Consider the following 144,179-nt stretch of genomic DNA (forward strand, 5'->3'; position numbering starts at 1 on the left):
AATAGAAGATAACAACAAAGCGTTGCGAGCGTCGATGTCGGCGTAACAGCAGGATCGAACGCTGGGGCAAGACTGACTCCGCTGGCCATGCGGAGTCCCTTATGTACCCTCGTGGGCTTTTGGGACATTCGGCCAAGAACGTTTGGCGCGTAGAACATTTGGAACTCGGTCGGATGATAATGTTCTCGAACTGACGAGAACGCAGAGTTGAAAGAATAAATAAAAGGACATTCCGCCTACCGGAGTCGAACCTAGACTGTCAAGCGCGCTAACCATTCGGCCACCCAGGCGCTCGCTCGTCAACGCGCGTGGCACTACTTAATTAAGTGAATTGCAACCCTGGCAGTAGGGCACGTTGAATGACATTTAGCACGTTGAATGACATTTAAGCAAAATGACATTACAGCTCGGCCAATCCGCGCGTTTAATACGCCACGCTGCGCGTGCACCCGCCACGTGCAGAATCAGCATCACGAGCTGATTCGCCGAGCAGTGAATGATATACGATCAAAACGACATTTACTTTCCCGTCAGACAGGGGTATAAGACGAAAAGTATGACTTTGCTGGGTTTCCCAATGGCTAAGTGGCAGGTTTTTAATACATGAATTCCAAGTGGCGGAAGTACGGAGCTCTCAAGATACGGTAAAGACAATAAATAAAATAAGCAATTATGAAAAAAAAAACACGTTGGTCTAAAGATTCTGGAGATCGTTTGCAATCAAGTGTGACTTAAGAAAACTGTAGAGATATTTATCACATTTTGGCAATTCTAATGCTTGTGGTACAAGAAATATAACAAGTATAGATTGAGCTATACCTTGGGGGTTAAGAACATTTCATTTGCCAACATATATTTGCTTAGCCGTTTGCACGTATCTTACTACAAGATGCTGCCGCTCATCTTGCTAGACTGTGTGATAGCTAAACCTAGTATTCAGTTGATTAATTTTTATGTCATTTTTATGTCCTAGATATTGTTTTCATGATCATAGAAAGCTCAATAATAGTACATAACTTGATATGGATATCTACTCTTCTGCAGCGATAATTCAAAACATTGTAGGTTATGAATACCTAATATGGTGCCTCAAAATGCAAAGTCATTCACGAAGTTATTCTCAGTTTGGAATATAGACCGACACGCGGGCTTGACGTCACGGAGCTGCGGCGGCGCTGCGATAGCGCCGAAGCCGAGGGGTGTGGGCGAAAGTGCGCGCGTTTTGCATGGGCGTCATTGCATTTCAGCATGCCGTCAAGCTGTGTTGCCATTAACTGCACCGAAAGGTACACAAAAAGTAGCGTAGTGAGTTTTCACAAGTTCCCTGCAGAATTTGAAAGGCACAGAAGGTGGATATTATTAAAGTCCCTCTATCCGTGAATCGAAAAGAATGGTCGCCTCGCGCGAACGACGATTTGTGCGGCAAGCACTTTCTTGAAGGCAAGTGCGGCTTCCATTTCAATCTCCGTCCCGAAGCTTGCTTATGTGCAGGGAAACCGTCGTCTGATCGAGATCCCCCCCCCCCCCCCCCCCCCCCCATTTCGTTCCCACGGTGTTTACGCACAAGGCACTGGCCAAACGCTCGTGGGATGCTCGCTACGCCCGTGCTATTAAGCAGAAGGGGATCGGCGACAGAACGGCAGTGTTGTAAGCCTTACCCAAAAAGGAACGAAATACGTTACTCGTTACTTGCAAATAAAAGGTACGCGTTACCGAGCTACGTTATCTAAAAATAAACGGAACGCTTTACTGACACCGATAAAAGGTAACGCACGTTACTTCTGCGTTACTTTTTGAATCATGATTTAACGCGTTTTAGTGTTTTGACAATACAGGTATCAAGAAACATTATGTTTTGACAATATATTATATCAAGAAACATTATGTTCATGCAGAAACTGAACATAATAACTTTATCTCTTTTTGCGGTTTCACCTAAATACTCACCAGAAAAAACACAAAGAAAAACGCAGAGAACTCAGAAATTCACATGGCTTGACGCCTAAAAACACGGAAAAAAATTAAGTGTAATTTCTTTAAGACTTGGGAAGTAGTAAGAAGTAACGTAACTACATTACTTGAAATAGTAACGTAATTATGATACCCGTTTCTGAGTCCAAAAACTTACGAGTAGGTTACTACGTTACTGAAAAAAGTAACGCGTTCTTGGTAACGCCGTTACTTGTAACGTTTTACCGCCAAGACTGCAGAACGGACAAAGCGTTACTACTTGTCATGCCTTGTGGTCATGAGGGTAGGAAAAATATCATACCTTGACTCAAAGACGCTGTGTGTATTTAATCAATTAATAAATACACTTCCACAGATCAACAGTCTGCTGACCCCGCCGGCAGTGCGGAAACCGACTCGAAGTAACCGTAGGCCTCGAGGGACTTGTACGCCTGCACCGTGCTGGCCGTGAACTGGCTTGGCGAAAAATCTAAATAAACGACGACGGGAGCCATCGACTTCGGTGGCAGCAACTTCACGTCGGAAGTCCAGCAGGCGTTGTTTGCGGCGTACGGATCCTCGAAGGCAACGTCGTCGACATACAGTTTGTTTCGATACCGCTGCCGCTGAGGCTCGGGTAGCGAGCTCAAATTGTCGGGCACAGCATCGGCAGACGTTGTCAGAAAATACGACGCAAACATAAAGCTGGAAGCATCCCTACAACGCCAACAGTGAGCGCACGCCACACAACGCAATGGTGAAAACACGGGGAGCCCGGCCGCTTTTGCCCACATAGCTTCCGCGCATGCGCGGCCTTCCGGCAGTGTTGGTAAACGAAGCCGCTCCACGTGTCGGTGTATAAAGGAGTGGAAGACAGGATTAAATTGCACAGTTTTAGAAACGTATTCATCTAGCAGATGTCCGGAGTACTCTGGGATGCCCATAAGTAGTCAGTTATAATATACGACTTAGAACATTCAAGTATTTTATTTTTTTCTTAAAATAACAACCCGGATGACACTTTTACAGAACGTAATTTTACTATGAATGCATCGTGATACGCCGAATAAATACTTATAGAAATCAATTAAAAAAGTGAAAGACGTTTACAACTTCCTGTAACGCCTAACTAGAGCGCAGCTCTTGGGGAGGAGGAGGTGAGGGTACGAAGGGGACGGTATGCCCCTCCTCCTCATCCTTACCCTCTCCTCCTCCTGCCCTCCATGACATCACGTGACCCTTGCGACTCACGTGACCCTGGCGACGTCACGTTATGGCGACGTCACGTTACCCTCGCGACGTCACGTGACCCTTGTGACATCACGTGACCCTCGTGCCGTCACGTGATTATGGTGGCGTCACGTGACCCCGAGAGGACACGTGACCCTCATGAGGTCATGTGACCCTTGTGAGGTTACGTGACCCTGGTGACGTCACGTTACCCTGGTGACGTCACGTGATCCTGGTGACGTCACGTGACCCTTGTAACGTCACATGACCCTCGCGACGTCTTGTGACCCTTGTCAGGTCCCGTGAACCTCGTGAGGTCACGTGACCCTGGTGACGTCACATGACCCTCGTGACGTCACGTGACCCTTGTCAGGTCATGTGACCCTCGTGAGGTCACGTGACCCTCGTCACGTCACTCGTGACGTCACGAGTCCCGCGCGTTGCATTATGGGACATTTCCCATAATGCACCGCGCGGTTAAGCCGAAGGCGATGCCGACGCCGCTCGAGCCGGAAGAGGGCGCCTAAGAGCTGCGCTGTAAAATCAAAGACCTTTACAATCTCCTTTGACTCCGAATTAGAGCGCTGTTAAGGTGGAGGAGGGGAAAGTACAGAGAGGACTGTATGCCCTTTTCCTCATCCGTACCCCTCACCTCCTCCTCTCCTGTTCCCCCCATTTAGCGGAAAAGTTCCGCTAAATTTGACGGAAAAGCTTTCCCGCTATATTTAGAGGGGAATTATTTTGCGCTAAATTTAGCCGGGGAATTTTTCCGCTAAATTTAGCGGGGAAAGTGTGGAATAAAAAAATAGTCGAAAGATTGAACACACTGGACAAAGAGCACGTGCAATGCTGCAGTCTTAAGCGGCCATGTCCAGTTTGTTGATTTCTTCCAATTTTTTTCTTTATTTTGTTTATCACAAAATTGTACCCAACCGTTGCTTGGGATCTAATGGTTTGTTTCGGACGATGACACACCGTCGTTTTTGCGGGTCTAGTGTTAATGTATTCACCGGACGCTTAAGACTGGAGTCGTGCACGTGTCCTTTTCTTTATGACCTTCAAATGTGGTGCCTGCTGATGACGAGGGGATGTGAAGAGAAGAAGAAGACTGTGTCAAATTAAATCATTGTTCTGCTGGCTCTGAGAGGATGTGGTTGTCCTTTTATCCCCTCGTCTTTAAGTTTTTCTACTATGATTCGTCACCAGCTCACCTGCGTCTTTACTCTACTTTCGAAGGTTCCCTTATGATATGCTCCATTGTCTAAATTAAATACTCAATTTCAGACAGGGGTCATAATTTTTTTCCGAAAATTTAATGGCATAAAGGAATCCTGAACTCCAACTCTCGGTTAACCTCGCGGGATGACTGACGATAAACCACTGTGGAAATGCTTTAAAGCTTGATACGCATCAACCGTATTTTCTTGACCGCAAATCTCCTCTCTTGTGTTCAATGCTAAGGGTCTGACGCGCGGTAGGCACTCGTGCGAGGAATGTTCTTCTGGTATGCAAGGTGTGGTGGTAAAAATCAAGACTTACGCATGTTTATACAAAAATCCATGAAAGGTACACGAATGCGTTCCGTACAGGTGAGTCCTTCAGCTAGGGGCACATACTTTGGGAGACTATTTGTCACGCTAAGCTAAAAGATTAACGAAAATTTCTTAATTAGCTCGTGGGTTAGTGATAATAAACAAATAGCTAGAATTAAAATCTTCCTGGGCGTCACCCAAATAACACTAAATTAGCCAGCCACAAGAACGACTTTCACGTTTTGGTAGCACTAGCCCTTTGAATGACTGGTAACTTTAATTACCACATCGGCTCAGTGTTTCACAAGTTGACTTACTTAATTTTTTTTCCATGAGACTCAGTAACTTTCTGCGTCGAAATATATACCTATTTGTGCAAATTAAGAAAGTTAATGAAGAAACAGTTCTATAATTCCAGTTATAGTGACAATTTGACCCCGTAACATGTAACTCTGGCCAATCTTACCTGCACAGAACGCATTAGTGTAAATTTGGCGCCTTTGTTTAGAAACATGCGTACACTTATATTTAAGCACACTACATAAACGCTGCGCACGATACATGTGCGTTGAAATCGACACATTTCCTTGAAAAAACACCCGCCCCTCTTGTTTGAACCGATATTTTTTTTTCGAACATCGTTAATTTAAGAGCAGCCTTTAACTTGTCTCCTTGTCAGTTTGAAATTTATTTGGCTCTTTCTCCCTTGGACGTTTTTTAGTGGGCATTAAGGTTGTGCGATAAGGATTTGTCCTACAAAGAAACTTGATCTGAAACAGGCCTATGACTCGATGGTTTTTTTTCTTCACTGTTAGAAACATGCAAATAGCAAAATGATCCCTGCGACATCCTCCCCCTGGCACCAGGTGGTGGAGGTCTAACCTAGCGGGCCGGTGGTTAGACTATTGTTCTTACCTGTATTTCCTAAAATGACTAGCAATGCGATTGTGTAGCTTGTTACGTTCCTTTATTGTTTACCGCTGTTGAAACAAAATAAAATTGCAGTTATAAAAATATTTAATTGTTACACGCAACTCATTACTCAGGAAGGTGCTTCGGCTTGTCGTGTCTCTTCGTATTTCCTTTGAAGTCCCCTTTAGCAGCCTCGTCGAGAACACGCCCGAGGCTTCAATCAGAGAAGATATGATCAAGTCTCTTGTATTGCTTCGGAGTCATTAGAAAATTGTACTGCTGAGGTATCAAAACTCCGGCATGCTTTATTGTTGAAGACATTCGAGCTTGTCGTAGCGGAAAATGAGCAACGCGCGCGTAAAACGCAAAGATAAACACACACATACACACGCACACACACAAACACACACGCACGCACACACATACATACACACACCAAAAAACGGTTTTAAGGGGGCTAAAACGGTACAAAGTGGTACTCTCGTACCTGTTCCTCTTGAGTGCTCATATATGCACCTCCCATTTCTGAACACCGTAAAAAACGTAGTCTAGCCCAAAAACCCACAACTTAGGTATACCTATAAACTTATTTATTAGGCAGAACTCATTGAAGCGAATGTAGAGCGAAGGACGCACGAACTTCTCAAGGCGTGACCAGCCACTGGTCTGATGCAGCACGTAGAGTGAACAGTGTTTTACCAAATGCGACTTTTGTCAAAAGTGATGCCCTCTTTAAAAACGAGAATACATAAAATGACGTTCAAAACGCCACTATACCACGTATATGGTATAGTTCCATTTCTCAATTTTGGGCGCGGTTTTTTTTTTAGACAGAAAACAGTTATATAACTACGTAATTTTAGATAAGTTTCACAGAAGACCAACATATGTATGAGCCATTTAACTGTCATATCTTATTCAACGTAAAAAATACACAAATTTACTTAGCTGATTGAGAGAATACGGTTATTTTGCCGCTTTTTTGTTTTATATGTGATTCTTATCTATAACCATTTTCACAACAAAAATGGTTAAGGAAGTCTGGAAGAGATTTCAATTTACTATTATATCTTTAAGGGGAGAAGACGATTACCTGCCAACCCAACGAAGAATATCCCGCACGTCCCAGCAGCGGGCTAAAATTAATTTTGGGCCACCGGGTTTTTTCGTTTTTCTTCTTGATGCGCGACGATTTGTTTTTTCTTTGTTTTTTCTGTAGAAGGCTTCCGTTATATTGCGTGCACTCCGGCAGTATTTCGAGCCCGCCGACAAGGGATCTGTAGTCTGGTGCTTTGACTTGGAGTCACAGAGAAGGGTTTGAAGCCAATATACTTTGTCGCATTCTCAACATTATAACATATAGAGGCCTCCACAAGCTGGATGAGAGCCATTCTGGTCACGTTGTTGGTTTGTTCATCATTGTGCGCCGCTGCCCTATACCGAGTGGCCGTCTAACACCGTGTTACAGGGCTTTCCGCACATTTGAATATTTCATGTCTTCCGGATCAAAGTAATCGTCGCCATGGGATTATGAATGCCTAGGAAACCAATGGGTTTTGTTTATGGTTGAATGAAGCGCAGGCGGAGGGTACTTTGTATCCGGAAACGCTGGAAAATAATAACACGCTCCGCGTCATAAACACCATGATAGCGAAAGCCATGTTCTTTAATGGTCGGGAAAGCGGATGCTAATAAAGAATGACCTTTCTAACAGAATATAAGGACTCCCATGTGAACAGGCATAGCTATTTCCAAAACGTAAACGTAACCTTTCAAAAAATTAATAAATAAATAAACGTCATGAGTTTGGCGCTTTTCCAGACCTCTGACGCCGATCTCTTTTTCATGTGTCCGGTGTTGCCTCGTGAAATTTTGCTTTACGACTATCGCAATAACTATATATTCTTGAAAAGCGAGGGGTGCGACATCTCTCGTATGGCGGTACTATCTAGGGTGTTTTTTATTATTCTTTACAGATTTGTTTAAAAAAAAAAGGCCATGAAAGCTGCACTTACGCGGTTTGTGTGAGCGAGTTATTGGCTAGGGAAACACAATGTGGGTGGCTGATCTTGCGGTAAGGCAGATAATTAATTAAAATTCGTTAATTATTTTTTTTTTTAAGTTTTAGTTAGTGAAAAGGAACATATGGTTTTATTTAGGAACTTATTCGGCGTTTTCGAAAACCACTAAATCAACTCTTTTTAGAACCACTTGAAGCTCGTGGGAAACTTGGGGGCGCGCCAAAGTTACAACTTGTGAAGCAGGTGCAAAGCTAGCAGTGGCGGAACGCGGATGATTAGATGATTATCGCGTTCCGCCACTGCTAAATTTGCGCTTGCTTCACGAGTGGTAACTTTGGCGCGCCCTCGAGTTTCCCACGAGCTTCAAGTCGTTCTAAAAAGAGCTGATTTTGTGGTTTTCAATGACGCTCAATAAGTTACTAATTAGAACAACGTGTCTATTATAACTAATTAAAAGTTAATGAACAAATCTTAATTAATTAGCTGACTTATCGCAAAAATTAGCCACCTGTATAATGTCCCCCTGGCCGTATAACTCACTCGCTCGAACCGCATGAGTGTAGCTTTCATGGCTTTTTTTAAAACAAATCTTCAAAAAATAAGAAATACCCTGCATGTAGATTAAAAAAAGTTACATCTATACGACGAAGAAAATAGAGGTAAAACAAACCCCAAGGGGACATTTATTTCCGGGTATGCATTGCCCTGCTTGTCGCGTAGCGGAAGCGATTTTTGCGTAACCTATTGTTTAATCCTCAGAAATTGAGCGCAAGGTTTGTGTGTGTGTTTTACGAGACTCCTGTAAACGAATAGATAATAGCTGGCATAAACTGCGCGCAAAATGCACACGATGCAGAACTACAAAGAAAATCTAATAGAAAACAATCCTGCTTGTCTCTTCAAGAGGCTATAATAAAAAAAATAGAATTAAATGCTAGTGGCTAAGCCTGGTTCATGTGTTGTTCCCACTAGGCACACCATATAAATGATTAAGGAAAAACGGAATGCAAGCGAATGGAATTATATTTTGAGAAATATTCAATTTCCTCGAAAGTCTAATTACCTTAATATAAGAATAAAAATGTGTCTTGCGAGAACTTTAAGGGATGGATGGAATATTTTGAGAAATAAAATAAGAGCATTTATTCTACTCTTCTACTATGACTCACCTAACAATTAACGAATATATTTTTCTTTAAACAGCAACATGGGTTTAGAAAGGGACTCTCCTGTGATACTCAGCTTTTTGACTTCATTCACGCAAGACATTTTCACGCTAAGATAGACGCCGTTTTTCCTGAATTAGTGTAAAGCTTTCAAACGGGTTCTTTATCGTCGACTACTCTAAATTTGTATCTCTTCGCCTCTACCCACCGATGTTTTTATCGATACCTCTTTATTTCTTCTTTTCTTTTCGGTTTGCAGTACTCGGTGACCAAGGATAACGAATCTGCCTTAACAAAGTCGCGCCTGCTGCTCCTCAGGGGTCCGTTCTGGGACGACTACTTAATTTCATCTTCGTAAACAACCTTTCTGCCGCTATTTCCTCTAATATACGTCTCTTTGCAGATGACTGCGTCCATTATAATAAGGTAACATGTGTGTGTGGTAATATTCAACTTCAAGAGGACTTAACAAAAATGACACACTGGTGCATATAATGCGTGATTATGTTAGATAAATCTAAGTGTAAGCTGATCTAGGTCAATAAAAATATTATAATATCTTAGAAGTACTACATAGATTCTGATTGAAAGGCAATCAATATGAAAAAATTAAAACGCCGAATTATTGAAACGCCGAAAATTGGAAAACCGAAAATTGAAAAGCCGGAGAAACAAAAACGATAAAAAACTAAAATGCCGGAAGATAAAAAAAGCCGGAAGTTTGATCGACCGAACCACACACCTGCAAAAATTAAAAATTAAAAAAAAAATCATGAGTCCAATAGTAACACCCCCCCAAGCAGCAGGGATTTCGGCCAAGCAATGGCCAATGTCTGGCGATGGTCCTTTGGCCAGTGGCCAGAGAGTGGCCATTCATTGGCCAATGCTTGGCCGACGGCTGATGACCAGTAGCCATTGGCCAATGACCAAATAAAGGCCAGTCACCGGCCAGCCTCTGGCCACTGTCTGGCCACTTGGCCAAGGACCATTGCCAACCATTGGCCGATGACTGGCCAACTCTGTGCTGCTCGGGCCCTTACCCCGGGTTCTCTTAAGAAAGCAGAAAACACAACTTTTAGAGCAGAGCTCTTAGGCGCCCGTTTCCGGCTTGAGCGGTTTCGCCGTCGTCGTCGCCGTAACCACTGGGTGCATTATGGGACATTTCCAATGACGCAGCGCGCGGGAAGAAGGATGGAGTACGAGGGGGATGGAGAGGAGGAGGAGGAGGGGAGGAGGAGGAGGCGGAGGGAGGAGGGGAAGAGGATAAGGGAAGAGGGGAGGAGGGAGGATGAGGAGGAGGAGGGGAGAAGGAAGGGGAGGTGGGCGGAGGTGGAGAGGGGGAGGAGAAGGTAAAGGAGGAGGGGGAGGGTAGGAGGAGGACGAGAGGAGGAAGGAGGTGTATACCCTCCCCTCAATACCCTTCCCTGCTCCTCCTCCTCAAGAGCTGCGCTCTAATTCGGCGTTACAGGGTGTTGTAAACATCTTTTATTTTTTTGTCATATAAGATAAGAATTGCATGTTTACTGTAGTTCAAACCAACATATTGGACGCAATTCCTCGCAAAAAGCCTTGGCCCGTTTTATTTTTTTATTGTTTGGACCATGTCTCTTTTGCGAAAAGAGTGGTGTCAGACACTTGTACGCCTCTCGCCCTTTTTCAATTGGCAGAACGGAAATAGCGGTAACCTGCCTCCCCTTAATCGCGAAACCATCCAAATCACGTTTGTAGTGCGCTTTCAATCTTTACTTCTGTACGCTCCCACATATTGACTTACACAGGTGAACCATGCAACCATGCACGTTCCACGACGGGAAAAGGGACCGAACTGCGTTGACGGCTACCAATTCAAAGTCTGCGCTCGGAATCTTCAAATTTAGTTCAAGTCCAAGGTCTGCAGCGAAGTTAAGCACTTCTTCGGTGAAAACCTCGTACGCCACTTGGTTTGTCTCGTCACGAGACAGTAGATGAGAGCATGCACGCGAGCATGGACAAAACAATGCAATGTGTACGTCTGGTCGAATAGCGGCAACGTGGTATTAACATTCATCGACCACAGAGCAGTGTCGTTCATTTGCTCCAAGTTATAGTCAGTAAAAAAAATTAAAAAAAGAATTCGGAGACGAACTTTATTTCCGCATGTGCCCTCGCAACGCGTGTTCTCCGGTCAACCTAGGTCCTAGACTCGCATTTGATGTTGAGCTGCTGTGCAGGCTCTCGTGGGTACTCCCGTTTTTCTTCCGTCTCATAAGCTGGAGCAACTCTTCGTTGCTTGGGTAGACGTGCTGCCTAGAAGACGCTGCTACACTCTGTTGTGACTTGCTGTACAATCTACACGCGAGCCTCGCCTGACCCTTCCGTAAGAGCCGGTATATCTCTCTTCTCGCACACGAAGAACCTTAACCCCGCAGACATCCCGGGCAAAGCTTCAACAGGGTGTTGCCGCGCGCGCAGCTGGCCAAGTAGGCAGCGCGCGCGTGACTTAACGGTTTTCGTACCTGGCTCCCACGCGAAACGCTAGGGTTCGATTCCTGGGAGCGGAGCATCTTTTTGTTTATTACTGCAGACTAGAATTCTGGTAAATTCCAGAATCCGGTTGCGTGTTCGAGGTTCGAGTGTTCTACCCGTCGAACATTCTACGCCGATTATTCCAGAAGCACACGCCTGTACATAAGCTCCGCGTGGCGAGCGGAGTCAGTTTTCGCCCCGGCGTTCGACTGTGCTCTTTCGCCGATTTCGACGCCCGCGACGCTCTGCTGTTATCTTCTGTTCCTTTTTTCTTTTTGGGCACAGGTTCGCCTCCATTAAACGTTTCAGTTTCTCCCAGTTATTCTTTGTTTCCTTGCCTGTTTCTTCGTGACAGTATTATTGTCTTCGAAATATTTTCGTGAATGTCATCTGCGGAAGGGTCGGGTACGGCGTTGCACTCATATCGTTTCTCTTTCTTTCAGGAGTAACTTGTACCAATGTTTTTTTGTCAAGCACATGCACGTAACCATCAAAATTGCAGATAAGATTTTTAATTTTTTTTTTTTTGGGGGAGGGGGGGGACATACGACATCCGCAGCCTCGTCCATTCTTTTCGTACGCCACCAAATAAACTACCCCAAGCAGGGCACAATATATGAGCGATATTCGCCTTGCGTAAAGAAAGTCGTGCGAGTATTGCCGATTTTTCCGTTGTGTCAGGAAAATTGTGCCGATACGAGTTTGATTCTGCCGATATCGACAGAATATCTGTCATATTGCGGCGACGCAACCATGGTATGTATGGTACACGAGCCGTGTTTTTCCCTGAATATCGTTTTCGAATCGACAAAAACTGCGCAGTATTAGGCGTATTCGGCCGATCCGAAAACGATATTGAAAGAAAGCCGGTGCCATTTTCACACGGCCGATGTCCACAGAATATCTGCTATATTCCACCGACGCAAATCCGGTAACGACGATTGCACGAATATTGTTTTTATTTCCTTCCAAAAAGATAACTTGGAAGGGGAGAGGAGAGAGACGGGACGACACGAGGGAGAGAGGAGGCATAATAAGAGGGAGAGTGATCCTAACCTTTTTAGGTCAATCTCACGTGACCAGACTCGCTGGCGCCTTGCAAAGCAAACTTGGAAAGGGAGGGGGAGAGAGACAGTTTGGACGTACCGGTCTTTGGTTAATCCTTCGAAACAGGGCGCCCGGGCCCAACGCAAGATCCGGTTAGTGCGCGGGCGCGGGTGTGCGGGTGTGCGTGCGTGTTTCAAGAAGCGAGAGGCAACGGGCGGTGAAACAATGTTCTATTTTTTTCCTGGTTAGCTTTCCTCCTCAACTCAGTAATCGCGCTATGTACCCAGCAGTTCAAGAAGACGGAAAAGGGGGAGTCCCTTTTTGCTCGGACTCTCGTTTGTCTACGCCGGGCACGGCCATTCTCCCCCTAGAAGATTAGCCCGTCGCTCAAAATTAAAACAAAAGTTTCTTTCCCCACACCGTTCACCGCGAAGCTGACAGTGCTGTGCAAGGTATGCGCTCGTTGGGCCAGCCATACTTTGGCCACATGATCACGCTCTCTCGCGTATACCCACGCTCAGAGAATGAGTTCAGGTAATGAAAGGGAGGCGGCTGATTGGTCCGGCAAGCCCGTAGCTTCCACCGCAATGTCAGCTTAGTGTTAAAGGGAATAAGTGAGGTCCGGAGGTCCGGTGTCGTGCGACGTGCGTTTGTACCCGCGGTGACGCGTTTCGGGGATCGCGGATGTATCACAGTGAAAAGGCGGAGAGCTTATGAAGGGAAGGAAATACGAAATAGTCCGCTGTGTTTTAAAATTTTCGTACCATAAGTAAGGCTTTTCACTTTCTACCTTTTTTCTTATGGGCCACTGAACGATGTGCTCTTAGTAAAATCCCAATCGAAATTGATTTATCCCAGCCCAAAATTCGTTTCATGGGCCCTTTAAGGCTGGTTTGCAAGGAGCGCTACTCCGCCCCGACGGTACCGCGCCCCGTGGAGAAATAGTGCAACCAGCCTCTGCTGCGTTGCGTGAGGACAGCGCAGAAGAGGTTGGTTGCATGATTTCTCCGCGGGGCTCGGTGCCGTCGGTGCAGAGAAACTCTCCAATTGCAAACCACAAATTAAAAACCCGTGCAAGTTGCGCGGTTTTTCCGAAGGCGGTAAAATGCAGCGCGTGCTTTTTATATTTCTGAAATGTATTGATTTAGTATTCTTCGATGATGCTAAGCAATTTTCTAAGTGAAACAATGCCTTTTAAGACAATATTAAAAAGTTAATTGCGCAAAAATAAGTGACCATCTAATTATCTCAAGCTTTAATAATTTTCCTAGATAGGCCCTTGGCATACGACCACAACGACACAATACTTTTTTTGTTGCGACGCGTAGTTTCTGCAATATCGAATTTGTCCACTTTTCTTAAAACACCCTGTATCAGACTTGGACGTAGTTCAACTGCTCTACTCAAACTACTGTAGTTTAACTACTTTTGCGAGTAACTTGGTAGCTTTCAATTACAACTTTATTTGGGTAATTAGTAGTTTAATTTAACCACGTTTTTAAGGTCACTTCTACTAAACTGACTAACTACTTTCGAAATCTAATGCTTATTTCGCTCATCTGAAAAAACTTGAGCGCAGAAATAAATAAGACGCCGGCAGATGAAGTGGCGTTCCCGAACAAGGGGCCCCTCACATTCCGCTGCTACCTTCTTATACTCGGCAGCTGCAGAAACTGAATCACACGTGTCCTTTGGTCAAGGTGGCGACGAGCAGGCAAAGCATGACACCGGCGCGCACGAACGCAAACAGAGATGCTTAACAAGCCTTGGTCGGGTATTCACGTAATCCAGTTATGCACGAAGGCGCCGCGCCTCCAGCTGCAACCGTGAAAGACGCGGGCACTCGAAGGGTTGTTGTTTTCAGGTTGTCTTCCTTTAGTGAGTTCTGGCCCAAATGGTTTGGGGGATACCAGGGACGGGAGGTACCACTACAATGACCTCGAAGCTGGGCGCCTGTTCCCATGGTCGCCTCGTCGTCAGCGCGTACTCCCTTGCAAAGCCAGACTCCCCCGCGGAAAAAGACAGACGCGGACAATCCGTTCGGGCGAGCACGTTCCCGCTCCCAGCTGCAACTGTACGAGCGACGATGCTTTTTCACGTAATCATTCGTGTCCTTCTGACCTTCCACGCCAGGAAGACCTCCTCTTTGTTGAAAACGATTTACTTGTCAGGCGTGTCAGGCGCGTCAGGATACCATAGTCACCGGTGAGAATTGCGAGCCACCCCTGGGAGATCCTTTTATTGGACCCGGCGTCAGCGGAGAAGTATACTTTGTCTCATCTTCTGTTAAACAAAACCTTTTTTTTTCAGTAGCGTTGTACTAGTACTGCAACGAGACGCGAAGTTGCGCGGTTTTTCCGAAAACCGTAAAATGTCGCGCGTGCCTTTTAAGTTTCTGCAATTATTGATTTAGTGTTTTTCGATGAGGCTCAGGAATTTTCTAATTGAAACAATACGCTTAAACACAATATTCAAAACTTAATTACGCAAAAATAAACACTTAATTATCCCAAACTTTAATAATTTTCCTAGATGGTCCCCTGGCCTACAGCCAAAACGACACAAGCCTTTTTTTTTTTTTTTTTTGCGACACGTAGTTTTTTGGCAACATCAAACTTGTCCACATTTCTTGAAACACCTTCATCGTCCTGGCGCGATACTTGATCCCTTCGCGGACAGGTGCACTCGCTCAGCGTACTCTCTGAACGTCATGGGAATAAAGAGGGGCCAGTCATAACAATATCAACTTTCTGAAAAAAAAGGAAAAAATGAGGAAGGGTTATGAAGGATGCACTAGCCTAGGCAAACATCAAATGTTTCGTCATGTACACCTAAGACACCTACACTCGCTTACTCGAGCAAACACAGCCCGTTTCTTAAATTAAGCTCTTCCTCGCGCTGCAGAACTCAGGGATCCTGGGTTCAACCCCGACCCCTGCCCGTTTCGATCTGGATGAGCATCGTACCGGCGTGCGGTCGTGTATCACTACTGCGAGGTGCACGTTAAAGACCCAAGGCTAGCGGTTGTACTGCTCTGGCTAAATTGCTCATCTACAGCTGGGAGACTCGTCGCCCGTTGAGGAAGACCAAGTTCTAGGCTGTATAAACGTACGCACAACTCAATTTTTTTTAGACTCTGCCGTTCCATCCAGCGTACAGTGGAACGTCTTTTCAGCTTGGCTGGGAACGTCTTTAGGAGGAAAGGGGGAAAATCTCCGATAAGAACTTTAAAGGTGAATTGCTTCTGCGAGCAAATAAATTATTTTGGTGAGAACGCAGGCCATGATGACTGCATTCATTTTAGCCTCGAAGGGTTTTCGCGGTTCAAAAATGTTGTTTATTTTCCTACAACCAAAGTATACACCAACTCATGTTTACAAACAAACCGGAGCGCCCCTAGTGGACGCCACCGGCGCCGCGCATGCGCGGTGGATGGTGGGCAAGAAGCCCGCCGTCGCCCATAAACAAACCATTGAATTGCGTTGTTGTCGGCGTCGGTGGGAGTCCCCGTGCTCTTTTTCGCGTTGGAATTGTTGATTCTACGTCCTCCTAACAATGTCTGACTACCTGAGCGGCTTCAGCAAAACTATCGAGGCAAAACTTTGCGTGAATAATGTGACGTGCGGCGATTCATTTCACGTGGACGCCGCAGAATGGGCGCTAAAGCCTGACTCCCACGATGAGATTCTGCTCGCTATTTTCAGTCGCGATGTCGCTCGGACTGCAAAAGCGTGGACAGTAGCTGAGATGGTGGACATCGATACTGAAAACCGCAAGTAGAATCTGGCATTACAAGTCGGTGCTGGCCACTGGTAACAATGATCAACAACTTCTTGTGTCTGTTTACACTTAGCCGACTTACCCCAACCAACCTTCAACAGTGTTTTGATGCCTGCACTTAGTTCTTATCGCAATTACCGGGTCAATGTTTGGTTTACGGGCCGCTGTCGTTTGAACGAGCTGACGACAAAAAGCAGCCAAGTTTGAAAGAGCAGACGACAGTTCGAACGCACGCGCAATGAAGTACGGGCAAGAAGCACCGCGTCCCGCGTCAACAAACCATTCGAATGTCACGTTGTCGGCGTCTGTGTGAGTATGCATACTCTTTTTCGCGTTGGAGTTGTCGATTCTACGTCGTCATCGCAATGTCTCACCACTTGAATCGCCTGAGCGAAATTATCAAGGCTCGTTCCGCCGCTAAACTTTCCGTAAATAATTTGACGTGCGGCGATTCATTCGCATGAACGCTGCAGAATGGACGCCAAAACCATGATGAGATTCTTGTAGCTATTTTCGGTCGCGACGTCGCTCGTGCTGCAAAAGTGTAAAAGGTAGCGGCGATGATCGAAGTCGATACTGAAAATCGGAAGCGGGAACAGACCAAGCGTAACAAGTAGGTGATGGCCACCGGTACCAATAATTAACATCTTGTATCTACTGTTTACACCAAGCCTACTTAAGCCTTTTGAGGCCTGCAATTACTTCTTATCGCAATCACCGGGTCAAAGTTTGGTCTACGGGCCGCTTTTGTTTGAACGAGCAGACGACAAAAAGCAGACAACTTTGAAAGAGCAGACGAAAGTTCGAACGATCAGGCGGCCGTGTGAATTTGAAGACGCACTGAACCCGTGAGTGGTCCGGACAATTTGGGGGTTTTTCTCTCGTTCATGTTGGAACAAAGCAAATACATCTGGCGACTACAAATTGTGGCCCGCACACGCAATCGTAGTTCGACAGCATCTTGTTTGCCCTTTTCACGGCTCCTATCCACGTCCTCGGACGAACGGAGGGGGCAAAAACACATGAAAACTGATGTTCAAAAACTTTCTAGACTCTCTTGGTACAGCCCCCGTCGCAGCATTTTGACGAGAAGGCACGTCTTTTGTCCAGTTTCTTCCAAAGGAACACAGGAATGCAGGTCTGGCACGGCGACTTCTGCCCACCGCCCCAGACCGGAAGTGCGTCCGGCGCGCCACCACCGCGGCGTGACGTAGGAGAGTTGAGTTGGTGTATACAAAGTAACTACGAAAATAACTTTAAAAGTAACTCGCTACTTTTTTAGAGTAGTATTTTACTCAATTACTATTACAAATGCGCAATTTCTTCTCTACTCCAATTACTTTCGCCGTCTATACTCAATAAATTAACTATCTTTTTAGAGTAATTTATTAATGTTTGCCGTGTATAATACCAAGGGGACTACGTGTAATAAAATCTAAAACAACATTTGCTCGCGTAGGATTTTCTTCATACCTGGCAGTTCATAAGCACACATAGCATGTAGAGGGTATACTTGGTGATAATTATTTATATTTAATCACACTTGAACCCAATTTACCAAGCGACGGGGGACTGTGCTATTCGCAGACCAAAGTCTTTAATTTGCACAACGAGAAGAGCAAGCAGCTCAACTAATTGCAACTCACGGGTGCCTGCGCTATCAGGCGACCTTCGGCGCAAGCATCTGGCTCCCGGATCACTACTTGTTGCTCAAACATGTGATCTCTCTACGTCATGGGTCCTGAATAGTTTTAACTTCGCTTCAACGGTCTCTACGACCCAAGGAAGTCATGTTTGTGATGTGCGTGCAACGCATCGGACACTGCCCAAAGCTCCCCAAAATCAAGCATAAGAAATCTTAACGAACATATAATGCACGCGCAGCACAGTAGATGCACCCCGGGTGTGTCGGAGAGATCAATTGAAGCTTCATTAATTTTTATATTGAGTTAGTGATAAATCTAGCTATTCTGCTATCTCCTAAATTCGGTATATCCAGGATCGGCTGCAGCGCCCTTTAGATGAGACTTATACCACCAAATTTTTTCCCAGGCAATTCAGTAAGGAGTTAGGAGACTACAGACTCAATATTTTTCTAAAGGGTCACGTACAATTTTAATAAAGCAAAGAAAAAAATCTCTACTGCTCGAAACGGAAACGGGAACATGAGCACGGAGTGGAGATTTGCCGGAAGTCACGTGGCCACACCCGACCGTGTTTTTTTTTTTCCGGTTCGGCTTTACGAATCAGACAACGACATTGCGTGCAGCATTCGTCGCGCGATTTTATTTTATTTTATATCCATTCCGATAACTGAAGGTCGATTTGCCGGTACCGCAAATGATCATTTCGAAGTAGCAGTCACACATCTGTCGCAAAGTTCGTCCGTCGTGCGCTGCTATCGCGTCGTTCAGCCCCCAGTACGTCGCCATAATGAGAATGGCGTAATGTACTTCCTAAAATCTGTGCAACATATGTTTTCAACCAACGTATATGTACTTTCTTGGAAGTCACAAAATGCGTTTTATATTCTTTTCTATTGAAAGTGTGCCTTACATGACCCACGACCATGACTTTGGTTGTTTTGGTACGTTTTTGTAAGCGCGACTCAAGCCGGCCAGTTCTCGATCAGTGGTTTTCGGGAGGAAAAAGGCCGGTTGAACGCCATAGTGTGTTTTTGGTAGCTGGCCTTTCAGATGTTATGTACAAATCAAAACCTCGGCGAGTATAAGTAGCCTGTCAATCGCACTTTAATACAATACTCAAACTTAAAATGCTCAACAAACCATTTCTTTAAAGTTAAGATCTGCTTTTATATTCGTCTGCTGACATGTTGAACCACAAATCCATACCTGAGCAATATCAGCGATGGGCCCACTAACCATGTTTACTGGCTCCGCATTTGGGGCGGTTCTGCCAGTGTCACAGTTGAGTGCCATTTCCAAGAACATAGGTCCTAAGTCAAAACCACGTGTTACCATATATTTTAATTTGGCTATTTACAGACTCAGGCTTTATGGGTTCCCTTAAATGCATGCATCATATTCAAATAGCAGTACAGGTAAATATTCATAAAAACAACAGGGAGGAGATATCCGTGACGCCCCATCCTGTGAATGTCTTCTGCATCGTTTATAATATACATAGTAAAATACGTTATTTATTGTGCGAAAATGTGGTTTGTTCAAGTTTGGGTAAAACTGAGCGGGTACATGTTGCCGTTTTCTTTATGCGCTTGTAGGACAGTTTTAATTTTTGACTCTGCATAAAATTTTAGACGTGAATTTATCTCGAACTTTACTGTAAAAGTTGCGACATTCCTAAAAGTAACTAATAAATTGATGAGGATAGGGGTAAATTTTGTGAGGGAGATAAGGCGCACAAGCCTAAAACCCTATCCACATTGCCAGCATTTAGGTCCCTTTGCAATTGCGAGCACTTGTCACGTGCGGAGGACCGCGAACTGATTCGCCGTTGGTCCTAAGGGTTCCTTGGCTAAAGATACCTTTACGATCGTGTGAATAGGGAGAAGACCCCATTAACACGATGATAAAGGTAAATTTAGCTAAGGAACCTTATGCTCCGTTCACACACGTGCAACCGAGTAGGACGGAGAGACAAGAAAAGGGTTTTTAAGCCACTTATGACGTCTTAGGACCACCTCCGCAGCAGCGCACCCGGCCCTAAGTCGTCGCTAGAGGCTTAGAAACCGCTCTTCTCTCTCGGTTGTTCTCGGTTACAAGTGTGCGAATTAGCCTTTAACGAACAGCGGCGAATCAGTTCGCTGTGCTCCACAGGTGGCATGTCTCGTGACTCAACAGCCGGCGCTTTTGAGAATTGGAAAATACCTAAAGTAAAGGCACCTTTACGGTAGTCGTGCGAATGTGGTATTTCACCCCCTTCGCACGGTGATAACCACACTGTAAAAAATATTTTCTGAAAACTACAGAAAAACATGTCAACTTTTTGACCTGCTTTTGCTGTTTATTGTTTTTTATTTACTTTCACCAGAAAGTCTGTTTAACATTTTCTTGTGATTTCACAAAATTTTTGTTTCCGCGAGAAAAAAAAAACACTGAAAGCTCATTGAATTCTCAGTTTCTTGTTCTGCAGAAACCTGTAAAAATACAGGTCTTGATATTTCTGTTGCCTGTTTATTAACCATGCAAACCAGTAGAAATACAGGTTCTGCGATATTTCTGTTGCCTGTATATTAACCATGGAAACCTGTAAAAATACAGGTTCTGCGATATTTCTGTTGCCTATAAATTAACCGCACGAACCTGTAAAAATACGGGTTGTGCAATAATACTGTTGCGCAAGTTATGCAGCTGGCCAGCCCCTAGAAAAACAGGCCTCAATGGTTCCTTCAGCTTTGTCCTAGCTTGGCTTGGTCTATTTGACTGAATACATAGAAAACGGGTTTAACTGTAAAACGTACCGTCACCCCGACGACCTCTGCTGGAGTATGGGTGGGGTCGGCAATAGGGTGTGAAGCGAAAACTACACTAGAGGCAAGTATTTCAACTGTAATTTTTATTGTAATAAAACACGAAACGCTACCTTGCGCACTGAAAAGGTTAACAAGCTTTTTAAATGCTTACATTTTTAAAGCATTTGGCTTTAAACTGAACGTGTCTAACTTTAAAATGCATCGTTCTCTAAGGCATTTGCGAAAGCCGCCACCTTTGGTGAGAGACTATGCTGTTTCCTTGATGTTTTCCGAGCCTTTTGGCTCGTATCTGGATTGATGCCAGCGATTGCCCTGTAAAGTAAAATTATAATTATATGCAGCAAAGCAAAACGAATGAGCTTTTAACACAGATTTGTACAAATTCATCACATTCGAGCAAATTGCAGCAGCATGTAACAGTGTGAGCTCTTGGGCAACCAAGCCTTGCGACAAAGTAGTCTGGCGTTCTCACCTCTGAACTAACTCCATTGTCAGAGCTACCTCAGGCGGATACTCCACATTGAGCATGAAGTACAGCAGGAACATTAGTTTCGATCCAACAGCTCTGTTGCACGTAGTGGTCAGTGGTCAAGGCGGTCCATCCATGCACATGGTGAATTCCGCGGACATAAAAAGGCTCGATCCTGCATAAAAAAGCAAGCAGCACAATGAATGTCACATGACGACAACAAAGACCAATCTTGATCTAACCTTTTATGCAAAAGCTCGGCGTGTCAGGCATGTCTCCAAGATCTGTGTCCCCTGCAGTTTCCTGTGAATTGTCAGAAGAGAGACCCACATATATTTTAATTAAAAGTACATCAAACAATACCATTATAAGATCCCCATCTTTTAATGAAAGGCAAACAGAGAGGACATTATGATCTGCGTTTTTGCTCCGCTAGCATTGCACCCGTTGCACGAGTGGTATTTTTAGAGTATCACAATGCTTCCTACACACTCCAGGTCTTCAGAAGTCTTATTTCCTTTTTATTTTTGTTCGATGCTAGGTTTACAAACTGGAACAATGAAGGACTACGCGCACATGTAAACCAGTCGTTCGTTATACCTTCCGTGTGTGTGTCGTCCACACTCACACGGAAGGTATAACGAACAACTGGTTTACATGTGCGCGTAGTCCTTCATTGTTCCAGTTTGTAAACCTTAGCAGCGCAGAAAAAAAACAAAGGGAAACCTACCAGCCCAAGCCCAATGCTTATTGAACTTCATAAGTTGCCAGATTGAGTGGTTTTCTTTAAAACTCAGCAAGTTTATACTAACACCGTATGTTTATTCAATAAGTAAAACATTTTTTAACAACTTTCAGTTAATCATCTGTCCTGTCGCAAATATTAGGACCATATACTTTAGCCCCCTGGCTGTATAACTAACCTGCTCAGAGCACACTTGTGAAGCTTTCACTGCTACCTTAAAAAAGAAATCTGGACCCTACAAAATATAATTCTCAATATACATGACAAATTGGTTGCTCCCAGCTATTTCACCCTGCTTGAAATTGCCGGTAAAATTAAACGGTATTGCTTGCGTGGAACGCCCAGCTTAGGAACATACAGCACTATTGGTTTACATCTATGCAAACATTTCTAGACTCCAACTTGAGGCTGATTGAGTCATATTTGTTTCCTTTTGTTACATGATCGTTTCAAATTTTGTAACACTTGGGCAATAGTGTATACTGCCTACATGAAATGTCCCTTCAAATGCAAGAATAGACACATTTGTGCATCTTAAAAACCTCAGATCAAGGAACAAGAAAGGAGACGAGAGCCCAGATCTCCGTGCCGTCTAGCTTCTTATGTTTCTCGAAATTGGGTATTTAAGAAGTTTATAGTTCACCAGCTTGTCTGCACACTCTCTGGTATTTCTATCCAGCTTTTGTGGTTCATGAATCATTACAAAATACAAGCCTGACATTGATTTGGAACTGTATATATACGGGCTCAAGTTAGAGATGACAGCATTTTAACAATTTTACCACCCTTGAAATTAATCGGGTGAGCATTGAGGGAAATTTTTTTCTTGAAGTTATCATTCCAAGTGTTTAAATTCATGACATATTTTTACTTTGGGAGGAATGCATTGCCTCCAGCCTTAAATGTTCGAAGCAAGAAAAAAAAATCACACCTACTTCCACGATTTTGTAGACCGTTCCCTCGTCCTCAATGAACAGTCCAATAAGAAGAGCAGCACTAACTCAGTGCTGAATCAGTATTAAAAAACGGGACATCAGTCCTTTGTATGAAAAGAGGCAACTCAGAACACACGATACAAGCCATGGAAGTAGCAGTGACTCGTTGCCTTAACAGGGCTGAGTTAGGGCTGCACTGTATGTGAGAACCAGCCTTAAATGCGGAAAGTCACATTTAAAATTCCTACATTTTTGCTCACCCAGGCACTTAATTTACACACTACCTTAATAGTTTAATGAGTGGCACTAATAACTTTATCAAGGGCACCATGATGCAAAAGTATATTTTGCTCCCGAGTGTGTGAGAATCAATCTCTCACTGTTTTTACCGCCGCATTGCAGTTTTTTATTTTGGCTTTTGACAAGGTCTACCAAAGGTAAGCAAGCAGGTGTTGTCGCTTATGAAGTTTACCAAATTTGATCATAAAGAAGCTATGACTTATAAGCATCTCGAAGAATTAATATGGCAATTCGGGCCAATTAGTTCGTGATCCTAGACAAGCGCCACAAAAAAGACATGGACAATAAGTGGTAAACACTGGCGCCAGTGTTTTATGTCCACTTCTTGTTCTTGGGTATCTTTGTGTTTCTTTACTATCTTGAAGAAGTATTTTTAATCACAACGGACAGGAAGGAAACGGTAATAGGGTTCTATCCGGATCAAAAAGCCATGCTCTGAATGAACGTGCGTCAACTGCAGCTTTCACAATCGATGCAATACACGAAGTTTGAATTATTGGGAGGATTGAGTCACCAGAGGCGGAATTCAAAAAACAAACTTACTATAAGAAATTGCGTATGACAAAACCCGAGAAGAAACCCGTACTAACGAAACATAATTGCAGCAGCTTTTGTGTGTCTTAAAACGGAATATTACGACATCATCCGAAGTGTCTTACAAACTTCTTAGGACAAATATGGCGGCACGTCACTTGGCTATTTCGCCGCGACCGGCAATGAAGTTAGAAGCGTAGGCAAAAGGCATGTGCTTTGCGCACTGTCCGCATGCATCCCTACTTGAAGCAGCATAAGGACAACGCTAAACTACACACGGAGGATTCCGCCGACGAGTCAGTCGAGATCTCCCTCCTGCCGGTTAGAGCTAACGAGGTGCAGGACTGCGATCAATGGCGAGACGCGCCAACGAATCAACCAAAGAAAATGCCACACACATCTTCATTGCGCCCAAATGGGTCCTCCACCTGTGAATGGCACGAACCTGATTTGGTGATCACTAGTGCCCCCTCGTACTTCCGTTGTGATTTTCGAAGTCTTAGGCAGCTGTGCGACTAAATATATGAAAAGGCACATTCCTGACTGGATTAGCCTCTTTAATGCGAAAGCATTACGTGTCCATGGAGCGGAAAATCCGCCGTCCGGCGGCGTTAACCGAGTGGTACCAAATGCGAACACAGGAATAAAAGAAAGAATAAAATGTGCTTCCACGGCTGAGATCCAAACACGGTGTTGCTGTGTCAAAGCCGGGAATGCTAGCTGCTGTGCTATCTCAGCCGCTTCGGAATGCGGGATTACTCTCCCCTCAAAAAGAAGCTTGTTCCATTACGGCAAAACACGGCGTCGGCGTTGATGTGATGATGTGGCCGAAAGATGGTCATAAAAATATGTCCTCGGTTCGATGACATCACACTTCGCATGACGACAGCACGTACCATGATGTGTGACGCCATATGATTTAACGTAAAAAAATATTACCTGGACACTTAGGTATCTCTACGTGGATTGAATGTGAAAGCATTGCCATTGCTAATAATAGAGGAAGAAAAAGGGAAGTGTCGTTAGGAACGGCAATGCTTTCGCACTCAGTCCACAAAGGGATACCTAAGTGCCGCTGTAATTGTTTTGTGTGGAGTAGAGCTCAAATAAATGCCGTACGGTGTTGCATATCCACGACTAACTTGCTGCGAGTCGTGTCTCGTGAGGCTTAATGTTTTGGGCCAACAATACCGTAGAGTTTTTTCTCGGTTGCGACGAACCGCCACTGCGCTACGAACTTGCTAGATATTTCTGCATATGCGACCGCTTCTTTCTGGAAACCCATGGCGACCTGCCAGTCACTTTTGGCCAAAGAACAGAAAAAATACCAGATGTGAAAACAGTCACAACAAGCATTAAAGAAATCAAGATGGGGATCATAGCATTAGCTTCCCAACGTGGCGTGACTGGCACAGGATTTCTGTTACTCGCCGTTTATAAGACAGGCGTCGACTGTTTCCGGTCTGATCTCCAAGACAAAGTTTGGTCCAGTTAATTTTGTAGCAGACGGCCCGTGCTTTCCCGTTCGTGGGGTCATTTTCTTGATTTAAAATATGATGCAGAATCCTTCCCATAAAAACTCTTCGAAGTGATTAAAGTAACCGAGGTCGCGCTATACTCTGTTGCAACTCTAGAATAGAAGAAGCCCCTCCCAGAAAGCCCTTTACTCTTTTTAATAAGCAAACACTAAAGAGGAGGAGGGAGAGCCGAGAGGGCACCAACAATCATGGCGTGCAAAGGGAATTGTGGGAGGGGCTTCTGCTATTCTATAGTTGCAATGAACTATAACAAAAGTTTACAGTACCATGAGAACAATAAGACCAAGCATGCAGAGAAATTTGCAGGACGTGTAGCAGGCATAGAATAGAAAAAACTGCAGCTGCAATATTTACCTTTTAAGTTTCCCTTTACACCACAGCAGAGACGACATGCTGGTCGTCAGCGTCCGGGGGTCCATTCCCTTGTACTGGGAGCACATGTAGACTGAAACAAACAACAAACAAAAAATTAAATGCGCGGACAATCCGCACATGCTGTTATTTCGCTTCATTGGCCGCTGCACAGCAAGCAAGCATGCACACCATTGTCCAACCATGTCAACTGCTAGCCGAAACTTCTTGCTGACAGGATTAAGATATTGCTTGCGCTATAAAAACACAATTACACACTACCCAGCTGGCACGCTGAAAGTTCAAACATTGAAGAAACTAGCTCATAAAACTCCAATGTAAGAGCTACACCTTGTGGACGCTACAGTATGTTCAGTCTAAACCGTGGTGCACTGCAAAGCTGCTTTACCTCAGCCAGTTTGGAACATCTGCAGTTTCATTCTTTTCAAGATATTATGCCTGAAAATTAATGTGATAAATGAATTCGGTTGAATTTTTTTAATCGACGCCCGGCCCAAATATTTAGTAAGTATACTAGTGGGTTAATTTCTAACTTACAATAATTATTTTCGGCATCCTGGCATCCTGAAGGCGTCGCTTCAGGGACCCGTTTTCATATTGGATCCGCAAGGGAACACGTCGCAGACCAGCGAGATGCTTCTGAGCAAGTACTAAGCTGTGTCTTTTTGGGTTTTAGGCGGCGAAACACGGCAGCAAGCATCGCAGCTGACCGGCCTACCGCCGCCAGCCTTCGTCTCAGCGCAAGTCGCGAGGATCAAGCAAGCTACGCAACATCATCGCGTCACTGCCCCGTCATCGGCAGTGCAGGGCCGTGCAAGTTTCGGCGGACTGCGGTGCGGGCGCCGTTGTTATCTGCAGACGGGGGCATCGAGTATCTCTGAATTCGCCGCCTACTTAAGCACCGATCGCAAGGGAACACGTCGCAGACCAGCGAAATGCTTCTGAGCAAGTACTAAGCTGTGCCTTTTTGGGTTTTAGGTAAGCTTGCATTCATCCTTCTGCATTCCGCAGGAGTGTACAAATTGCATTTCGCTGGTCTGCCCCTTTATCCGCTATTTTGTCCGTCATGGCCACGCAGAGTGAATGCATCGCGTGTCTTAAGTCTTTGCCGCTGGATGGTATTGTTGCGGCACGTTCAGAGTGTCAGCACGCCTATCATACTGCAAAGTGCTCAGGTGTGACCAGAAACGCTCTGATGGCTCTGTCGCCAGAGAGGCGTACCGCATGGAAGTGCAATACATGCACACTCCATGCAGCCCGTCAGTCCACCATAGTTGTCGACCAACAGACGCTAGATGGGGGGTCGCCGACACAGCCTGCGTCGCTGAGCACTCACGAAAGGAATCTGGACAAGATAGTAGCTCAATATGACGACATTAGCAAGCGACTCATGGACGTCTTGGGCAGAATAGAATGTATTGAAAAAGCGTTGGAGACTCAGACTGGTAAAGGTGATATTATAATGGCGAAGTTAGATCAGCACGGGAAAACAGTCGACGCAATAGACACCGCCATGACCAACCTGTCAGCAAAGTATGATGAACTTCTGCGAAGATTAGACACACAAAGCGCTACAATAACAGAACTAACAAAGAGGACGGGCGAACTAGAAGCAAGGGTGGCGGAGCAGCGTGTTCAAATTCGAGACCTGAAAACAGCAGTAGATAACGCAGAACAGTACTCCAGGCGGAAAACGTAGAGATCCATGGAATCGTACAGCAACCCAACGAGAATGTATTAGACGTTCTGAAAGACCTAGCTGCCAAACTCGACCTTCCGCAACCAGGCACAGAGGACATTGAGGCTGCCCACCGACTTAGGTCGAGGGGAGCGAAAATACCACAGGTTCTTATCAGGTTTGCGGAAAGAAAAACGAGGAACCTGGGGATGACGAAGCGAGTGACACTAATAAATGGAAATATTTACGTTAACGATAATTTAACCAAAACACTGAAAGGTCTACTTTGGCAAACTAGGGAATGTGTAAGAGCAAAGGCGTACAAGTTTGTGTGGATGAGAAATGGCAAGATTTTTGTACGGCAGAAAGAAGGCGCTGGTGCCATCCGTATCGAAAGTGAAAGAGATTTAACTAAACTAACGTAGCAGTGGAGAGCACTTTCGTCTCGATACGCGAATGGGACCTTTATAAGGCGCGAGTGCAGACGGAGAGTAGCTGAAGTAATGTTGAGCTTAGCCTTCTGCACGTAAATGTCCGAAGCTTGCGCAGGCATTGGGACGAACTTTTAATTATATTATCTGGAAGACTGGCATAGCTGGATGTATTAATATTGAGCGAAATTATCGTGGACGAAAAAGCGTGTTGGGAATTTACGTTGGCTGGTCTCAACTCATATTGTCTGTGTCGTGAAGAAAAAACGGGACGTGGTTTATTGATGTTTGTAAAAAATGGTTGGTTTTCAGATAGGATAAACGTATCCGTGGTCTACGCAGAAGTTTGCGCAGTCTCGATTCACAAATCTTCGTCTTCATATATTGTGTGCGCGGTTTATCGACCGCCTCATTTAAACATAAACATGTTCCGTGAGGAATTATCTGTCCTATTTCGCCAATTCGATAACAACCATCATATTCTACTAGCTGCTGATTTCAATATTGATATTTCGGACGAAACAAATTACGGAGTTTCTAATTATTTAGATGTTCTTTCTTCCTTTGGTCTAGAGAATGTAATACTAGATTACACAGAGAAGAATATTACGGTTGTAAAATAACTAAGTCATGTATTGATAATATAATAACTAGACTTGGAAATGTGACATTAGTTCCCCCAGTGATTAAACAAAAAGTCGCGGATCATTATTCAATAGCTCTTGCAGTATTAGTGGAAAACTCAGCCAATTTATACGTCCAACCGTACAGTGCTTAAAACAGTCTTAGATTATAAAAAGATAGACCGTCTGATTAGCGCGTATGATTGGAATTCATTGGGAATGTATGATCATATCACCACTTACAATTTGCTCGTAAATAGATTTAAAGAGATTTATAAAACCTCTTCCACGATTAAAAAGATAAAAAAGAAAACCAGAAAATATGTGTATTAATTATGATATTTTAGAACTATGTCATCAAAAAGAGAAATTATGGCAAAGATGCAAGCAAAATCCCGGTGATAAAAATCTTAAAAATGAATTTCGTGCACTTACAAATAAAGTAACAGCTAGAATTCGATTGTCGAAGAAGAAGCATTACTTAAACAAATTTGCTTCAGCAGCCAATTCAAGGAAAAATAAGATCTCGTAAATGAGTTAATTGGTAGAAAAAGGAACATTGAAAATACAATAAGAAATAATTTTCCCAGTATAGAAAACTACACGGAACTGGCCCAGTCTTTCAATAGCAGTTTTGTTAGTACCGTAAAAGCCTTAAAGCAGAATATATTGCCGCATGTGGGAAAAAATCCAGCTGAACAGATCGGCTGCTTAAATTCTTTCTTTCTTTCTTTATTGGTTTCCATTTCATACAGAATGAAGGAGGCCGAGGAAAAAAGCTACAAACGCAGCTTGTGGTGCCCTCGGCCCCCTTTAAATGATGGCAGCATTGGACTCACAAAACACTCACACACAGTAACAAAACACTTCCTGGTCAATCAGATTCACTCATTCGATACAGCTCCACACATTAGTATACAGTTGCAATTTAACACACTTAGCAGAGCTCCACGAACAAGAATTGTTCGATATTATCAACTCAATGTCAGTTACAAAGGTACGGGGGACAGATGAAATTCGTGCACGGGATTTAAAGTATAACTATCCAAAGTAAAAACTAATGCTACTTAAAATCATCAACGGCTGTTTGACAACGGGTGAAATTCCAGAAGGGCTAAAAGTATCAATAGTAAGGCCGCTTGATAAAAATAGTAATAAGACAGAAGTTGGAAATTATAGGTCCATAACTATATTACCTGTGATCGCTCACATCCTAGAGAAATGGGTTCAAAAATGCATGAATGAATTTTGCGACAAATTTTCGTTATTAAATGACGCGCAGTATGGCTTCCGAAAACAAAGAAGTACGATTTCACTACTAGAAGATTTCTCCGACTGTGTACATGAGACAATTGAAAATAATAAGATAACGCTTGCCTTGTTTCTGGATTTATATAAAGCATCCGACACACTCGAACACAAAATTCTATTACGCAAACTCGAAAAGGGGATGCCCTAGAAAAGCACGGATTCAGAGGTCCTTTTAACAGATTTTTTACAAACTACTTTACAGACCGATTTCAAATCGTCAAAATTAGTCACAACACAAGTGAAAAAGTAAGAATCGAATGCGGGGTGCCGCAGGACAGCACCTTAGGCCCCTTGCTTTTTAATATTTATGTAAACAACCTAGGATCAATACCGTTGCAGTCTAGAATGTTTCAGTATGCCGACGATACCGTTTTATTATTACCACATTATGACTACGAGCAAGCGGTTCCCCTTTTTCAGAGTTAGATAAACTAGTAAATAAATTGGTTCTCAAGTAACGAAATTTCTCTAAGTATTAAAAAAAAACTAAGCTAGTATGTTTCCGTCACCCTCATAAGCGCATTGAACTTAAGACAAACATATATCTCCACATTCATGAGCAAGATCAGTTAATCTGCATAAGTAAGCCATTACCATATGAGTATTCAGTCAAATATTTAGGTATATTTTTCGAGGAGCACGTACTTTGGAAACAGCAGTTAGAACATATTACTAGAAGGATCCGTTTAGTATCCGCGTATATATACGAACTAAGAAGTGCATGCTGCGTAAAATTACGGCAGCCTAATTTCAGAGCTCTAGGGGAGTCAATCTTACGGTATGGAATAACGATATACGGGAATTGTTCAGGGTACAAAAGAAAGGGAATTGATAAGGTCATAAAGCATATTGTGAATAACGTTTCATATGGTTCAGTGCATGATGACTTAGAACTGGAAGAAAAAATGAAGGCACTAGGCATACTGTCATTCGATCAATTTCATAAATATGTAGCAATAACAAGTAATTATTATAAAAATGATTTCAATTACGAGATTAAGAAAAGAAATCTAAGGCGTACAGAGGGATTTATTTTGCCGAAAGTTCTAACAAATTATGGTAAAAAAGAAAGGAAATATTACATCCTTACATTCTTTAACGCGTTGCTGAAACTTTAAGTAATTTAACATCCTTTCGCGCGGTAAAACTAGAAGTCAAAGAATGGTGTCAAACGCTCGCTCGTGTTACCTGTGGATAAAAAGTTGTAATCGTTTGCATAGTACACAGTTCTTCCTTATGTGTAATGATGTATGCAGTGTTTTGTTGGCTGCCTGGACCCACACACAAGCATTTCTGCTTTCGTGGGCCAGTACGCTATCTTGTGCAAAATATTTCTTTTCAGTAAATAAATAAAAAAAAATAAAGTACCTCACCCTCACAGCTGCAGCCACCGCGAAATGTTTGCAAAGTTCCAGGCAGGGTAATTAAAAGTCGACAGTTTCTCTCGAGCACCGGTGTCACAAATTTCGCCTTTTTTTGTCATTTTGTTCTGTTTAGGGGTGGTTCGGGGGGACGTTGAATTGCAATCCTCGCACATGTTTACCTGAGCGCCAAAGGCATGAGTTCGGATGAGACTAATGACGGCCGAGCTTCAAACTAATGGGAAAAGGAAGACGAGCAGAAGGAAGTGGGACTTGGGAGCGTTTTTTTTTTGGGGGGGGGGGGGGGGGGGCAGGAGTTGACCAACCACGAACCCGTGACAACCTCCATAGGTCATTCAACACACGCCCCAACCCGCTCAAACACTGTGTCGAACTGCATTTTGAAATCAGTCCCACTTCCAACGGTGTATGAACAGGGGCATTCATTTCGGGGCATGCCTAAGTGGCGCAAGCTGGGAACACACTGCTGCTTCTTCATTTGGGAATAACTGCGGCCCTCGGCTTGATCACATCACAATTGAAAAATGAAAGAGAGAAAAAAAGAGGAAAAAAGGAACAGCGGCTTTATCAAAAATTCTAACAGACAAATGTAAACCCAGTTCAATTCTAGAAAGTCATGGGACCGTAGTTTGTCCTAAGAGTACCACCCAGTCCACTTCCATAACTTCAAAAGAAGAGATGGCTATCCTCTTCAGCCATTTTGACTGCTAAGGAATATTGGCTCTGCATAAAGCAAATTCCAAGGAAGTATAACCTTTGAAATGTAATGTAGTATGATAAATGCAATCAATTTATAGTTGGACAACATCAGAATACTGCTAGACCAATAAGACATTTTCTAAAGCAACGGACTGAAAGTAGCATTAGGAATTCAATAAGTGCTGTGTTGACATAAGCTTCACTTTCTCGGACCATACACAGAATGAGTGGCAACTTTTCATTATGCTAAGCACAGATACAACATAAGGACAGATGAAGCAAACCCAACTAGTTGAAAAAAATATTTAAATAAACCTAGCTTAACGAGCAAACGTGTGCCGAGAAAATAGGAAGTTTTCGAAGACCGGGCGCTACTTTACCGCGCGTTACCGACGGCAAAATAGCGAGGATTGCGGCGAAGAGTTGTAGAATAGCGTTTCTCTGCCCCCCAAAACGCAAGCATCTCGCGCTTAAAACGCCATCATTATGTCGCGACAGCTTTTATTTGGAAGTTAGAACGTTATATCTTGAAACTTAAACAAGTATTTCGTCTACAGTAACATTTTCATAGTTGTTTTATACTCAATGCCGCATATTTTGTTTTTATCACTGCCAAGCTGCTCTGTTGTACTTACGAAGCCCAGACGATCCACTACCAAGGCATGTTTACATGTATGCCACGGTCGTTAACTACACGCGCTTCGATAGCTTTGAGCTGTGAATCCAGCGGTCCGTGGCGCTTTCAATACACTTCGACCATAACGACCGCGGTCGCCGAGTGCGACTCAAGCAGTTCCCGAGCTGGCGACGGAGGCGAAGACGCGATCAACGTAGATGTCGTGGGCGCCGCCTTTCGCGGTAACCACGCTATTTTCGAGAAATAACGGGCCCCAAAGATCGAGTCCGAATGCTTGTTTTGGGAATGCACATGCACAACAGCGACGACGTTATTTCTTTGGGGTTGCGGACGTCATTCTAGGCTCCCTGATGTTCACTTCTCGTTCAACGCGTCTGCTTACAATGCAAACAAAGAAGCGTGCTTACGAGCTACGTTGAGTTGCTCGTTCTGTCGCGTCGTCGGTCTTCCGCGCTCTTCTTGAACATAATAATCACAAGAGGAAACTTCACAGAAGGATAAACTTGATTAAATTAGCACATTTCCATGTCTAAAGGCATTTGCATCCCGCGACACACACGCACCCAACGCAGGACAAACACAACGGTCACAACCACGCCGGAAAAAAAAGAAACAAGAAGAAACAAAGAACTGGTGTCGCTACCAATGGGGCGTGGAAAACGCGATCCTTACAATACGAAACCGAAATTAGTAACAGTTACAATACCGAAACCGAAACTAACCCAATCGCGATAGAGGGCCACCGTAAATATGTCTTTAGAAACTTAGGAGTGAAGGAGGGGGAATTCAGTTATTATAAGCACAGGAAATAAATAAAGCATCGACGCGCTATTTGTTTCGGGTGCAAGGCAGTAGGGAGTAGATTTTTTTTTTGTATTTGTTTGTGGAGATTAGTTTTAAGTTACACTCAGCTCACAGTATTTTATTAGTAAATTAATTTACCGCACCATGCTCCTAAGTTTTATTCAGTTTATGGTCGTAAAACTCTTTCAGAAGAGCAAGCACTGCAATAAGGTATTTTCCTCTAAGTTGTGACTGTATCTGAAGAAGAAGAAACTTAGGTGTTTAATGGCACAGCGGCCACTAAAGCCATAGTGTGCCAAACACAAGGTAAGTTAAAGGCAATGCTGAAAAGATCTATAGTAGGTAGTTCCATCTTAAATCTATGCGAAATGACTGATTGAAACCTTACAAGATACAGGCTATTAAGGCCTCCAGAAATTGTAACCAATGCTCCACTAACCAGAGGCACTCTAAAGGAATTTCATTCACGCGAGGAAGTATGGAAAATGTGCTGACGATACAAGACCGCCGGCTCTCTGCCACAACTAATCTTCAGGCAAACGTAATAGAAAATAAAACAAACTAAAATTCATAGCCGATGTAGGATGCCAATGTTATCTAAAAACTTAAAAACTTGACGGTGCGGCACAAGAGGTTCGTCACCCAATAATAATGCCGGGTCGAACAAGACGCGATTCCGGAAAAAGGTAGAGAAAAAAGTGGTGCGTTCGTGATGGTATTTAGGACATACGATAAGAATATGCAAGACACTCAACGACTCGTTACAGTGTTCACACTTCGGAGCTGCCTCTGCCCGTAGGAGGTACCCATGCGTGAGATGGGTGTGCCCCATTCTCAGACGACAGAGCACAACCTCAAAGAAGCGCTCCCTGTGTCGGCAACTTGCCTATTCCCGCATGGTAGGTTTCACGCAATAAAGCTTGTTGTGTATTTCCGTGTCCCATTCTAACTGCCACTTTTTCTGGATTGCTCTTTTAAGACTGTGTTTGTAATCAGTGTACGGAATGTCCTTGATATCCACTTGCCTCTCAATGCACGTACTGGCAGCTCTATCAGCATTCTCATTTTCCTGAATACCGACGTGACTAGGCACCCAACAGAAATTGATGTGTAAATTTGATTTCGCTGCAGTGTGCACAATGTTCCGGAGCCTAGTAACGAAGGTATTCTTTGATACTTCCAAAGAAGCAAGTGCCTTTAAAGCGCTGAGAGAGTCAGAGTAGATAACATAATGCTGGATAGCGTTTTCTATAATGAATTCAACAGCTAACATTAAAGCACATAATTCTGCCGTAAATATTGAGGCTCTGGCATCAATACGCCTAACAACCTTCCATGTCTCGCTTATAACAGCACAACCGACAGCAGAGTCACTCTTAGTACCATCTGTGAAGAAACCCCTACAGTCACTGTACGTATAAGCAACCTGGGAAAACTCCTGCTGCAGGGCAGCAACAGGAGTTCGCCGCTTATTATATTTGATCAGAGTAAAATTGATTATGGGTGCTACACACTCCCAAAAAGCCACTGCCAGTGGAAGTTGGGCAACTAGGCTGAGACTGTCAAGGTTGTAAGCCTGTGAATATGTTTAATTCTGTGCGTAAAAGATGGCTTGTTCTGGAATGTGGTTTCATACCAGAATCCTGAATTGCTTCCTGGATCCGATGAGAAGGGAGAGAGCGAATTCTTAATGCATACTGGAAGCCTAAATAAACTCGTCTTTTTTCAACAGAATATTTATTACTCTCAGCATATAGGCTAGGAATAGGGGACGTCCGAAAAGCACCAGTGGAAAGCCTCAGACCTTAATGATGGATCGGGTCCAAAACCTGAAGGGTAGATTGATGTGCGTATTCATACACTACACATCCATAATCCAATTTTGAAAACACCAAGCAGCGATAGAGACGAAGGAGATATTCCTTATCGCTACCCCAAGACTTGCGTGAAAGCACCTTTAGGAGGTTCATTGACCTTGAGCATTTCTGTTTCAGGTAAAGTACATAACTACGGAAATTCAACTTTTTATCAACTATCACTCCTAGAAACTTGTGTTCATTACGAACAGGAATTGCCTGCCCCCTTAAGGTCAGACTAGGCTCTAGGATCATGCCCCTACGTAATGAAAAGTTGACACATACTGACTTCTCTGATGAAAAACTGAACTGAGTTGTCTCTCGCAGACCGAAATGTTACACGAACAGCAAGAGATCTGCAAGTCATCCACGTAAAGAGAATAGGAAAGTGATTGTGGGATAGACTTCGCAATAGAGTTAATTTTTTAAAAAAATAGTGTTATGCTAAGAACACCACCTTGTGGAACTCCATTCTCTTGGACAAAACTACCAGGGAAGGTTGTGCCAAGCTTGACATGAAAGTATCTGTCTTCGAAAAAGCTTTTGATGAGTGAGAGCATTCGGCCACGAATTCTGTACGAGACAAGATCGTTCAAAATTCCATACCTCCACGTTGTGTCGTAAGCCTTTTCTATATAAAAAAAGACAGAAGCACAATGCTGTCTATTAACAAAAGCCTCACGGATAGTTTTCTCAAGTCGGACGAGGTGGTCCACCGTTGATCTGTGGGCGCGGAAACCGCACTGAAACTTGTCGAGGAGGTTATTTTCCTCTAGAAAATGGACCAATCTTGAGTTTACCATCCGTTCAAAAGTTTTGACCAAGGAACTTGTGAGGTCTATGGGCCGGTAACTTGAGGGTAATGAAGGATCTTTTCCTTGCTTGAGGAGCGGGATAACCTCAGCTCTTTTCCAAGAATCTGGGAAGACCCCTTCTCTCCAGATCCGGTTAAAAAAGCTTAAAAGCGCCGGCAGGGTATTGGAATGCAAATGCTTAAGCATACAGTAGTGAATTCGATCTGGTCCCGGGGACGTATTTTTACTTTTATTTAATGCTGCCTGTAACTCTCGAAGAGTAAATGGACTATTATAGGGTTCTCGTAGTCCTCCAGAGCAATTTATTTTTTTATTCTCTATAACACTTTTATGCTTTAAAAATGCCTCCGAGTAATGCGATGAACCTGATACAGATGCAAAGTGCTCCCCTAGAATATTGGCCTGCTGCTAAAGACTAGGCAGTACACCACCTGGCAGAACAAAAAGCGGTATGGAGAAGGCTCGATAATCCACATTAATCTTTGCACTTTTTCCCAGACAACTTTTACACTGGTGTGACTATTAACGGAGGAGGTGTATTTCTTCAATGTCGTCTTTTTTATTGACGACGGACCTATCGAGCCTTCGCCCGAGCCTGTTTGAAGGCTAAAACATTTGGAGGGGTCGGGTACCGGCGTAGCACATCCCATGAACAATTTTGTTTTTTTAGAGTCTCACTGCACTCCTTAGTCCAATAAGGTTTCGGCTTAGCAGGAAGGCGTGTAGAAGACTGCGGAATAGCTTTATGAGCTGCCTCAATTATAGAGGCAGTAAGGCATTTGCAGAGATCATTCACATCCAAGCCAACTAAAGTTTCAGGGTTAATCTCAGATAAACTTTCAAACATGGCCCAGTTTGCCTGGTATACTTTCCAGCGTGGCGAACGTGTCATGAGAAAGGATGAAGCCGCAGTGCACTCTAAAATAATGGGGAAATGAAACTTTACAAAGTGTTCTGTTTCTGGTGCTTTGGCGATGACTTGTTCCCGACAGGGCCGTTTGGGTGCCTGCCTGGAACCGGGTTTAGAGAGAGAGGGAGCCGTAAGAGGCGGAAAGTGTTCAGAACCTGTGGTGTGCCGCCCACCACGGATTCCAACAAGGGAATAGTTAACGGACCATAACAAAAAGGGCTTTGCTGGAACCGTTAGACTCTTAGCACTGCCCAGGTACTACAACCAAGTGTGGTTTTGGACGAGGAGTCTGTCGCCACCCAAGGTTAGCCCTTGCCGCCAAAGGAAATGGAAAACGAAAGAAGAGAAATGAGAAGAGTGAAAAGAAGGAGAACACAAAGGTAAAAGAAGAGAGGGGATAGTAGAAGTGGCGACTGACTGAATCATCCTGGTCGGGCCAAGCCAGGACATCCATCTACGGGAAGCGGGGGCCAAAGTGGTGTATTGCCTCACCCGGGGGGCCCCGAAGGGTCCAAACCTACCCCAGGCTCGGGTCAACCACCAGGATGCCCGTTTCACCGGACACGGGAAAGCCACGCACAGCCAGACGTGGGCGGGCAAACCCGCATGGCTCGGGGTCCGTGGAGACGCCACTCTCCAATCGCCTGCTTTCACAGGTGCCCCCTGCTGGGGTGACTGTATCTGAGTGTTTGATCCTAGCATTAATTTCGAGCTACAAAACTCTTCGAATATTCATAACCCCATTATGTACAACGATGGTGTGTTATGTAACCTGGGCTGAAACCATTTTGCCATCCGAAAAATAATGAAAATTAAGCGTAACACAGTCGAATAATTAACTTGACTAATGAACATTTATACATGCTGGAATTCTAGCAACACATTCTTTGGACGTGGAACAGATATTTGCTTCATACAGGCCAGGCTACATTACACATGCATCAAATGGGCCGGTGTATTTCTGACAGGAACTATTTTTACCTCAGTTGGATGTCTGACAAATATATCAGCTTCGTCCAGAAACAACACTCCAAAAGCACAGGAACATGTTCCCATTGATGCGATTATCAATTGTTGCATCCAATATGCATTTACATCGTTCTGACAGACATACGTTTAATTGGTTCCTATTGGTCAAATTTACATGTACAATTGGCCTAGATATTCCTGTTTGGCCAACAAAATATTTCGTTTAACTGATCAAAATTCCTAATGGTCCGATAAAGTCGCAGTCCAACCTCATATAGAACCAAAAAGTATGCCTATTGGCATTCCTATTCCTCTCTTATTTTCATCTATATTGAATTAAAACAAAATGACAGCTGAGAGTTAATTAATCAGCATAGTGTGTACTTTGTCTTGATCTTACTGGTTTTTATTCCGTGGAAACTTGGGATTATGTTTCTGCAAAATTGTGTGAGAGTTGGTTTAAATGTTTGCGCGGTGTTAGGTCCGCAGTGCCCACTTATAAATGTTTTGAAAAATGTTCTAAGCATCACTCTGTATTTGTAATATTAAACAGCAGTGCTTCCGAAACTATGAGGCGCGAACCCCAAGGGTGTCGTGACTGATCTAGCGGAGTGTCGCAAAACAACTGCTGGCTTGTTTCTTTCTTCTTCTTTTTTTTCATGTGGTTTTAAACTTCCTAAAATTACCTGTAGTCCCTGAAAAACTAAATTTCAGAGTCAATTTAAATATGTTACTGCTTACGCACTGAAATGATAGGACTTGTGGTCTAGCCAGATGCGAATGGAGGAGGGGGCGGGGTCGTCGCAGGATATATTTTATATTTTAGTAGATTGCGCGCGCAGGGAAGTTTGGGAGCAGATTCTGTATATCGTGTCATTATGTCTATCGCTGTATCATTTTGATCGCCCGAGACAGTGTGATAGTTGGGAATGGGAATAATTGGATATGTTTTGATTTCATAGAAGGGTTAATAAATGGTTAATAAATATGAGAAGTTATTGGATTGATTTTTCGAACATGACTTTATTTAAGGAGGATGTCTTCTGAACACCTGGTGATCGGCATTCATTATTATCTTCACCTTTGCCTTTATCGATATCCTCCGCTGCGGATGCAGTGGCGGATACAAAGGGGGGGGGGGGGGGCGACGGGGGCGGCCGTCCCCCCCCCCCCCCCCTCCAAAGTCGACCGCCCTCCCTCCCCCCTTCTCGCAGGGCAATTTGACATAGGTGGATCCCCCCTGCACAAGAAAGAATAGGAGAATAGTATGCTTAAATATTTTCAGCCCCCCCAGAAACGGAGTTCTGGATCCGCGCCTGTGTGGATCAGCTGATATCTATTGGGTGCCTTATGGTGAAACTCACTTGAGTGTCTATGGATAAACTCAAAAGAACAAATATTGTATTCCTAATTATAATACTCATTTGCATGAGTAATCAGTGCACTTATCAACTCAAAACAAATGGATATTGACTGGGTAACGATAAAACTAGGAATTTGTAATGAGTAAACTAAAAAAAAATGGATATTCAGTCGGCAACGATAAAACTAATTGCAATTTGTAATGAGTAAACTCAAAATAATGGATATTGTGTTCTTAGTAATAACACTCATTTCAATGTGTAATGAGTAAACTCAAAAGAACTTATATTGATTGGGTAACGATAAATTTGACTTGAATTTGTAATCAGTAAATTCAAAAGAATAGATATTGAGTTTGTAATGATAACACTCATTTGAATGTGTAATGAGTAAACTCAAAATAATAAGCATTACTTTTGTAATGATAAAACTCATTTAACGTTGAGTTTCATTTGACTCTATAAAAACCCATTAGAAGCTCAATTGAAACTCAGTGTTCATTTTTGTAAGGGACTCATTCGACACGGTTCAGGACTTTACAATTTCTTTTATCAAAATTTGGGAAACAAAGGAACAACACGGCGAAAAATATTTTCATGAGTATTACACACAAATAATTTGCAATATAGTTAAATCCTCCTTCTCGTGTTGTCTTGGGACGGGTTGAAAACAATGCCGACACCAGCCGACCTGTCGAGCATTATATAAATTTGCCCCATTCTGCAGCTTTGTATATTCTACGCTTCGTCAGCGTTCGAATCCCTTCAAGTGCAATCTAAATTTTGTTGTGGCATGATTAATTTTCTTCAAACTCGAACCCTGGAGAATTCACTACGAAGGTTATCCGCCATTCGGATTTGAACGAGTGGTACATCCCCTAAGCAATACGAAGGACGCAGAGGCAAGTAATGCACTGTGATTTACGCAACAAATACTGTTTTATAACAAACACCAGCATTTTCTGTCAATTGGAGAGAGATATATTATGTCAGATTTTTGTTTCACGTGAAATTCTGTTATAAAACAGACAATCTCTTTTATTGATTTGTTATAATAATGAAAATCATTTTCGATTCAAGAAATTTTCTGCTTTGTAACCTAAACAGGTATGATCAGTTTAATCGGGTAAAAAAAGTCCATTTTCACTTCTTACAAACACATTCTGTAAAAAAATAGAAATATTCTATTATATGTATGTTATTTAACAGTTATGTTTTACAGTGTAGGTTTCTTTACCTAAGGTACCTTTATAGTCAGTGGCGAATGCGTTCGCATCCTTCGCGCATGGCATGTGCTAGCTACCCAAAAGCGCCGGCTGGTGCGCCAACTCCCAAGGGTCTATAATTAAGGTACCGCTGTACAAGCAGTGTGAACGGGGTATAATTATGGCCAGAGTTGTCCAGCCGCCAGCCCGAAAGGGCGAGAGCTTACGTTCGCTCGACCAACCGGATGGAGATGCTCCCAGTTTGATGAACAAGGTATGTGGTGACGACGATAAAGTTGAATGCCTCCTCGCAATGCCATAGTTTGTTTCGTTTTGGGTGCTGGCAAAGCTGATGCTGCAAGCACGAGCAGCTTACCTTGAACAATTGTTTTATTAAACGAGCGTGCGCGCTTCGCATGGGCGTTGAAAGCGCTGTGCCACTGTTGCTGTTCATACCGGCGTTCGGATTGCAACCGCTAAGCGGATCCGCTCGTTTTCATCATGAAATATGCGTGAAACTGCGCCGAAGCATTACGTAACCGCGTTCGCAACCGCTTCGCGAACGCGGTTCAACCGTTAGTCTAAATGCGGCATAAATGAGCGGCGCTTAGAGTATCGGCACCCCGTTCCTTGACATTGTTGTGGGCGCTAGCATTTTGGTTTGTATGCAGAGCAGACGCAAATGCCGATCGTCATGATTCAAAAGTGCGACCTTCCTCAGCATTAGATTGGGTGTTAGGAAGTTCATGTATAGTATTGCTTTGCCCTGTCGCGAACTGTTTAAACATTTGTGTGGAGGGCGGAAAAGCGTTTCCTCTTATTTCAGATCAAGCTTCAGTAACTGACAACCATGATTTTAAGACACAAAATGGCCAGGTGTTGTTACTCTGAAGCGTAGCTTATTTAGTGGCAGTAAGCCGATCTATCCGGGGAAAAGTGGAGTCATTCATTGTTGGGGATATGCACGAGGCACGTGCCGCGAGCAACTTTTGGGAAGAACGTGGCGTCTGAAATCTAGCTCAGTGCTGCTCTGTGCCGGCATGATCTTCCCAAGGGCTGCACGTTGCACGTGCCTCGAGCTTCCACACATCTCGCGCTATATTTAAAACATGAAAAAGCTTATGCGCTCGCTTTTGTAGCTTCTGCTAAGATCGCACTTCAAGTAAAACGAAGTTTAGCGATATTTGTTTAACTACATGTCAAGGGCCCAACACGGATGCTCTATGTGCTCTTAAAAACTCAGAAGAAAAATAAGAAAAAAATCTCCTTCGCTCCGGCCTTTGTTGCTTAATGGATAGGCTCCAAGTATTCTAGTACACTGTTGTTAGAATGCCCAGTAGCGTGACGTTACAGTGTTGTCAAAAAGGGTATCGCATTCTCGTCTTCTGCTGTAGAAGAAATCTAAACAATTAAAATTACCGTAGTGAACAAAGCACAAAATTAACGAAAGGTCTACGGCCTAATATTCCACGCTAGATTTTAAAAAAAAGGGGAGAAGGAGACCGATTTAGCGGGAACATGAGCGGAAAAGGCACGAAGTTGAGGAAAAGAAGAAACTCGTTTCTTCGCAATTACCTACAGAACGTGGGCTACATTTTGATTTTGACCGTGGAAAATCAGACGGCACAATTTGTCATGCTTAATGCCAAATAAATATTAAGGAATAATTAAAATATTGCAAAAACCTTCTTTAGTTATACATTGACGCAAACAAGCGAGCCCAAACGCACATATAGGGCTCCTCCATTACCTCGCCCGGAAGTAAGGGCAACGGAAGTGAAACGCGCACAAGACCGCTCCCGTGCTTTTTGGTTTATATCATTTCCCGCGTTTGGCCACCGAGCTTCCAAGGGCAAAATTTCAAGGGAAAGAAGGTCGGTGTTATAGGTTTCGAGAAACAAAATGTAGAACCAAAGCAAAAGCGAAAGAACAGACGATGAAAGCAATAACAGATGAATGGCGGATGAAATCTATTTCCGGAATTTGCAAGAGCTTCCGGGAAAATAGCGTTTTTCTCAGCCCCGGGGGCTTCTAGACCTTTTAACGTTTTGCAAAATATTTAAGCTACCTGTGGTTGCAGCCAGTAAATAGTTGCTTCCTGAATTTAACTTCATCTTTGAGAACACGGCCTAAACTGTGATGTCCTCAAATATTAAGAAAGAAAGAAAGGCAGGTGTGCGTTGAGTGAGCATCAATTTAGTCAGAACCGTTATTCAAAAGGGTCTTCTTTTGGCTTCAGCAACTTTAAGTGCTAGTGTGTTTTTAATCTGCGTCTCTCGCATCCCAAGTAGTCAGCTCGCACCGCGGGACTGAATTTACCTTATGACATCGCGTAAATGTTTATAAATTATAATGTGATGAGTCCACGATTCCATCCAGGAGAAAAACGTCGAAAGTGTAAAATATGAATCATCTCGGTGAGGGACTCGCCCTAATACGATTAGTATACCTATTATCAAAACATGGTTACTGCTCCAAATGACCAAACATAAAACTCTCGACTAAAACTAAAACCAATATTTTATTTGGCTCGATAATTCTGATAAAACCGGAGATCACACAATGTGCCGTACCGGCATTTTAGTGTGCGGTATATGATCTGCTATGATTGGTTACGGGGATATTTGGGTGGTTTCTATTTGCATTCTATTCACGACGAACTAATGTGCACTCCGAGTTTATCAGCTTCATCGTGACAACTTCCTATTTATTCAAGAGGAGTGCGTGAGCCGTACACTTTAATTAGTAGTGTTTAGTTCGTTTTTCCGAGGATGCGTGTAGGCTCCTAAGTGCTGAGTGCTCTTGGCATGCGAGACGAAGTACAGTAAAGTAATCGTAAAAGGAAGAAGGTTGTTGCGCCTGATATGCTATTTATTAGCTGCTGTACGAAGTAGTGACATCATATGCGCCCACTGCACTAGCCGTTTGTGCGTCATGATCCTCCACGTCACGCCGTGAGCAGGTGGAGAGTAATGAGGAGCAACGCTTCGCAATTGGGAATCGTCAATTGCGAGCACTGGCGGCCGCCCGCTCCGTGAGTCAGACTTGGTCCTTCACCTTGCACTCCCTTTCGCCCACTTCATGCGGCACCAAGTTATAAAGTGATAAACGAAAGAATAAACAAAACAAAAACACTTATCACAGTCAGGGGTTAAATTTCCCGCTGAGATGCTTGCTAAATCTGGTTCGCTACGATTCATTATTTCTAATTATGACAAAGTATTTCTTCCTATGTGATTTTGCCTTGCCCGACGTCTTGCCTTGACCTGCAAGTAGCGCACATTCGTCACACTCTTCCGTAAAAATTTTCGCTGATATCCATCACACTAACATATTGTGTTAAATTTATTTGCTGGTAGAAGAATTGTAGGATATGAATCTTTTTTCAGGTCTGCTGCTTGTCAGATTTCTCGAAACATTTGGAACGTGCTTTTGGAGAACAAAGGGTGTTTTTTCTATTAGGTACGTTGGAGCACCTGTTTGAGTGCGCCCTGCGAAAACCAACCTCTGCGTTTGGGACTCAAAGCAAAACTGGAGCAGCACACTCTGCACGCCGCCCAGGCAACCCACATGAGGCTAATGGAGGTGGCAGAGTGGGTGCAACCGCTGCGTTATCGTTTGGTTGATAATCCTGTTCTCACTGTTCGAGCACGAGTTCCATCCGAGTTTGTCCAATTTGTAACCCGCAGTGAAAATTTGTTAGTACGGGTTTATCATCTAACGAGGGGTCCAGAGTGGCGGCTGCTATTTGGAAGAAGTTGGGTAGACACAACGACTGGAAAGGTGGCAGTAAAATTGAGAAGATTTTGCTTAGCGTGAAGCGTTCTTTGGCTAGGTGTTCGGCATTTCGAGAAGTCAACGCAAAGATAAAGCGTGGCCGCGGTGCTCAACACTGATGCTTTCTGAGTGAGGGGAAGAGCCATCGCAGTAAGGATGCATTTGCGTCAATCGGGAGTCGAACCCAGAGCATGCAGATTATTAAGCGAGCGTCTTACCAGCACGTCACGACAATTTTTATTTTTTTACAAATTCGTCTATGTTGTACATGACAGTCAGGGTCATTTAGTAGCTTAGTTAATAAAATGTTACATTAACATGAAGAGCATGAGCGAGAACCCCAATCGTGGGCAGAGTGCTCATTTTCCTGGACCAGCGAGCATCGCAACAATTTCCGCACCACCACCGAAAGGACAAAGACGCGGCGTACCGCAGTTTAGCATGCCCCTGTCCCCGAGCAGGCGGACGCGCCGATTTCGGAGTGTTCATGCCACCAGCCGGGATTCCGCTGCCCGCCACTCCAAACTTGTGAGCCTCTCGTCCCTGACTGCGGTGGGGAGAAGCTACCTGAGCCTTGGCATTAAGTTGTCCCACGTTCGCTTGGCGCCAGTGTGACACCCCGCCGTAAGAGTAGGAGTCAACCAAACTGCGTGTAGCGCAAGCAGTGGTGTGGCCTGGGGTATGTTCATGTAGTCCGTAGCGCGAAGGTCCAGGCACTTGAATGAGTTCCATTCTATGTCAAAATCTATTCGGAACGCCACACGCAACTTGTCCCAAAACAAGCACGTGTTTGTGCGCTATACAAGAACGTGCTCCAGAGTTTCGCTCTCGCCACACAAGTTGATCTTCGGAGATTAGGGCACGAAAATTCTCCTCGCCTCCAACCACACCTTGAACTGCAGTACCTGGAGAAGGAGTCTTGAAACAAGTTCTTGCTGGTACCCGGGACGGGTAGCCTCCTCACCAGCCTGAAGTTTCCCCACACGACGTGGGCTGTCGGTTTCATCCTGTAGAGGACCACCTGGAAGCACAATACATATCAGAGGCTCTGGATCTAGATGGATCCCCAGTGCGTACTAGTATGCGCCGAGAAACTGAGGGAGAGTTGAAGGAAGCGCGCGGTGGCGTCGGAACGCCGAGCTCTGATTAGAATGATTAGCGCAAAGAGTTAAAGCTCTTTGCGCTAAGCCTTTGCCTCTACTGCACTCGCCGAACGCGTTCAAATTCGAGGGCCAAACACCGAACACCGGCGCTCCATGTTCTAATGCATTCGCCGAGTGCAGCGGAGACAATGGCTGCCTTTGTGCCCACTGCACTGGCCAAACGCCTTCGAATACGAAAACCATACTCTGGACGCCGGCATTCCGCGTTCTAACGCTTTCGACAAGTGAAATGAACACAAAGGCAGCTAGCTTTAGATCTGCCCATCAATCATTCCAACCAGAGCTTTGCGTTCTGGAGCCACCTCTCGCACTCTCGTCTCCTCCTCCCCCTCAGTCTCTCGGCGGAAGGCTTCCTGCGGCTTGCTGTTTAGAAGCAATCACACGAGAAAAGGTTAACTATCTTGGGAATTTCAGCGGAGGATCGCATCCCTGCTCTTTGGTGATAGGAAAAAGTCAAACTTCGGGGCTTCACGCACCAAACCAACGACGGGCATCTGGCACGCCCTAGTGGAGGACTGGGGGACTAATTTGGACAACCTGGAGATTGTTTGACGTGCAGCCGAAAGCTCGATTACCGGCGGCTTCTCCGCAATAAGCCTCCGTCAGATGGCGGGCACCTTGGCCGGGATTCGAACCCGCCACGTGGGGATCCGCAGGCCGGTGCTCTCGGCTCGGAGCCACCGAGGCGGCTCTTTGGTGATTTGGCCTGTGGTGCTCATCATACAACTGTGGAGGTACGAGTAGCCAAGGTGGTAGGGGCGCTTAGAATTACAGTTTCGCGCTGGTACCTGAATAGCATAAAGCGCAGCACATGAAGTTTGAGGACCGAGGAGACAATTAGGATAGCTTCTGCGTGAAACTACGTAAGGCAACCACCTATGGCAATGGATGGTGTAACCAAAAACGTTTTTTGCAATTGTAATCTGCAAATTTTTTTTTTCACGATTGCAGGCATTTTGTACGTTTTTTTTTTTTTTTGATGGTTGAAAGTGACCTTGATTATTGTGTAGTTCTGATCTAGCGGAAAGGTGGGCGTACATATACTAAGGGTGTGCCCTTTTGTTTCCTGTGAGCTTTATGGCACACTTTGTAGTCGTGTGTGAACTGTAGCGAACCATAGGGCCGTGGGCGATTGGAACGTGGAGTGGAGATGACGGTATAAAAAAATTGTCCTGAATAAAGTTTAGTAGTTGTGCTTGTGAAGTCTTTTGTTTGTCCCCTCTTTGTAGCATCCGTTTTAGACTTTATAATGTTTAACTTTTTAGGACAGCATTCACCAGACCCAATCTATCGGTTTCGAGGCTAAAGAAGGGATTCCTGGGCCCGTTTGGTCGAAGCTGGTTAACAAACCGAGGTTAACCGGATTTCCCTACGAGGGGGAATTTTAGGTCACGTGACCTGCAGAGCAGGGACGCCGGAGTAAAATAGTACCTAGCATCAGACATGGCTGCTACGGCTGATCGTCACGTTTGGGAACATTTATTTTTACGAAGATGCGTCATCTTCGTGACACGAAAAGGACATTTCAACACAGTCTACAGTCAAAGTCGACGGCAGTTCGCCCACGGCCTAACGGCGAGCGTGCTGTGGGAGCAGGGCTACGCTGGACTGGTCACGTCAAGTTTGAGTAAGATCACGCATAGCCCTCTAAAGTGGACTTGTTTCAATGAATGTTACAATCAGTGGGACCTTCAAAATATATTACCTAGGTGAGTGCCGCGATGTTTCAGGAGAAAGTTATGAGACCATACCGCTATCAAAATGTCATGTCAGCAGATCTTGCGTCGTAATCAACGTCCAGCTTTCTTTCCTTTCTTTTTTTTTTTCACTATTAAAACCTACCTTGAGCCGCAATCGTATGGTAGTGAAAGAAATCACTCTCCAAAAAAGTGCCTCCAGTCGCGGAGTCTGGTTTATAGCACAGTTCGCCGAGTATTATATTTCTAGCGCATCCACAGTACCGACGACCCCCTCGCAGCGGGAGACGGTTCAACGAAGACAAGATGTAAACTAAAACCTTGTCTCAAAAGCAAATATCCGCTACCTCAATAGAAGCCGCCGGTACGGCGTTCGATCGAACTTCGGTACTGTCGTCTGCGAACTTTTACAACTGGGAAATAAACAAAGCTTCTATCATGAAAGAAGTGTCCATGTTTTCTGTTGCGCTTGTCTTTCTTCCATTTATTTTGTTTTCGGATAACTCGATGTCTTGTTAGGATTATAATAGAGACACATAATTACGTAGAAGACGATCACAACCAATCTGAAATCGAAAATGTGTCAGGCGACATCAACCATAAGCATAAAACGGCAGAGGAATTGAACATTGGATGAACAATTGCAACTAATTCGGGCAGTGGAGGAGCGAAACTATCAATTTATGGGGAAGTTCACTGCTAGGATCCCGAACCAAACAAAAAGACAGGCATGGGACGAAATTTACAGAGCCATGGGCTGTTTGCGCACCCCAGACCAGTTAGAGCAGTGCTGGAGGAACCAGACAACTGTACAACTTATGCAAGAAGCATGAGCAGCGCACAGGTAAGTTGATTGTGTTCTTAAGTTAAAAAGATACATAGCGCTTTGCTTTGGTGTTAATATATATACAAACAAACCTAGAAACGTGAATATAGATATTTGTATATTCGTGCACCTTTGCCTTATGCTGGGAGTCGACTTGTCATCTTCCAAGAAGAGCAGTAAAAGCAGTGTCACAGCATCAGAATACAATTTACTGCAGTTTATGCACACAATTTGCACAGGCTGATTGGAACTCGTAAGACTGTTCTAGTGGAAGACCCAAAATATGAACACAATATTAACACACATTTTGAGAGAGCACAATGGTCAAGGCCAACTGAGGCCAACAGGCCAAACTGCAAGAAAGTAAAAATTGCATGATTACATAGTCCACGTTTTCAGCAATGTTATCTCGCAGTTACTGAATGTTTAAAAAAATGCCTCATGCAGTATTTGTTTCTTTTGATTTTCTCATGAAAGTTCCATTTAGATAAAAGTTGAGCAGCGAACCCCACCTCCTCTGTTTTTGCTCGTGACTCAAGTAATTAGTAGACGAGAAAAATAATTTACTATGCCTTAATTCATATGTGCTGGGCCAAACCCCCATCTCCTGACGCCCCTCGTCGAAGCCGTCCTCGAGGTGATCGGCGAGGACTCTCCCAACCTGTGCGGGTTGGATGCCACTATAAGTGACAAGGAAGAGTAGGTGACTGTTTTCGTGATCCGATTGTGTGACGAGTAAATGGTGTTAAGGAACCAGTTATAGTAAAGGAGAACTGTCACTCCAGGCGAGGCTCTAAAAGACGAGGACAGATATTGATAACAAGATGGGCATGTTGTCATTTGAATATAATTACTGCCGAGTACTTTTATATTAAGACCAGAGGCCAGATTCCCGAAACTTCCTTACGACAAAAAACTTAGTCAATTTATCTTAGGACAAAGTTACAAACTTTTGACTATTTATAAAGTAAAAACGTTTGTAAGTTTTGCGTACGTTTCGACAAAATCCGTAACTTGCGCAACAACTTACGAACATTTTGCTTCGGGAATACTTAAAGGTTCGTAACTTTGTAAGATAGATTTACGAACGTTTTTGTCGTAAGAAGGTTTGGGGAATTTGGTGTCAGTTTTATTTTAACCACAGAAGCAAAAAGGCGACTCGAAATATAGGTCACGAAACCGTCTTCCAGAGTGCACTCCAAGATCTGACGAGGAACAGCGTTACATTCCTAATTATTTTCAACAGGGCTAAACTCAACCACCGAAGCTGCAAATTTATGAAATAGGACGGCATGCAATGACAAATCAGGTGGTAGAGCTGTTCACCATCATGTTATAAAAATTAAATGCAACAAAGTGGCAATGTTTTTATTTATGCTAATTGTAGCAGGTTTTCAATATGTATTTTAAAGTATCACACACAGTACAACCATCCTGTTGCTAGTTTTACCAACTTAAAATATTGGTTCAAACACTACCTTCATTCTGGTTGTAAAGTTAACTACACCCATGATGGTAACCTGTGCGAGTAAAATCAATGCTAGTGAAACGATGTGCTGTAATGTTTGAAGTTGCCCTGCCAATGCGCAAAGTGCAACGTTGTTTGACTGAACTGGTGACCACTACTTTTATAAACAGTTCATCACATAGCTACACAGCTGCATTTGATCCTTTAGCACTGAAAGTGTACGAACACATGCATACAAATGCTTTTCACGACCAAATGGGCATTTTCCCACACCATGTATAAGGCAATTGTGCAAGAAGTAACAACACTGTGCTCCGACCTCAAGCCTGTACGTCAGTTTATAAACCAACTTAGCTAGCAAACTTTGTCCTCTGCACCAACACGTATGATTGAATTTTGGCACAGCATCGGCATCTTTGTCAGGGTTACGAACTTTGCATTGTGTGCTCTCTTTGCCCAAACTGACAATAACAAAAACTGACCTATTTTACACATGCAATTGTTGCAGTGACAGCTGCAGAGGAATAGATCAACAGCCTGCTCCCTCTGGGAGCGGAACAAGTGCGGACGTTCTGCACGAGAGTCTGCCGCAGGAGGCGGTGCAGCGGGCTCCAACGAATGTGCCGTACAGCCGACGTGGGTGCCGGGAGGCTTTACAGCGGTTGCTGGAGGAGACAGAGAGGCAGCAACAGCTGGAGGGAGCCAATCCCCTGCTGGAGAAAGAGTGCACAGAAAGGGTTATCCAAGCTGCCACGGCAACTATCGCAGCAGAAACTGGTGCAGAGGAGTTCTACCATCAGTCAAAAAAATTACTCGATGACCAAAAAACTTTAATTGGACTGGAAACACAGCGTGCAGAATTTCAAATCAAATTCTTAAAAAACAAGGAGGAGAAGAGTAAGCATTGAGATATTATGCTGTTTTTATTTTCATTTTGAATGTATTTCTTCACATATAACAAAACCAACACAGCTGCTGAGAAATAAAATCCATTTTACTTGCAACTGTCAATAGATTTCTGAATTCAGATCTCCTCTACTCCGTCTCGTCCTACGATAAACTAAATACCAATGCTACAGGACACCGGGTGCAATCAGGAGCCTGTTTGAAACCATGTGGTATATTTGCTTTGGGCCCCAGTCCCTCGTCAGGTAAGATGGTATACAACTAAAGTATGTACAGCATATTAAAAATTTTATATATCATCAAAGCATCACAGAGGATGCTAAGTTGTAAAAGGTAAAATTTGACAAATTTACATCATTGGGGGTACCTTGCCAGCACAATTCAATGGTACTCAAGACCATGCAAAGCTGCATGTGGAATATATTGGTATACTTACTCTCAACCGAAGAACTGGCTGATGATGGCGTCCCGAGCCTCATTGCTTTCGTCCCGGCCCGCTGCCACGGGCTCGACGGGAACCTCGTCGGGGAGGACAGTCCTCGGCATTCTGCAGGGGTATGCCTTGGCCAGGTTGTGCAGGACACAGCAGGCGACAGTGGTGTCGCAGCATCTCTCTGGCAGCACCCTTAACTCAGCATGGAGGCAGTGGAACCGGCGTTTGAGCTGGCCTATCGTCCTGCACAATGCATAAATAAAGCGAGATCTGCTATCCTTTTGAAAAGATTTAACAAGAACTTCTAATGAGGTCGGCATGTGATGTCTATCATCGCTCCAGCCCAGTGAAAACATAGTATTATGCCTAATATTTTATATTTTCGCAGGAATAGTTTTTACATAGTAATGATATCCAGATTTTCTTAAAGATATGAGTGATGTGATTGGTGCAAGTCATTTTAGAGCAGCTCTTGGAGCACTCCAACGTCAATTTTGAAGCAACAAAAAGAACTTTTGTAGCATAAGCGCAGATTAATTTTTATTCACATCAATGCAAACATTATGTCAAGATTAATTTGTCGGCCTGTCCCACTAAAAGGCAATGTCTACATCGCCTTCTCACATACGTTCAAACCTTTGTTAGCATCAACTGCACAGCAGGAGTCTCTGAAACACAAAACTATAGTGTTTAGTTGCGTGGAGAAGCACCATGACACGGTGACATCAAGGTGAGTGATGAAAGACAGCACAAACTGCTTGGAATGGTTATTTTAGCTACTGAATGCCACTGAAATGGTGCAATAATATTGATCACTTAAACTTATGTTTCCTTCAAGTTCTAGAGGTTGTAATAAAACTGCAATTTATAATTCAGATAAAAAACATAGCACTTGTCATTTGATTATCAACATAAATTACATTTTATCTGTAAAACTTTATAGCAAAACGGCACGTGAACGAAACTTAACACAATCCCGTCGAACTCGTTTAGGTTCTTCCTGAGGTTTCATCCACTTCTCTTGTCAATTTAGTTCTAATCTACTCACACCTATAGAAAATTGATAGCTAAACAAATAAGTTGGCATAAATAAACAAACGAACAAAAGAGCCCATATAAATGTTCTTGCAATGCCAAAGTACCCTTGCTCAATCTCGAATTCGGAAAAGGTACCGCCACGATCTCGCAATCTATCATATACACGAGCCGAAGTTGTATTCAGGAATTGTGTTGCGTCTTGCTTTGGAGGATTGCCTTCCCCTTAACACGGCGTGCGCTGCGGCAAAGCAAGACATGCAAAATCGCGATGTTTACTCGTGGCGTTTGCTTCTCTGCAGTACACCAGTGGGCAATTAAAAGCGCAGTCAACGACACTAGCTAACCTTCTAGAATAACAGACGACTAAGACGAAAATTATTACTAAACTTCCTGATATTTCCGGTCATTCATACAAAATGTGATCGAATAGTATGGTATTTGAGACGATAATCCAAAGTTTTGAAAACCTGAAAACTTGCGTAAGCATATCGTAACGGTCCGGCCGGGCAGCGAGGCCCGAGCTATCATATTTTCAGTATTATTAAAGTGACATTAAGTTTTTTAACACTGCGTTGATGCAAATTCCTCACATTTTGGTTAAATGTAGCAGGAAATAGCAGGGTAATCACTTTGGGGCAAATGGCGCACCAATCTCATCACTGATACAATGATAATATTCTTCGCGAAAATCTCCGAAGAAAATACAGTTTGAGATAAGCAGTATATAAGAGGATATGTTTGAATATGTCTGTACTCAAACTGTCTAAAAGCAAGACCTGCCTAAGCCAAAGCGTTTTTTTTTTCACATCGCAAGCATTGCTTTTTTTTTTAAGAATCGCTTTACATTTAGGCAATATGGAGTAACAAAAAAAATTACTGCTATTGTTTGAAAAGTATAAACAGCTAGTGAAAACCTGTAGGTTAATAAACCCAGTCATACAGCACCAACCGGAAGGATACGTTTCAGAGAAGTTCTAACTTCTATTCTGGAGTTCAAACAGAAAAGAGCAAATGAAATATAATAATAAATGTGACGTATAGATTTAACTGGCAAATGATTAAAATTTGTGAATTGGCTAACTTCATTCCCACAAAGCTGGCTAACCTTAGAATAAACATTACAGGCTATGGCAGTAGGCAGTAGGTATAAATAAGGTGTAGTAGAGATACGCCTTGCTTTCCTGGCTTCTGAGTAGCCGTCGCCTGCTGCGCAAGAACATAAAAATGGCAACAAATGTGAAGCGCACGCACACCCATATGAAAAAGTTTAGGTGCCTCAAGGTGCCAAAATCAGGACGTATAGCCTGGCTGTATCGTTCCACGATGCTCCTTGCGCTATGCCACGCATTGTAGGCAACCTCCGCTGCTAATGAGGGAGAGAGGAAGGGCGTCATCAGCCATGGCTTGCAGGCGTAGCAGCTGTCTCGAAGCAGTAGACCATTGTAGACGTCATCGGACAGCTTGCCTGGCAACGAGCCCTCGGTGAATATCCTAGAGTCGTGGGTGCATCCAGGCCATTTCGCAACCACATTGCGGATACGGTAAAAGACGTCAACCACTAACTGTACATTTATCGAATGGTACAGATGGCGGTTAACATAGACCTCCTCATGCAATTGTGGTGCCTCTATCCGAACGTGAGTGCCACCAACAGCACCTACAACCGAAGGAAACCCTTCGATCTCAAAGGGGGGATCGATGCGCTGGCAGATATTCAGGCTATCAAGCCTACAGCTTAGGGTACAAAAACTGGAGGATCACTGCACAGGTGGTGGGCCGTAAATAAATTGCAGAATTGGTGTGCTGAGAAGACATCCTTCAACGAATTCAGGTGTTTCAGCGAACGCAATTCACGCATCAAAATTTCTATACGAAGGGTTTCTGGAAAAATGGTGATTGCTAATCGAGCAATCTAGGACCAGGCTTCTTTCTCGGAAAACTGGCCTGCACATGCGGCTAGTATACGGACGCGCCAGGAGATGCTCCAAACCACTTAACCAATGAAGTCTCGGGCACGACATGCCAATACCAGAGTCACCCGCCTCACAGTCCGCGAAGCAGTGGAGACGTGCACACGGATGTAGTCCCCTGCGGTGATCAGGAAGTTCCCCGTGGCATAGAACTGCAGGGCGACAATGACCTGCTGCTCTGCAGAGAGGGCGCGCTTGCGACGGTTCGGCCGTTCTAAGTCCGGGTGCAGTGTGTCGGCAAGGAACACAATGCCCGCGCGAACGAATTGAAAGCGCTCCTGCAGTTTGTGTCACGTCGAATTCCTCCAAAGGGTTCAAGCGGTCACGGAACACACACTGCCCCATCATCACAACAGCGTACTGGGCGAACACGCGCTCTCTTCGATGTCGGCGTCACGTCACAGTCGACATTGCGTCCCTTATCTTCGCCAATCCGCCCGCAACTCAGTTGTCAGCCAGTCCGCGCTTCCGATAATCAGTCGGCGGGCGAGTCGGAGGGTCGGTTAGGCAAACGGCAGAGAAAACAAACAGTGACAACCAGCTGATAACTAAAGCGCGGTAAACGTGCGTCACAGGATACGAGAACAAAGGAACAAATCTATAAAGGCCGTTGCCAGATCCGAAATCAACGCTGCAAACTTATGCTGTATTTGGCGAAACAATAGATGCATCAAAATATTTTGAAATTATATATATATATATATATATGTATATATATATATATGCACAAAAAGAAACACTGTGGTAGAATGTGGTTTCTATTTTTTTTTAATAAATAAAAAACTAGCGAAAAAGTTGCCTAAAAGGCTATTTGTTTGCTTCGTCCGGCAGGTGGCGGGAGCTACCGCATAATAATGAAACACGGAGAAATTGCGCATTGAGTTTTTGTCGAACGCGGCTAGGTGCTCAGACGTACCTAGGTAAGGAAACGCGGTTAACTTCTAACCGCGGTTAGAGTAAATCAGCCTCGAGCAAACGGGCCCTGGCCCGCGTCCTCTGTATCGACGACCTTGAGGTGAAGGTCGCCCAGCTGCGGTGGATCCGTTCGGCAGTTGATTTCATTGAGAAGGCGGCCTGCGGCCAGTGGAGAATCGCTGGGTAGGACACGACATTGCAAACGTATGATCTCTTTAAAATCGAGAGGCTACTGCCGAGCCACGGAGAAATGTAAGCTTGCGTGGCTTTTAGGGGCGAAGCTCCTTAGGGTCTAGCCTTGTCCATCCGGCGTCCGTGCTCACATCGATCATGGTGGTGCTCGTGCTCGTGCTCGTGCTCGTGCTCGTGCTCGTGAGCTCACATGCTCACGTGCACGTGCTCACGTGCTTGTGTGAGGCAAAAAAAAAGAAAATAAAAAATAATGAAAAAAAGGAAAAAAATGTTTGCGCAGTCGACAGAATTCGAGCCTGTGCGGGGAGACCCCAATGGATTTCTAGTCCATCGCCTCGCCCACTTGGCCACGACTGCGGGGCGAATAGGGGGCTCTGGGATGCGGTAGCAACTCAAAAGCTGGGGATGTCATGGATGAAACGTTGCATGTAGCCGCACAACGTCTATACAGGAGAGGGCGCTGCAGTCAAATGCGTATATAGCCGCGTTAAACTTTGCATGCATTGGCTCAACGTTTATAGACGAGAGGGCTCTGCGGTCAAATGCTCAAATGCGTATATAACCACGTTCCATACCACACATTCTCTTTCTGATATGGATGAAAACGAACGAAAGCCTTGGCATGCTGCGGCTCAGTGTCCACGCAGACAAGCACTACCAGAGCTTTGCCCCAATTGTTTTTAGACGCCACTTTTCTACTGTGGGTTCACATTCGCCTATTGGTGCAAACAGGTACATGGAAGTGAGTTAAGGTGCTACTTGGCTGAAAAGCGCTGCAGGGCATCCGCTCTGCTTCCGACAGATAGCAACAGAACAGGCTGTCACACGATTTTTTAAGCCAGGTTTGAAACGGTGTCTCTATTCCAGGAATTGCTATCGAGTGTACATGCCACAGGTCAAGCTAGACGCTAAACTAACCAATGAAGAGCTCCAGGAGGATACACGCGACACGTTTCACGTAAAAATTGCTCATCAATTTGCTATGCATTTCTTTATGATGCCTATTGTTCACTTTGCAGGTTCATAACTAGTTAGTAAATGTAGTTAAGGATAATTCTGTCTCATGTGAGGAGAAGCTCTGGCCCACTGCAAACGTTATCTCTTGATTTAGTAATTTGATCAAGCAAAATGTAGTACGTTCGAGAAAAGTAGTTTAACTGAAGTTTTAATATATAAAACTGCTCCATACAAATGGGATTTTCACGGACTAAACTTTTTGAGGTTGATATTATATCAGTGAATTCCCTTTGATAGATCACTGTTAGAACAAGTTGTGTTCTTTTGTCCCATATTGATAAATACGTGAGGGGCCAATAGGCTTGATCGATTTTGTTTGCACCATTAGAGCAGTCAGATGCTTAAATAATGGGGTCATGAAACAATATTGGGTTAGAATGTTGATGACAAGGCGATCGGCAGTTACGTCTGCTCTGCACAATCACCCAAAATGGCGAAACCCACAACGATGTCGGGGAACAGAGTGCCAATACTCTTAGCGCAGCTCATTAAGTGGCTCTAGTCTCCCTTCCCCTGACTGAAACTGAAACTAAATATAAATATTACATCATTATTATAGCTTATTTCGTTATAACCAACTACACATAGTGAGAGGAGTAAGCGCCCGGGTAGCTTGGCTGCTCAACCTCGGCCAGTGTAGCTTACGCTGCAAAACTCGTTCAAAGCACGCGACCGTTGGCATGCAGTGAATGCTCATAATCAGCGCCGAGATGATTAGTAGCACTCAGCATGTGGAGTTTTTCTATCAGCCCGGAGTTAGAATGTTTTCTTCTTTCTGTTGTAAGCTATCAGGAGACAACTTACACCAAATCTGAGGGTAATAAAGCACTATGAGCATTCAAACATAACGGCCTGAGCAGTATATGTGCACAAGCTTTAGCTTTTGATGCACCATTAACTTTCGATACGGTCAACGCTACTGTAAAATGTAGGGCTGTTTCATTCTTAATCAGCGTACCATGTACGTGCTTACACAATATCTTACACAACGTCAAACTCTACCCCTTTTCTTCTTTTTCACTTATGCACACCACAATTTGCGCGCATAAATCACCAAATTAAGACTGGTACAGGATGTAACAAACAAAATTACATTTCTTTTATTGCAAAAATAAACTACACATCGCCTAACGCCCATTCTCCGCCTAAAGGTAGCGCTAGGTCACAACCAGATGCCAAAGTGTCATCCCGAACGGACACGTTATTCAAAGGTTATAAGGGATTTTCTGAAACTTTCAATGGGAAAATGGAACCCATTTTTGCCCGTTTTTGGTTTCTGATGCCGTCAGTTTCTCATTGAACTTTTCAGGAAATCGATTATACCTTTTGAGTAAGGTGTCGGGTCGGGCTGAAACTTTGACATCTCGCTGTGACCTCTAGCGCTACCTTTGGGTGGCAAATGAGCCTTCGGCGATGTCTAGTTCATTCTTGCTTTAAACAATTTTTTTTGTCACACCCTGTACATTGCTTAAACTATGTGCAAAAGCTATCCACAGACCCAGAATCTCTGCCTTTCCAGTCATTCATTTGTCACTGAATTTGTATTAAAATTAATTCTTATCATTTATTGCTGTGAGTTAATTTTTAACCTCGACGTTGTTTTTATTATGACTCTCGCACCAGTCCAACTTTGGGTTTACGAAACTCAGCGTCCAAACCTGAGTGTCATTTTTTGTGTTTTCCAGTTTGGTGGTTTTTGGTCAAAATAAACACCCAGCTACCTAAATGAGACACCTGACTGCCCAAAAAATAGTTCATTTATTTTGATTTTTTAGGTAGTTAATTCCTTAAGCTAGAATTTTGGAAACTCAAGTCTATCACGTCATCACGTTTTCCTGGAAATCCACGAAGAGCCCAACACATGCACGACGAAAGGGCCGGCCCGTCATATTGTCACCCGCAGAGCCGAGATAGCAACGCTCGGTCACGGACTTCTAGAAGATTCGCGTTCATTCTTGCACCAGACATGAATTTCGTCCTGCTTTATTGTTCTCTTGAAGGTGCCAGTTCATCCTCGCCCCGAGTGCGCGACGCTCGCCTCTTCTTTGCCAAACTTTCGAGATAGTGACGCACTGCAGGTAAGTAGCTGCCCGCGACCTTGTCGAGTCAGTCTCGCTCTCGCTCTCTGTTACGCTGCCGAATCGCCGTCTGCTTTTCTGGTGCCTCGACGCTTTTCTTCACTTTTTTGTTTGGCACAAGATCGCCGAATAAACCATTATTTTTCAACTCACTGTTCGTCCTCTCGTCACCTCCATTCGTGACCATATAAATCTGATCACATTGAAATATGTGTAACTGGCCCCTGAAATCTCCGATAGCGGCGCACAGGCAATTTTATATTTTTCAACGCGTCGTTGGTTATGTTGTGCATCTGTCTCGCCATTTGGCTCCGGACGATTTTCGTATTTTGTTCTGCCCAGATTTGCTGGAGACTTGAGTTCGAAGCGTAGGCAACTGGCTCCCTTGCACGAGAACTGGAGCAGCCGTGCGCGTTCCAAAGAAAGCTCGCGCAGAGAAAAAAGGCAAGGGACCACGGATGTCAAATTCAGGGTGTAGAAAAATACCCGGCTGTATCAAAGTGCCACCATACACGATTTCTCGCATTGATCTACAGGTCTGGAAGGCGATCCCACCGCCATCTGTTGCTTCCGAATCACACTAACCAAGGGTGGGGTTCCACCTTAAGCTGGGGTCACACTGCGTATACATCATACAAAAGGCAGTCTGCATACAGAATCAAACGCGAGCAACAGCGAGATATGTGCATCAAATTTCTCATGGCAGTAGTCAAAGAATACGTCTGCACGCAGCATTTAAGCCGCGGGTGTTGCGTTTGCCGGCTGTCTTTTGTATGATGCATGAGCAGCGTGACCCCGGCTTTAGGAATCTTAGAGGACACGCCGCAATAAATGAGCAGAAGTTTACTTTCTTTAGGGCCGTCTGCACTTGAACATCATGACCAAAAGTATTAAGATGATCTAATAATGTTAGTACAAGTCGTATTCTCATCACCTGCCTACTTATTTGATATGAGTGCAAACAGGCCGAGGGCTATCACCTCGGCAGGAGCGACAGGCCGTTCACGTTACAAGCCGTTCGTTCAAGAAAAACAGAAAAAAATAACGTTTCAGGTATGATATTTTGAATCCTAATACAACCTAACTAAAACACATTTTTAAGAAGCCATTATTATTAATACCTACAAATGTGAGCGATAAGCAGCTTTTCAAAAACTTCCGTACTGTTTCGAAATAGACTGTGCTGTGCTCATTTAGTCAACGAAGTAGAGCGCGCTGGAAAGTTACGGGGATGAGAGGAAATAGAAATGCAGTATTTCTTCTATATGTGTTTTTTTTTTCAGCTCTTTGTTCATTTGTTTGCCTGTAACATCTCCGCAAACATTTACCTTTTTGCCGACGACCCGCCGCATGACAAGCATGAGCGTATGTTATCAGAATCTCCGCTATTCGCAACTCAGATGGAGACTACGTCACCTGTGGTCAAGACGTGAACGAAAGGAACAGAGAGCTACCTATCGAAGTCTGCTGCAAAAAGTGGACACTTGAAGATCTACAGACATCCCGTGAATGTGTGGAGAGGAATGTTGCGTGAAATCGTGGCCGGAATGTGAAATGGAAAGTTTTGGATTAATTGCACGGAGTTTGGGGGAGGATGTCATGCGGTGTTTTGTTATTTGTTCATTACTCCTGCCAATACCATAAACCGCGAGCTGGCAACCTTGAGAGCTTTGCCTGCAGTTTATTTTGGAGTACGACAAGATATAGATGCAAAATAACACCTTAGCTTGCAACATCTGTAGTGCGTATTAACGGAAAACGTGACAACACATCATCATCCAATCTAGTTTTAATTTCTTTCTATTGGTAAAATTATTCAAAAGCTATAGATCTTGTGTACCAGTAACCAGAGTAGGACTTAGCTTACATGGGATTGTAACTCTCGAATTTCAGCAATGCCTTGGGAGGGCAAATCTAAAATGTTTCTATCGCTTTGCGGTTGTGCGTCAGTACTCTCTCTCACATTGATTCCAGGCGTCAATGTGGAAGAATTTTATTGGTTTACATAAATTAAAAAAAATACAAGATGAACATAACAGCAATAAATGCATTCTTATCGGTTTCATAAGACACTGAAGGAGCAAGCTACACTTTTCCCTTGTTTAGTTTTTCCATACTCTCTCTTATCTCTCGTAGACAGACGCTGACGCATGATTGTACACGTCGCGGACATTGTGCATAACCAAATGCTGCAGCGCCACTTTATGCTTAATACAATCATGATATAGGCACGTCTAAAGGACGCGCTAGCGTCCCCAGGCCGAGAGCAACAAACCCATTTCACAGAGCCGTAACCTGCCACACCCAATTGAGGTGGAGCAAAATTTGGTGCTCCACTAGTTTCGTCGTTGTAAAGGTATACGGATACGTAAGTGTGCTCAGTTAAAAGTTAAGAATATGTCTAATATGCACCACCACCTACCAGCAATTGCATCAAATCGCTCCGCCTACCACCTAGGAAAGACTGTAGCCATCACTAGTCATGCGACGTCAGCACGATGTGTACACCGGTAACGAACTAGCGCATCGCGGAGGATCACAAAATAGCGCAAATGAGGGCGTGGGAGAAGACACTGGCACATTCCTAACTTGCCATCCGACTGTAATAAAACACACACAAAAAAAAAACAGCCACCAACGTTGCTAGAAAGCATACGCCCCATAATTAGGTGAGCATTCGGGAGAGCAAGCCTCTGGTTGATGACCATAATGTAAATTGACGTAAGCATTGACTTATGCATGAGTGGAGTACCTTTGCGCCCTTTTTATGCCACAGCCTCCCTTTCGGCATTTCGCATTTGAAAGAGCCGATCATTACAACGTGCGTTAAGTCACGGCGACAAGGCCCAGCCCGAGCGCAGGCCTAATGAAACCCTCATTTAAAGTGTCATAGCAATGTGTGGGAACGGTTTCAGTCTCTGTTTCAGGCCATTCGTTGTATTCAGTGGTACAAGTGAACTTGCAGTAGCCATGAGCTTGACTGGCTTAACCTTATAACGGTAATAATCTAGTAAGCACGCTAAATGTACAGAAACATGAAGGGCCCATGAATTTGCGCAATGGAAACTTCAGAAGGAATCTAAACACTAGTTCTTTGACGGTGAGCAATTTTTAAAGAAAATCTCTAGCCACGCTTGGTCTAATAAAAAAAAAACACGAGATGGTATTAACAGGGTGGACTATGAAATTTTTGTGTAAATCTATCTCCGGGCCATAAGGGATTAATGTGTCACCTCACTTTATCTCTTAGTGTTTGGGATCATGGTTTGTTGGCATTTAATCTCACTTGAAAATATGTTTGTCAATATTGTTGCAATTGTTTTACGCTCGCTCAAGGCGATTGCTGGTTGGAATTGCCAATAAGGCTTACGACACTGACAATCGTGACGGGATCTTTAAACAATGCGGTAATAAATTCGAAATTGCAAATTGAAGTCACAAATATTTTACAAGTAGATTAACCATTTGCAATTACTTGCCAAAAAGAGCTTAAGCTTCTGTTAGAAATCTACAAATTGCTTTATGGTAATATACTTTTCTTGATTTTGTTTTGCGGATAACATCTGTGTACCGTGGGATCAAATTTTTCTTTAAGGCGAATGCATTAGTATAGAAAGTGGAATCATTTGAGACGTGCAGTTTTATGCATTACAAGCGGTGTTTTAATCACCGCATAGAGTGTGGTGTTTAAAACATGACGTTAAATATCATGTTTTATTTAAACTAATTACTTTGTCTAATTTTAAAGTATTTGTGATGACTTAAGAAATATCAAAATAAACAAATAATATAAATAATTGAAATGTTATGAAATCAAATTAAGAATAGCATTACATGCCATGTTTTACATAAAACATTACATGTCATGTTTTAATCACTTTCATTCCACGCCTGATGCCACGTTGTATGTGAGCGTTGTGGATTGGTTGGCATTCCCGTGCGAGGTCATGTGGCTGTGGCATGATGACCCGATCGACCAATCAGGATTTGTCCTTCATAACGCCGACGCCGGCTTTTTAGTGCCACGAGCGCCTTAAAATTATCGCTTTAATAAATAACCTCATCCGCAAAACACGCGCGAAATATTAAATGAAACAAGGCGTACGATTAAAAAGCATCGCCCAATTTAATGCGAAAGGGCGTTTCTCATTAAACATTTAAAGGGAAAGCAAAATACAATTTCCACTAAACATTACGTTCCACTAAACATAAACCCTCATATATAGTAAGGCAGAAACTGCTACATCACCATTCCAACATAAAGCATGCAATTAATGACATTTCAGGAGAAAAAAGGATCCGGTTAAAGGCTCACAAAAAGAGTAATTACAGAAGTGCACTTGTCTATTCAATACCGATTACAAGAAAGAAACTTCCATTATAGAAATTTAAAAACAAAACAAAAATCAACATCAGCTGTCATCCGCACACATTTGCTATCGTTTTTGAAGATATAAGGCGACTGATAAAAGTTTATGTCTTTATATGTTCCTTTTTTGAATTTTTCTTTGGTATTTGGAAAGTTAAGGATTGTTCACCGTAATTGTTTTTTATAAATGGCAGTTTTTTCGCTTTGGATCTCGAAACGTGCATGGAATCAGTCGGCATATTTGCGTGGACTAGGTAACCATTGCAAAATTCTGAAATAATAAATCTGATCTACTTTCAGCATATTATATTTGATCAAAAGTGACTGTCATTTAACATTCGTTCTGCCCCCTTTATAATTTTCACATATAAGAAGGGATTTTTTGCAAGATAATTGGTTAATTTTAGTTTGTAGCTTTAGTTTTCCCCAAATCAAGACACCATAGCTGATTTTGTGGTAAAATAGTGAATAGTGTAATGTTTCTTTGAGCAAAATACGTAATACATTTTGTATTCTATAAATGCTTCCAGTGACTCGGGATAAGCCAGCTTTGAGGTTATTAAAATAAGTATTCCAAGACACGTCCTTTGTAATCCATAAAACCAGAAACATTTTGTTAGGCCACTACTTTCAGTAGAGTGTCCTCAAATGTTATCTTGTTAGTGCCATCATCTCGCTTATTCATTGATTTAAATATTGCATACTTGATGTTACTCGTATTCAAACTTCACCATTTGTTTCCAAACATTTAGAAAATTCAAAGGATATTTATTGGCTAATTTTTTACATTCTTGTTTGTCTACCCGAAAAAAAATGACGTTTGTGTCGTCGGCGCATATCACCATCTTAGGGCAGCCTGGTATTTCCGTTATATCATTTACGTAAGCAAGGAATTCAATCGGCCCTATAACGCAACCATGCGGAACGCCAAGCTGCATTTTCATTTTGCTAGATGATGGATCATTTATGCTTATAGAACAGTATTAATTTGTGTGATATATTTCAATTCACGTTAATGTTACTCCCCGTACTTCATAGATTTCACATTTTCAAAGTAAAATACATTTTTGTCATTACCACATACCTTTTTTTTAATTCCAATACAAACCAAGTGTGAAATATTAGATTTTGAAAGTTTTAATTCTTTTATCTTTTGGTTTCAATGAGTGCCAAGTATACATACTTGTTTTCCTGAAATCTATTGTTCGGCATATTTGGCTTTTTTAATCTCAAACTTCCAATGCCATAGTTATGTCTATTTATAGTGCGTAGGCTATACTTCGTTCCTCCTCAAGTGCAGACACAGCCGACGCTACAAGTGCGAGCTTTGGTCTTTCAGCATCCCTGCCAAGCACGCACGTTCATGAAGGACAGACACTGTTCAGGGTCACATGCTCGCGCTTGCAGCATCGGCTGCGTCTGGAGTTAAGCTGAAACGAATTGTAGCAAGTAAATTTGTGCTTAATTATCGCAAATGTACTCTTGTGACATCCAGGCCAAACTATTTGCTTTTTTCTCTCGGTCAGCGGGTGCAAGGGCGCCTGTAAGACGTGCCCACCTAACGCTTGCATCAAGCTTAAAGCGCCGCTGCAGAATTCGATCATGCACATGCTTCCGTGGCTTACACGTGTGCGTTAGCACGTGCTCATGCTCGATAAGAGAGCGTCTGAAGAAACTAAAAGAAGTTTAAATAAGCAAATGGCAAAGCAGCTCGATCCGTCTTAACAAGACGATAAGAGTGATTTCTTTTAAAGCTTTCTCTACTTTTATTTTTTCTTAAATATTACTCACTAGCCAAGTTATGCCAACTTAGCGTCTGTGAGCAACGTGAAAAAGCGCAATGACGGGCAACCGAAACGCGCCAGAGAAATATTAGATTTTGATTGCAAGCCCAAGTTTGTGAACTCAGCCCTATAGTTAGTTTCCGTGTTTTTGTCGGTCCGCGGTTCATGGCACCAGTAAATACATGAGTAGGAATACATAATGTGGCGTTAGTCTTTCGCCGTCCGCCTCGACGCATCAAGAGGCTGGGAATTGCGAAATAAGTTTGATTACCTTCTCGTGCGAACGGCTACAGCTTAAACGCGAATTTCCGCGAAAAAATACGGTGAGAGCCGCGCACTTGTAGTGCCAAGCATGGTCGCGAGGCAGTGCAAGTATGACGAGCCATGCGCAAACCCACAATACATTTCTATGCTTCTCTTAAACTGATGACCAGACTACTTTCAGTGTAGCTGCTTTCACCTTGCGCAGAAACGTTATGCTTAGTTGGTTGGTACATTTAGCAGTATGCGAATATAAATGCATCACTGCATTTAATGACACTATACTTAGCACTATTTTGAAAAAAGGTTTCTTGAAAGCTTAAGATTGCAAACTACGTCTCGACAAATAGACAAAAAAAAAGAACTGTGAACAACATTTGTTTTACTTAAAAAATGTTCGTCATTCTTGAGGACCTCACGCAATATGGATTAGTAATACCCCATTCACACGGCCAGCATAAAGGTTCCTTTAACATAGGTCCCTTTGCTATCAGCGAATCAGCCCGTGCTCTTGGGTCGCGAGCACACGCCACGCGCGGAAGATCGTTAATTGATTGGCCGCAGAGAATGAAGGTCCCTTAGCTAAAGGTACCTTTACGGTCGTGTGAATGGGGTATAAGAGAGCGTCTGAATGTCACACCCGAATATTACAAGTTCCCCTTGCTATAAAAATGGCCTTATTGCCAAGAGGGAAGCTCGCAAAGTAGGCAGCGCGCCCGTGGCCCAACGGTTATCATCCTTGGCTCCTACGCAAGAGGCTCGAGATTCGATGCCTGGGAGCGGACGCGCCTCTTAGTTATTTCTGTAAATGTCGCTTTCTGGTGAATTCGAGAACATTGTTGTTTTCTTTTAGGTCCCAATGCTATACGCGCAGAACTTTCCACACCCATTATAGCAGAAGCCCACGCGTGTACATAAGCGGCTCCGCGTGCCTAGCCGCAGTCAGTTTATTACCACTACTAATAATAATATTTATTTGCCTGCAAAAAGTTATCCTGGGGGGCCTGCACGGCAGTGCAGAAAAATTAAAACCCGTACGTGAGTGCGCCTCACAGCCCGTCACCCAGGATTTGAACTGAAAAAAAAGGAAATGAGATGAAAAAAAAAACACGCACACGCACACATGTGCAGAAATTTGTACACAGGCCGCCACCCAAAATGTTTTAAAAGAAAAAAGGAGGGTCAAATGTAGACTGTACGTTACTCCCACATAAAACTATATGAATAAACAGACACGCACACACGCACACACGCACAGTTTCGCCCCAGCGATCGACATTGCTGTTTCGCCAACATAGATGCCTGCGAAGCAAAATGTAGTGGTATGTAAAAGAAAAATATTCGGGACATCCCATCACACGAGATGACTGGTGGGCTAACAGTTGACATTGTTATGAAATCAATAAAATCGAGTGAGCCGGCCAATCCCTCGAGAACCCGCTCAGATCATGACGAGAACGAACGTGTCTGTTCACTTCGTCCTGCGGGAGCTGATGTTTTCGGTGGGATAGCCACTCCGAAATGACCGGCCGTTTTCTGAAACCCACACGGCAGCCCGGTAAGTCGGAGATCACACATCCAGCGATGTCTCGGCGAACCGACCTTCAGTTCACGGCACCTCATCTCGCTACACCCCGTAGACTAGTCCGCGCATGAGCGGGTTTATAATACTACACTAATCTTCTGTTTTGTTTTGGGACTAGTTCGCCTCATTAAACTTTCAGGTTCTTCGGTTTTATTCGCTGCCTCACAATTTCTTATTTGTGACATCTTGGTGGAGGCGCGGTATAGCGCATTTCATGCCAGTGAAACGTACCCGTCAGAAAATCTGTAATTTTCGATCGTTTTCAAGTCCTGGAAAGCTAATCCCCGTCGATGAACCCGAAGCCCGAGCCAGCCGGCGCAACCAAGGCCAGCCTCCAGAGTTCTGTCAACTGCTAGAGGAGCCGAGGAAGACGAAAACGCCGACGATGGGAACCGAGTTGCAGCAGGCTGCAGCTGACATTTCCGTCGTTTACCTCCCTTTTCTGCCTCGGACACCGGCACCGTTTCACGGCGAGCTTCACGAGGACGTTGAAGACTGGCTCAACCATTGCGACCGAGTGGCGCGGCACAACTGGGCACAAGGACAGCGCTTGCAGAACATCTACTTTGCATTAGAAGGCACAGCTAGCGTTAGTTCGTGAACGACGAGCCGATGTTAACATCATGTGATGTCTGCAGGCGTTGCTGTGGTCGTTCACCATTCAGTAACAATGGGAGAAGGCAGAATACCGTCTTCAAATGCGAGCCAAGGGCCTCGACAAAACCGTCAAAAGCTTCGTTGAAGACGTCTTTCGCCTGAGCTGCCGTGCCGGCCCACAGGCCACAGGCGACATGAAGTTGCGGGTTCTCATGCGCGGGGTGAGAGACGATATCTTTGAAGGCGTCGTCCGCAACACGCCGACCACGTTCGAAGCCTTCGTCACAGAGGCAGCAAACATCGAGAGCGCCCTCCAAGCGCGCCCGTCCCAAATCCAGTGATATCCAGGCATCGCTGCATCCACCCTGTTTTACGGCGAAACTGCCCCAGTTACCCCGGACATCCGCAAAATTATCCGGGACGTCGTCCGGGAGGACTTTAGAAAGTTTCTGCCAGACGTTAGTCGTCCAGCGACCCCCTCCATCGCCAAGGATGTGCTCGAGGAAGTCCAACAGTCGGTTCAACCTAAAGTTTTCATCAACACGACGACACAGGAGAAACCGACGTTGAGCTACGCGACCATTCCCTGACGACCGCCGGAAGCTAACGGTCAAGCCACGGCGCCGACCCGACAAGACACACCTATGCCGCAGTATCCTCGACACCCGGAAGGGGGAGTCCAGAACGCCTGCCCGGAACGACCCTCGCCGAGGAAAACCGACGTGTGGAGGACGGCAGATCGACGCGGGTTGTGCTAACACTGCGGAGAAGCCGACCATATCTACCGCCGTTGCCTCTACCGGCAAATAGAACTGCTCCAAACGAACGACCCCCGTCCACGCTACGGTGACCGACCGCGGGAGATAGAAGAGTACCTCAGACGACCTCAGTCTGCCCCACCTGCGCCTCGCCGCGGGTCCCGTTCGCCGTCGCCACGACATCCAGCTTCGCCGATGCAACGACCCCGTCGTGAGAGTCTGTCACCCTTGTCACGCCGGAAAAGCTAAGCACGGCAACCCCTGGAGGTGCAGTTGCCGAAGACCGACGACATAAAATCCTCCAAGAACACCGGAGGCCTCCAGCTCGACCAACGACGAGCATAAGAGCGGCGCTTCTGCAGCGGTGCCCAAAAACCTCAATATGACCATCGACGTCCGCGACGCGTCGGCACTCGTGGACATCAGAGCAGATTACTCTGGCTTGAGTGGGAGGCTTTCATGCCGTCTTCGGAAAGTAACAGCGCCGTGGGAAGGCACTCAAGTACAAACTGCCAGCGGGCACCTCATCCCACCAGTGGCGATTCCCACCGCTCCCTTCAAAATCTACGGTGAGACGTGCGCTGTGAAGTTCGTCGTTGTGCAAGGCTGTGAAAATGCCGTTATCGTCGAAATGGTCTTCCTCAGTGAGTCTGGCTCCGGCATAGACCTCGGAGCAAACCGGCTGATTCTATGAAAACCTGCTCCACCACCGGAGGAACCCAAAACAACATCATCTGCGGTTCGAGTCCTCTCAAATCACGTAAGCTTACCACCGCGGTCAAGTGTTTTCGTACCCATTCTGATCGATGAAGCTTTCTGCGGCGAAGTTCTGCATAAGGGAAGCCTCCGGTTGCTTCTAGAAAACAGAATCGGTATCGTGCGAGGAGTAACAGAACTTCCAGACAGGCGCGCCATAGTCCTGGTTACAAATTACCGAGAAGAGCCCCAGCACGTTACGGAAGGTATCGCAATTCGCCACATGGACGAACTACAGAGGTCAACCGCAATCGCTGCACTTTCAGAAGAGCCGACTTCATTGCAGCACGAGAGAACGCCGCCCCCGGAGCTTGACATCGAACCTGAAGCTTCCAGCCATTGAACGACGATGGCTGCTTCGTCTCCTGAGCGAATGTGGCAAATGTTTAGCCACAACATCAATGGTGCAACCTACAGCGGTAGCGAAGCTCGGCATCATTACTGATGACGACGCGCTCTCTGTCCACCAGTCGCCGTACCGACTCTCCTAAAAGGAAAGTAGGGAAATTCAAGATCAAGTCGAGGAAATGCTCGACGACGACATTATTCAACCCTCAAGAAGTCCTTGGTCGCCCAGTCTTCATTGCAAAGAAGAACGGCGGAACCCTGATGTTCTGCGTAAAAATCGCCGACTTAACATTGTGATTAGGAAGAATGTCAATCCGCTCACTCGCATCGACGATACGTTACAACGACTGCGCCACTCCCGATATTTTTCGTCGATGGGTCTGAAGAGTGGCTACTGGCAGACTGAAGTTGACGAACGCGACCGCGAGAAAACTGCCTTCATCACTCCCGACGGACTATACGAGTTAAAAGTGATGATGCTCTGAGTTTCTACAGTACCAGGAACCTTCCAGAGTGTCAAGAACACTGTACTGTGCTAGCAGGTTTGAAATGGCGGAGCTGCCTCGTCTATTTGGACGAGGTCCTGGTATTTTTGCGGAATTTTGACGAACACCTTAGACGATTTGGAGCCGTGAAAAAAGCAATCAAGACCGCTAACCTGTCCCTCAAGCCAATAAAGTTTCGGTTCGCCTATGGTGAAATAAAGTTACTTGGCCACGTCGTGAACACCAAAGGCTCCCTCTGTGACCCCGAGAAGACCCGCCCCGTAGCTGCATTTACGGCGGCATCTGACAAGAATGTCGGGAGATTTCTGGGACTCAGTGAATACTACAAGCGGTATGTTCGGGACGTCGCTAAGCTGTCCCCACCACGGACTCTCCTCACGAAAAATGTCGTAAAGTCTGAGTGGACAGAAGAACACTAGCGGTCATTGAATCAGCTCAAACCAAGACTCTAGACGCCCCCAATTCTCGGCCGTTTCGACCAGTTTGCTGAAACCCAGATCCGCACTGACGTCAATAACACCGGATCTGGCGGGGCACTAGATCACATGCCGGTCGGGCCAGGGTGAGTCATCGCATTCGCAAGTTGGACGATGTCTAACGTGGAAAGGAACTACTCAACGACTGAAAAGGAATGCCTTGCTGTCGTCTGGGGAATATCAAACTTCATCCCATATTTGTATAGAAGTCCTTTTCGCGTGGTCACAGACAACCACTCGCTCTGCTGGCTCGTGTGTCTGAAGGACCCCTCCGGACGCCTCGCCTGGTGGAGCCAATGAATGCAGGAGTTTGGCATGACCGTAGTGTACAAGTGCGGCCGGAAGCACAATGACGCCGACTGCCTGGCAAGGGCCCCAGCCGAGGCCTGTCCGGCCTGCACCGAAGACTATGACTATGAGTGTTCCCTCGGCACTCCGGATATCAGCGAAATGGCAGCACTCCAACCAGACGGCCCTGAACTACGAGCACTCAACTAGAACCTAGCCGGGCAGACGAGTACGGTTCCCCGTCTTTTCTTACGCATCCTGCATGCCCTCTCCATACAGCAAGGGATGCTGTACAAGACGAAGTTCGTCAAAAACAATACAGCGTGGATGTTGCTTATTCCTTCCAGCCTTAGAAAAGACATCTTCCAAGAATGTCATGACAATCCAACAGTTGGGCACCTTGGCTACAGCAGGACGCTTGCCAGGATTCGGGAAAAGTACTACTGGCCGAGGCTACCGAAGACCGTTCACCTCTACACTCGATAATGCCACTAGTGTCAGCGACGCAAGAAACGACCGACGAAGCCGTCAGGACTTCTGCATCTGATTGCTCCCCGTCCACGCCGTTCCAGCAGATAGGAATAGATTTGCTCGGCCAATTTCCGCCGTCAACGTCGGGAAACCGCGTGATAATTTTCACCACAGATCAATTCATGCGATACGCCGAAACAAAAGTCCTTTTTTAGGGTCTGCTTTGGAAGTCGCCAATATTTTTATCGACTCGATCATCATCAAACACAGCGCCTCCGAAGTTATGATTACAGATCATGGGTCATTGTTCATGGTGCAGGTGACGCAAGAGATCCTCCGCCTCAGTCACACCAACCGCAGCGAACCATAGCGTACCATCCTCAGACTAATGAGCTGACGGAACGCTTAGAGAAGACCATCGCCGACTTGATATCGATGTACGTCGACGTTGACGAGAAGTCTTGGGACAAGGTCCTGTTGTACGTCATGTTCGCCGACAACACAACGGTCCTAGAGCCCACTGGTGTTACACAGTTGCAGCTTGCCCATGGTCGCTAGGTGACCACGATGCTTGACGCCATGATACCTCTCGAACCAGCTAGCGACGGAAGTGTCGACGCCCATATGGTTGCTAAAGGAGCAGAAGAAATCCGCCAGCTCGCTCGTGTACCGATCCAAGACCAGAAACGCGTTGACGCTCGCCGCTAAAACCTTGGTCGTTTGGACGTTTGCTTCCAGCCTGTAAACCGGAAATAGGTGTAGGTACCGATACGGCGTCGTGGCCTCAGCGAGAATCTTTTAAAAATGCTATTTTTTACCAATAAAGTTCTGCGACTGCCGGAAGACCTCAACTACGAAGTGGGGAACGACGGAACGCACGCATTACGGCGACGCCGACAGTGACCCCAGTGCTTGACGTCGTTCGACTAAAACAATTCTACGCTCGAGAGAACTGTGCACTTCATCTGTTCCAAAGAACTCTTTAGTTTACCGTTTTTATGTGCTTTGCTTTGTTTGGTCTTGCACCAGGGCGATGCACTTTTTAAAGGGGGAAGAATGCCGCGCGCGCAGCTCGCCAAGTAGGCGACGAGCCCGTGGCCGAAGCGATTCCACTTTCGGACACCGCAGCGTACGGACGCGGAATGTCGAGCTCCGATGGAGCAGCGATAACGGCCCAGACAAGCCGTCGTGATAAGGCATCTACTGCTGAGTTAGAATATACTGTTCATCTGTTACTCCTGCCTGCTGGATACATAGCGACGAACGCCCTGTTTCTACACTGCGATGTTAAAAACGGCCCTACCGGATACAAGACTTCCGCGGTGAACTTGAAAAGTTGGACCTTCTGAAAGACTTGGCGTCGGCAAGTGCGTACCAGATGAGTCATGTTGAGACTGCACTCATTAGCTGCGAAACAAAAGCTGGTGGCAGCAAAAGAGCTGACTGTCAAAAAAGGGAAGTGCCTCGTGGTTGACCCAGCAAAGAATGAAGTCAAGATAAAGCTTTATTGGGTTTCATATGATGTTCCCATCTTTAAGGTGCCAAAGGAGCTTGAACGGTTCGGCAAGGCATCCAGCATTACTCAGGAACTCTTCCGCGGACGAGGCTTCGAGAATGTCGAATCCAGCCCAAGGCTTGTGCAGCTGACCCTCCAAGGGGTTACGACGTTTGACGACATTCCCAACGAGATACGGCTGGAGGGGTGCAAAGTTCTAGTCCTCGTACAATGGAGGTCCCCTCTGTGCCAGCGATGCAGGTGAAGAGGCCATATCCGGCGGGACTGTCGCACTCCTCGATGTGCCGGCTGCCATCGTTTTCGGCACGCACTGGAAGACTGCGCGACGATGTACGCTTCTGTTGCTCGAGACCTCAAAAATCAAGAGGAGTCCGAGATGTCCATGGACGCGACCGAAGCAGAGGAAGTCGTATAAGCCGTTTCGCAGTCGACTCGGAGCGACGAAGGAAAAAGGAGTCAAGCACAATGGCAAGCAACAACAGACGAGTAACGGCGTCTCTGTGGGGACCCTCAAAGATGTTGGCGTCCGGAAAGTAGGTCGAAGGAGGGTGTGAGCAGGGTTGTAAAAGTTACTTCAAAAATGTACATAAGATACAGTTACAGTTACTCACACGAAAATGTACCTAGGTACGTATCTAGCTACTCCCTTAAAAATGTACCTAGGTACAGGCACAGTCACTTCAAAGGTACTTTTTATTTTCACTTCAAGTCTTTTTCTCAAATTTGTCACATTATTATTGGAAGTAAATCCTTTGTACACTGGGATGTACACAAAAACAAGTTTGATAAACATGCTTTATTGGTGTCAGTGGGAGAAATAAGGCAAAACGCTCTCACCAGAGCATTCGAAGACTTTGTCTTTTTCACTTGAATGCTCGGTTTGACCTCAGAATCAGGACTTCTTCGAAACGTTCATCCGACATCTTCGATCGCAGTTTGGTAGCAATTGTTCCTCCTATGCTAAAAACGCGCTCCACCGCCGCACTGCTTAGAAGCCCTGTGTTGAATTTTAAGAACACGCTTTTCAGCAGCGGCATGTGCTCTAGGCAGTCCAGACTTCTTGTCGGACCAAGTTCGGTGTACTGTACAAACTCCTGCTCCCATGAAAAGATGAGGACGATGTTCCGAAGTTAAAGAAGTGCTCACAGTCTTCTTCATCCTCACCACTTTGTTCGCCTGACGACGCTTTTTCTATAGTTGATGTTCGCATAAGTTCGTTCCTTAGATAACCCCGGCCCGCTTCCGTTCCACTTCGTTGTGTATTCATGCAACCTTAAATTTTGGATGGCATACGGCAGATATTATCAAATGTTTTTCTTCCTCCCTACATGAAAACCTCTTATTGATCGCTGCGATTAAGCTCTCAACCACCGGGCGGCAGTACTTCAAGTTCTCCGTCAGCAACGCGGACATTTTTCATGCTGTTTTCGCGCTGGAGAAGAGTTATAGCTTGTGCGAGAGGTGTAAACACCTGAACATACTTATCAATAAGGTCAATGTCTGCCTACGTGAATCGCGGAATTTTAAAATTCTCACAAACTTCCTTCAACTTTCCCTGACTGTGAACAAGCATTCCGTGAAGCGATTGGAAGCAATCGTACGTAGAGTTCCACCGCGTGAGGACAGGGGTGGGCAAATATCCTTCACAGCTTGAAGAGATGGCGTCAGCAACCACATTAGACCTCGCTTGCTTCTTCCATAATGCCGAGCATTTGCTGAAAGTCTGCCTTATTTGCTTCTTCAGCTGCGGCGACGATTCTTCAGCGTTCTCCACGTCCTGCAGAATTAGAAGTAATATCAACCGATTGCCGCTGAAGAGTTTGCCTATTTATCTTCGTTGCGATCAGATTCAGCATATGGCACACACAGCGCTGGTGGCCAGGAAATGAGTAGACCCCATCAGATTGCTCACGAGCTTCGAGGACGTTATAGATTGAAACAGGTGCACAGATTTCCCCCACTATCTCACTCTCCGACGATGTGTCCGTGTAGTCTTCATACTGCCGTCCAAAATAGCTGTATAAAATAAGAAAATAAACATCTATTCTGGCGAAATTGTTCGAATTTTCTAGTAAGAAATATCAGATTTCATTTTCACCTGAAAGCCTTTATGAAATTGGAACCGCTGTCTATTGTTGTACAGGTTAGTTCGAGGATATCGTACTCTGTGTATACGCCTTCTAACGTAGATGCAAGAACATCGAAGGTGTGCCTTCCTCGAATGCGACGACAGCCCAGCACAAAAGAACACCTTTCCAGCGTGTCTGGATCGATCCCATGTGCTGTCACTCCAAGGTAACTCCTTGAGACACCAAAATAAATTATGTCACTGAGAATACCGCATAATGAAGAGAAACCACGACAGTTACCTCTTATGAAGTGACCAGCAGTCCGCAGTAGAAGAAACATACTGAAGATCGCCAAGCTTTTTTCTTATCTCTTCCTTCGTCTCAGCCGCAACCTTACTGATTTCGCTCATCAACTTGGGTTGACTCGTCACGTGACGGCCAGGGAAGCCGCACTGCATCAGATGCCTGAAACTCCTCTATTCCACGAAGGAGAACGGCAGGTTGGCATTTACAACCAGTTCCTGAACCACCTTGTTTAATGCATCTGAAAACCAAATATCAATGCATTCAATAAATGCAGGGCTGCTCTTCGGTAGCAGTACGAATGTATCTTAGAACGTATTGTAGCCAACTTTCCGTCTGTCAACACTCAATTATGTTAAAGAACTCCGGCACGTAGCCAGGATCTTGTTGCGGGCGGGAGGGCGGGCAGGGGGGTAGGGGGGGGGGGGGGGGGGCGACTATGACAAGATGCCATAGGTGGGGGAGGGAGAAAGGAGGTCCCAGCAAAACAAGATTTGAGGGGGGAGGGGCAACCATCGGCTACGCCTGAAGAAACTCTCTAATGGTTTCTAAAACACCCCGTCAAATACTACTTCCAGAGTCACAGTTAAAATTACGTGCGGAAAATAGTATTGGGAGACCTTAGATATGTAAATGTTCATTTCACATAATTAAGCACAACAAAACTGGCAGGCTTCGTTGTCAACACTTAATGCAGCAGTAGAAGGATACAAACATCAAGGGCAGATAATCTAAGTACTCGTACTCTGGCCGAACGGGGACTTCGAGCTCCTGATGTAGTCTGCCACCGGTGGCTGGACTGCTGCTATTCTATGATGTGGAGGCCCTGTGCTACATTCGGGTCTTTCCTTGGGTGCCGCGGCTTTCCGTTTTACCCCGGCGACATTCGTCTTGCTCTTGTCGACACTCTTTAGTGCTTCCTTGTGAGACCTCTGGAGTAAGGCCAAGCATGACTAGTTAATACTTATAGCATCGTAGCGGCGCAGGACACTAGCCCAACTCACAACTGTCGTTTTAATAATCACACAGAAGACGAGAAAGAGGTAGCGTTTCTCTCTCGTCCTTCTTTTCAGTATGAAAATTCCCAAAATGAAACGGTCTTGATGGTAGAGGAAGTTACGTTGAAGGAACTGAGAAATAACAATAAAAGAAGAAGGCGTTACGTTAAAAAACTGAAAATTAGCAGAAAGAAAGGAAGAAGTTGTCCACAGTGAACCAAAGAAACCACCATAAGTAGGAAAGTTAAGGTAGTTGAGTTCTTTTTCAGTCAATGCCACTGATGGTGCACTGACACACGAGTTCTCCTTTTCTTTAATGGCCAGTGCCTCGCATATTTCCCTTGATGTCTTCTCACGATACCTTCAAAGGATCCTTGTCTCTGTAAGTTTCGGCTTGCAGTGACAGTGTCTTACGTGCACTGCAAGATGCCCGATGGTGTTGATTTGAGTGACGAAGCGTGTTCACGTAACCTGGTGTTCACACACCGGCCAGATTGACCAACATATACTCTGCCACAGGTGAAAGGGATTTCATATATAACCTGACTTTGGCAAGGTATATATGTTTGCTTGTGCCTCTGACCGCATTCGTTGCGGCGGTCTAGTGGGGAATTTAGCACAGGACAAAGCTTCCTTAGCTTGTCTGGTGCTGAAAAGACGACAGGGAAAAGACGACAACTTTACACACGAGCTACCGACAGGCGACAGCCTTCAATTTCTTGATCTACAGATGATATTCCAACAAAACCACACTTGCTGGATGTACATGCCACGCTCAAGAAAACAATTACTCCAATATGAGTCCTCCCATTCAAAACTCATTAAAATGGCTATAATCAAAAAGCTCTCTTAGCGCAGCCCTAAAAAAGTCATGTGACCACACGGCAAGACAGAGCTTTGAGACACAGATAAACCGACTTAAGACCTCTGGTTATCCAAGTCCCACCTTGTACGATGTAGCAGAAAAAATGATGAACATCCACAGACAGAGAGACAAAGCCAAGAACAAAGGACAACGCCCGGCTGTAATAGCCTACATTCACCGGGTATCACACAACATGAAAAAGGTGGCTGCCAGGTATGACATCCCTGTCGTCTTTTCAGCACCAGACAAGCTAAGGAAGCTTTGTCCTGTGATAAATTCCCCACTAGACCGCCGCAACGAATGCGGTCAGAGGCACAAGCAAACATATATACCTTGCCAAAGCCAGGTTATATATGAAATCCCTTTCACCTGTGGCAGAGTATATGTTGGTCAATCTCGCCGGTGTGTGAACACCAGGTTACGTGAACACGCTGCGTCACTCAAATCAACACCATCGGGGCATCTTGCAGTGCACGTAAGAGACTGTCACTGCAAGCCGAAACTTACAGAGACAAGGATCCTTCGAAGGTATCGTGAGAAGACATCAAGGGAAATATACGAGGCACTGGCCATTAAAGAAAAGGGGAACTCGTGTGTCAGTGCACCATCAGTGGCATTGACTGAAAAAGAACTCAACTACCTTAACTTTCCTACTTAAGGTGGTTTCTTTGGTTCACTGTGGACCACTTCTTCCTTTCTTTCTGCTAATTTTCAGTTTTTTAACGTAACGCCTTCTTCCTTTATTGTTATTTCTCACTTCCTTCAACGTAACTTCCTGTACCATCAAGACCGTTTCATTTTGGGAATTTTCATACCGAAAAGAAAGACGAGAGAGAAACGCTACCTCTTTCTCGTCTTCTGTGTGATTATTAAAAGGACAGTTGTGAGTTAGCGCTTGTACCGTCAGTTTGTTCTTGACCTTCGCGCTATTTATTTCGAAAATGCATATCCAACTAGCCCACCTTAATATTTTAGTCCAACTACGTTTCAGCAATAGCACTTGAGACGAAAATGATATTTCTGCCAGACGCCAAAGATGGTCAACAGCGGCGGAAAATTCCGGACGTGCGGGCATTAGAAAGGGAAAAGGTGGTTGCTTTCAGTAAAACTAAAATGAAGACGATATCTAATTATCCAATGACAAGGCAGCTTACAAATAATTGCTGTGGGTCGGTTCATTTTCTCGGAAGCACAGTTTACCTAGCGCACCCGGACATTTTTGTAACGACTTCTTACCGTCCCTCCATACGCCCTGAAAAGTGGACCTGCACCGTAATTTTGTATAAGCGTGACCAAACCGTTTTTGTTACCCATTCCTGACGAAGACCGGACTCCGGTTGAAACGTCGAAAATAAAGCTTCCGTTGTTCTACCGAGGGACATCTACTTCGCCATACATAATATATTGGTTAAGTCAGAGTGGTGAATGGGTCGAAACACTTCGAAAACGAAGAGTGAGTTGACGCAGGGACAGGCTTTAAACAACGGTTTCAAGGGGGTCCTGCAAAGTTCTAAGTCCCAGTTACCGAACATCCGCAGTTGACAACGAGAAATCAGTAGCAGACGTATTGTACGCGCGAAAAGTTGTTACCCTGACGAGCGACGCAACGTCAATCTCTTGGCTGACTGACGGACGTAAACTCACATAGTACGGAGCATAACAACCTAAGTTACACACGTTGAAGCATATAATGGACGTCCTTCAAAAAACATGCGGCGCTGCGGGGTGCTAAACGCGCGCGGTTGGTGATTAACGGAATTAGCTAGAACCGGCAAACATATCTCTCTGACCGAGAAATAATAAGTACGATTGTGTTCACCATCTTAATTCTTTATAAAAGTAGATTTTATTGAGGTTTGAGGGCTAGAAACTAAAGAAATGGAATTTGAAAAGTGAAAGAACGCCTCATAGAGCCAGTCATCTAGCGTAAGGCCAGTAGCGGCGCAACACCAATTCTGTACTCTACGGTGGCGGCATTTTGAAAACGGGTTCGGCTGTGAGCCCCTTCTCCCTCTTGAAGACGGGGGGAGGCCTCTAAGTCTTGTCAAAGTTAGAGTCACCATAGAGGCACGGTACCGGTCGGTCTTCGGAGTGCGCCAGCTCGCTTTGCGCCTAGCAATGGCTGTGTCGCATGCATCGCCGGTTTTAGTGATTTTAATTTGTTTATAAATGCCGAAATAACGCGAATTTTGGCACAACGGTTTTCTCTCCATGTTTCTACGTTGTCAGAAGTCAGTCTTAGTGCAAGTAAAAAAATTATTAGAGGGGTCCTTTAAGTGAGGCGACTTTCGTTGCTACATTATAAGCATACTTCCTCAAGATTAATGCGAAAAATAAGCTTATTACGTCACTTGATTAACGTAGTTTTGATTACGTGACTTACATTTGCTACATGAGTGAAAAGACATTATCCCGGGATCAGGATGAAAAGCGAGTTTTGAAATTACTAGGCCGCTATTGCGGGCCTCTATCCAAAAGCGGCCAAGAACGGGCCCATCTCTTCGTGCATGGAGTCCTTTCGGGAGGAGGAGGAGAAACAGTTTATTTAGGAACACTAATTCAGTGCTCAGAAGATGCTGCGCTTGCCACGAGGCCAAGCTCGTTCACTTGATCGAACGACGTTTTAGCGAATGAAAACGGAACCACGACGTTTCATCGAGTGACACTTTAAATAATAGCGCCGTTCATATTAGGGAGGAGTAAAGCTATATGCACTCCGGAGTGCACTTCGGACGGAAATGGCTGTACGCACTCTGCTAAACTCGTATAAAACAAATGGTGACAACGAGTTTCCTGAGCGGTGGCATAGAATAAGGGTGAAGGTGTCCGCTTTATACGCTAGCGGACGCAGGTTGATCCGCGGTAGGCCTACTTTTTTTTAGAGCGCAGCTCTTAGGGGCCCGTTTCCGGCTTGAGCGGCGTCGCCGTCGCCGTTGGCGTCGCCGTTGGCGTCGCCGTCGGCGTCGCCGTCGGCGTAACCGCGCGGTGCATCATGGGAAATGTCCCATAATGCACCGCGCGAGCCCCCCACCGGGGTCACGTGACCTCGTGGGGGGCACGTGACCCCCCCGAGGTCACGTGACCCCGGTGCATCATGGGAAATGTCCCATAATGCACCGCGCGAGCCCCCCACCGGGGTCACGTGACCTCGTGGGGGGCACGTGACCCCCCGAGGTCACGTGACTCCCCTGAGGTCACGTGACTCCCGCCGATGTCGCGTGACCCCCAATGACGTCATCGTCACTGATGATGTCACCGGCATCCACATCGTCATCGTCATCACTGATGACGTCATCATCACTGATGACGTCACCGGCATCCACATCGTCATCGTCATCATCACTGATGACGTCAGCGGCATCCACATCGTCATCGTCATCATCACTGATGACGTCACCGGCATCCGCATCGTCATCACCACTGATGACGTTACCGACATTCGCATCGTCATCGTCACTGATGACGTCATCAGTGACGTCACTGATGTCGTCACCGGCATCCACATCGTCATCGTCATCGTCACTGATGACGTCACCGGCATCGTCGTCGTCATCATCACTGATGACGTCACCGGCATCCGCACCGTCATCGTCATCATCACTGATGACGTTACCGACATCCGCATCGTCATCGTCATCATCACTGATGACGTCATCGGCGACGTCACTGATGACGTCACCGACTTTCGCATCGTCATCATCACTGGTGAAGTCATCAGTGACGTCACTAATGACGTCATCGGTACCCGCATCGTGATCGTCAATTATGACGTCATCAGTGACCTCAGTGATGGCATCATCGGCTTTGGGGGTCACGGGACCCCCAAGGTCACGTGACCCCCCAAGGTCACGTGACCACCCCCTGGTTAGTTTAACCCCCCCAGTGCCCTTCCCTCCTCCTCCTCAAGAGCTGCGCTCTAATTTGGCGTTACAGGGAGTTGTAAGCAGCTTTGTTCTTTTAGAGCGCAGCTCTTAGGGGCCCGTTCCCGGCTTGAGCGGCGTCGCCGTCGGCGTCGGCGTCGCCGTCGCCGTCGCCGTCGCCGTCGCCGTCGGCGTAACCGCAACCCTCGTAACCCTCGTGAGGGTTACGAGGGTTACGAGGGTTAATCTCATGAGGGTTACCCTCACGAGGATCACGAGGGCCACGAGGGTAACTAACCCTCGTAACCCTCGTAACCCTCACGAGGGTTACGAGGGTTACAAGGGTTAGTTACCCTTGTAACCCTCGTGAGGGTTACAAGGGTAACTAACCCTCGCGAGGGTTACTTACCCTTGTAACCCTCACGAGGGTTACGAGGGTTAGTAACCCTCGTGAGGGTAACCCTCGTGAAGGTAACCCTTTTGAGGGTTTCGAGGGTTAGTAACCCTCGTGAGGGTAACCTTCACGAGGGTTACCCTCACGATGGTCACGAGGGTTATGAGAGTTACCCTCACGAAGGTTACTCACCCTCGTAACCCTCACGAGGGTTACGAGGGTTAGTTACCCTCACGAGGGTCACGAGGGTTACGAGAGTTACCCTCACGAGGGTCACGAGAGTTGCCCTCACAAGGGTTACTAGGGTTACCCTCACGAGGGTCACGATGGTTACCCAGGTCGTGACCCCCCCTGGGGTCACGTGACCTGGGGATACCCCCCGAGGTCACGTGACCCCCCGTTGACGTCATAGGCACTGATGACGTCGTCAGTGACGTCACTGATGACGTCACCGGCATCCGCATCGTCATCGTCATCATCACTGATGACGTCATTAGTGACGTCACTGATGACGTCACCGGCATCCGCATCGTCATCATCATCACTGATGGCGTCATCAGTGACGCTACTGATGACGTCATCGGTATCGTCACGTGGCCCCAGGTCACGTGACCCCCCGACGTCACGTGACGCCCCAAGGTCACGTGACTCCCACAAGGTCACGTGACCCACAAGGTCACGTGACCCCCAAGGTCACGTGACCCCCCGCCCCCCGAGGTCACTTGACCCACCCCCCAGTACCCTTCCCTCCTCCTCCTCAAGAGCTGCGCTCTAATTCGGCGTTACAGGGAGTTGTAAACGGCTTTCATTTTTTTACTTCAAAATTTTGTTTTGTTGAGGCATTTGGCGATATTTGCGACATTTCTTTTTTGCGATCAACCCTAAGAAAACCGAATATTGTCGATGCAACTTCGCAGAAGTATATGGTATGGGACTCCCTTTCCGGAGGCGCGATTGGGGACAGCGGGGCTTGGGTTGCCGGCTGGACGCCGCGAAGCCGCGTGTTCTGGTTAAGTTTTGTAATTAGCAGCCGCATGCTGTCGCCGCGAAGCGGCGTGAACGCAGGCGGGGGGCTGTGTTAACGAGCTCCCCAGTGGTACACGCGCCGTTCGAAAAGAATGGCCCGAGCGGCATGAGCTCTTCGCGGAGTGCGTATAGCCATTTCCGTCAGAAGTGCACTCCGGAGGGCGTATAGCTTTACTCATTAGAGTGTATGGGTCTAGTTACATCGACAGCTCGAATTAGCTTCTTTTTTTTTTAATGCACCACCTCATCTGTCGCCGCGAAGCGGCGTAAACGGGTGGTCCTCATGTGTTAACACGCGACCCAGTGACACACCGCGACGAAACGTCCCCATGTCCCTACAGGCTACAAACAACGTATTCGCTAAAACGTCATTCGCGAAAACGTCCATTCGCTCAAGTGGTTCCTATTCGCTAAAGTGTCATTCGCTAAAACGTCATTCGCTCATATCATATGGACCACTTACCATCAGATGCTTTCTGACATTAGACGTGCTAGTGACGGACGCCGAGATGATCTTGAGTTTCGGGGCGCACTTCAGACACCTAACATGAATGTTCCCATTCTCTTTCGTTTTCACGAGTTTAAAATAATCACTATAAAAGAGCCATGGTACATCTGATTCGCCTTCTTTTACGCTACTGACAATGGCCGTCTCATTGATGATCGAAGACATGACGATGAAGGCAAATTGCGTCCGCAAGTCAACCAGTCAACCAAAGACAATGGGGCTGACTCAACCGACTCAACCCTCGGCCAGAGAAGACATGCACGTAAGGTAGCCACGTGGCCACGTAGCCTTCGTTGTTGTTGTTTCCGAGAGACCTCTGTGTTTCTTTTTCCTTCTGCTCTTCTTCGCTACGGCGGCACGCTTAGCATAGAGCCCGAGTTGCCCGGGCGCCCGGGCCCGGATAGTGGCGCCCGAGAGTCCCGACAGGCCGGGGCCAGTCGGCACGAAACAGCCGCCGGAGAAGCCTCCAAGTTGGTAGAAGTTGGCACATGGCAAAACAAAAGGGCCCGGGGAGCCAATAAGTTCACTGGAGCGAGGCACGTGACGGCGCTGCACAGATGTCCACATCGGAGTCGAGTCCTCACGTGCCTTACTCTCACGCTCCAATTTGCTCACCGAGGACACAGCTTCCACTGTTTACGACGTCCCGCTCAAACTCGCTTGTTGACGTGGCTTGCCTTTCAGCGCCAGCACTGGCATCGAAGCCATCGGCGGGCCCAGTAGACGTCGGCCGCATGGAGAAACGAAGAGTCGAGTGCACAAGCACCTAAACTTCGCAACGCAACGACGAGCGAAAGTCTTCAAGCTTTCACGTTTTTTCTTTGGTTCTTAGGAAGGAATAGAATATTTTAACGCGAGCGCGTTTAGGAGCTCGTGTCACAGAAAATCCGTCGGATGTCGGTGGCGTCGGTGGCGTGACGGGAAATTCTTGAATGCTCGATAGGGTCGTGACGTCACAGCCACATGACTTCGCGCGGGAATTTCAAACCCACAACGCTCATGTGAAACATGACGTCACGCGTGGAATGAGGGTGGCTAAAGACATACGAATTAATGGCCGCCGCATGTTTCAAATAATCCCACTTGATAAACTAATTCGTTTGCCTTAAAGAACAATTTGAAGAATTTACGCAGGATCGCACCCACGACCCTTCGGTTGCGAGCCAGACATGCTACCGACTAGGGAACGGAGGGTTTGGGAATGGCACTGCGATCCTACCGTCATTAGAGTGCCTCGATGTCTGTTTGTGTCAGAGTAAAGGCATTAACGCACCGAGTGTTGTTAGCGCGTGTCCAGCAAACACATAAATAAACCTTGTGGGGTAAAATTGCATCAAAGCACTGGCAAAAGCTCCTCGATCGCGCCGGGAGTGTTGTATCATAAGAACTAGGTCGTTGTGTGACTCAAGAGCTTGAGAAGCGATTGAGAAGGGCATGCGAAGGGGGCCCGATAACCCTATCGCGTTCAACTCTTAAAGGCGAAGGTTAATCGTCCTCCCAGTTTTTTTCTTCACAAACATTTTCAGTTTTGTAAAGTGCAAAATTTGAGTTCGAATTATTGCGTGGAAACACTACGTGATGTTATATTGCGTTACGACTGTAATTATAATTTATTTTCAGTTATATGCTATATTGTATTTTCTACGATTTTGACGAAGTGAATAAAAAGTACCTGTAAAAAGTAACTTCACTTGGTTACAAGATACTGGAAAATGTACCTAAGATACAGATACAGATGCTGAGAAATGAAAGTACCTAGGTTTGTCCTTCAGGTACAACAAAAGTACCTAGATACCGATTTACAGTTACTTGTACCTAGGTACTTTACAACCCTGGATGTGAGGCCTCAGGCTTAGAAAGGACAAGTCCGCGGGAGATACCAAGCCCCCCAGAGGAGAAGCGCGATAAAGTGGAGCAGCCAGGTGCAACCATGGGACAAGACGAGCCTATGACCGAGAGCAACCTGGCAGGCAAAAGACAGCTGGACCCACCTCCCGACCCGGCCTTTCTCGATGAAACGGAACAAAGTTCAGTCTCGTGGGAACAGCAGGGCTCCAAGAAAGCCCGGCGAGTACATCAACCCCGAGTGCCCACGGACAATCGCAATGCAAAGAATACGCAGTGAGTGTTGAATGGCAAGATATTCATAAGAATGCAGCGTTTGTTTGGACGCGCTTAAAAGTATGAATGCACCTCTAGAGCCCCTTCGTTTTCCGACCTTAAATGTGCGTGGATTGAACACGCGTAAAAAGAAGTGTCAACTGCAGCGCCTAGTATACAAACAATAGATGTCCTGGCAGTACAAGAAACAAAAATTGAAAATAGCCAACATATAGAACAAGCGCTAAAACCATTTTTTCGCTCTTACGAGGTGTGTGTAAGCCACTCCGTCTGAGTGTCTGCCGGGTGTTTTCTATTTCTTAAAAAGTCCAGACATATCAGTGTTGCGAACGTTGTAACAGATGATCAGGGCAGCCTTACTATTTGCGACTTAAAATGGGTAAATCAAGATGTTTGAGCAAGATGCCTTTATGTGCCAAATAACGTAAATGAGAGAGTTTTTTTGTTTTTTTTTTTAATTTGGAACGCTATGTCCAGTTCGGCAAACTTGTGGTTTTTGGGGACTTCAATTGTGTATAAGTGTAGCTGATAGGGTCAATCCCAAGAAGCATTACTATCGGAGTGCTGCATTACTAAACGAATTATTCGGCGAATATAATTTAGAGGACGTAGCCCACCTCGAAAACGCGGGGAAAGAATTCCGTTTTACACATTTTCAGCACATGTCCCACGATCGATTGGATTGAATTTACGTCTCATCCGAAATAAGCAATCTTGTATCGGGCTATCAAGTAAAACCGCTTTATTTAGCGACCACTGTCTTCTCACTGTTACGTCAGTTTCCGGGAGGAAAAGGACATCGAAGATGCCGTGGGAATTATGGAAATTAAATAGCAGTCTGTTGATGTACGATATTTTCCGTAAGGAAGTAAAGGAAGCATTTAAACTGGAATGCACAGGTAATGGCCCTAGTTGCATGGAAAAGTGAGAGTACTTTAAGGAAGATGTTAAATTACGGGCAATAGGAAGGTTGTCTGTCTTAAAGTTGAAAAAAAAACAAGAAAAAAGGTATGACGCATTACTTTCGTAACCCTCTAAAGATGAGCAAGAATCCCCAGTTCCAATCATTCAGCAATAAAAGAGATACAAGCCAAACTAGACAGCCTTCATCAAGAGCGTTGTCGTGGTGCAATAATCAGCTCGAGAGCAGAGAAATTTATTTGAGGGGAACAACCCACTAGGCGTGCCTTGGCTGACGAGAGGAAATATGATTTAGAAAAAGAAATATCCGTCCTTAAGCACCGGAGTCTTATTTGCGATACTAAAAATACCATCGAACATGCTTTCGTCGAGTATTACGAGCAACGTTCTGAAGGGCACGGCTTGCCGACTACAATGACAAACATTCGGATGTTGCTTCGGGAGGCGCCTCAGCTCTCAAATGAGGAAAAAGATTGACTCAAAAAGCAGGTGACACTGATTAAAAAAGGCAGGGCTATTAACGGTTCAGCGGTAAACAAGACGCCTGGCCCGGGTGGTCTTGGAGCAGAGATTTACCAAAAATTAAAAAAAAAATAACTGTCCCCTCTTCTTCTTAAAGTTATACATGAAGCGTATGACCTTAAAGCGTTGTCCCATCGTTTCTTCGGTCCCTCACTGTTTTCCCAAATCAGATGACAAGAGTGTGCGACAGCGAGTTACTGGGTATCGACCCATAGCGCTATCTAATTGTGACTATAAAATTTTTGCGAGGATCCCAGCCAAGCGATTTACGAGTAATTTGTGGATTGGTCCGAGAACATAAAACCTGCGGCATCAGAGGCAGATATATCCAGACTAATATTCATGTAGTCCGAACAATCTTAGAAAGTTCTTCTGCGGAAAGAAGCCCTGCTGCAATGCTTCATATAGATTTAGCCAAGGCATTTGATGAAGTGTGTCATGATGTTTTGCGGGAAGTTTTGGAACGAGCTAACGTGAGAAAGATTATCATCGGAGGCATTAAAATGGCCTATAAAGGATGCACAACAAGATTAATTATTATTAATTCATTATCCCATATTATTAAAGTCCTTTCTTCAGCACGGCAAGGGTGCCCCATATCGCCGCTATTGTTTTCCCGTTATTTAGAACCATTGTGTTTGAGTATTTTCCGATCGAGTCAAGTTCAGGATTTTCGAATGGGGGAAATAGAAATTAACGTTTTAGCGTCTCCAGATGATATTGCTGTTTTTGTAGTAACAAAAAAATGAAAGCCGCTTACAACTCCCTGTAACGCCGAATTAGAGCGCAGCTCTTGAGGAGGAGGAGGGAAGGGCACTGGGGGGGGGGGCGGGGTTAAACTAACCAGGGGGGGGTCACGTTACCTTGGGGGTCACGTGACCCCCAATGCCGATGATGTCATCACTGAGGTCACTGATGACGTCATCAGTGACGATGACGATGCGGGTACCGATGACGTCATTAGTGACGTCACTGATGACTTCACCAGTGACGATGACGATGACGATGCGAATGTCGGTGACGTCATCAGTGACGTCGCTGATGACGTCAGCAGTGATGATGACGATGACGATGCGGATGCCGGTGACGACATCAGTGACGTCACTGATGACGTCATCAGTGATGATGACGATGACAATGCGGATGTCGGTGACGTCATCAGTGATGATGACGATGACGATGTGGATGCCGGTGACGTCATCAGTGATGATGACGATGACGATGTGGATGCCGGTGACGTCATCAGTGATGATGACGATGACGATGTGGATGCCGGTGACGTCATCAGTGATGATGACGATGACGATGCGGATGCCGGTGACGTCATCAGTGATGATGACGATGACGATGTGGATGCCGGTGACGTCATCAGTGATGATGACGATGTGGATGCCGGTGACGTCATCAGTGATGATGACGATGACGATGCGGATGCCGGTGACGTCATCAGTGATGACGATGACGATGTGGATGCCGGTGACGTCATCAGTGATGATGACGATGACGATGTGGATGCCGGTGACGTCATCACTGATGATGACGATGACGATGTGGATGCCGGTGACGTCATCAGTGACGATGACGTCATCGGGGGGTCACGTGACCTCGAGGAGGGGGCCACGTGACCTCAGGGGAGTCACGTGACTTCGGGGGGTCACGTGACCCCCCACGAGGTCACGTGACCTTGGTGGGGGGCTCGCGCGGTGCATTATGGGACATTTCCCATGATGCACCGCGCGGTTACGCCGACGCCGACGCCGACGGCGACGCCGCTCGAGCCGGAAACGGGCCCCTAAGAGCTGCGCTCTAAAAAAGTGAAAGCCGTTTACAACTCCCTGTAACACCGAATTAGAGCGCAGCTCTTGAGGAGGAGGGAAGGGTACTGGGGGGTGAAGTGACCTGGGGGGGGGGGTCACGTGACCTTGGGGAGTCACGTGACCATGCCGATGACATCATCAGTGACGTCACTGATGACGTCATCAGTGACGATGACGATGCGGACTCCGATGACGTCATCAGCGATGATGACGATGACGATTCGGATGTCGGTGACGTCATCAGTGACGTCACTGATGACGTCATCTGTGATGATGACGATGACGATGCGGATGCCCCCCGAAGTCACGTGACACCCCCAGGTCACGTGACCTTCCCGATGACGTCATCGTCACTGATGTCGTCACCGGCATCCGCATCGTCATCGTCATCATCACTGATGACGTCATCAGTGACGTCAATGATGACCTCACCGGCATCCGCATCGTCATCGTCATCATCACTGATGACGTCATCAGTGACGTCACTGATGACGTCATCATTGATGATGACGATGACGATGCAGATGCCGGTGACGTCACTGATGACGTCATCAGTGATGATGACGATGACGATGTGAATGCCGGTGACGTCATTAGTGACGTCACTGATGACGTCATCAGTGATGATGACGATGACGATGCGGATACCGGTGATGTCACTGATGACGTCATCAGTGATGATGACGATGACGATGCGGATGCCGGTGACGTCATCGATGACGTCATCGGGGAGGTCACGTGACCTCGGCGGGGTCACGTGACTCTGGGGGTGGTCACGTGACCTGGGGGGTGTCACGTGACTTCGGGGGGGGGGGTCACGTGACCTCGGGGGTCACGTGACTTCAGGGGGTCACGTGACTGGGTGTCACGTGACCTTGTGGTGACCTTGGGGGTCACGTGACCTTGGGATGACCTTGGTTACGGCGACGCCGACGCCGCTCAAGCCGGGAACGGGCCCCTAAGAGCTGCGCTCTAAAAAAGCGTTACTAGCGTCTTAGAACACTGTAAATTGTTTTGTAATGCAACAGGCGGCGCTGTAAAAATCGAAAATTGTACTGGCACCTAGTACGCCGACTGCGATACAACCCCTCAGTATTTTAAAGGAGTTAAATGGAGCACCTCGCCCAGCAAGTATCTAGGGGCCCCGCTACAATGCCTGAGAACTAATCCAGAGTATTGGGCTAGCGTTGCTAAGGATCTGAGAGATCGGGCCGCCAGATGGTGCGGTCGAGATTTGTCTATTTTTACTAGAGCAACTGTATGCAATGTATTCATTGTTGCCAATTTTTGGTATGCGCTGCAGGTTGTGGTCGAACGAGTATACAAAAAATGCATAGAGCGTTTGCTGTTTTTATATGAAAAAGTGCCGTTGAACCAATGAGAGGAGACAATATTTTTCTTCGAGTTTCTCGGGGAGGACTGTCTTTCACATCTGTTTGTCCGACAAGCTGTTGCGCGCTTCTTTTTCCTGCGAAATCAAAACACCCCTTTTTACAAGTCATGTTTCAGTGCAGAAGAGCACCCCACTTACCGTCTCTTCTTATTTCTTCCGCTAGTGCCCCCCCCCCCCCCCCCCCCCCCGGCTAGAATGGTTGGGCTTGTGAAGGAATTTGTGAACGCGTGTGAATTTTTGATGGTCCGTTACTCGCAGGAGTACTTGTTTACTGTCTCCAGAAAAAAAAACTGATCCGGGATCTGATTGATAGCCCCTTTCCTGCTCCATTGTATAGGCCTTTGTCGACTGACATGCCTGGAGGCGATGTTCTGGTCCGCCTGAAAAAGGTTGCACCCCCCAGCCGCAAAATCGTTCGTTTCCCGGTTGCATAGTGACACGTTCCCTGTAAAAGTGTGCTTAGCTGGAGGGGAATATTTGTACCCTAGGGTGTGAACTGTCTACTCTGCAAACAGCCGGAAACAATCGAGCATGTGTTCATAAATTGCTGGGATGCTGCTATGTTCTGGGATGTCCTGAAGCGCACGATAAAAAAGACAGAAATAACAACACATACTATTCATTTTCTCCCTATTGAGAAATATGAAAGTGTCCCACTTGATATTATTATGACGCTTGGTTTTTTTTTTTTCTTCATGAAAATCTCGTATGGATGTAAGGTACTCAGCGGTCAAACAAAAGTCAGCGCCGCAATACTTCACTGAGCTTATTTCCCAAGTGGAGGGTGTTTCTGAATTTACCGACAATACACCAGACTGGACGGACCTGTTCCATTGCCTGTTGTGTATGAAGAAAGTTTAATCAGTATCTGCCCACAAGATATGGATAGTCTGATTTTACGCACTGAATAAAAGAAAAAAAAAGCGCCCAGTGCCGAGCGGCTCTGGCTCCACGCGAAGGGCTCCAGGTTCGATGCCTCAGAGAGGAAGCGCCTTTTTTGTCATTTTTGTAACTGTCGGTTTTTGACGAAATCGAGTAGATTTTCGTTTATTCGAGGTCCGAATGGGTTCTACGCGTCGAACCTTCTACGCCGATTATTCCAGAAGCCCACGCGTGTACATAAAGGGCTCGCGTGTCGAGCCACACTGAGCTTCGTCCCAGCACCCAATCCTGCCGTTTCGCCGACGTCAACTCCTGCGACGCTAACCTTGTCCTATTTTGTTTTGGGCACAAGTTGGCTCAATTAAACGTTCAGTTTCTGCAGTTATTCACTGTTTGTGACGATATGTTATCTTGTGAGTGAACAATACTGAGCGAACGATTCTATTCAATTTGGAGTGTTGTCTTTCTTTTTTTATCGAAAACTTCGAATTCTAGTATTCTGACTATTTAGGTTGCATACGCTGGCAGGCAAATTAGGGGGGCAAAACTGCGGAGGATTTCTCATGAAGAACTGCGATTTTCTAACAGTGCTTTACACTTAATGCTGTCGTAATATTGTGTATTCTGGTGGAAGTTGTTACATTCCATTAAGCTTCATTTATCAACACAAATAGATTTGGAACAAATATTTACATAACAGCAGTTTATCGACAAATACAAACATAACGAAACGAACGTAACGGCGCAAGTGAGCTGCTTTGTTTCAGGTTGGTCTAAATGTGCAACACTAAGCATTTAAAAAGTAGACAGTTAAGCCCAGACATAATTTTGATGAACGGTTTGTTACACCAATTATTAGATAGCCGTCACATCGTACTTTACGCCTAACATTTACAATAACGCTCTATCCCAAACTGTGCAACTTTACATTTTTAATTAGCTGCAAAGAGGGCAGTCTTTAAACATGATACAGAAAAACAGTAAATTATGGGAAAGTGAAAAAGAAGCAACGTAACTTCGTTTTTTCGTTGTGTAAACATAATTACATTTGAACTTCAGAAAAACATCTCGTACATTTTAAAATGTTATTATGTGAACTCTCTAAATTTTATTCAAACGCAGTTGCAACGCTACGCGTCATTCGCATGACCTTATGAACGGTTTGTACATTTTGTAAGAACCGCGATTAAATAAACGTATACTTATTTCCCTAAAGGTTGATTGATTTTCCCCAAGAGATTACGTTTGTTTATCCTTTCAGTGGGTTCTTATCATACGTTTCGCATGAGTTGTAGTCTTGAATGAGAATAAAAAAAATTTAAACCGTTTAATTTTGCAGACATGCTTTAAAACTTGGAAAAGCAAGAATGTCCCTTAAATACACAGCTCGGGTTTCAAAAGTTTCCGGAAAATTTCCCTAATTAGGATGTATATACTACTGCTCCGATAGATGGTATTTTGTTATGCTATTGGTTTACTTCATTGCTTATTTTTTTAATGTAAAAGGTTCGCTTCCAGAGTTACAATAATTTACCTCAGAACTTTATTTCATGAGCTATATTCTTTATATGGTTTGCACGGAAAGAAGGAATTGTTATATTCTTTCTGGCTTTTAGTTCAGGTTAAATTATCAGCAACTTGAAAATGATGTTTGTGACCATTTTCGTATTGGGAACCTTCTTGCACAGCTCACAAACTTATCTAACCTCTCTTTCCTCTTATAAAAAACAATAAGCGAATTACATTTTTATAACTTTTTTAGATCTTACTTGTTGACTGTAAAAGCTAACCCAGGTCAGCGGTTTTCGAATATTGGCTCAAGACATTTAGTCGAAGCAAGCGGCTCATGAGTAACATTTTTTATATATGTGTATTTAAATGCTTTCGTAATGTAATCGCAAAAATCTTCGAGTCCCTCTTTAAATTCTCAATGAATAATGAATTCAGAAGGAACGATGACGAATTTTTAGTCATGCTTGGTCACACGAGTAATTACATAATTGGAAAGCTTCAGTTATCACAAGATATGTAGCGTTACACCTTCAACATGTACGCTTAGTTCGTTGTTAAAAGCAAGTGAGCTTCGACCAGGTTTCACATTGCCCCAGTTGCACACTTACAGTGCCCCTGATACAGCTACACTGCACGATCAGGGCCACCTTGGAGGCAAATTTGTTTATTGTGTGCTTGTTTAGGCAGCAAAAGTTATTTACCGTCATGGGTTTCCAGTCCCTCTACTCTACACGAGCTATTTAGACAGAGTAGTATAACAGCCAGCCTGGTGTCTTTAACGGACTTTCCGCAGCAGTGGCACAGGACTGCGCGCCGGTACGATCCTTCATCCAGATCAAATTAAGCAAGGGCAGAGATTGTACCCAGGATTTCTGCGCCGGTGCGTTAGTGAACGTGGCTATTCCTTAAGGCCAGTATGAGAAAAATTTAGGTTCCGTGACCGGTTTCGCGAGGAGAAACGTTCCTAGAGCCACCGGCGACTATTTGGAAATGCCGTCAGCAAGGATATCGACGCATATCCACTTAACTAGGAATCAACTATGACTTCAGTTAGTAGGAATTTCTGAACAGACGCAACTACGATATTCTGAACGAAACGTGCCCCCCTCGGCCACTGTTCTGGCCGATGTGTTTCCCCTTTTTTTATTTATTAATGTCGCATTCCTAGGCTATATAGATCGCAGTAAGAAATCTCACGTTAACAAATCGGAGGGTTAGTGCCTTTTATATTGCATAAAACACATTTTTGGCTGCATTGAAAATACGTCTAAGCTAGATAATGCAGTGATTATTCAGTCTTATTATTGTATATATGAGCAACCGCAAGTACTGTACGTTTGTTAAAAGGTGTCGTGCTCTAGACTGGGGGTGTGCGAAGCCGACGCTGCGGTATTGGATTGGCGCATGGCGACGGCGCGCCTGTGCAGCGCAGAGCACGCAACTCAAACGCACAGCGCTTGCGTTTTCGTTCATACGTAATACTAAAACTATCTATTGCAGACGTCGTACTACTGGAAGCACAAAAAATACAAAAATATTTGAACTCAAACAAACATTGTACTAAAAGAAGTATCGTTTACGCAGCCGGTACAATTTGTTCGTTTTGACAAAGTTCGTATGGAATAACTTTATGACTTTTTATATCACAAGCGGCGATTTTGCACTTGCCAAATACTGCAAGCTTCCTCGGAGAAATCGAGAGCAAAACGAGAGCTGCGACCAACATTTCCGCAACCAGCCTGCTGCGATTGACAAGGGTTATTATGTAAGGAACCAAACTCGGAACGTCTGCGAAAGTTGTAGGGTGCGGATGGGATGAATTGAATTTGGCATTGAATAAATCGTCGCTTTACTTTTCATCAATTTGGCGCTTTATTTTTTTTTCGTCGGGATACATATATTGCGGTCGTAGCCAAACCGGAATCACTGCTGTAACTCTAACTCGTCAAAGACGTTAAGGGGATAGAGGTGGTCTCGAAATGCGCGTTCTCTGCCATTTACTAACGTGTCCCACTGACTGTGCATGCACTCTCGCCCGAAGCATCGTATATACTTTGTGTTACTCTGGTAGAAGAGACGCTTTCTATTAAACAGTTTTTAATAAACTTAGGTTCATGAGTCAACTATATGAAATTGAGAACAGTTCAAACTTTCACGTCGAACTCTTTGCACAGAGAGAACATCCGTGTTTAGCTTTATAAGCAGGGCCGAATTCGGTGCGAAAACAGGTTCCTAGTTTCAGAATGTAAACACGGACTTCGAACACGGTCTCTGCTCAACCCCCTTTTGTCCATAATTGCCTTTCAAATGTAACTTTTCAACCAATACCCCACAGGAGTCAATATGGAAAACAAGCCCGTCTTGTAGCCTCGGGGGTTAAAGACTGGAGCAGAACGCGGCAAATTGTAAGCGCTAACACGGGCGGTCCCCAGAGAAATAACCAGATAGAGAGAGAGAGAGAGAGAGCAAGAGAAAAGTGGTTAAAGGGAGCATACACTATAATATGCGTGTTGGTTTTATAATAAATACCGTAACTATATTTGTTTTTAGGCTTTTGCGCTACTAAATCGTACTGTATCTTTGATGCCCCAAGTTGAGCCATAGAACGTGAAACATATTGGAAACATCGCACTTGTTCTTGAGGAAATCAATCCGAGAGCAGTTCAAATAGTTACTCACCATGCAAAAATATTTCAGAAACAAAAACCCGTTTCATTGATGGTTTATTGTTATTCGCAACACATTAAATGCTCATTAAAAGCATTGCGTAAGGGGAAATGGGTGCATTTAAACACATCCTAAATAAAGAACGGAACAGATACTAACACTCACAAATAATGCACAGGTGTCAATTAATTTTACACATGAAGTCAGTTGAAATATACACACTGAACATATAATTGAATTATGCCGAAAACCAACAATATTATACATAACATACAAAGTAAGTGTAATTAGAAAAGAAACGCAGTGGATATGAAACCACAATAAGATTTTTTTCAGCAAACAGTCTGGTCTTAGTAATGGTGACTGGATTATGGAAGGTTGTTTTATGCGTGGATGCTTCATGGCACAACTGAATTAACTAATGTGTGTGTTGAACCGGTGAGATTGTTAAAAGCTTCTGCAGTTTGTGGCGCCATGGGATGATTAGGCGCTTTCAGGAAATAAGAGTTTGTACTGCAAACTTGTAATATAACATGAGTTATACACGAAAGAGATGGTGCGGCGTGCTTCAAGTATAGGTAATGAGCACTTACGTTGGAGGAGAGACACACTTATTTTCAAGAAAAAGGATGATGCTATGAAGCGTGCTGTGCGATTTCGAACTGATTCGATGCGAGTGGTAGGTATTTCTATGGGGGCTACACATTGCTGATGCACATTCTAGTTTGCCTCGGACATATGTTTCGTAAGCCAATTTTAGGAGATGATCAAGGTCTATTTTAAGGTTACGTTTTATATATCTGAGAGTTCTGGATGCGTCATATGTTACTGTGGAAATATTGATGACCCACGAAAGGTTAGATGTGAAATAGACACCATGATACTTGTAAGATGAACATATACTTAGATAACGTGCCTAAAGTGTACGGAAGCTGAGATTGTATGTTTGCGAGTTAAGTCAACTCCCTGGCAATTTGGTTTATTTAGTAACAGTAGGAAAAATTGACACCAGTTATTATGAAGGTTCAAATCATGGTAAAGTAGTGAGTTGTCTTCTGGAGGGATTTTTTTTTTGTATAAAACACAGTCGACAGCGAAAAAAATGTACATTTGAGGGTGATGAATAGAAAGATAGTTAATGTAAATGAGAAATAAAAAAGGGACAAAAAAAAACGCTTCCCTGCGTAACGCCTGAAGATGTATCAGTAAATTCATACTGGTAATCAACACAAGCAGTGTACTCAAAGCGAATTGAGAGAAAGTTGGGAATCTATGACAGAGCTAGGGTATAAAAAAAAATCTTGAACAAAAGACAACAATAAGAAGCACGATAGAATACTTAAAGACAAAAAGAGGAATATTGCATCTTTTTGAGATTTAAAGTTTATACTAAGATGTAAATCATGAGTGAATTCAAGCAGTTGAGCCTCGAAGAAAACAAAATTACGAAAGCCTTACTGATGTTTGCAGAAGTTGTTAGATGCCAGATGTGATGAGACATGTGAAAATATTTATGTTCAAGTATCGTGCACACAACACTAGTTAGGGAGATGGGAAGATAGTTTCCTGGGAGGCGGCGATCTCAGAGTTTAAAAAGAGGAACAACCTTCCCATCTTCGACTCCTCTGGGATGTGGCCGGTGGAAAACGATTGTTCAAAAAGTATGTTGAATATTTGGCTAGATGTGCGCTTTGTATTTTAAGCACTTCAGAGTTAATTAAAGCGGAGTCAGCCGATGTGGTTGTATTCATATAGGTGATCTATAATGGCTTGTATGACTTGTGCTCATATGTGACATCACTAATAAAACTGTATTTTACATTATTTTAAGTAGGAATTATTTAATATCTTTAGGTGTGCAAAATAAAACATTGTTGTTTAAAGCAACAGGACAGATAACATCAGAAAAGAGTTAACCTTCATGGTCCGTCAGACATGTTTAGTGTGGTGGTTCGTTAAGAGCAGCCATTTTCCAGACTTTTCTGGGTTTGTATTTTCAGATAGATTTTATATCATGGCCATATATTCGGTATTTAAATTTTCAGAGGAGGTGAACACATAGTTTTGCAGTTGAGGCGAGCTTGTACCAAACAAGATCACTAGTGACATGTCAACCCTAAAGAACTTTTATTGTATGTAATTGGTTTTTTTTTTTTTTGTATTCGCATTATTTTAATTCTTCGGTTTGTTTACGTTGTTCTTTTTTGAAATCCTGCCATTGTCTGCTATATTTTCTCCAGTACTGCGAACCTGGCTTGATGACCCTTGGGACGAGGGTCATTTCCGCAGTCTGAATGGATGATCCACAAAGGCTGGATGGATAAGACCAGTGCCGCCGCCTTCTGCGCTCCCTTGAATCCGCACTTTTACTAGCCACAAACGCAAGAGCATCCCGAATCGCTACAATTCGTTCTCAGTGAATGAAGGGCTCGAGGCGGGTTAAAACTGTTTTTTTTTATTCGAGCTGCAAATTCTTGAGATCTTGAGGGTGCTTCGAAGAAAGAAGGAATAAAAAAAAAAAGTTAACAAGCCTTGATGCATATTTGAGTAATTCAGAGGTAGTCACTGCCTTTTGCAAATTTCTTTTATTGATATATCGATCCTGTCAGTTTTTCTTGAGAAACATTATTCAAGGTTTAATGAGTGCAACAAAAAAACTAGCATTTGAGGAAACAAGTAATCGATAACGAGTAAAGAATAAACATTGACTGAATATTTTCAAATTGTTTTCTGAAAATAGTTACTTAGTTCTACCGTTAAATAAAATTTAAATCCGAATTTAACTGTTTTTTTGTAATCTTTATTTAGTGGTATAATATTTAATAGGAGTCAGTTAACATATTTATCTTGTTCCAGATTACAATAGAGCCAATTGATCTTACGTTCATAAAAATCATGCAAACTGTTTTCCTTAAATAAAACAAAGAATCAGCATAATGACAGACAAACAATGGAGATTACGAAAGTTATTATTATACCTAGTTTTGGGCATGTGGTGGATTGCATTTTGACAACGACGCAAAATATTCATGGTGCAAAAGGCGTAATACTGAATTTTCGGTTCGAAACTAGCGAACTATATTTTTGTTCCGCCTCCTTTCTCCGTAGCCGGAGTGATGTGACCGCCCGACTGCTTCGGATAAATGGGTGGATCAATGGATATCGATCGTGCACTTTATAACAGGCAGTACCTTGAGCCACGTAGCCTTCAAATATGGCGAGGTGGCGCATGGAGCGCGTGTGCTTTGTAGTATCAATTTCTCTCGCTGTGTTGGCTCCCGCCCGGATCCTCCATGGAGATAGATTTTGCGATTCCGAGATCTACGCGTTTGAACATTTGCGGATCACTCGTGGTATTTGATTGCATTTCGCAAAAATTATTTTACGAGCTAAGCGAATGACTGCCACACAAAGCCAAAGGCTTGTTTTGTAAAGTCGTATCCCAACGGAAAGGACAAGAACGGACGGCTGATGATTTTTAGCGAGTAGATGTTACAAAGTATTGTTGCATATTTTCGTGTTTTTTTTTGCTAGTTTTTGAAATATATATCTATATTTTTTTAACGTTCGTGGCTTTTGCATTTGGGCGAAGCAGACGGATATATTGCACTTTGCCAGACAAGCAGCTGGCGATATCCTCTGCCGTCAGGATATTTTTCCAGCCGGCGTGAGTCTGCAGAATTTGTGGCTGCTTTTTCTGTGACGTCTTTTTTTTTTCTTTCACACGGCAGCATTTCTTCGGTGTAGGAATTGTAGTTGTGAACCCTAAACTTTTGCGCCATGGCTCCTACTTGTTTGGCACAAAAAGTCGGGTGATCCGTTTTTTTTTTTTTTTTTTTTTTTTTTTCAGGGGTGCATAAAGTACAGGTTTATTAAAGTTTATGCCCCCGCGAACCACGCTTTTTCGCATTATTCTTTAACAACCTTGATGCCTGCTTTTGCTTCATTGTAGGGTATTTTAATCGCGTTCTTGACTAGATGACGGACATCCGGGGCCCGGTACTGAAACAATCAGTTTGGTATGAACGCGAACAAAAGAGAGTCATGCCTCGTTTCGAGCTTAAAGGGGCCTTGCAATCATATTTAAGCGTCTACCTTTTTTGCGGTTTCCACGTCTCTCGGGGTTTGGGCAAGCCAACGGGCTCGGAGAGAGTAACTAAATATCAGTTCATCATATTTTAATCAGACGACGCGGAAACCTCCTCCACCCGCGGTACCGAAAGCTCGCAACATGTGACGTCTTTGGTCGTTGCCTTACTACTGGCCAGAGTCGCTAAATGCTTCTTCTCAGTCGAAACACAAAATATAAGTGGCGCGAATCGTTTCAATTATTTATGAAAGTAGTGTTTGTTCAGTATTTTAGATCAGAAAAAAACAAAAACAAATGCAGTTCATAAAGTACGGAAACAAGAAATGACCCGTCGACATACCCGCCACCGAGCGCTGGAAAGGGCAGCGCATACTAGAAAAGAGTGGTGGGATCAGGCGCCGACACGGAAAGGTCCCGGATGTACGCGGCGGTGCTCCGGTCGCTTACGGACCGGAGGATTCGACCAGCTCCGGGCTTTCCGAAGCCTTCGGCAAGCAGGTTTGTCTTGCGGTTTGACCGTTTCGCGGTATGGCAGCTAGGGTTGCCACCTTTACCCGAGAAAAAAAAAACCGGCCCTCAAACCGGCGGGGGGGTGGGGGGGGGGGGGGGTATATATTTTTAATTCTAGGAGATTGAATTTGTGTTCAAAGGAAGATGCAATGTTCGTATTTGACAGGCAGTGAAATTTATTGTAACGAATGATTTCCTAGAGAGGAATTAGTATAATGTACATGTACACAAATACACAGCACTCAGCTCAATAATATGTGCAATTATATACCCTCTTTAGTGAAAAATAAAGTGATTTCTGACAAACTTGCCGCGCACAGCAGATGGAGAACCAACTAGTCTGCTCATTGGCATAAAAATATCAGATAGAGGAATAACATTTCTACTAAAAGTGATTAAGGTTTTTGTTGCTGCTCTCAGAAACCATTACGCTCGTGTAGACTGAGGGCAAATTCATATTTTTTTTTAAAGTCGCCAGCTCGGGGTTTTGGACGAGTAGATCACGTCTTTTCAAATAAAATCAACATTATTTATGACCTTGAGCCAACGGTGCCCCCCAAAAAAAGCTGCCAGAGGCAGCTCGACAAAGTCTGGTGCCCGTCTCCAGTTTGGCAGTACGACAGTTTGGCAGTACGAGAGATAAGCTATGTACAAGGTGGAGAATACTCTATGTAATCGAACAATCAAAAGCGCCTCTTTGAAATAAAACATTTATTAATCTATGTTAAAGAAAATACAAAATCCACATAACGTCTTGTGACACAAACAACGTACTACAGATACAAAAATGCAAAATTCACATAACCGCTTATGACAGCTCTAGAAACAATATCCTACCAACACAAAAATGTAACATGCTGCCTCGCCACTCTCAGACCCCTTTCGAGAAATTGCGATTACTTGGTCCCCATGTGCGGCACTGAAAAATAATCGCACGTACTTCGTCCATAAAATGCTCTTCGCGCCTAAATCCACCAAACCAGTGGCATTACTTTTGTTAAAAAGTATACAGTGCATATGCCGCAGTGTATCAAATAATATCATATATAAATACACGCGCAGTAATATGCAATACACAAAACAACGCAAAAAAAACAAAAAAGGGTACCATTTTTCATGCTCGCCTTTTTTTTATATGCGGAACTTGAATGTATATTTCGAATTCGGATAGCTGCTCGGATGAGCTGCTTGTTTTCTCTCGCCATCTTTAGAAAGTCTTCACAGCGGTACACCAAATTGTACCGCACACACAGCTCCGCTTTAACCATTGGGACGCTTTGCTGATTTCTCTCGTCCGTCCACAAGTTCCCCATCGCGCTAAAAACGCGTTCCACAAACGCGTTGCTGATAGGAATGGAGAGAACATGCTCCATTAGGTTATGCAAATGGGGGCACCTTACCTCTTTCAAGAATTTGAGCCAGATCGAGCTCGATTTTTCGTCGTGTCCTAGAAATCCAGGTAGAGTATCCCTCAAAAGACAAAGCTCCGAGTACAATTCCTCGCCTTCCTCTTCAAAGAAAATGTCAAAAAGCTCCCCCGCATTCAATACGACTGACATGCTGGGTGCACCTTTACGCAGATCCAATTCGGCGAGCCCCTTAAATGGGGAATTCTCGAAATCAAACCAGTTTTCAAGATACGCAAGGGCCCTGTCACAAACATTCACGAAGTCCAGCATTGGAGCCTGTACGCCCGGAATGATTTAAAGTCACTGATTAACCTTGATACCGAAGAACATATCATCCTTCTGGTTAATCAGGTGTTTCCTGAGCTTAGTCATTACAGCGTAAAGTTCTGTCGTTGATTGATGGCAATGATTCATTGTTGAATTGCAAAATTCAACAATGAATCTTTGCAATGATTCATTGTTGAATGAATCATTGCAAAGAACGAGTGCATGAACAGCAGGTAGCACTCCGGAAGCGTGATACACCCCGAAAATCCATAACCTTGGTTTATGGATTTTGGTTGCCAATAAATATACAGATTATTTGTTCGCACTCCTCCTCGCCCTTACTCAGAAAGTAGGACTTGATGGGAGCCCAGTTCTTAATCAGTCTGTCTAAGACCGCAAACAAACTTAACCAACGGACAGAAATATGACCCAGCACTTTGCTATATTCCAGATCACAGAAGTCGAAAACGTTTTCAATTTCTCTACTCATTTTGACCTAGGAGAAAACTCTTTGAAGACCTTTAGTACAAGGGCTTCCACATCAAACCTTAAAGACTTCACTGCGTGCTTGACAGCGTTGTGGACTACATGGCGATTACAATTGGCCTCCAACAAGTGCGGCTGATCTTTCTGCATCTTCTGGAAAACAGAGTTGTGTTTCCCATAATTCACAGAAACGTTATCCGCGCTACACGCTACAGCTCGCTCTAAAGGAAGATCCACCTTCTCCAAACTTGTTGCGGAGAGTTCGCAGATGCCGCTGGAAGTCTCGTCCGCCTGCTCACAGAAGTCAATGAGAGCGTCCGTTACACCGGCACCATTCACGTCATAGTCGCGCGCGGCGATGGGGAAAAGTTTCCTATTTCCTTGTTGGAGGCGTCCGTAGACAGTGCAAACGGAAGGCTGCGGCCTGCTGGGCGAAGTTGCTCGACTATGCACTCCACTGCACAAGCAGCCAGGACAGCTTTCACAAGGTGTTCCATCTTCGTTCTTCAATGTCGCATTCTGCAAGCGACGTCTGAGTCCGGGAAGACTTCTGACGCTAACTGGCTGCCATAATCCAATGACAGGTAACTGTAGTTGTGCTTGATGTCGTGGTATATAGTGCCCAGTTCTGCAGCAGTCACCTTATCTTCTGCGCTAGAAGTCGCTGGAGCGAAGAACTTCGTGAGCGCAACCGATTGTTTCGAGGCAAGGCTCTTCTGCTTATGTTTCTGCCTTGACGCGTGATGCTTGACAGTGCTAACGCCATCAAATTTCACCATAAACGTGTTTGAGCATAAAGTAAATCTTGCAACTGTGGCATTCTCGTCCACGGGCAGGAGCCAACTCTCGTACTCGAGTTCAGATCACCAATCTTTCCGGAACACGCACTGACGTAATTTTCGCTGTTTCGAAGGCGGAGAATTCGCGCTCATGATGCAAAAAAAAGGAAGCGCGTAACCACTGATGCAGATTTTCGCTCTCCCAATGATCAGTATACTTGAAGAGATTTTGCTTCCAGCATTTATGGGCACAACATAAAAAGTAGTTCACAAATAGCGTGGAAGTTTTGGTGATGGACGTCGGGAACACCTCTGTACAAAAAAATTGCATCGCTCCGCATGGTACTGCCCTTCAAGACCCAATCTCCAATAGGATATAGCAGAAAACGGGTAGCTTTGCCCTCGGTTCCGCCTCAAATGCCATCTGTGTTTAACTTCCCTTTACAAAAAACAGACACGTCTCGTGGCACGTAATTATTTTATGGCAGCCATTTGGAAATAGTTAGAAAGCAAGCCAGAACATAGCAGCACATATAGATGCTCTGAAAGTGTTCCGAAAAAAAACGACAATGTCGGCGTCTTCCTTTGATCCTCTGCAATGGCTCCACTGCCAGTGCACGGTAGCACAGACAATGAGTCAGCACTCAACGTGCGGCTCCTATTGCGCAAATTTTCTGTCCCTTTGGAACGCACGCAGGCCACCAAGTAATTCCAGCTGCGAGAGCCGCGCATCCCTTCTCAGACATCGTCGGCGCGTGTCTGGGTTGGCACGCAAGCAATTAACTTTGGTTATCCCCTTATGCTCTCGCAAAGCTTTCCGAAGAGGAAAGAATAGCGAGAACAAAAGAAAAACAACTATGGAGGTCTGAAGGGAAGGGAAGGTCACTTTTGGAACACAGGCAGCCAAGAAAGTAACAACAGCTGCGAGAGACGCTCAGCTCTTCCTAGACATCGTCGGCGCGTTTCTCTGGTCTCGGCACTTATACAATTAAATGGAGAACGAAGAGGGAGGGGAAAGAACGACGAAGATCTGAAGTAACAACAGCAATATTACACCGTATGTAGTGGAAGGGGAAAGCTTGGGGAAAGCGCATACGCCGCCCGTCACAGTGGACGGATGAAGCGCCGTGCGTGTCGTTGTCAAGATGCCGATAATCGTTAAGAAAACAAACACCTCCCAGAAGGCTCAGCTATCCGGAGGGCCTGTTGCCGATTTGCCTGCCGTCGTCTTGCTTGTTCTCGCTTTCCCTAATTTTCCTGCTTTCCAGCTTGCCACCGCGCTTCCGGTGGTCGTTTCGTTTTGTGTTGACCGTACCCCTCTTCCGCGCCTCCCCCCCCTGTCTCAGGGAGTTCTCATGCCGCGCTCGCCCGCGTTCTTTCTCTAATCGAGTGTCCTCACGGTGTTTGTGTAATTTTAAAATGTTTTTATTTTCGCCGACAAATATTTATCGTCGCAGTCGAATTTTCGCCTAAAGACCGCTGAAAAAAAATGAGCTAAAACCAATCGCGCTTGGATGGCTCTCAAAAAACCGGCCAATGACGGCCGGTCTTACCTATCGACCGGCAACCGGCCTGCTGTCTAAAAAACTGGCCGGGCCAGTCAAAAACCGGGCAGGTGGCAACCCTAATGGCAGCGCGAAGTGGCTCCCATTCTGAACTGATATTTACCCCGTGTTTCCTGTCACTTGTAGCCAATGAAGTTTCATGCCGAATTAGTGTTTAATCGCGCAGCAAATGCAATGAGAGCCGCTCTGGCTGTCCACTGTATACAGCCTATCCAGAACATGCTTTAGTGGCGCCCTCTCGCGCCGTCGACACGGAATGCGGCAGCCGTGAGCGCTTGCTGAGCACACTACCCCCTCCTCTAGTTCACATTCACTCAAGCAACCAAGGACGTCATGAAGGAGGTTATTTTTGCTTGTTTTTGTAATTTTAATTTGTTTAGAACTTTTAAAATAAATCGAAATTCAAGAAAAGAAATGATTCATCAAGTTACTACGTTCAGTGCGCTCAGGTTCAGGGCAAATTAAAAACCAGTAAAAAAATTCTTGTAAGGACTCTTTGAGGATGCATGGTCATTCCATCTTGGCGCCAGTTTTCAATCCACATGGAGCGACGACAGAACCAGCTGCCGCTTAGATCGAGTTCACGTGCCGCGTCGGTTGACCACGACGGTCACGTCATGCACCGCGGTAGTTTTTCCGCCGACTCCAACTCGCATCTCGGATCATAGCCCCGTCCTTTCGCTCTTTCTTTTACCCAAATCAAGCGGCATGCGTCCTTGCCGTCTGGACGTTCGAGTTTTGTACAATGAATATGCCAAGAGGGCGCTGTCAAACCTAATAAAACAGACTCTTTTTCTAATGCGCCCGACTTCGCTACGTGGGACCACCTCAAGCGCACGTGGCGGGATTTATCCTCCATGCAGGGGTGGCACCATCGAACGGACCGGCGAGCGCTCCCTCAGGATAAGATTCCCCGTGCAAGCATTGTCCGGAGGTGTGGCCTAGCCAACTCACTTATGCAAACGTACTTGGCACAACTTCAGCAACACTACCAATGTCTGCTCCGCCATGATACAGCCGCTTTCACGATTTCTTGGGTGAACCGTTGTCCAACGACCCATCCCAAAATCGCGCGTTACACCCGGCGGACGCTGCAGCGGCGTTCTAGCACGCCTTTGTAAAACCCTGCCCCTGTTCCGTTGATAAGCACCTCTCCAGATGAAATCCACCTTCTAACGTTCGCCTCCCCCTTCAGGGCTTTCGCGCAAGCAGAAGATGGGTCTAGCCAAGCAGAACTGATCGACCACCTATTTCTTTGTGGGCTTCCTAGAGTTCCCGACGACATTGGTCCAGCCTTAGAACAGGCCCCTAACCCGGCGGAGCTTCAACACGTCATTTTGCAGATGAAATCAGGCTCGGCGTCCGGACCGGACCGTCTGATAACATAATTTTATAAAATAATTTTTGCCTTTTTTTTGCACAAACTTTGAGGCATTTTACGTGTTTTCTTTGAGGAACAGTGCCTTCCGCCATCCTTCTGGCCTCCTTCCCGCTTGGTCAAATAGTCCTTCTCCCCCAGGAGGGGGGCGCCTTGGAGACCCGGGTGCCTGGCACCTAATTACGTTGATGAACGCGGAATACAAACTTCTGACCAGTTTTTTTTCGTTGTGGTCGCAGACCGTACTCCCAAAATTGACTAATCTGCGTCTGACATTCCCGGTTCCAGGTAGCGCCATCCATTCCCTGGGCGCCCTTACGCGGGATCTCGTAAAGTACGCGCAAGCCGGACAGGCACGCGGTCTGCTAGTATCACTTGAAAAGGCCAAGGACTTCGATCGCGTGGAACACAAATATCTGTTTAGGCTGTTGGGCGTTTTCGGATTACTTCCCAAAAAAGTTTTCTGATCGCGGGTCTCTACAACAATGTGCAAAGCGAATTATTTGTCGATGGAATCCCTGCCGGGCACGTTTCCCGGTTATAGGAGCCAGCTCCGAGAAATGAAATAAATTTCTTCTCTTTCTAAACTCGCTGCCCGAGCTTCCTGAGGCGCGTGAATATAAAGGAATATATATAAAAAAAAAAAAAAGTCACGCGGGGCGTTCGCCAGGTGCCCTCTCTACCCACTCCTTTTTTTGCTCAGTTTAAAACCTTTCCTTCGGGGACTTGAGAGAGCCGCGAACGTTCGTAACCTACAGCTCTCAGGGACGGGTCAGGTCAAGGCGACCGCGTACGCTGACAATGTGACGCTCTTCGCCCGTGATGGCGACAGTGTTCTGGGGGCGCTTCAGGTTTTCGCGAACTAGGCGGCTCTGTCCAGCGCAGCGCTAAACTCCACCAAGTCAAAGATTGTTTGCATTGGCGATCCCCCGCGGGATTCCTTGCCGCTTCACGTTGGCCCAAGCGTCATAATGTTGGAGTTGTTCTTTGATAGAGACGGCGTGGCACGCGAGACATGGTCGGCTCTTGCGCGTGGCCTAGACTCGCGCGCAGAATAGACCTGGGTATATGCCTTCCCAATGGCCGTACAGCCTTAATTGACACAGTTAGTGTTTTGCAATCAACGCTGGTATGCCGCGCGCGTGGCTTCAACGCCCTCTCCGTCTGTATACGCCAGGCACGCACTGCTCTCGTGTCCTGTTTTTGGGCAGGCAAGACGGCGCTGGTGGCTCGTCCCGCCCTCAGCCTCTCTCGAGAGCACGGTGGCTGGAGCGTCTCTCGTATCAAACTGACAGCGTCCACCCGAGCTCTCAAGACACTCTTAACAATACTCGATGACGCGGACAACCTTGACCGTCCGATGGCGGCGTATGTTTTCGGGACATTGAATAGTGACCTGGAACCCTCACAACCGCCTCTCAGTGGAGCTCGTGTTGAGACGGCTTTCCTCTTCCTGCAGAGCTGCTATTCATACTGTCAGGCAGTTCCGCCGCCATGTATCAGAAGACGACACTGTTGAGGCTCCGGCGTCTCGTCTTGTTGAGATCGTCTACTCGTCTCAGTTTCCGGCGCCAGTGCCGGGACTTGGGCTGTCTTAAATGGCGCCACCCCTCCCCCATGGTAGCCTGTATTAAGCAGTGTGTGACTTCCTGTGTAAGAAAGATTGGGGAGTCTTACCAACCAAGGGCCGTCTTCACCGCTGGGGTTTGGTCAATGATGTTAAGTGTCCCAACTGCAGCGCAGTGGAAACCAACGTCCACGTTATAGCGCAGTGCGTGGTGGCGCAGATTTTCTGGCTCCTTGTTGCGCATGCCTTCCTTGATGCTGGTGCGCGCCCTTATGACAGTCAGGGACGTCGTTCCCGAGGGGATTTTGCTTTCCTTGCAATCGCGCTGGCCGAATGGGCCCTGTGACGCAACCATTGCTCCTCTAAGTTGCGGGGCGTTGCCAACGGCGATGTGGCCACTTTTATGGCGTCTGCGACGCGAGCTGGCCACTTTTTTTGGAGTGTGAGCTGTTCCTCCTTGGGGTGTGCGAGTTTTTGCGGTGCTGGTCGTGCCACTACTTGACGGTGCTCAACGGCCAGGTACTTCTCACTCGCCAGTCCTTGAACATCTTGTAATACGGGCACTCTGTTGTACCGCCTCGCCGGCTGCGAGAGCCCGAGGGATCATTGTGCCGCGTAAACTTAGTTTGGTGCCGATAATGCATCACCTGTGAATGTGTAACATTATAAAAATTCGCAATGGTTTGCAAATACATTTTATTACCCCTTCTCTTGTGTATGTTTTGCGTCAAAATGGCTGATTAAAACCAAAATAAAAAGGTCACAGTGGACGACGTCAAGTGCGAGACTCCCGTATTAATACAAACAGCGTTGCATTTCCCCGAATGGCCGCTGCGGGAGGAATGGCGGAGTTGCGATCACCATTAGTTCGGTTCTGGCCCCGGTGCTACTTTTTAAGAGCAGGCTTTATGGCAGTTTGCCAGCTCAGTTGTTCTAGTACGTTAATCCCAGTTTAGAGAACGCTACGCCTGCTCGTACCGGCTCTGGCGCAGGCACTTTTGCCTGTCGCAAATAGCAAGTTGCCGGCGATCGCTGTCCACCTTTCTGGATTCTCAAAGAAGTTCGCCGTGCGCACTTGAAAAATCCCTCACGAGAAAGCAGACATATTTACTCAAGAAAGTAATTAAGTTACTGAGTATTAATCTCCAAAATACTTTGAGTACAGGTGAATCTACTCAAACAGAAGGTAAACGAGTAAATTACTAACTATCATAGAAAGTAGCAAATAACTTTTAAAGTAACTTTCATATTTTAAGGGGAACAAAAAAGTACACATGTCTTGCTCCGTTTGCAGAATTCTCCTAGCCAAATAGAAAGTGGCTTGTGTTTTCACTGAAATGGTTTTATAGCAGGTCTTGCTTCTGTGTGCCTAATTGTTTTGTACTTTTTTGCTTGTTTTTTAGTCAATGATGTAATGCGGATGTGTTATTTGTAATATGTTTAGCACTGTCTGAGGTTGACTTTGAGGTGTTTGCTTCTTTTATAGTTTTGCGTAAAGTATTTCGGAAATGTACTTGAAATACAAAGTGAATTAGAGGTTATGTACTTCAAGTAAAGTAGGAAGTACACCTGGTGCAATGAACTTGAATAACTAAAGTACTCTACAATGACAATGTACTTTCAAAGTAAAGTACACGTACTTCTTAACACATTCTTTCATGATGCCCTTTCTTCCTCTAACCAGTATTTTTTTTTTCAAATGGTATGCATTTCGTAAGGGGTAATCAGACATGCATCTGTTTTTTTGCTAATGGCGGTAAATATTGGATAAAGTCAAGTCGCAAAAGAGCAGCCATTTCACTCTCGCTGGCTAAATATTTAACACAATCAGCTTATTCGGCACTTGTTTGCATTGGTCTTGCAACTGCCATTACTTCACTCAAAGAAATGATTAGATGAACTTTTAACTCCAGAGTTGTACTTTCTTCGGAAGGTACTAAAAAAAATAATTTAGGAAAGACACATGCTCAGAGAGTGTACTTCAAGTAAAGTACAAGTTCTTTTAAACCTACTTAGAATGTAGTACCTTAAGTACCATGCACTTTAGGTATTTCCCAAGACTGCTTCTTTATTATTATCATATTTATCTAAAAACACTTGGAGAAGTACTGAGGTTTTCAAACGATCTTTGCATCTCGGAAGACTTGCATTATCTGAGTTTTGGGAGGAAAGACAACGCAAAAAAGATGACCTTTGCGTTGCCATTTATCCCGCGATTCTTCAAGTAGAGCACAAACTAAAGGGAGCACCTGAAGTTGGGTGTTGCACTTTGTTGCCTCCTTTAGTGAGGATGCATCGTGTGCACCTCTTGAAGGGGGCGAGGGTACCTACATCGGGAAAAAGAAGGAACTAGCCCTTCCTTTAGATGCGTCAAATCTCTTCAAACTTCGTGACAAAAAAAAGAAAACAGTTTCGGCACTAATTATGTAGTTACTCGCTCTCATTTGTGAAGTGTCTCCTCTCCCCGCGCCCCGTAGCAGAATTGTGCCAGAAAGGGGCCCGTGAAACTTTTAGGGGTTTTTGAAACCTGCAAACTATCAACCCACCTGCGCAACATGCTTCCCTCTCTTTGGAAAGATCAGCTGATCTTCGAAACTTTTTTTTTTCTGTGCGTAATGGTGTCTATTAAAAAAAAATCTACCTCTAAAATTCGAAAGTAGTTTGTAATCTGCGTAGAAGCCACTCTGAAAAAGTAACTAATGTAAAATACTCATTATCGAAATACAATGTCATTGAAAGATACTAAACTACTCAGAAAAGTGGTTAAACTGCAGTTCCTTGAGTACAGTATCTAAACAACATTCGAGTTTTTGATAATGTCGCTGCGTTGGCGGCCACCATTACACACTCAGACCCCGGTTCGTCTTGTCTTTCTTGACTTTAGCCATGCCCTTCGCGTCCACTTCCAGTGAAGTCCGGTAAACGAGAGTGGCTTCTGGTAGAACTTTCAGTGAAGCCCGATACGTCTTGTTACCGAGAGTGACTGGCTGCTGGTTAAACTTTCAGAAAAAACTGGTAAACCACGCTGGTTTTACATGGTGCAGGTGTAACAGCGCTTAGCAACGATGACTAGGAGAAGGAACACAAAACACATGACGAGGGCTGCACCATATTGTGCATTCCTTCTCTTAGTGTTTGTTGTTTTGCGCTGTTACAGCTACACCATGTTAAACTTCCGGCAACCAGCCTAGCTCTCTAACTTTTTACGCTGTTTTCGGGTGAAAACGAGTGAAAATTCACCAGTTTTCACCAGATGCCACTGGAAGTGTTTGCCGGACTTTCCAATAGGAAAGGGAACGCCGTATTTCTCCTCTCCCATAAGAAAGCGTTTGTGAATACTAATTTCGCTTCTTGGGATGTTCGCAAGTTACAAACTTAGCCAAGGTTTCTTAAGATAAGAAGTTTCTTGTTAATCCGCTCTCTGGCGCGGATTGTGTGTCTTGCAAGGTGTTCCAAGCGGCACACAAAGACAAACACAAATCAAGCTATTTTTGAACACGTGTCGCCATCTGTATTTGATATTACGAAATTGTAATTTGCCTTAACTCAATGGGAAAACTTTATTGTTGAATACTAAACGTCACGTATATATGCATCACATCCCAGAATTTTGGGACATGAACCACTTCCGCCATCCCTCGACATATCAGGGCAATCGTCCAAATATCAATAAAGTCTACCTGATTTGAACTGACTATTGCAAAGTTCTTTTGGAGCTGTGAAGATTTATTGAAACTATATGGACAGGAGAAATGTTAGTCCCATCGACTTTTTTTGTTGTTCTTCCATGGTAGAAACGCAATTTCTCAAACTGAAACCGATTAACATCTCAGTTTTTCTTGCTAATTATTGCAAATGTATCAACAATACATTTTGAATTTTCGAAAATTCTCTAACGTACATGTAGTAGAAAGTGTCGGCTAACAAAAATATTAAGCAGATAAAGTGTAACTTAATTTTGTGAGGTTCCCAGCGAGGTGATTCATTACATCTCCGGATTTTGCCCTGCGTATGTATCTTCCCTGCAGAATCCACCTGGTTGCAGGAAAGACTAGATTACATTTTCCCGTTTCCATGTATGGAAAAAAAAAACTTTTTTTTTGCTATCACAACTTTTACTGCATTTGATTGGGTTCTAAAAGGTTTGTCCGGCACAACATTTCACAACACGCAGAATAAAAAAAAAAAGCTTTAACATCCTTCAAAGTGTCGCAAGCTTTCGGTAGGCTCCAAAAGTGTTAATTGCTTTCCCGGCGGCCGGAGGAAGGATTAGACTTCTTGTGAGAATATGCACTCATCTCACTGTATCTGAAGATTTCCTCGTAGAATACGTAAGATGTGACTTTGTTATAAATATAATAAGTGCTAAAGTTTGCTAATTTACAAAATTATATCCAGAGTAGTGAACAGCGCCTGTTTTGGCTAACAGTGACTTCGATGGAACGTTCGAAAACAACCTGGAGCGTTTGCACCTAAGTAATTGTGTGCTTTATAATTTTAATAATTGAATTTATTTTTGAATAAAAGAATCCAATCTGGATGATGAGATAAGCTGCCATGAAATAAACCGCTTCGACAGCTTCTCTTCCAACGGTGTCAATCGGGCGTATTTTTTTTTGTTGTTGTTGAAAAGAGGGGGCTCTTCAGGGAACTTGCAGAAAATGACATACACCGCTCGACCTAAATTGAATGCGTACTTGAAGAATTTATTGAATAATTCACGAGAAACGTTGTAAGATATAACCTATTCATCAAAATTTACCGGGCTGAGTTAGGCTTCTCCGACTGGATCTCTTACGACGAACGGAACGGTGCGTTCTTTGAGCAACTGCGCCTTCGCAGGGAACCCGCAGAAAACAACCTCTACGTTGAATATTTTATTGGATACCGACACCATGAGGTGGACTACAGGATTCCCAGGGAAATTTGTGAGATACGACTTGGATGCCAAAATAGTAGGCGCCGAGTTTGGCCGCTCTGACTATACGTCGCCTGGAGAAATCTGACCGCGCGTTTATGGTGTAATTGCGCCTTTGTATGAAACCTGCAGAAAATGACGTAGACGTCTATATTTTGTATAATACCTACCACATGAGGTGGACTAAGGCGTTCCCGGGAACTTTACGAGATACGAGAAGGATTCTAAAATAAAAGGTGTTGAAGTTGGCCTTTCTGGATAAATTTCTCCTAGGATAGTTTGACCGCACGTTTTTGGAAATCTTCATATTTGCACTTATTCCGCAGAAAACTGCATTGACGTCTAATACTTAGTTGATTACTTACCCTATGAGGTAGACTACAGGATTCGATATGACCTGGATGCCGAGATAGGAGGCGCTGAAGTTGGCCTCTGGCTAGTTCTTGCCATGGGCTCTTCGAGCACACGTTTTTGGGGCAACTACGCCTTGGCATGGAGCCGATAAAAAAACCTAGAGCTCTCATTTTATATCAAATAGCTACCCCATGATACAGACTACATGATTTCAGGGCAACTTTGCGAGATTCGTCCGGTTTGTTGAGGTAAGAGGCGTTGAATATGGCTACGTCTAAAAAATCGCCTTCTGAAAGATCGAGCCCTCGAGAATTTCGGTAAAGTGCGCCTCCAGCAGGGACCTACAGCGTGCATCCTATATGGCTCAAATATATTTAAACATGAACTTAAAGAGTTGTGCTAGATTGTTGACCTGGAACTTTGCGAGATCTGGTCCGACTGTTGAGATGAAAGACGCAGAATGTGGCTACTTCAAAAGAATCACGTTCCGAAAGTGCCAACCCTCGAGTATTTTGGTAAAGGGTGCCTCCATTAGGAACCTGCAACGTGCAGCCAATATGATTCAAATATATTTAAACATCGACTCAAAGCGTTGTGCTAGATGATTCCCCAAGAACTTTGCGAGATCCGCCATGGCTGTTGAGATGCGAGGCGATGAATGTGGCTACTTAAAAAAAAATCACGTTTCAAAAGCGCCAACCCTCGAGTATTTTGGTAAAGTGCGCCTAAACCAGGCAACTGCAGCGTGCAACCTCTATGGCTCAAATTTATTCAGACAACTACTCAAACAGTTGTGTTAGATGATTCCCCTGGAGTTTTGAGAGATTCGCACTGATTGTTTAAATGAGAGGCGCTGAATTAGGCTACTTCGAGATAATCAAATTCCGAAAGATGAAACCTACAATTTTTTTTTAGAAAGTGCACCTGCGACCGGAACCTGTAGGATTCGACGTATACGGCCTATAGCAATTTGAGTATGTGCTCAGATAGGTGTACTACATGTTTGCCCGGGAAACTTCGCAGGACTCGTCCTGGGTATTGAGACAAGAGACTATGTTGGCTGTTTCGACAAAATTCTTTTCCGAAGGAGCGAACCGGCGATAATTTTTAGGAACTACGCTTCCTCTTGGACCCTAAGTGTAACCACTTTTTATGGCTTAAAATATTTGTAATACTTATCCAAATATTCTGACAGCTTTATTTGCACCGAACTTAGCTATATTCGTCAGGGGCGCTGAGAAAAGAGCCGCTAAAGTCTGCTTTTTGTTTTTTTACAAATCCTAACCAAAAGAAGTAAATCGCTAGTTTTTTTTTTTTTTAACCCTGTACTTTATAAACAGAAAGAACTTCAAAAACAATAATAAAGCGGAAAGGAAAACTCAAGACTCAAGGTTAGTCACACATGTGTCGTCGTATTGCAGGGACGTAGGACATTGAGGCGTAAAAATTGGAAGATGATCGCAATACAACATTCTCGCATAACGCCCCAAACGGATGAAAATAACCTGAATGCAGAGTGGCCAGTAATACAAAAAGGTTGGGCCAGCGTAAGATTTAAAAATTGTTGAGCGCTTTTTCGCCATGAAGGCGAAAAGGCGCTCGAACTCGCCATAATGTAACCCTCAAGCGGTCCAAGCAAGATGCCAAAGTTTCAGCCCGATTCGATTACTTAATCAAAAGTTGTAAGTGATTTTCTGAAAATTTCAATGGGAAAATGGCCGCCGACGGAGTTTTCAAACACATGGGGCTCTTCGACCCCAGAAACCGAAAACGGGCAAAAATGGGCACCATTTTCCCATTCAAATATTCACAAAATCACTTACAACTTTTGATTAAGTTATCGGATCGGACTGAAACTTTGGCATCTTGCTTGGACCGCTATAGGGTTACATTTTGGCGCAGTTTGAGCGTTCTGCGATGCGTAGTTTTTTTACGCGGGCCGAAAAGTAGGATTTACTTTTCTCGATCGGACCCAGTAGTAATAATATAGGGAATCGCCCTGTACACATCTGTGCGAACAAACCTTGTTGAAAAGTGGAGTCACAGGAAAAGCTAAAAATTGTACTCTATTGAAGGTAGCATCTCCATACTGTTCATTCTGATACATTCTCACAATTAATCATTTTTTCCCCGCAGGGGGCACCTGTGAAAGCAGGTGTTTGGAGAGTGGCGTCTCTACGAACCCCGAGCCCCGCAGGGGGCGCCTGCGCCTTAGGTGCCAGGTGCTTGGTGAGTAGCGTCACCACGGACCCGAGCCACATTGGCGACACCACAGACCCTGAGTAAAAAGTGGCTAAAACCCACCCACGTCTGACTGTGCGTGGCGAGCCCGTGTCCGGGGAAAAGGGCATCCTGGTGGTTGAGCCGAGCCCGGGGTAGGTTTGGACCCTTCGGGGCCCCCCCGGGTGAGGCAATACACCACTTCGGACCCCGCTTCTCGTAGACGGGAGTCCTGGTAAGGCCCGGCCAGGATGATTCAGTCTAGTCGCCTTTTCTTCTCCTATCCCCTCTTTCTCTTTTCTCCCCTTCCCTCTCCCTCACTTTCACCTTCTTTGGCGGCTAGAGCCAACCTTGTGTGGCGGCAGATACCCTTATCCTAACCACACTTGGGTATAGCACCTGGGCAAGTGCTAGTAGATGAGCGGTTCCAGCAAAGCCCATTTTGTTATGGGCTGCTGACTACTCCCTAAGTTGGGCTCGATGGTGGGCGGCACACCGCAGGTGCCGAAATCCTTTTCCCATTCATATGGGTACTAAAGCTAAATCTTTCCTTGATCGGGCCCCGAAAAGGGTCCGGACCAAAGAGACAACATCAACGAGCCTTACCTTGCCAGTCATGAATTTTCCCAAATTTATAGTAATGCACTCGGAGAACGAAGATCAACCACTTGCAAAGCTTTCCCCATTCTTGGTCGCAAAGACCCTAGAAACTGTGATAGGAAAATCCTTTAAAGCCAAAAAACTTCCATCTGGCGACCTGCTTGTGGAGGTCACAAATGCTGAGCAAAGCAAAGCACTTCTTGCACTCAACCAAGTAAGAGATTACAAAGTGTCAGTGACTCCACATCGCTCACTGAACAGCACGCAGGGTGTCATCTCTGAAGATGATCTCCTTGGAATATTTACCGACGAGATACTCGAGGGACTTCAAGATCAAGAGGTAGTTGCTGTGCGACGTATCACTATCCGTCGCGACAATGAAGAACGGGACACAAAACACATTGTCCTAACGTTCAACTCGACAACGCTCCCCTCCACTGTTAAAGCCGGGTATCTCAACTGCAAAGTCCGCCCCTACGTCCCCAATTCAAGGCGTTGCTTCCGCTGCCAGCGCTTTGGACATGGGTCACTAACCTGCAGAGGAAAAGCCACTTGTGCAAAATGTGCAAGCACTGACCACCCTTCCGACAACTGTGGCAACAATACCCATCTTTGCGTCAACTGCCGAGGAACACACCAAGCATATTGTCGCAGCTGTCCCCTGTAAAAGAGAGAGAAGGAAATTCTCTCACTAAAGGCCAAAGAAAATATTTCTTACTCAGAAGCACGGAAAAGATATTCTTTTATTTCTCAAGGCTCTTATGCCGAGGCCGCGCGCAGGGGACCGGCGCGGTCGACGGCGTCAACGCGAACGCAGACGTCAACGGACGACCTGCGTCCCCTCCCCCCCCCCCCCCCTCAGTCCCCCTCAACCTCATCTGGAGTGGCACAAACCACTTCAACCCCAAAGCGAAAGGTAGATCCTATCGCTTCGGGGTCCATTCAAGCGCAGGGATCTTCAATCCCTGCGCCATCCAAAACGCAGGTGCCTCAAGGTCGGGGACTTCCTTCTCGTCCCTCTGAAGGCGCCCGAAAACCTGGTGAGCCGTCGGGGTCACAGGCCCTTAGGGATCAGCCAGAGGCGGCCCTTGATGAGCCGATGGACGAGAGCGGGCCCAAGTCCAAGGACGACAGGCCATTCTCAAGCACGGAGTCCTTACCTTCGACTTCCTGTGGTAACACAGATAGGCCGAAGAACACATCTAAAAAGAAAAATGCACCGCGCATCGAAATTGATTTTTAGGTCTTGATGAATGGTCCTTCTTCTAATTCATGCATAATTGCAGCATTCCTGCAGTGGAACTGTCGAGGGTTGCTTCGAAACTACGATGACGTGCACTCTCTGTTAGACCAGCATCACCCTATAGCATTTTGTCTTCAGGAAACACACTTAAACAATAGTCATCCTAATATCCTAAGGCGCTTTCAGGTTTTTCGCAAGGACAGACCTCTTTTGTCGCACAGTTCTGGTGGAGTAGCTATAGTTGTCCAGCCGTCTACCCCATGTATTGAGGTTCCTTTGAATACCACTCTGGAAGCCGTGGCAGTTCGTGTTCTGTTGGACCGTTTAATAACCGTCTGTTCACTTTACATTCCCCCAAGCTATCCTGTATCCCGCGAAGAGCTTGAATCACTTCACGACCAATTACCCCAACCTGCCCTAATTCTCGGTGGCTTCAACGCTCATAATCCTCTTTGGCGTAGTAGAAGACGAGATACACGTGGCTCGATGATAGAGCGTTTTCTCTCCTCAACACCTATATGCTTACTGAACAAAGCAGAGTCTACGTATTTCAGTGCCCCAACTCATTCTTTTACATCTATTGATCTGTCTCTTTGCGATCCGACATCATTTCCTTTGTTTTCCTGGGCTGTCGATCCTAACCCCTATGAGAGCGATCACTTTCCTATCATTCTGAGCCGACTTAATCCACCTGTTACAGTGCCTACACGAACTCCCCGTTGGAAGTTTGAGGAAGCAAACTGGTCTGTCTTCAGCCAAGCAACCCAGCTCGCTTGTACATCGCTTAACAAACTGTCTATCGATGAACTCACCAATTTGCTTAGCGCCCACATCCTCAATGCTGCAATTTTAGCTATCCCTATGACTTCATCTCGCTTACCCCGCCGCCCTAAACCATGGTGGAATGCCGACAGTGAAAAATCAAGAAAAAAGCAGAACAGAGCATGGGGCATATTTAGACGTTACCCGACCGTGACTAATTTCATCAGTTTCAAGCGGATGAAGGCTCATGCGAGATACAGGGTGTCACAAAAGAAAATTTACACGGTCTTTTTTACCGCAGAAATAAACTAGGTATCGCCGAACGCTCATTCTCTTCCCAAAGGTAGAGCTAGAGGTCACAACCAGATGCCAAGGTTTCAGCCCTGTCCAATAAGTTAATCAAAAGCTATTAGTGATTTTCTGAAAATCTCAATGGGAAAATGGAGCCCATTTTCGCCCATTTTCGGTTTCTGGTGCCATAGAGCCCCATGTGTTTGAAAACTCCGTCGGCCGCCATTTTCCCATTGAAATTTTCAGAAAATCACTTATAACTTTTGATTAAGTTATCGGATCGGGCTGAAACTTTGGCATCTGGTTGTGACCTATAGCACTACCTTTGGGCGGAGAATGAGCGTTCGGCGATGCCTAGTTTATTTTTGCGGTAAAAAAGACCGTGTAAATTTTCTTTTGTGACACCCTGTACATCCGCCGCGTCTCACAGCGTCAAAGTTTCCGAGGTTATGCTTCCTCTATTAACAGCACCGCCACCACCAAGGAAGTATGGGATAGAGTACATAAAGCCAATGGGCATTACCGGGCTTACTCAGTACCGCTTCTTTCCGAAAACGGACTGTGCCCTGAGAGCCTAGAAGAACAGGCAGATCTCCTTGGGAAACACTTTGAACGTGTTTCTAGCTCTCAGAATTGTTCATCTGCTTTTCTGAAACACAAGAGACAAGCAGAACTCCAATCCGTGCGGACATCCGGCGGAGCTCGAGAAGCATAAAACTTACCTCTCACACTGAATGAACTGGAACGGGTGCTTCATGAAACTAAACCTACATCTACTGGACCAGATGGAATTCACTACCATATGCTTACTCACCGTCACCCTTCCACACTCGACATAATTTTGTATTTGTTTAATCGCATTTGGCAGGAAAGTACATATCCATCGTCTTGGAGAGTGGCAACCGTCATTTCTTTATTAAAGCCTGGAAAGGATGCATCGTGTGCATCCAGTTACCGCCCAATAGCGCTAACAAGCTGTCTTAGCAAAACTCTGGAGAGAATGCTTAACAAGTGACTTATGTACTTTTTAGAAAAAGAAAATATTTTTGATAGATATCAGTGTGGCTTCCGTTCGTCACGATCTACATTGGACCATCTTGTCCGCTTGGAGTCTACCATCCGTGAGGCCTTCGTAAATAAACAGTACTGCCTCTTTGTCTTTTTCGATTCAGAAAAGGCTTACGACACTGCCTGGCGGCATGGCATCCTACAAGATATGTATAACTATGGCATTCGAGGCAGGATGCTAGCATTCGTAAAGAGCTATTTGGCGATACGTACCTTTCGTGTCAAATTAGGCAGTACCTACTCTCGAGAGTTCTGCCAGGAAAACGGTGTTCCCCAGGGAGGCGTATTGAGTGTCATCCTTTTTATAATAAAAAAAGTGAAAGCCGTTTACAACTCCCTGTAACGCCGAATTAGAGCGCAGCTCTTGAGGAGGAGGAGGGAAGGGTACTGGGGGGGTCAAGTGACCTTGGGGTGGGCCACGTGACCTAGGGGGTTCTCGTGACGATGCTGATGACGTCATCAGTAGCGATGACGATGCGGATACCGATGACGTCATCAGTGATGTCACTGATGACGTCATCAGTGATGATGACAATGACAATGCGGATGCCGGTGACGTCATCAATGATGATGACGATACGGATGCCGGTGACGTCATCAGTGACGTCACTGATAACGTCATTAGCGATGATGACGATGACGATGCGGATGCCGGTGACATCATCAGTGATGATGATGCGGATGCCGGTGACGTCATCAGTGATGATGACGATGACGATGCGGATGCCGGTGACGTCCTCAGTGACGTCACTGATGACGTCATCAGCGATGATGACTGTATCGGTCAGCGAGGCATCCGGTTCAGCGGGTAGGAAGCAAGTGCTTCGTCTTTATTCTCGTCTCTCACTCAGTGTGGCTTTGGCGCTAGTATCAAGACTGTTACATCTCCCTTTCTTTGGACTATGAAAAACCAACAAGAAATACATACGAAAATAAACAAAATACACAAAACACGAAATATAAAAAGCAATAACTCAAAAGCCCGTTAAGCTTGCTGCTGGAAGTTCTGATCGTAGTTTAGCCTTTGGGGTCGCCGCACAGTTCGGGTTGATGTCCGAGCAACACATGGTCTAAGTTCACTAGCCAGATCATCCTCTGTTCTCGCTGTGGAGTTGACTGCAGCTGGGGAGTTGGTCGGAGTTCTCGTTGAAGTAGCGACTGTGGTTGGGATGGCTGGATCACCATGCTGCACTGTTGGGGTCAATGCAGCCGGTGTAGCTTGAATGCTGGTCAGGGCACAGGCTGGGGAATCTTCCAGGTGCTCCTCAAAGTGATCGGAACTCTGCAGGTCTTCATTCGTTGGTCGCAGGTGTTCTCTGTTGCGTCGATATTCCCGGCCATCCTGCGTGACAACCAGTGAAGAACGAGGCGCCACGTTCCTTAACACTTGGCCCTTTGTGACCCACTGTCCTTTGTCCCTCAGACGTACCACGTCACCTGCCCGTAGTGGCTTCAAAAAACATCCTTTAGTGTTATCCTGCGTGTGTTTTCTGGCTGGTTTTGGAAGTGCTGGCGTGAAGTCAGGAAGACGGGACCTAATGCGGCGTCCCATTAGAAGCTCGCTGGGGCACCGGCCATCCTCCAGGGGTGTAGACCTGTAACCAAGCAATCCCAGCCAGAAGTCTTCATTAGCTTCAGCAGTTTTCCACAGTATTCGTTTTACCACTTGCACACCCTTTTCTGCAAGTCCGTTGGAACGCGGAAAATGCGGACTGGACGTGGTGTGCTTAAAATCATACTTCAAAGCGAAACTCTGGAACTGACGTGACGAGAACTGTGGACCGTTGTCGCTGCACACCTCTAGAGGTATCCCGTGTCTTGCAAACATGCTGCTTAATGTCCAAATAATAGTTTCTGATGTTGCCTCTCTGAGCCTCTCTACCTCTGGGAAGTTGGAAAAGGCATCATAGGCAACTAGGTACGTGTTCCCCGCCTGCTCAAAGAGGTCAACACCAACACGCGTCCATGGTAAGCCCGGAACCTCACGCATCATTAGTGGCTCGTTCGGTTGCTTGTACGCAAACTGTTGACAGATTGAGCACCGGTGAATCATTCTCGTGATATCTTCGTTAATGCCGGGCCAGAAAACTAGCTGTCTTGCTCGTGCTTTACACTTATTGATACCAAGATGGCCATCGTGTATCCTCTCGAGTATTCGCTGGCGCATGGTCTCTGGGATGACCACCTTTACGCCCTTAAACAAAACTCCAGATACTTCTGTTAATTCCCCGGCGAAACGTTTGTACTGTCCATGAATAGGGAGGTTTGCTCGTAGACAGTTAATTACGTTCGTGAGGACAGTGTCCCGAGCAGTTTCACGCACGAGCTGAATCTTAGTTGCTTCGCTTACGAGTGTGTGCTGAAGCTCCAATGCATGCACCTCAACATCGGTTAGTTCTGTGCCGCTTGGCTGCCCAGAGGCAAGTGCTCTCGAAAGGACGTCTGGAACCACCAACTCTCTGCCAGGGACGTACGTCAGCTGGAACTCATACTTCATGAGCCTCAAGAAGAAACGCTGCAAGCGCGGTGGCATATCTCCTACACTTTTTTGTGCGATCGAAATCAGAGGCTTATGGTCAGTTTCCGCTATAACTCGCCGTCCGTACACAAAGTGGTGGAATATTTCAAGACCATAAGTGACTCCAAGAGCCTCTTTTTTAATTTGCGAATAGCGTGTTTCCGCACTAGACAAGACTCTTGAAGCGTAGGCCACTGGTTTCCATCCCTCAACATGTCGTTGTAAGAGCGCCGCGCCTATCCCATATTTTGAAGCATCCGAAGATACTTTCGTGGGTTTTGCCAGATCAAAGAGTGCGAGCACTGGGGTTGAAGATATGAGATTTTTCAAATGTTCCCATTCCATTTGGTGTGCGTCAGACCACTCGAACACTGAGCTGTCTTTAATAACTCCGAGCATTAACGTTGTCCTCAAGGACAAGTTAGGCAAAAATTTACCAAAGTAGTTTGTAAATCCCAATAATCTTTGCACTTCTTTCTTACTTACTGGTTGTGGAAAATTGTGAATGCTCTTAACGAGAGCTGGGCTTGGGGAGATACCATTTTCATTAATAATGTCCCCCAAGAACTCAATTTCCTTGCGGGCGAGTTTGCACTTGCTCATGTTGAACGTGAGACCCTCTTGACTGGCTCTCTGCAGTACAGCGCGTAATCTGTCATTGTGCTCGGCCTGTGTTCTACCCCACACCAGGATGTCATCGATGTATACTCGAACTCCGGGTAAACCCTCAAGCATTTGAGACATGGTCTTCTGAAATACTTCTGGTGCAGAAGCTATTCCAAACGGTAGCCGGAGGTACTGGTATCTTCCAAATGGAGTAGCAAATGTGCAGATTCTCGTGGTCTCATCATCTAACGGTATTTGGTGAAACCCGGAATTTGCATCAAGGGTTGAAAACCATCGTGCATCAGAGAGCTCTGCCTCAATGTCTTCCCTTTTGGGAAGTTGGTAATGCTCTCGCTTCACCCACTCGTTTATGTTCCGGGGATCCAGACATACCCTGAGCTGTCCGTCTTTTTTTAGCGCACTAACCAAAGGACTCACGCAGTCAGTTGGCTCATCCACTTTCCGGATAACGTTGGCGGCGGTTAAGCGCTGCAGCTCCCTCTCCAGTGGCTGCCGCAAAGCTTGAGGGACTCGCCGGGCTGCTTGCACCGTTGTCCTGGCTCCTTCCTTCAGCACCATGTGGTATGCCCGTTTCACACAACCTAACCCCTGGAACACCTCGGGGAATTCGGAGGTCACTGCTCTCAAGTTATCGCAGGAAACTGCCGAAACACGATTCACGAGTCCAAGGAGTTCACTGGCCTGGAGACCGAGAATGTGAGCCCGCGACTTTTTTACAATGAAGAACTCGATGAGTTCTTTTGTGTTGTTGCACTCCACAGTCAAGGATGCTTTTCCTGCGTGTGCAATTATGCCGCCACTGTAACTGCGCAAAATTGCCGTGCTCCTTCGCAAATCCGCACTCCTGCCTGCTCGTTTCCACCATGACAGTGGCAACAAGTTTGCTTGGGCTCCAGTATCAATCTTCAGCATGATATCCTTATCAGCTACCTTCGCCGGTATCAGCCACTCTGCTTGATTACTTGCAGAAGTGCGTGCTCCCACCTCCAGAATTTCAAAGTCACTCCCGGCAGCCGCGGCTTGATCGTCGTTTTCGTTAGTTATCGCGTTCACCCGTTGCTTCGGACAGCAAAACGCGAAATGACCTCGGCGATGGCATCTCCTGTATTCTTTTCCTGTTGCTGGACAGCCTGTTCCTTTGTGAATGAAGTTACACTTCTGACAGCGGTCAGGTCTAGGTGGTGCTTCCACTGGCACCGTCGAACGTCTTTTAGTTGTCTGGTGAATACTGAGAACGGACTCTTCTGGCTTGTCCCAAACTTTGTTTTGTTTTTCTGCTATTTCGTTCGCTTTACACATGTCCACTGCTCTGGTAAGCGATAAGTCCTGCTCTCGCAACAGTCTTTGACGTAGTTTCTTGTTCGATATACCATACACTATCTGATCTCTGATCATCGAGTCTGCCAAACTGCCAAATTCGCAGGTCTTAGCCTTCAACAAAAGGTCTCTGTAGAATTGCTCAAACAGCTCACCTTCTGCCTGCTCTCGCATCCTGAATACGTAACGCTCGTACGTTTCATTCTTCTTGGGAGAACAGTAGTTATGAAACATTTCCACCACGGCCTCGTAGGTTTGCTCCCCCTCGACGTTGAAGGTGTCGTAGACTTCCACGGCCTGCTCCCCGGCAACATGCAGCAACAACGCGATCTTCTGTCCATCCTTCCTTTTGGCGGGTGGCTCCGTAGCTGTCATGAATATTTCGAACCGTTGCTTGAAACGCCTCCAGTTCTCAGCAACGTTGCCTGAAAACTGGAGCGGCTCTGGCGGTTTCAGTCCTTCCATTGCTGAGGCTACCGCAGGGCTTGCGATGACGTTCGAACGACTTCTGACACCATGTATCGGTCAGCGAGGCATGCGGTTCAGCGGGTATGAAGCAAGTTCTTCGTCTTTATTGTCGTCTCTCACTCAGTGTGGCGGTGGCGCTAGTATCAAGACTGTTACATTTTTGTTACATGACGATGCAGATGCCGGTGACATCATCAGTGATGATGACGATACGGATGCCGGTGACGTCATCAGTGACGTCACTGATGGCGTCATCAGTGATGATGACAATGACGATGCGGATGCCGGTGACGTCATCAGGGATGATGACGATGACGATGCGGATGCCGGTGACGTCATCAGTGACTGACGTCATCGGGGGTCACATGGCCCCGGGGGTCACGTGACTTGGGGAGCCACGTGACTTTGGGTGTCACGTGACCTTGGGGGTCACGTGACCTTGGGTGTCACGTGACCCCCAAGGTCCTTGGGGACCTTGGGGAGCCACGTGACCTTGGGTGTCACGTGACCTTGGGGTAACATGACCTTGGGGGTCAAGTGACCTTGGGATGACCTTGGTTACGCCGACGGCGACACCGACGCCGACGGCGACGGCGACGCCGCTCAAGCCGGGAACGGGCCCCTAAGAGCTGCGCTCTAAAATAAACTCGTTAGCCCGGGCCATCCCATCATCCGTACAGTTTTCACTTTATGTTGATGATCTTCAGATATCCGTATCATCCTGTAACATTGCTTTCTGTGAATGTAGGATCCAATTAGCAGTAAACAATCTGCTCAAGTGGGCTGATCAAAACGGCTTTAGGTTTTCACCAGAGAAAACAGTTTCTGTTTGCTTTTCTCGCTTACGGGGAGCTACACTAGATCCATCAGTGACCATGCACTCCACCCCAATTCCAACAAAGCCGGAACAGAAATTCCTAGGGCTTATTTTTGATAGTAAACTGCCCTTTCTTTCTCATATTAAGCATCTTAAGGTAAAATGCCAGAGAGCACTAAACATTCTTAAAGTCCTTTCTCATACCTCATGGGGCTCTGATCGTCTTTGCCTTCTCCGAATTTACAGTTCGGTGGTTCGCTTATGCCTCGACTATGGTAGCTGTGTATATGAATCGACAAGATCCTCAGCTCTTCGAATGCTTGATCCCATTCATCACCAGGGATTGCGACTGTCTACAGGTGCATTTCGCACGTCGCCTATCCCCAGCCTTTATGCAGAGACAAATGAATGGTCTCTGAAGAAGCAAAGGTTTGCTTTGGGGTTTATGTATTCCCTTAGAATACGTTCACTCACCCTGCATCCTGCACGCGAGGCTGTAGAAGAAACAAGGTATAGGCGCACCTTTGACAACGAGCCCTCTGTAATCCCGCCTTTTAGTATAAGAAATGCAGCTGCAGCAGATTCGGTTGCACTGAGCCCGTGACCCCCGTACCTCAAGCAATAGCTCCGTGGGAATATAGCCTCATTTTTTTGTGACTTTTCACTGACTAAGTACAGAAAGAAAGACACCCCACCAGAATGCATCAAACAGGAATTTTATGAAATCCAAAGTAGATATGCTGGACACATCTTGTATTACACAGATGGCACCAAGACAGAAAGGTTCGTTGGATGTGCTATGGTTGGCCCCTCTGCTCGCTATGTTCAACGAATTGCATATACAGCTACTATTTTAACAGCTGAACTATGTGGTATCCGCCTGGCAGTTAATCATATTATAGAAACGAAGAGCATGAAGTCAGTCCTGTATACTGATTCACTCAGTTCATTGAGAGCGCTTTCATCACTAAATACCTCTAAACACCCAATAATCATAGAGTTGCAGAATAAAATCATCGATGCTTCCAAAAGGAACATTAATATAGTCTTTTGCTGGGTCCCTAGCCATGTTGGTATACCGGGTAATGAGGAAAAAGACCTTGCAGCCAGTTCTGCTGGTGACAAAGAAGTCGAACTGCATGACATTCCATATAAAGACAATCACAGACTTTTAAGGCATCGTATAAGAGAGAAGTGGCAGCAAGAATGGGATGAAGAAGTAAATAACAAGCTGCATACTGTAAAGCCACTGCTTAGTGAGTGGGAGAGTGCAAGACACCGTGAACGCTTTTATGAGCTTGTCCTGTGTCGGCTAAGGATAGGGCATACGCACCTCACCCATGGCCACCTTCTGCGCAGGGAGTAAGCCCCAGAGTGCTGGCACTGCAATAATCCTTTAACTGTCGCACACATATTATTAGAATGCCCTGCTTATGACCTAGACCGACGGAAACATTTTTCTCAGCTATATAAAGAACATACGCATTTAAACCTCCCTATTTTGCTTGGCAACGAACCCTTAGTTCCGCATCACAGCGTTTTTAGCTTCTTGAAAGCTATCGGCCTTTTACACCGACTATGATTTTACACCCAACTTCATGCCCATAACTACTCACAAGTCATACACATAGTTTTAACCTATCATCAACTACTAAAGTTCTATCCTCTTCGAAACCCTATCTGCAATAGTGTATGTACCTGGCGCCTCATAGCCTAAGACGCTTTTGCGCCATAAAACCCCAACCAACCAGTAATCATTTTTTGTTTTCCTTTTATTCACCGGGTGCAAATTTTGTAAGCAAGTTCCCATAAGAACGGGACATTTGGTTATATTTAGACAAAATGATGGGATGGTAGAATTAAATCTCTAAAACCGAACTGTCCCGGCTGAAACAGGACGTCCGGTCACCCTAACCCAGGAATTGTTTTCGGGGAAAGAGGTGGAGAGGGTTGTTAAGCTTGATATTTACTACCCGTGCCTTTAAAATATCCAGCATATATCAGGCATCATTTAATTTTTGAAGGTCCCCCCTTTAAAAAAATTAATAAATGATGTCTGATGCAGGGACGGAGGAGAGAAGGCATTTAACATGGTGACCACCCCCTGGGTAGGCACAGGTAGTACAAGTCTCTTTGGTGACATAGCGCTGGTGCTTGATATGTCGGACAAGCACAGAGTTGAAATTGAAGCCTCGAGACGTGCAGAGAAAGTATGTGGTGGAATGATCTATCAGTGCTGCACTCAGGTTTTCCAACGAAAAATGCTGTTCAAAATCAGCAGAACTGAACTGCCGCAGACGTTGGGGCAAAATAGGGTTCCTGGGTCATCCTGAACATGCGCAGGGCTCTATGCCAAAGGAGTTTCTTGTAGGTATAGTGACCACGAATTGAGCCCCTTGCTTGTATCCTTCAAATTTAGGAATTAATGGACAGCATCGAGAAGCTATACCCTTCGCTTGGACAATACTAGCTCCTCGCAATGTCTTTTAAGTGCAAGCACCGGGATGTGACAGAGCACAAGGCACGATAATAAAATATGCACAAGAATTTAGGGTCACTCATTCCCTAGTCTGCATCAACGTGTTCTGCGGGGAAACAAGGAAGGGCGCAAGTCTGAAAAGGGGGTCACGGATGTTGTTCAAATATGAGCTACTAAAAAGGATCTTGCCGTCTTCTGGCTACTGATAGTGCTCTGTGGCACGTGTTGGCCACTAAAAGCTATGATTTTGCTTCATATGGCATATTTATTAAGTTTATCGGTTAAAGTTTTGAAGAATTAAATAAGTGTTCTAATTAAGACTCTAAACACTTGCTAGTTGTTTATGAGAAAATTTTGAGTGGAGTTGTATTCCGATTGAGTGGAAGTATTTTTGTAGCCTCACATTGATTACTTATTGTCTTTTTCATGTAGGTATAGTGTAATCCTTCTGGCAATCGTCGATACCGATACGTTTTTCGGTATGTGAACGTGGGCTCACCAGGCAGGTGCCACGACGCCCACGTTTATCGACATTCAAGGCTGCCAGCACTTCTCGGCAGGCTTCAGGCACAGACACCCCTGGTCGTGAATGGGACTGCTGTGCCACCCATCGTGCTCTGCGAACAGGCATTCGCGTTGACTCCAAACCTGATGAAGCCGTTCCCCCATGGCATGGTTCTAACACCAGCTCAAGAGGACTTTAACTACTGCCTCTCAAAGGCAAGGCGCGTTGTAGAGAATGCCTTCGGACGGCTGAAGGCAAGATTTTGTCAGAATCATGAAGAAAACTGAAACAAAGATAGAAAATATGAACACTTTTGTCCGTACCTGCTGCATCCTACACAATATCTGTGAGCGGTTGAACGACCCCGTGGACCCGCAAAGCCTGAAGGACACGCTTAAGGAGATGGAGGAGGCACGTCCCAACCAGCCAGCCCATACAACAACTGTCGAGGAGCTGAGTGGCCCAGCTGTGCGTGCAGCTCTAGTTGATTACTTCGCCCCACATCCAGAACTAGAATTGCGTCAGTAATGGGTGATCACCGATCACGGTAAGCAACAAAGTTGCTAACAAAAAGAAAATTTGTAAAGACTACAAACTGCCGGACGTAGACTGTAATGCTTGTCTTGGCTCGTGAACCCTACTAAGAAAAGTTTCGCTCCCTATTACACGTTAGTAACGTCCCTCTTTATTTGATGAACTACTACAATGTAAACATGCACTTTCAATCAGCCTCTTCTATTTTATCAAAAGATACATATAACAGACAGAAAAGTATACATTCCATTCTTTGACGCACATATCTTGTGAAATTCAATTTGTACAGTGTGTCAACCAAGCCACTTGGCACTACCATGATATACTTGAAAAGAGTGTGTGATAGCAAGGAGTTTAAAATTGGAAATGTAAAATACATATAAAAAAAGCTTTTAAAGGTTGCACCGTTATCCCTTGGGAACTCCTGTACATACCGTGTACTTGCAATAATTCAAGCTCATATATTTAATACTTCCGGTTCATCCAAACATATTTAAATATTTTGGTTGTCCCGCTCTGTTTTCAATGCATTTATAAACTGCTTAATTCAAACAGCGTTTTCTCTCAATTCATACTACTTCTTCATTGCGGTGGGTTATCCCGTAGAGTGTGCTTCTCCCCGAGCACCTGTGTACTGCGAGAAAGCAATAAAAAGCGAAGCTCACAGGCGTTGCTTTCCCGCGGTACGCGGGTGCTCGGTTAGAGCGTACTTGACGGGATTAACCCATCGCGTTTATGCAAGCAGTACTGTCCTGACAATCGGCATTCATTATTCATGCTTTCTTTAATTTTTCTTAGAGGGCTAATTCTAGATCAAAGAACGATTATTTGCATATAGTGAGCAGATTTATAAATTCTCTTGATTAGGATAGCTGGGCGTCTCTTTAGGGTTAACTTTATGTCAAATCTTTCGTTTACATACCATGCCGCTGTATCCATTGGACTTTCTTATGCCAGAGTTCATAGATAGTGGTATGTTAAAACTAACCGAGCTTAGGAGGAGACGAAAGGAAGGTTGTGAACAACCCTCACAAGTTCAGCTGAATGTGTTTTGTTTAAGCATGGTACAACAATAGTAAAAGACTTAAAGAAACTATTCAATATACAATTAGAACATATTTGGCCAAGATCACTATTCGCTTCGAACTTCACCAATGTTTCATGTGTGCCTGCTTATAAATAGGCCTGTGTAGAGGAAAGTGTAAAAAATCTACTTGGTATGTGTATTCGTATAGCAAATCGCTACTTTGCCTCGCATCATATTTAGATGAATTTCTGATAGTTGACCTCTGATATTTTAAACTAAAGTCTCAGACTGCCTGGAGTTCAAAGCTATGATAGTTGACTGTATGAACATTTTTCTAGTGCACGTCACCAAGAATGTAGGGGTGAGAATAGTGGCATTGGGGGTTGCTAGGAGTTTAGAAAGCATAGGAAGGCGTGTTTTTTGGTGCAGGGTATGCAGAACATTCAATGCATAGTACTCAGTTGTATCTAAAGATACTTAATCGGCTAACCCCAGGTAAACAAGTGCACCAGATCATAGCGCTTCAAATATGGGCAAGTTCTGCAGCTGGGAGAGAGATGTGTGAGGAACGTCGGGCGCATCCTTCTCAGTCCTGTTCAAACCTCAGCCAACTGCACTAGTAAGTTGCGCCGCCTCTCGGCGCCTCGTTCAATTGCAAGAACGATCAGGACAAAGCTTGGATAAAATGAAACCCTTCCGAGACACTTGGCTTTCCTCGGCCAGAGCTGTAGCAATTAATCTTGAAGTGTACTTTGATAGGCTTGAAATTTCAGGTGGTTATCCAAATACTGATACAAGCTCCGGCATAGTGCACTGCAATTAGGGGAAGTCATGCAAGAAGCAGACATCACTTGTATTTCTTTTCGCACTTGGTTCTTTCTAACCTATTTGCATAGCTTGAAAAGAGGATAATTTATTGCTCAGGCACAGTGTGCCCAAACAGACTAGGCGACCCATGCCCAATAGACAAGGCAGGAAGGAATGTGAAACAGCTTCTTTTGTAGAAAAGGAATATAAGGATGTTGGGCACACTTTGGGTTATCACACGATAACTGCCCTGCTACACTGATCTCATCCTTTGCATCGACGGAGCTGCAAGGTATAGATGCCCAGTATATTTAGAATAGGCATTCGAAAGAACATCCCGCTTAACCTGCACTTCTGTAACATTTGTGGTTTATTTAACGAGTCTGTACAATTTTAGGGTTTTACTTTTCTTTCGGCTCCTGTTGCATAATAATGAAATCCTCATACATCTACTGTAGCAGGCTGATCTGTCTCTCTCTGAGGGATAGCTCAGCACTCCTGGAGCTCTCCCAGCAGAGCCGGAGGGCACGCTGCTGATCAAGCAACCCCTTCCTAAATTCGAGTTGCTTCTCAGCCAACTTCTTTTTTATAGGTTGTTCAGGGCCTGTATTGCTGGGGCTTCTCTTGTCCTTGGCCTTCATGCCCCCGACTCTGGAGGACCCTGCGCTAGTGCTTGGCAAGTCGAGCTGGCCCGGGCTTGGACTGTCTTCGGAGTCCATGGCACCAGCATCCACGCAGATCACCTCTACGGTGTCGTTCACCTGTGGTGGTTGGTAACTGAACTCACTGATCTGGGAAATTAGCGCCGTTGCCTTCATGCCTGCTAGCCAGACACAAACAAATACCAACATACAGACAACAGGGTGATTAACTGATCGGTGTCAGTTGCCATGGTGATCGCCATTTTGAGCCTTTTAATTTTCGAAGGTTAGAAAGCGTAGTTCCAACCAGTAGCACCAAGATCGCTATGGAGCATCATTGTACTTAAAGCGTTCTTCGGCCAATATAAGCGTCTTTGGCACTGTGTATACAATAATCGTATCACTCATGCTTATCTCCCCAGATCTCTTACAGTCATGTTGCTATTCTTCCGTATTTCAAGACAGGAAAATTATTTCTCCATGCCTCCAAGCATTCACGCCGCATGCGGCGTCAGTGCATACTTCGCACTGCCATCACATGCAACGTCCGTGCTTGAAGGCATTGATAAATGATTTTTCTGTTTTGAAATATGCAAGAGGAGCAACATAATGTGAGAGATCTGGCGAGACAAGCATGAGTGATAAGTTTGTTGCATGCACAGTGCCAAAGATACTTCTATTGGCCAAGGAACGCTTTCAGTATGATGATGCTCCATAGCGCGATCTTGGTGCGCCCGGTTGGAAGGACCCTTTCGAAGCTTCAAAGAGTTGAAAGGCCCGAAACGGCGATCGCCGTTGCAACCGAGAGCGATCAGACTGTCACCTCGAGAGGTTTTGTTGTTTGTATGTTGGTATTTGTTTGTGTCTGGCTAGCAGGCAGGGAGGCAATGGCACTACTTTTCCAGATCCAGTGACTTTAGTGGTTACTTGTGCTTAAGTTCATTAAAATGTGTAAAAAGAATTGCAGCTTTCAATGAATACCATACATCTACTGCATCAAAGGAGTTCATGCACTCTTCTACCAGGCTCGCATCGTTCACGGGCAGAGCCCCCAGGAATCTATGAATTTCATAAAAATATGGCCACGAGATGCCTTCGGATCCTGTTGTGGACCCCTTCTGCAGCTTCCTGGAGAAATATAGAGCTTGTTGTATTTTACAGTTGCAAAGTAAACAAATCTGGAAAAACAATGAACACCAGTATATTTATTATATTGAACAATGAATACGCACACCTATATTGCCACATCTTGGCACAATGTGTACAGCACAGTTGGAATGACCATCTCCCAGTCAAAGGTCTGCTCAGTCATATTTCAAGGAGTTCAGCAATATCACAGAATACATGATTTCTTAGATGTTTTTTCCTACTGCTCAACTACATGTTCCATGTTGCACTTGAGTGTCCTCCTACAAGGCTTATACACAGTATTTTTTTGCACCAAACATGTTTTCGCAGGCTATGTAGTCACAACAGATATACGAGTTACTAGTTCACTGCAGCTAAGAGGTTACTTGCACGAACATGTGACGAGGACCAGCAGAGGTCTGCACATTCTGCCTTTGTAACCGATCTGGAAAGTAGCACTATTTACAGGTTGGATTATTTAAGAGCAACTTTCACATGGGCTGTGCATAGTTACATGTGCAATGGGCAACAGGAAACTACATAATAGGAGGTCAAGGCCAACTTGTTAAAGGACAACTTGTCGAATTGGCCTATTTGTCATAAAACGACTGGTCGAGGTGCTGTACGTCAAAGAGGTGATCTGGGCCCATTTGCTCGAAGCACTAACCGCGGCTAAAGTTAGCCGCAGTACCTAGGAGAGGGATGTTTGAGATCACGTGACTGGCTCGATAGCGATGCGGGGAAACATGGCGGTGCCCCAGTGAGTGAGCGCCGCTCGCTTTGGAACTAATATGTCGTTGTGGTTGCAATATCGGGCGCGTTAGGCAGCAACGAATGGTGCAGGAGGCTTTCGGTTTGCCTTACCTCACTTAAACTGCAAAGCATGGGCAAAGACATTGCCGCATTTTTTAGACAGTGTTTCGATTCTGGGCACTCCTAAGCCTAAATGGACGCGATAATTGTCAGCATAGCAACGTCTTTGGAAAGCGGATTGTTGATAGCACACAAAAGCAGGCAGCGTCCCAACATACCTTTTTTCTAAATTATCCAAGCACCGAGGTGCATGCTACGACTGTAGTTGCACGCGTCGCACGTGCTGGCGTCTGGAGTAGTAACCGTTCTAAAGCAAAAAAGTATAAAACAAATTTTGCCTTGCACGCGCGTTCGTTAAAGCCTTATTATGATTTTTTACTTTAAATCTTTTATAAGAGGAAGGCCAGCGCGCGTGAACCGTAGAATTATACTTCCAGCGTTCTTCTCGCGATGCTTGGATAATTTAAAAAAAAGTGTGTCGGGACTCTGTCTGCTTTTTTGTGCTAACAGCAATTCGCTTTCCAAAGACGTTACCATGACGACAATTATCGCGTTCGTTTAGGCTTAGGAATGGCCAGAATCGAAAGACTATCTAAAAAATGCGGTGATGTCATTGCCCATGCTTCGCGGTTTAAGTGAGGTAAGGCAAGGCGAAAGCCTCCTGCATTATTCGTTGCTGACTAACGCGCCCGATATTTCAACTACAAGGACATATTAGTTCCAAAGCGACCACCGCTCACTCACTAGGGCACCGCCATGTTTCCCCACAACCTTACCCAGCCAGTCACGTGATCTCAAATTATTTCTCCTAGGTACTGCGGCTAACTTTAGCCGCGGTTAGCTCTTGGAGCAAACGGGCCCTGGTCGCCACTTTTTTAACACTGCAGTTAGCTTCTCTATTTCAACATGGTTATATTATATGACCAATTTATCTGGGTCACAATTTGTATAACTATGGTGCGCTCTGTTCTATATATTTGTTGAATCATAGATGTCTGGGTCGAATTATTTGTTTTATTATTAGGTACTGCTTCAATAATGCTTCTTGGGCAACGCAGGTACTCTGTAAATAAAGAAAAGGCTAACTCAAGTCGGTGCATGCATGAAGAATATGAACAAAAAGACGGTGCGGTGTAGCACGGACGACTCTGACAAGTGGCCCATTAGTTTGGGAGCACCACACCATGTGTTGCATTACTGCTTCAATACGAGCTCCCACCTGCATTCATGAGCGTTCTAGAGATGACAGAAATTTCTATATTCTTGGATTGTGAGGGGTAAGAAATGCCTGGTCTTGGTATTCCGAGAATGCGTCCCATTGTGATGGTGTCTGCTGACATGCAGTTCGCGTAAAGAGAACACAATACAGACGAAAAATAGAAAGCAAATAAACCACAACAATAAAAGGGAACCTAGGACTTTCAGAACATTTGACAAGTAGCCCGTCAACAAATTGCCCCTTTCGACAATGCCCTTTCGATGAGAAAGAATAGAAAGCAAATAAACAGCAAGAATAAAACGGCAACCTAGGACTTTCGGAACATTTGACGAGTTTCCCGTCAACAAATTGTTCCTTTCGACAATGGCCTTTTGATGAGAAAAATAGAAAGCAAATAAGCAACAACAATAAAAAGGCAACCTAGAACTTTCGGAACATCTGACAAGTTGCTCGCCGACCAATTGCCCCTTTCGAGAATGCCCTTTCGATGAGTTGCCCTCTTTGACAATGGACCTGGACAAGCTGGCCTATTCGAAACGTTTGCTTTCAAAAGGAGTCGACCTTCCACAAATAGGCTTTCTTCAAGTTGGCTGTATCCAATGAAAGGGTGGTGATGGACTGGTGCCAACACTTCGGCAGCGCGTGCGATTCGATCATATGGCACACAGTACAACTCTGAGAGCTACTTTCGCAAGCGCGTGACTTATCTAGAGCAGGGGTTGGCCACCCTCAGCCCCAGGCACAACGCCAAAAAAGTAACGCCCCCCCCCCCCCCCCCCCCCCCCCCGTCGCGCTCCACCTCTTTCGCGACTTGGCGTCCGGCCCTCTTCGTGTGAGCTTCGTGACGACTCAGCCAGCCGCTATAAAAGGTTGCCGACTCCTGATCTCCCGCAAACTTTCCACGCGTTCTCATTCACGACTGGCGCCCGGCAGCGTTGCTTACTATGTACGAAACGGGGAATGGCAGTTTCGAGCAGCGCGCTCGCCCAAGTGAAAAACAAACCAGACGCTGTGAAAAAGGGGAAAAACGCTTGCCTGTACATTGGCACCAGGTTTTCAATCTCAAATGAAAAACTTGAGATTTCAATCTGAAGTGAAAAAATGGAAGATATCAATCTCAAGTGAAAAACAAAAACTACTGTAAAAAACATTTCGTACAGACTAACTTTTAACCCAAACAAGAGCGGAATCCAAGAAAAAGACAACCAAGAGTCATCTTTAAACCCTGAACTGCTAATATGCACACTGTCGATGGCCTTGGAAGACCCAAAAGTTTTGGATAGGGGGGTTTGGACCAGTTCCATTCTCCGGGCTTCCTTAGCTTCTTAGAAAAAAAAAAAAAAAAAACGCCATCTCCATGAGAAGACTCCATCTTTGGTTAGGAGAGCCGTGGACTGGTTCCTGGTTCGGAGCTTCTCCTTAGCTTTCCATCCTGAACCAACACCACAATCAATGGCAGTTGGAAGGCCCACAACATGATCAGGGGGAGTGAGCCAGTTTCCTTCCCTGGGATTCCACTAACCACCCGCGACAAACAGCCATCCACAGAGAAGACCCAAAACAACAGGTTACGAGGACCTAAGACCAGTTCCAGGTTCTGGGCTTCTCAGCAAGAGTAACGAGAGTATCTACAATAAAACTGGAACGAAAAGTCATCCACTCTCAGAGCAACAGTGTTCAGGAACGGACAACCAAGACAGACAGTGAAAAAGAAAAGAGGTTGATCTCTTATTGCGCCCCTCAAGACCGACCACCAACAACAAACAACGTACGAAAAGAAAAGTAATACTGATGAAAACGGCTAAATATTTAGTGTCTGTTTCAAGACATCACCTCATTCCTTCCAATCTCAAAAAAAAAAAAAGATTAATAGCAACACATCATAAGAATACAGGATGCAAACATGAAGTTTTATAAGTGTGATCCTTCTCCTTCGGGGGAAAATGTAAATATGTAAGTAGGTAAATACTAGGGTATGTATAGCTATAATAATAATCTCTTGCTGTAAAATATAATCATTTAAAAAAATCAAAAACAGCGAAAAGTTACAATGCTCTCTGCTCCCTCCTCCCACCCCCCCTTAAAAAAATAATTAAGGCGACAGACAAATAAGAAATAAAATGAAAACATACATGAGAACGCCAAGATACGTAGAAATACATAACTAATTTTAAAATGAAATCATTAAAAGAGAATAAAATTTTAACATTGTTTCCAATTCATTTTCGTATATACTCCAGTACGAAAATTTTAAAGAAGACAACTTCCTCGTCGTCAAGAACACAGAAGACAAGAGGCAGGACCAAACGGAACAACAATTAATAACTTAATACCAAAGGAAAAAAACGAAACACAAATACTCACAATTGCTCGCAAGATTCTCCAAGTTCGTTCCAATGCCAATGTTCAACTGTCTCCCTGTTATTCTTTTTAATTGGCTTTAAGGATTAAAGAAACATTTGGTCAATTACGGCCCTCATTTTTTATATTATATTGGATCAAACCTGTTATACCGTCAGGTGGTGCAGGTCGAGATGAACATTTTATTTCCTTTTTTTTATCTCTCACTTAGAAATTGAGTAATTGAGGTTTTCAATCTTCGTTACCACTTGCTTGCGGCTCCTTATTATGTCCAAGCGGCCAAGGTGCAGCACCATTGTGTCGTACACGCCGGCGTTAGGCTTCTGGCACCGGAGGTCGCCGATATTATCCTCCCACACTCTGATTAGGGCGCGGGTCTCCCCCTCGGTCCATTGAACCCTAGAGCCCTTGGACTTCGCGGTTTTCGTGTCGCTTGCGTCCGTGTCAGCCATCTGGGTAAACAGGGTATCGGCTTTGAAGAACGCGCGCGATCGCTTGGCTTGAACCGCGAGTGTATGCCAAATTATTATTCGCTCGCGGAGACTCCGAAAGCATACAAAAATGCCATGTTTCCGTACTTAAAGTCTTCACGCTTTCTATTCTCACGTTTTAATTAATAATACAGTAGCAATTTTGTTTACGTCGATGGCACCTACTGTCGAGAGAACTCCTTTACGTCGGTAAAGGCCGTTAGCGAGCTCATTTCCCGAAGTTGGCATTTTAGGGGAAAAGACCTCTACGGCGCCGTGTGGCATGAACTCCTTCTCCTTTTGGGAGAAGGTCCTCTCTGCTAAAGGAGCTTAGGCGGTCCGTCTGACAGGGGTATAAGTCTTACGAATCGACCGACTGTGCAGCTACCGAGCCCTCGATTGTCGCGCATACGAATCTCGAGAGCGCTTGGGGAACTTGCGCACAGAGGCAGAATATCTTAGCGAGAAGCGTTCTCACAACCCGCAGAAAGTACGCGGGTGAGATGCGGCTAGTGGGGACAGATAACAACCCCCTTCTTACAGGACCTGTGGAGATATGGCAACCAAGCCTGGCTCCGCTGTTCCTGGTGCGTCCAACCAGGACACGTGCTACGGGACTGCGGCGAACGGCCCCGAATCTGCATGTAGGAAACCTGCGGGAGCCGGCGGTGGTATAAATTTCTTATATCCGCCGGGAACGCGGAAACCACAGACTTCAAGATCGAGCCGTCGCAGCTGCGCCTGTCTTTCCGGAGGCTCAGACGGACTCCTGGGACTGACGCTTTTTCGTCGACACTCGGTGGCATGCATTTCATCAGTGCCTCTCGGTCATGAGAGCTAGGTTAGGTGCGTCCGCCGTTTAGGCGGATGGCGGGGGCCCTTTGTGGCTCCGATCATTCTCTGTGCTTTTCAATCGACCACCGAGCACCCAGCTCACACTGTTCTTGATTTGGAGACCCCCGGCGTGTCTGCTTTTGCATTGAAACCCGGGCGGCCAGCTTAGAACACTCTCCGTCATGGGCCTCTTGGCGTATCTGGTTTTGCATCAGCCCCCGGGCGCCCAACTCACACCGTCCTTGGTCTTGAGACTCCCGGCGTGTCTGCTTTTGCATCGACACCCGGGCGGCCAGCTCACAACACTCTCCGTTATGAGCCTCTTGGCGTGTTTGTTTTTGCATCAGCTTCTGGGCGCCCAACTCACACCGTTCTCGGTCTTGGGGCTCCCAGTGTGTCTGCTTTTGCATCGACACCCGGGCGGCAAGCTCACAACACTCTCCGTCATGAGACTCCCAACGTGTCAGCTTTTGCACCGATTACCGGGTGCCCGGCATGCACCATTCTCGGTGTTGATACTCCCGGCGTGTCTCCTTTTGCATCAACACCCTGGCAGCCAGCTCACAACACTCTCGGTCATAAGCCTCTCGGCGTGTCTGCTTTTCCATCGATCCCCGGGCGCCCAGCTCGCACCGTTTACGTACTTGAGACTCCCGGCGTGTCTGCTTTTGCATCGACCCCTGGGCGCCCAGCTCACACCATTTTCGGTCTTGAGACTTCCGGCGTGTCTGCTTTTTCATCCACACCCGTGCTATTGCCGAAAAGTGGTCAAAAAACAAGTGCACCAAAAAACACGCCGTGCCGTTTGTGGCTTGTGGGTCTAGAGTGGTTTATAAGATCCCCTTTTTCTTGTAGCAAAGCGTACGTTGGACAGACGGGCCACTGCCCAAATGATAGACTTAGGAAGCACTCGTATTCACTCAGTGCTGCAGTCGGGGGGTTGCTACCTTTGCGCTGCAGGGACTGCATGTACCAGCCTAATTTTAGTTAACCAACTGTTTTCGATAGACATAATAACAGGGTGACAAGGGAAATTATTGAGGCCTTTTTTATCTCTGAACTTGGCTGGAGATGCGTCAGCGAACCGTTAGCGGTGTTGTCTGACAAAGAGTTCGGGTACCTGCGATCGATTATGACGGGCACTACGTAGCCACCGATAGGGCCTATCATGACATAATAGGCTGCTTGGGTGGCACGTTTGTGTGTGTCTATATAATTTTATTTGATTACGATGCTTCTCGTTTTCTTTATTCCCCTTTTAGAGCGCAGCTCTTAGGGGCCCCTTCCCGGCTTGAGCGGCGTCGGCGTCGCCATCGGCGTCGCCGTCGGCGTAACCAAGGTCATCCCAAGGTCACGTGACCCCTCCCAAGGTCATCTCAAGGTCACATGGGGTCTTGGGATCACGTGACCCCCAAGGTCACGTGACCCCTCCCAAGGTCATCTCAAGGTCACGTGACCCCAAGACCCCACGTCACCCCCAAGGTCACGTGACCCCCAAGTCACGTGACCCCCAAGGTCACGTGACCCCCAAGTCACGTGACCCCTCTGAGGTCACGTGACCCCCGAGGTCACGTGACCGCTCCCAAGGTCATCTCAAGGTCACGTGACCCCAAGGTCCCCACGTGACCCCCCCAGGTCACGTGACCCCTCTGAGTTCACGTGACCCCCCGAGGTCACGTGGGGGTCACCTTGGGAGTGACGTGACCTTGAGGTGACTTCCATGTGACACCCAAGGTCACGTGACCCCCAGGTTACGCCTCCCCGAGGTCACGTGACCCCCCTCCCCGAAGTCACGTGACACCCCCCCCCCCCCCCGAGGTCACGTGACTCCCCCCCCCCCGGAGCATATTAAAGAATGAGGGGAGGAGGAGGAGAAGGAGGAGGGGTCTACCCTCCCCTCAGTACCCTTCACTCCTCCTCCTCAAGAGCTTCGCTCCAATTCGGCGTTACAGGGGTTTGTAAACGGCTTTCACTTTTTTTTATGTAATAAAAAACAGTTGTTAGTTCAGCGCCGTTCTGCCGTGTTTGTTCCTTTGCTCTTGTCCAAGTTACTTTGCAGCTGTTTCTTCCCAAGAAGTTCGCCATCACTCTTCCACGAGCACTCAACCCCGGATACAACTGCGCCGACAGTCAAGGAGTCCTCGAGGAGTTCGAGTGGCAGACGCTACAGGCGTTCAAACCATACTATACGAGTACATGAGAACGCACCCTCACCTCACCGTTACACTGGAGTGGACCATGGACCAGCAGGGAACTCAGGGGAAGGAGCGTGCCCACCCTCTGGCTCGCGTTAGCTAACCACCGGGCCCCTCTACGTCTTGGCCCGAGACATGCAACCCCAGAGAGTCCGCACCTAGCAACACAGAGAAAGCAGGTGTCACCTCTACGACCAACGTTGCCAACGGTGCCCGGTCCTTAGTAAGGGCACGCCGCAAGGCCCGGTGCTGTCACCCACTTTGCTCAACCTGGCGATGCGCAAGCTGCCTTCTCCACTGGAATGGATCCCCCGATTAAACACACCCTTTATGTGAACGACCTGAAGATTCGGACTATGCCGGGATCGGACGGCGAGAAGAGCTACCTCGAAACCGGCCACCTTCAGTGCGCCCCCGAGAAGTGTGAGGTGTTGCTGGTACGCGCGGGCAAGCCAAACCACAAGAACAAGGAGGCGAACATCCGCCTCACCTTCAAGGATGGCACCTCCTTGGCGGTGGTGGAGCGGGTCTGGATCCTGGGCCTTCACCTCCAGCGGGATGGCGGAGCCAAGTACACGATCGAGCGACCAGTCGAGACAACGACGCAAGTTACGCGCATGATAAGAAGGATTACGAGTCACAGACACAGGCTTAAAGAGTCGGACCTGGTCCGGCAGACCCAAGCACTCATCGTAATTCTTATCACCCACGCAACTTCATATTGCAACTTGCCGTATAGAGGTAAGAACAAGATGGACGTGATTATTCGCAAGGCGTACGCGCAGGAACTCATGGCCAGAAATTTGTGACAAGCTGTTCTAGTTCACTTATTTACCGACACGTGGCGTATTCACCTTTAACTTTTACGTCGTGTGCAAATTCCCGCCAAACCGAAATGCGTTCCGCGTGCAATGAATAAAATTGTGAAAAATAGAAAATAGAGCTACGTTATCAGAGCTTCTCAAACAGTACTACAGAAAGGGGGAAGATAAATTGATGGACAGCACAAAGAACACGCAGAGAGCGTGCTGACGCGGCAGTAAAACCCGCGCCAGTGTTGGTGGTTAATTCGACGAGACGGGTTGTTTGTGTGTGTCAGTGTGTGCGTGCGTCCGTGCGTGTGCGTGTGAACGCGCGCGCGTGTGTGTGTGCGTGTGGTGGGGGAGAGTGTAAAAGCAGCCTGTGAGCGCATTTTGAGGCAAACAAACGCAAGACGGGCGCAAAGAGCGGACGAGCACGCCGTATCAGCGCCTCCCGGTTGCAAGAAGTCGATAACACTATTATTCCGCGTTTTCATATCTAGCGATATGGAAGCAAAAAAGTCAGATCTGCGGAAGAATTCCGAACAAGTATTCGAAAAACTACCCGACAATACATACGCGATATTTTTGGAAAGTTGTTTGCAGATTGGCGAGTGTGTCGAGTAAACTACAACAAAAAGGATCCATATTTTGTGTTGCCTAAATTAGGCTTTCATGAACTCCACAACCATCGTATCGCTACACTGCCTCCGCTGAAGTCATCAGGAGCGAAATATTCTCTTTGGTATGACCACTCGCTGTGCTGATGTCTGGCTTCCTTTTTTCTTGGGGTTTTTCTTGAAATTGGTAAAACTGAAAAACTCCGAACTGAAATTTTTGAATTAAATGAAACCTCAGGTTAACTGGAAAAATTGCTTTATTTCTGTTGACCCCGAAAACAAACCGCCCTTTTCCGCGAGGCTGCTTCCTTCTGCTGCAATTATTGTTTCTACATGGGCCACTTAGCGATAACTGGCGCGAATAGCATTGTGTGTTGTAAAAACGCGATAGATGTGCAATAGCTTTTACGACGTAAGCCCTGATAAACCCTGATTTCTGGTCGACACCAGAAATAGATACCGAAAAGAGAGAACTTTGAAAAAATGAACACCCAAAGACACCCTTAAATTTAAAAAAGAATACACAAAAATACGGAACCCTACCTATAAGTTATAACGAAATCTAAAAGCTGCACCAACATATACGAAATCCAGCTTATAATTAGAATTCTGCGTTTTCGGAGTTTATTTCTGCTTAAAATCGCGGAGTGTTGTTTAGTGCTTATTTTTTACCATAAATTCGGAGTTCTTTGGAGCTTTCTTTCATCGTACAGAGTTTTTCGGCTTTTTCGGTGAAGTGAACGAAAGGTTGAAAACAGCAGTTTGTGAATTTAGTAAAAGTATCCTTTTCAATGAGAAACGTGTTCGACGATTCCCCTTTTTTTAAAATAGAAGCTAAACGGAAGTTTTTTGTGATCATACAAACGAAAGTTGATACTGCGAGGGCCTGAAAAAGGCCTGCAGTTTTTCAAATAAATAAATAAATATTAGATATAGAGAAGTAGAGCAAAACTTGTTCGAAGATCCCTGGAAAATATTAAGACCAGTAGGATTCATAGCAGTTGGCGGTCCTGAAAAATCTGAGTTTTTTGGGTAAATAAAAATATTAAAATATTTTACCGGAAGTATTTTTTCGATTTTATCGAATTTGTCCGAAAACACAGAAGCATACTTATAGTACTCACGTCCGCCCCAGAAACCGGAATACGGCTAATATATTTAGAAGCCTTTATTAAGTAAATGGAGGAAGGATCTCCACTGTGACGATAAAAATAAAAAGTCGGTTTAATTATGCGAACTGTGTTAAAATAGAAGGAAATAATGAATTATTTATTTTGGAGGTATCGTTGAACTGTACCCGACCGTCATCTCGATCCTTTCAGTGCGAGCGCTCTCTCCTTCCTCTTTCTTAGTTTCTTCCGTGTCTATTTAGTCTCCGGAAGCTTGCACCTTTTTTTTGTTAGTCTACAATACTTAATGATATCACCAAACGTACAGAATTACGCATTCAGAACCCGTCTAAAACTGTACCGCGCTATTCATATAGTCTCATTCTCGATTTATTAGCGTGTCAGATCTTAGGCAACGTAAGTTCATTCATCCTCTCCAGACTCGTCGACTAATCTCGCTCTTTTGCTTACTTCATCGGTTCCTTCAAAACTTCGGTCAGTCCAGTTCACCTCTTTTGGAACCCCTGCCAAGCGGGGCAATGCCAGCTCCAACGGCAAGGCTAAGTCCGTCCTGATATTTTTTATAGCGTTGCTCCCCCCCCCCCTCTCTCTGTCTGTCTCTCTCTCTCTCTGCCTCTCTTTCTTTCTATTTTATTAAGAACCACCGGATTCTTTTCGTAAAAAGCAGCGAAAGCTTTCAGCGAATATTTCGTTCAGCATCCATCCTTTTAAAACCTCAGCACTTCCTCGTGCCATTCAGAACTCAAACGATCTTTCCGACAATAATTGACACCATATCAGATCGCAAAAAGTTGCGCGGTGCACTGGTTAACAGTTTCTTTCCACCAGGCTGGCACTCAACAAACTGAGTTTTTTCTTCTGTTGTTGAGCTATTGTAACCCTTACATTGTGTTCTTGCTCCCAAGGGCTTACTTATCAAAGCACGTTTATTCCGATTATCACAAAACGTTCGTCTGCCGTCGAAGGAATATTCTAAACTGTATCTTTCTTTTTGTGTGTCACTATTGGGCTTATTCACATGTCATCACTTTTTACATTAGTGCTACATACCTCTTCCGCGGCAGACGTTTTCAGCGCTCAAGAATAAATAAAGTTGTGGCTACGCTTTCCGTGAGAAAGTCAGGAAATGCATGAAATACATTTGTTTATTGTTCATTTTTGTTTATTTATTACCTACAGTTCGCCCTTGGGGCATTATTATTTTTGTTTATTTATTACCTACAGTTCGCCTTGGGGTATTAATATTTAAATGGCGGGGAGAAGTTCGCACAAATATGTGGCCGAGGACTCGAGATTGCCTTTTCGAGTAACCAGACACTTCGTTTGTTTTGACGTTCGCTCGCTATGTAATACTTCACCTCAGCTTTCAGGCCCACGTGACAAACTCCCACAATTCAGCTCAAAACGGCGTTATGACCATATCATGAGTTCTTAGTACTTATCAGAAATTTGCACACGCCACCACGTTTTTGGAGCATGACATAAGAGCAGTAGTGAGGACTGCTGCACCGAGATTGTGAAGATTATTCACATTTCAAGAAACAGGCTGCTGCGCATGTGCGTTGTATTTAATCAAAAACACGTACGTGTGGAAAAATACAAATGTTGTTCTGTCAACAACATGAACGATATTGCCTTTTTCACTTCCGCATAATTCCAGCGTAACTTTCTGATACTTCTATCAGAAAGGTAGTTCCAAAAGTGCAATGCAACGCCGTTCTTATTCTAATGTGTGAGTACTACTCCGCTGACACAGCGGCCACCGAGCGAGATTGGTTCCTGCTAGTAAGAAGAGGAAATCGGAGGATTTAGGAACGACTTTATAACTCCACAGTAAATTCAGCTGAAACGAGCGGAACTCCCGAATCTTTGATTTTGTCCAAACGCCGAGGTCTAGTATAAAAACTAATTCGAGTAAATATGCGATATATTCCTGAAGTATGCAATCTTTGGTCCTATTCCGTTAATTGCTTTAAGCAGACACAGTCGTTAAAATTTGATCATATAGCATGACCTCACTACAATGATTAGAGCCTGTGTTCCTCAAGGCCTTCAAATACTCTAACAAAAACGTCGGGAGCTTATGTTAATGTCTGCCCTCACACATCATAAAGTTAAAAAAACCTTTCTCAGTTTTCACGTCGGTCGGTCTGTCGAGGGGGTGGCGGTTGCAACCACATAAGATATCGCACCTTCGGTGGTCGCACGGACACGTGATCATGATCATAAGGGATCACCTGTCCATCGTCACTGAGGTCACGTGACCATAGCCCGTGGGGCTATGGTCACGTGACCACATAAGAAATAGCGCACCTTTGATGGCCACACATGGTCGCGTGACTGAGTCGGAAGCAACCTGACAATACTGATAATAGCGCACCTTTGCTGGCCACATGTTCATGCGTAAGCGTCGTTTGTTTGTGGGTGGGGGTCACGTGACCATGGCCCATCGGTTTTCGTCCACCACGTAGCCACACTAGAAATAACGAACCTGCTGGTCGCACGGTCAAGTGCCCATGATTCGTGGGGTCACGCGTGACCGTCGACCACTACGTGATCCCCCCGCAGTACCCTTCCGAAGCATCTTCAGAATTCCAAAAAAGCAGTCACGGAAGAAGCCATATAAAGGACCTCACGGAAGTCGACAAAGATTCATGGAGGTTCCATAACAGTTCCAGACCCCTTTAACGAAGAAGCGTTTACGCCATAAAAGACGGTGCAAAATGCTGCGAGTTTCATGAGAATCTCCTACACGGTTTGGTTTATAATTTCTTATTTATAGCTGTATCTAATTTTTCTCTTCAATGAACCGCAGCAAACGTTACGATTCATCCCAGCCAACCCAGCCCGGTGAGCGTGCCACATGACTTTACATTTTTCGCACTGCTGCGCAATACCGTCTGATCACGTGGCGCACTCTCTGTGTTGGTTTGGTTCCGAGGTTCGTGAAGTACCTTTCTGTTCATTTGTGACTGAGACAGAGTAATACCCGTTTCTTCCTCAATGCTCTTTATTCCAAGGCTAACATAATTTTCTACAGCAGTACGCTTCCGGCCACCGTTTTATTGAACAAAGACTGAGGGTCTGGCTACTTTGTTAGGAATGGGGAGATCAAAGTTAGTGTTAAAGAAAAAAACATAGCTTAGCTTATCACTTCGCGTCCGCATACACGATGCACGCACGCGCGCACGTTGCGCTTTTAGAATTGCTTTGAAGGCTCGTTGGGCGTTGTCGTGTTGTCCATGGGCCAAGCAGTTTGGCGAGTCTGAAAGGTTTCAGTGTTCATCCGCTCAGATGTTGTTTCTATGATATCTCCTCGAACCTTGGTCTCTCTATACTCAAGTGGTAGACGACGCGAAATATATAATTTTCATCCCTCTACTACATGCTGGTATCATGGCAAATACTTGAAAATAACTCTATTTTGAAAAAAAAAACGCTTCAAAGTGGACCTGGTTTTTCAGTACTGACGGTTTCGCCCTACTTTTCAAATTTGAGCACACGCGCCTTCACAGGGAACTTTTGGAGCACGGCTCATGCACCTATTCTGGGCGAAATATATAATTTTCATCCTTCTACTACATGCTAGTGCCATGGCAAATACTTGGAAATAAATCTGTCTTGAAAAAAACCGCTCTGAAGTGGACCTGGTTTTTCCGTTTCGACGGTTTCGTCCCATTTTTAAAGTTTGAGCACCCGCGCCTTCACAGGGAACTTTTGGAGCACGGCTCATGCACCCATTCTGGGCGAAATATATAATTTTCATCCCTCTACTACATGCTAGTGTCATGGCAAATACTTGGAAATAAATCTGTCTTGAGAAAAACCGGTCCGAAGTGGACCTGGTTTTTCCGTTTCGACGGTTTCGTCCCATTTTTAAAGTTTGAGCACCCGCGCCTTCACAGGGAACTTTTGGAGCACGGCTAATGCACCCATTCTGGGCGAAATATATAATTGTCATCCCTTTACTACATGCTAGTGAAGTGGCAAATACTTGGAAATAAATCTGTCTTGAGAAAAACCGCTCCGAAGTGGACCTGGTTTTTCCGTTTCGACGGTTTCGTCCCATTTTTAAAGTTTGAGCACCCGCGCCTTCATATGGAACTTTTGGAGCACGGCTCATGCACCCATTCTGGGCG

The 144,179-nt window shown here is 45.3% G+C and overlaps 1 protein-coding gene and 1 pseudogene across 1 annotated transcript; both read right to left on the reverse strand.

Moving 5' to 3' along the window:
- Positions 1 to 20,787: 20,787 nt before the first annotated feature.
- Positions 20,788 to 99,604, reverse strand: LOC121047111 (annotated as a pseudogene).
- Positions 99,605 to 117,595: 17,991 nt separating this feature from the next.
- Positions 117,596 to 118,459, reverse strand: LOC120842457 (the record flags this gene model as incomplete). Its single annotated transcript, XM_040213587.2, has 1 exon — positions 117,596 to 118,459. A coding segment is annotated over one exon (744 nt), but the record flags the coding sequence as incomplete, so codon positions are not given.
- Positions 118,460 to 144,179: the final 25,720 nt, after the last annotated feature.

The sequence above is a fragment of the Ixodes scapularis genome, unplaced genomic scaffold (assembly GCF_016920785.2).
Source record: "Ixodes scapularis isolate PalLabHiFi unplaced genomic scaffold, ASM1692078v2 PGA_scaffold0__279_contigs__length_252992795, whole genome shotgun sequence".
NCBI lineage: Eukaryota > Metazoa > Arthropoda > Arachnida > Ixodida > Ixodidae > Ixodes > Ixodes scapularis.